Raw genomic sequence first — 144,179 nt, 5'->3', positions numbered from 1 at the left:
CCTGTCCCTTGTCCTGCCCCATACTTCTCCTGCCCCGTCCCTTCTCCTGCCCCGTCCCTTCTCCTGCCCCGTCACCTCTTCTGCCCCGTCACTTCTCCTGCCCCGTTACCACTCCTGCCCCATCACCTCTCCTGCCCCATCACCTCTCCTGCCCCATCACCTCTCCTGCCTAGTCACCTCTCCTGCCCGGTCACCTCTGCTTTCCTGTTGCCTCTCCTGGCCGTCACTGCTCCTGGCCCATCACTGCTCTTTCCCTGTCACTGGCCCTGCCCCATCACTTTTCCTGCCCCATCACCGCTCCTGCCAGTTCACCGCTCCTGCCCGTTCAGCACTCCTGCCCGATCACCGCTCCTGCCCCATCACTTCTCCTGTCTCATCCCTTCTCCTGCCCCCATCACGACTCCTATCCGTTCACTGCCCCTATCCATTCACTGCTCCTGCCCAGTTACCGCTCCTGCTCATGACTAATCACCGCTCCTGCCCGTCACTTCTCCTGCCCTGTAACCTCTCCTTTCCTGTCTCCTCTCTTGTCCCGTCACTGCTCATGCCCAGTCACCACTCCTGCCCAGTCAATTCTCCTGCCCCTTTACTTCTCCTGTCCCTTTACTTCTCCTGCCCCGTCACTTCTCCTGCTCCGTCACTGCTCTCGGCCCGTCACTTCTCCTGCCTTGTCACTTCTCCTGCCTGTTACTTCTCCTCCCTGTTACTTCTCCTGCCCTGTCACTTCTCCTGCCCTGTCACTTCTCCTGCCCTGTCACTTCTCCCGCCCATTACTTCTCCTGCCCGGTCACCTCTCTTGCCCCATCACCGCTCCTTTCCTGTCGCCTCTTCTGTCCCATCACTGTTCCTGCCCAATTCACTCTGTGTAGAACATACACAAATTACACAAGGGGGCCAGTTCCCCACAGTACTCCGTTTGGGGAAAGCTCCTCTGTTATGCCCTCCTCTTTCTTGAGCTCGCCCTTGTGCTTCTACCCATTACTTCCCCACAAGCGGCCTCCGTGTTGCTTTCCACCAATCCTTGAATTGCTTTTTCTCCTTCCTTTCCACTCTTGTTTTTGTGTTCCCTTCAGCTCTCTCCATCTGTTGCTCTTGTGTCCCTACTGTTTGCTGTGGTGCCCCCCACCTACAAAAAAACACACCTTTGCACATTCATCTTTTTTAGTTACCTGGTACAACTTGGATCAGTAATAAAAAGGTATTTAAAGCAACACATAATTTTGTAGGGGCTCACATGTATGGTGTGTGCGCCTATAAATATATCAAGGTGGCCATGTCCAATGCTTTCGTATTATTATATTTTTACGTAGCCACCCTGCATTGAATCACTTATGCTGTGAAGCGTTGCTGAAAACCATTGCCATTTATAATGGCTCACACAGGCGAGACCTAACGGCTTTGTCTGGAACATGATATGCAAAAAGGCAGGCAGCGGACGGGCGCATTGTAATTCCAAAGGGGATAATCAGCCTCAATCGGAATGACAATGGGCCTGCCCTCTGTCTGTGAGAGCTCAGGGAGGGGCTGCTGCAGCCTCTGGAGCTCAACATAGAAGTGCGAGCAGCCCCTGGAAGCTGGATGAAAAAGTTATCGTTTTAATAAAGTACAACCATTCTTGCTGTCCCGGAATGCTTCTTTGAAAGAAAGAAGTAGGGTAACGAACTGAAATATTTTTTTTAAGTAGGGGCACGCCGTGCCCTTCCCTCCCAGCCCACTTCTACCACTGCAATTACCAAGCATCAGGGGGCGTGTATGTATGTGAATGTGCATGTGTGTGTGTAATGACAGAGAAACATAATTTAATCATGGTGTGGTGGGGAATGTGACCTATGCGTAGCGCTACGAGAACCCAGACTGCAACTAAAAGCATAGCGAATATGCAAGCCGTTTTAAAATAAGGGCAATTGGTTAGTATTTTGCTCAAGACTCACTTCTTGCCCTTTCCAGCTATGCCCGTCGCAAACGCCGTCTATTTAATTGTGTTCTTACCACAGAGAGAAATGCCGATGCAGAACGTAATATATGAGCAGATGCCACTGTCATTTACACAAAGAGACTAGGGCTCTGCTACTCGTCTTACACAGTGTACATCCCATAGACACCAGAACACTAATGGATGAGCTTCTAATGTACTTTAAGACATACATTCTCTACAAATTTTAGCCACATATTTTTCAGGGTGGAATAATGGCAATATCTTTAAGACATGCATTGTGTTCTTAAACACCTCGAAATAATTATTCAAGACATCAATAAGATTCTAGGTAGAAATCCATTGCACTTTCCTCCTCCGTCCCAGAATGAAGTAAGTTATTGTCGTTCCTGGAGGCCACAGCTACAGCTGTAAACCTAGGAACGAGCCTGGCAGAGAGGAATGTGCAAGTGAAACAGTAAGGTTTGGGTAGGAAATACCATCCATGCTGAAAGCAGTCACTTTTTTCTAAATTTCTAACTCCTGTGCATATTGACAAAGGATAAGGACAACCAGGAAAGTAGTATTACGTAAAATGATGCCTCCCCCAAGCCGCAACACCTTTCGCGCAGAATGTGAAGCGAGCCCCCTGAGTCTCCCATATTTCACAGATATTCATTGGCCTTCGCCGGAATGTGGTCATTCTAAAGGTTTTGGGGGCACTTAAGGGTTGGGCCTACCACAGGAGCCTGTGTTGCCTTTGAGCCACAAACGTATTCTGTTTCTTTTCATATTGCAACATGGTCTGATTGAATTAGGCTTCTATTTCCGCTTTTGTTTTCGCAATACTGCTTGAGCTTGGTAGTGCTGCAGGATGCTGCATGGTGTACTCTGTTACGATAATGCGCTCTGCATTGCTTCTGTAGTCGCCACTGCGCAGGTGCCTATTTGAGCGCCATTCACATGTTTTATATAAAATATTTAAAATAAAGTCACTAATCCTTGTGTTGCCTTCCAGATAAAGGTAAGGCCATCTAGAGCAGCCATTTTCCTTGCTACCAAGAAGATGCCACGAAGGTGTTGCAGCTGTTGCCAAACTAACTCAATGCTCACAACCTCGTCCTTCCGGGTCACCCAGTACTACTAGTGAGTGAACTGCCATTGAACGACGATCACTAGGTGTGGCCTACCGGCCGTGGTGCGGCGGGTATGCTGGGGCATGGCACTGACTGAGGCAAATGCGTGCGCAATCAAAACTGTCACAATCTGAAAAAATCTACGCAGTGTGGAGTGCTCACGCTGCAGTGCACCGCCCCAACCCCGAGAACCAAAATCCAGACAAGCCCTGCCCTGCCCAACACCATTAGTGTCCCGCCCACTGGGCCAGCGGTGACACTGCATCAACATTCGAGCCGCGAGTGAGCAGTAAGTGAGATGAGATCATGAAGAATCTGGTCCATCCATTAAGAACTTGAAGTGACGTTGGTTAAAATGAGTGACAAGCAGAGTGCAGAGTTGCAGACAGACAGTATCTCCAGAGTCTGGAGTCGGACGAGAAGTAGAACAATTGAGTTTTAGTCCCGTAGCGATAGTGAAGAAACTAAGCAATGCTAGTAAATAAATACTAGTATAAATCAATTACGTGCACGGTGCACCAGAGTGTGTAGGTCCGGCCCTGATTATTAGGTGCTGTGCTTAGCACTGGCAAGCACCAGCACAAATTAAGCACTGAGTATTCCCCTAATCCAGCTATGAAAACAGTTGCATCAGCAATACCAAGGCCCAAGGGTCCTTTTAGAGAGTTCCACATTGACTATGTAGAAATGATTGACAGGTGCCAGAACTACCAATACCTCATTGTAGTGGTGTGTCCTTTCGCACGGTGAATTGAAGCTGGACCATGTGTCCATTGTAAAGCAAAGGCTGCAGCCACCTTCCTGCTTTGTGAGGTCATATGTTGCTGGGGATTACCAGATGCCATTCGCAGTGACAATAGCAGCCATTTTCCAAACGCCATTTTTGACACAATTGCCACAATGTTGGGAGTAAAACATAAGTTGACGTCAGCCTATCACGCCCAAAGCAGAGGTATTTGTGAGCGCCTCAACGGTCTGCTCAAAGCCAAGATCAGTAAGACAAGTGCCACAATCGGAAAGAAATGGCTCTATTGTCTTCCCATCACTCTGTTTACACTCAGAAACACTCCTAGCTCTGATCTTCACCTCACACCCCACCAGCTTTTCACTGGCAGATCAATGAATGTTGTTGTTCCCTCCACCAGACCTAAAGTAGACACTGAAACGTCTTATGAGTTTGTGAAAGCTGAATTGTTTGACTATTTTTGTGCCCTAACTCGTGCTGCTAAGTTCCTTTCTGTACAGATATCAAAGACAAAAAACAAGGGCCCCATTTCTGCTGAACTTATGCCTATCCGCCCTGGGACACAAATCTTCATAAAGAAACAAGTCCGGAAGTAGAGAGACCCCAAATACGAGGGACCATTCCAAGTCATTGACTCTTCACCTACTGCTGTTCGAGTAGCTGAACGCAAGGCAAGGGTTCATCGGAGCCACGTGAGGATCCACCCGGCACCATCCAAGATCTGAACATTGACCGAGAGGAGGGCATCATATTTCCACTGGTTTTCCAAGAACATGAGCATGGAGATCATATGATGGTCTATGGACTGAGACACAGCAACAGACCGACACCCATGTCAAGTTTTCACTGAAAAAGATATGTACAGTCAACATTATTTTCTTTGTTATGTTTGTGGCTTCAATAGCTGTGTTCCACTGGTTTGCAGTACGATCAGAAAGAGAGAGAGCTGCCACTAGCAATATTAGACCTACCACCACAACAGGGCACCCCATGTTCAAAACACCTCCTGGTAACATGCAAGATAAGATAAGCACTTGCAGCAGCTATGACACCCCTGTGCCCGCCTTGACACCTTCCACACCACCCGCAGACCCCACAGAATGGGACTTGGTACTTGATATCACCTTGAATCCCCCTGTGTCAGGTACCCCTAAACGTTCCCGCCAAAATAAACAAAGTATCAGGTATAAAATGGGTCACGAGAAAGTGCCAGTCAGATATACTTCACATACCCAACGTAAGAAAGAACAGACTGTGCAAATCTCAGAATGGGTCAGTAATCTCCAAAACACAGTGGTTTACACCTTCGACCAGCGCTTTATGCCTGATTTCCACTCCCAGCACCCTAGTAAAACAACAGAGGATAATTGGATTCACAACGCACTATTAGACAACATGTGGTACAGGGACATGAGGGAGGTTAGAAGAAAGGTCACAAATGAGTCCTGCTTTGTGTGTTCACACATTCCTCACGCTGTAGGAGCAGATAAATTGCTCTTTCCCAAAGAAGTCCCACCGCCCATTGCCAAATGTCTCCTACACCTGTTTCTTTGCCGCATACATGGTCAGATACAGGTCCAGTCAGCCAAAATAGATGATGCATTTGTAAACTCTACAGAGTGGGATGACAAGTATGTTACATTTACAGTTGTCACTAGCCCATTGGAGTTTGAAAGGAGAACAGAGGTTTACCGTAATATGAAAGTGCCTGCCAACATAATGCAGGTTTGGGAATATCACTTTAAGATACTAGGATACTTCACCTTCCCAACGCCCCCATCGGAATGCCGCTCACCCAAACATCAACAAGCCAACCATACCAGTGACACATGCCCTTGTCAGTGGAGACCAACTCTGCGCCTGAAGGCCAATATTTCTTTCAACAGCAAGTGGAATGGCCCACATGACTTGATATGTAAGGCAGTCTCCTTAGGTAGACCAATTGTAGGACAAGAGCACAAACACTATATCAATCAGGATATTGGGAGGGAGTGTGCTGAGATATGGGCACAGGAAACTAGAAGATACAATTTCAATGAGGGTACAACATACAAACCAAAAAGAGCATACAAGCTGAAGTCTCCTCTCCTTTGCTTCCTAGGTAAAGGAACAGTTCCTGGGGGTCGCAATACTAATTGCAGCAACACACTTTTTAATTCGGACCTTCAGTACGGCACCTCCAGCCTCATGAACATCTATTGGGCCTGTGGGGAGCACATCTACCTGCAGCTGCCTCCCCACTGGCAAGGACTCTGTTCTATTGTCACGATGCATGAACTGCATCTGGTTGTTGCAGCAGCAAACATTTCCCACATTCATACCCACCCAATGACAGGTGATGTCACCCTGCTCCACCACCGGAAAAGGGAAGTCAAGAAGTATTTCTCAGATGGCCCATTTTCACGAGATTCCACAAGATTTCCACCTTTTCAACGATGCTGAACTTTTCTTCGGGGGCGTTGTCCCCCTGTTCCAGACCAAAGCCAATGCCCGCTGGCTGCAGTTCACAAGATATGAACTAATGCAGCTTGTCAACAATACCCGTCATAGAAGAAGAACACACCTGTTTAGAGACTAGCATCTTTCAGAGGTTATTGATACCTTGGTTCAGTCCTCCCTACTTAAGGCCATTGCACATCACCAAGCCCCAATTGGGGGCCAACAAAAAGCACTGCATTCAGTTCTGCCCACAATTTCTGGCCAGGAAGTTGTTTGTTCGTCCCTGTCCACAGTAGGAGCTGAAATTCCTGTGCCTCATAGGTATATTAAGGCACAAGCAGAAGCTAAGCACCTCATGCACTCAGATGTCTTTTAGAATGTGAAGTCCTTTTTCCCAGCCAAGCCAGGGAGAATATGTTTGGAGGACATGTATCCCACCCAATAAATATAGAATCAGACCCAAATGATGCAGTTAGAGGCACATGGAATTCAAACAGAGAAATATGTAGAATGGAAGGTGGAGTTTAATGGCTTTTGTGACTCAGAGTCTGAAGAGGACTTGAGCAGATTTTAGCCACCCCCCCCATGCACAATTCAAGAATAAGAGACAACTAGTCTCAGATATGTAGGAAGAACTGGAGGGTTCTATAGACTCAGTTGAACAACCCTGTTGGACATATTTTTTCCCGAAGATCTTTTTCACCCCAGATCTTCTGATTGAGTGCTTTTACCAAAAGTAGCAGTATATGTGCAGCCCCACCTTAGAGGGGCCTGAGAGAGAGGTCAGGAACAAATTACAGACTGTTCTTTACCTTCATAGGGAAGTTCTCAAGGAATCCCAGAAAGGCTATCAATAGTCCATGGAGGAGGTGTAAATGGTTAATTTCTAGACCTTTCAGACTCCCTCTCTGGACCTTGAAGTCACTGCCAAAGGCAAAGGTCTGCCCATCAACAAGGCCATAGAGGGGGAATGGGAGGAAAGGGCAATATGCCTTTTAAGCTATGTCAACTACGCCATCTCTGTGGAATGTGACCTTGAGTTTCATAAACAATCTATTTGTGGGTTCAGAGAGTAATCATACATTTAAGAGAGTTCAACTTTTGATTGAGAAACCCCATTGCAAGATGAAGGGAATCCATCTCCTACTTGACATCCTATCTAGGGCAATTAGATAGTTCAACTCCTTGGGTTCTAGGCATTGGCTGACATTTTATCACACTGTCATACAGAGCCACCCAGAACATCAGGCCCTAATCTCTTGCCTCTTTTAAAGACAAATGGGAGAGTGATCTGGATGAGACCCTCACTGGTTTTGAATGGGACTGAACTCTACAACATTTGTGATATACCTGCTTTAACCCTGTGGAGCAGGGTCGAGGGCGGACCGGAATAACAGGCGGGGAGGCCAGATATAGTGTGCTATGTTCAGCGATATTTATTGTAAAGTTCAGGGCAAAACAGTCTTTCCAGGGCCAAAGTGCAAGGAAATGAGATGCAGCTGCCTGGGTTTTTTGGGGGTTCTCAGATAAGTAGGGCGCTTTACCTAGTATGTACGTTGAGAGTGTCTCAACGGTTAGGTGAAGGTATGGTGCATAAGAGTGAACGGGAAAAGCCCTTCACCGTTTAATTGGAAAGTCTGCAAGGACTCTCACAATACACAAAGACAGCAATACTCTCGCACACAAACACAAGGTATAACACTGGTAGTCATGTAATGGTAAACATAAAACATATGTGGCCAAAAAGTAGACAGATGCAGTTTTTCGGATATATTCTTAACATGGGTTGTTTAATTGGGTCCACAACCAGCCGACACGTGTTTCGTCGTGTGTGAATGAATCACAACAACTCTTCAGGGCTTGTGGCACAACCTACATGCATGTAGGTCCGGAAGATAAAGATTTGCTTTAGGTAGGAATCAATGGTTCTTAATGGTATTCGTACGTATATCGGTTTTTCAGAGTCAAGTATTCCATAAAAACTATAAGTGTGGTCGTCTGTCGATTTCGAGCACACAGGGTAAGCGGGTGCTCTATTAATTGACGCTTAATAAGTGTGGGTATTAAGTCGGTACCGGGAGGGGATCCACCTTCCGTAAGCATACAGCAGGTATCAATTGAAATCTTGGCGTTTCTTCAGATACATGGCATCAATGAGTTCCGGGTGGTTGCGCTGAACTGGAGTAGCTGGGAAGATGTTCTGGCCTGGCGGGGTCGTCTAGAGGGGTCCTTCGGGTGTCTGACATCGTCTCTTCCACGGTAGGGCACTGGAGCTCCTCAGAGGTATACCGGGGGAGAGATAAAGTATAGGGCTATTAGTCCTAGGCGAAATGGACTTTGGAGTACTTCCACCTGCACCGGGGAGTGAGGGGATTGGAAACTGAGCGCGAGGAAGGGGCGGTAGGGAAGGAAGGGACAAAGGCAGAGCAAAGAGAGGGATCGGGAAGAGGGTGCTGCGTGTGGGAAAAGGGTGCTCAGGACCTTATATACAGTGCCAGTGTTAGAAGCGTAAATAACAGTGCCTTCGTGCTCGTGGAGTTTTATATACACAATTTACAACAACATACAACGGGGAACACGGAGAAAGGATTAAGTGTACTCACGTGCCCCGCCGCAACTCTCCGGTGAGTTGCGGCCGCTCTCCAACCACCTCCTGAGGACGCCACCAGTCTTCAGTCCAGACGTCCTCCTCCTTGTCCTCTTCTCGGTCGTTCTGCTCTGCTCCGCTCTCTGTCGGGGGTTCTTCGCTTGCCGCTGTCTCCTACTACGAGTCCACTGCGTTGAACGCCTCTCCTTCACTCCTGGCGGCTTTTCTATGCTCCAGGCAGGGCTCCGGTGAAGCACTTCCGGGGTGAGAGGTGGGCGCTTCCGGTTCCTCAAAGGACGCTTTACTTCCGGTAAAATGGGAGAACGCTTCCGGTCCTTCGTGCGCGGCTGTTGTCGCCGGATCCTGTAGGGGAAGAGAGAGAGAAGGAGTCCTGGGTAATGGGGACGCCGCACGTCTGGCCGTCCCTGGGCGTCGCCCCGGGGAGGTAGGGGCCACTAGTTCTTCACAAACCCTCATTTAATTGACGGTAGATTTAAGGTGTAGTTGCGCATGTTAATGTTAATGTTAAATGGTTTTCTAAAGCGCATAGCTGCCCAGGGGCTTCCCAGTGCTAAGTGACTGAGCTGTGAAGGGGTAATATGTTTGTTAAAATAACTGCAAGAATAACCATGTCTTTGAGTTTTTCCGGAATCTAGATTCCAATACTACCAGTCTTAATTCATGTGGCAAAGTGTTCCAAAGCTTAGGTGCCAGATGTGAAAAGTATCTGACTTCCATCTTTCTCCCTTGTATTCTTGTAGTTCTAAGACGGGGCTCTTGAGATGATCTTATACTTATGGCACAACTAGGCCTCTAATTTTAGGGAGACCTCCAATATGTATTGGTTTATGAGTCAAGCAAACTGCCTTAACTTTAATGCTCGCGTCAACTGGTTCATGAATTGGGACCTCGCACAGAAACCTAGCTGCCGTGTTCTGCATAACTTGAAGTCTTTTTTTAACATATTTTGGGTAGCCTAGGTAAAGAGGAGTTACCATAGTTGAGGCGGGAAATCACCATGGAATGAATTACTATTTTCCTTAAGAACTTTGGGATCAACTCAATACCTTAAGGATCATTATAAGTAGTCCAAAATAAGTGCCTGCCAGATTTTTTGCTTGTTTTTCCATTGTCAATTCATTGTCCACCCAGATGTTCCAGATTCTTGATGGAAGGGTTATGGTCTGGAAAGCTCCCGATACAACTTGGCCAGCTGGACAGAGGCGTGAAAACAGTTTGGCTCCCCCAGAATCATCAACTATGTCTTCTCCCCATTTACTTCAGGCAGCTGTTCGTCATCCACTCAGCCACCTTTTCCAAACATGGTGCCAATTTTTTACAGTCAGAATTTTCTCCATTATCAAAGGAGTCCACCGGCTGTGAATACGAGACCAAGGATAGGCCGAACTCCTCGACAATATCTGTCAGAGGTCGCATATAGTAATTAAATAACATAGGGCTGAGCGAGGAACCCTGTGGCACTCCACATATCAAAGGCATATTGTCTGAGAGGCAGCCAGATTCCATGACTTGGAAGGATCTAACATTTAGAAAGGACACAATCTAAACCAAGGCTTTCTCCTGGATCCCAATCTCCCTAAGTCTGTTTAGCAGAATGGCATGATCTATGGTGTCAAATGGCGCGCTCAGATCCAGGAGCAATACTGCGTCTGATCCACCTTAATTGAGAATACTTTAGAGCTCTTTAGTGACTGCCAGAAGAGCAGGTTCAGTGCTATGCTGTGCAGGAAAGCCCATCTGAGAAGGATGAAGATGATAATTATCTTCCAAAAAATCAGACAACACCCAATTTATGTGTTTCTCTAGGAGTTTTCCTATGAAAGGTAACAGTAGGTTAGGATGGTATTTGATATGTAATGATGGATCTAGATGCATTTTTTTAGAAGCGGTCTACTGATTGCATGTTTCTATATTTTTGGGACAGTTCCAGAATCTAATGAACGATTAAGAATTTCAACTGTCGGTAATGGAATAGCCTTCATGCCTTTATATAAAACGTGGCGGGCTGCCGGATCTAGGGGAGAAGACTGCCCCTGGGCTCAGGAACACTGCTAGCTACAACATCTGACGCAAGTTCAGCCTCCAATGTGAATGCCGCTAATGCTGTCTCCACAGTGCCCTCGTGAACTGGACAGGGGCAACATACATACCCTAAAGTTGTCTTCTGTTGCACACTCTTCTGCAGTGTGCCCAGTGGCGCGCTCCCAGACTTCTATGGTTGAAAAGTGACCCAAACATCGGACCCCGAACAAATCTACAGTAACTCATACAGCAACTCCTTCCTACAGTATCTCCTGTTCCGGAGCAACCATCTTCCAGTACTTGCTTAGAGAGGGCGGTGTCAAAACCACTGTGGTTGGTGTAATTAATGGAGGATTTTATTGCAAAAATTAAAGACATTGAACTTGCAGAACTCTACCCAGTTCTGGCTTGTATGACAACTATTGAACTGGGGCTTGGAACAGTCCTCAGCTGCTCAAGCCCCTAGATTAGTCTATAAAGTTAGCCTTGGCAACGCACCAAATCCGTCTCTCGCATTGCCACCTGTGGGAACTGCTTTGTCCATCAGTGTGATATTGCACATTACAGATTCAACCACTAAACACAATAACCAGTTAGGGACCTTCACCCTACTCCAAATGCCAACTGGAGACTACAGGGGGACACAAAGAGCTGCGTGGGTAGTGTATTAGGAAAGTCTTTGCCCTTGTTAAATAACCACATAGCATGAAATGAAATGAAATGAAAACGGGATTTCTAGAGCGCATGGCTGCCCGGGGGCATCCCAGCGCTGGGATTGTATTAGCCACTGAGGGGGGAAGCAAAAAACGGGAAGGGAATAGGCAAATTATTGTGGGAACAGGTGGGCATCCTGTGATTAATCTTCCACCAGCATCCTGTCTCTATGTGGCAGTTGTTACAGGAGCCCCACAGTTAAGAGAAGGGGGTGCCCGAAGAGCTTACCAACAAATCCCTGAACTGGCTGGTCCAGCACAGGAACTTTCCTATCTCCTTTACAAATAACATACTTCTAACATGCAGGGTGGGGTGGCTGGGTCCAGGACAGGTTGATCACTCAGGGGATTATGTAGTGATCAACTTAAGGTCACGGCAGGTGGTGCAGAGTTTGCTCTTTGGCCATCCAAATAAAAACATAGGTGAGTCCTGCATTGACCTGTTGCACTGGGTTATTTTGATAAACTTTGCTATTCCATTGGGCCTGACTGTAACTCACACATGCATCAATTAAAGTAATCATCTGTAATGGCTTCTGCCTTTAATGAGCTAACAAGCGGGCAAGGTGCATTTAGAGGTCCCATTTCCAATCGCTTTGACGTAGCGGGAGTCGATGGACTCACACACATTAGGGACACTTTCAATACTGATCGATTTGCAGTATCAATGGAAGAGAGTAGGGAGGGATCAGCCAGGTTGCCGAGCCCTGAGAAGGGGCAGAATAAAAACATTATATTTCCAGAGTGTAGCACAAAGGGAGCACTTATAACAGAGTTATAGGCCATTCCAGGCGACAACAACAACCTATAAATGGTTCAAAGAAGGCCTTTAAGGAACAACTAGTTAATGGAAGTAACAGAGTTTGAACCTTTGGCACCCAGTAGAGGGTTGAACAGCTCTAGCCATAAAGTGCACATCACAGTTACGACCTGATGATCAGGATGGGACATCTAGGTCTGAAAATGATGCTGAGCGAGATCCTAATCAGCCAGCACCTCCTGTTAAGCTGCTTTCCTAGAACATAGCCATGCTAGAGTGTCCAGAATGGGCACAGTTTATAGACACACACAGATTCTTCCTCTTCCAGGAAACATGCTCTACCGAGCCAGTGCACTCTATAGTATATTTAAATTTCAGCAAGGAAGCAACAACTATGGACAAGGGCAGACATTTGGGGGGCTCTTTAAATACATGGATTAGCACTGCACTAACTTGCAGGGTAAAAGAAATCTTGAAATTACGTGTGTCTCATTGATATTACCGCATCTAACAGTTTACATTTATTATGTGTATCTAAGGCCAGGTAGAACAATTGTGACTCTCCAACCATTGAGCTACTGACCTCACACATGGTAATTATCCCGGTAGAAGTAATGAGATTTGTGAGTGGGGATTTCTATTGGCTATTCAAACCACTGGACGATAATACAGAAGCACTTACTTAGAAAAAAGATAGTCTGGTGTGTACGTAAATTGGTAATTCGTCAGATTAAAAACCGGTCCCCCCTGGCACTTCGAATGAAATCACTATGGTTGAAACGGGAGTTGGGAATGGTAGAACAGCCTTCGATAAGGAAAGGAAACATCATTTTAACCGAATTTCATTCACTAGCCTTATTGACTGCATATTGGTAGATGTAAGAGTCTGCTGTGATGGAGCAAGGTGAAGAACAAGATTTTGTTCAAACTTGTGAAGTTAATCTCTCATAACAAGGTAACCAGATTAATAAACTTGTGGTGAAATTATTAATCAACTTAGTTTAAGAATACATTCATCATTGCACGCGAGATAAACTAATGTGCTCTGTGTTGCAAACGCAAATAAAGAATAATAAACTAACCTTGTCTATTGTCTTTGTCAGTATTAAATGCGGCAGTTAAATTAATGGCATGTGCTTATTTTATGTGCTTATGTTATGTCTTTCGTGATAAAAGCCCATGGAGTTCCTGCTGTACGAAAAGGAGAAGTAATTATGATGCTGCCTATTTGTGTTTTTGCTAGGTAACATGATTAACAGGATTAATTAGTAAAGGGGGAGGGTAACAGAATGGGTCTCAATTCTTTAATTAATTGATGTCTTGTGTTTGTTTAATAATAGTTTCCAAAGTGAGGCCTAAAAGATGGTTCAGAAAATATGGCTGACAGAGCTGCAGATGCAAAAGCTTGTCCAGAGTGAATTCTTTACGCATGCGCAGCTGTGAAGATTTTTTCTGCATTGTCATCGTGAATTAAAAAGCAGTTCTTTGGTCATGTTGAACGTGCTCATGGAGAGATGGCCCAAGGACAGGAACTTGATATGTCTGCCAAGGTTAGGAAGTTAACGTTCGGAACTTGGGAAAAAAAAGTATCATACTTGAGGAAACTGAATTACATGGACATGAAAGACAATAGGGCTTATGCGAAGCCTGGACTTGGTCAAGAGTCGGAGATGACCTAATAATTTTATCATAGACTGACACAGGACAGCCAATGAAAAGCTCGGACTCGTTTGAAAGAATGTAAAATGTAGAAAGTTTAGCTAGAGAGAAAGGTATAAAGTCTGACACAATGAGCAAGGAAAAAACTCTTACTTTCTGATTCCTGAGTGACGTGACATGCTGATGGACCTTTGGAGCATGTAAGGACAGCAGACTTTAAATGATTTTTCCTTTTCAGGTGAAGAGAGAAATAGTCAGGGAAATAGATTTAAGGAATGGGAAACTGTTATGTGCTAATAATTCATGTTTTGGGGCTTGCTTTGATATGTCAGTTTTAATTTCATTTCCTTATTAAATGCTGCTTTTTTAATTGCTAATAAAATAAAGATTCTAAAACGTAAAAGCTTTTCCCTTATGAAAAATAAAGTTAATAAAATTAGATTTGAAAAGACAAGCTGGTCTTGTTTATTCATGATCTAGTTTCCCTCAGTTGATCCAATAGCCTAAGTGATTTGATTATTAGGTGATAATATGTTTAAAACCATGGTAAAGAAGGATAAACTGCAGTTGTATATAATAATGTAAATATTATGTGAATAGATTTATTAATCAAATCACCTGATTCAGTTGCTCAAAAATTGTCTCAATAGTGTTATGGGCCTGAATATGTGTCTGATGTTTAATGGTGAGTATTGAGGTGATAGGTAGCGTTTGTGAGACAGTTTTTCAATCAGAGCGCTGGATCAATTACTTGGTTGCAGAGGTACGGTTACTATGGTAACTAGCATGTTACATGGTAATATATAGGATTAATGTCTAAAACATGTTAAGTTTGTTTAGTTGTTTTATGTAGTCGAAAGGTTTTTTCCAGCAGTGTGAAAATTCCTGGTTTGTGCTGGCATAAGTAGTGTGACAGGTGAAGTTACACAGTGCATTTGTTCTGTTTCAAAATAGTGATATTTTTTGTATATCACAAGTGTTGTGGTCGTACAGCACAAGTTTAGGGATTTTAGGTGTGTAAGGTAGAATGTATAGTGAGGATTGTCTATGAAATCGTAGCTTTCGAGTATAGGGACATCTGTCCTGTTTTAAAACTCACTGTGAAAAGAGTAGTAGAATTTATCTAAGCTTGAGTGAAGGGTAAGGAAGCGTCGTCTATCTTACTGGCGAGTGAGGATTTCTATTGGTGGGTTAAAGTCCTACTAAAGATTTATGTATGAATGGTTAGGGATTTTTCCGTATGAATGTGCGTAAATGAATTTGTAATGTACGATCGAGTGAAACTCTAAATTGTCTCTAAGAAGATGTAAAAATCTCTGTATGTGTATTTAGAGAGAAACGAGTTCGTTATTACTTGCTAGAAGGGTGAAGTAGCCTTACTTTATCGACGAATCTAAATATTCGGTGAAAATAGCATTGTCTATTTCACGTAAAAGAATACTTGAATGTTTGAAAAGCTATCACTTTATTTTTGCGGAACAGACAAATGTTTTTTTTTTGTGGAGTTATTAACTGAATTTAATTGAAAGTTTTGTAAATATGGCGCTGTGAAAATTTTTTGTAAAGGAGGGGTCAGTGTAAGGAGTGAGAAACAGAGTAGCTGCAGCGGTAGCATACGTCACAAGAGTCACTCTGTAATTGGCTAACATACATCACAGTCTTCGCGCACAGATTGGTTCACGTGACTAGGCAAACTTACAGCTGATTGGCTCATCCTGAAAAACAGTAATTCTATTGGTTGAGCAAAATAGTAACGAAGCTTAACCTGATTGGTTTATTGGTAAGTTTTGCGCACGGATTGGTTGGTGTTGCGGAATAACAAGGAAGTTATCTTTTCCGAAGTAAGGGAAATTGTTTAAAAACATGGATTATTATTACATGAAGGAGAAAAAGAAACTTTCATGGTTTCAGAAATTGAAAAACAAAATTAAACCTGACAAGAAAATTTCAACACGAGATGGTAGATTAATTCATAAGTATAAGACACCAGCAGCTTATATGTTAGGTGAATATGGTTATCATACTTGTCTTTGGATTGAGAACTGCATGAAGTATACTAAAAATGATGGTGTGTTAGCATGGCCAGAAGACGGATGATTTAAAATTGCGGTTTTGAAAAATTTGAGAGAAAAAGTGATGAAACTTGTACCAAGGTCTAGACCTACTCAATTTGAAGCTTTAGTTGAATGGGAAGACGAAATGCATGAACTAGAACGAGAGAGTAGAGGATTACCAAAGGGAACAAGATTAGGTCTTGATAGAGAAACACATCAAGATAGAATGCGTCGATGGAGAAGTGCAGACATGTGTGATGGCTTGTACCCAGTGAGATTAATTGATGAGGTAACTGGAAAAAAACGGTGCACAGACATAATATCGACTCCAAAATATCGATTGGACATAATATCGAGTTTTAAATATTGATTGGAAAAAATATCGACAGGACAGAATATAGATATCAAAAATATTGTTTTTAAGGTAAGTGATGTAATATCGACTGTTAAAAATATAGACAGTTAAAATATCGAAGTATATAATATAGACAGTTAAAAATATCAATTTTTTAATAATATGTAATTTTTTATAGTGTTTTTTATTTTATATTATTTGTGAAAAGTGTGTATTTATGTTATAATTAATTTTAATTAATGAATTTTGTTTTTATAATTATTGCGTAATTTAATTCTGTAGTGGGTTGTGGGTTTATAGGGGAATAGGGTGGGAAGTAATTTAATTTTAATTAATAAAATATGCAAATTTATTTAATTGTATTAATTTTTATTAATTGTTAATTAATGTATATGTGTTAATTAATTAAAATGTAATTGGTAATTAATTTTCATTAATTGATTATTTGGTAATGATGTAAATTTTACTAATTTATTTTCTGTAGCGGGTTGTGGGTTTATAGGGGAATTGGGTGGGAAGTAATTTAATTATAATTAATTAAATTTGTAAAATTATTTATTTGGATTTATTTAGAATTAATTAATAATTAGGTTTTATGGGTAATTAAAAAAATGTAATTGCCAATTAATTTAATTTAATTGATTAATTGCTAATTATGTTAATTTGAATAATGTATTTTCTGTAGCGGGTTTTGGGTTTATAGGGGAATAGGGTGGGAAGTAATGTATTTATAATTAATTAAATAATTAAATTTATTTAATTGTATTTAATTCGAAATAATGGTAAAATAATTTTTAATTATTAAATAATCAATTGTTAATTAGTTAATAATTTGTATTAATAGGTAACTAATAGTAATAAGTATTGTTAATTAGTATTTTTAATTACTTAATTATTATATTATATTAAATTGGTAATTAGTTTAAATTATTTTTTATAGATATTAATTTATATTTTTTTAAATAATATATGAAGTATTTAATTTCAATAATGTTGTATTCTCTGGAGTGGGAATAGTAATTTTAACCCTTACGCTATCCAAAGCTTTCCCTACTGTTGCACTCTTTGGAGTGGGAATAGTAATTTTGACCCATACCCTATCCAACGCTTTCCCTACTGTTGCACTCTTTGGAGTGGGAATAGTAAATTTAACCTCCTCGCTATCAAACGCTTTCCCTACTGTTGCACCCACTGGAGTGGGAATAGTAAATTTTACCTCTACGCTATCCAACGCTTTCCCTAGTCTTGCACCCACTGGAGTGGGAATAGTACTATTTACCCTTACGCTATACAACGCTTTTCCTACTGTTGCACCCACTGGAGTGGAGTGGGAATAGTAATTTTAACCCCTACCTATCCAACGCTTTCCCTACTGTTGCACCCACTGGAGTGGGAATAGTCAATTTTACCTCTACGCTATCCAACGCTTTCCCTACTCTTGCACCCACTGAAGTGGGAATAGTAATTTTTACCCTTACGCTATCCAACGCTTTCCCTACTGTTGCACTCACTGGAGTGGGAATAGTAATTTTAACCCCTACGCTAACCAACGCTTTTCCTACTGTTGCACCCATTGGAGTGGGAATAGTAATTTTTACTCCTACGCTATCCAACGCTTTCCCTACTGTTGCATACACTGGAGTGGGAATAGTAATTTTAACCCCTACACTATCTAACGCTTTCCCTACGATTGCACTCTTTGGAGTGGGAATAGTAAATTTTACCTCTATGCTATCCAACGCTTTCCGCACTGTCTCACCCACTGGAGTGGGAATAGCAATTTTAACCTTTACGCTATCCAACGCTTTCCCTACTGTTGCACTCTTTGGAGTGGGAATAGTAATTTTTACCCTTACGCTATCCAACGCTTTGCCTACTGTTGCACCCACTGGAGTGGGAATAGTAATTTTTACCCCTACGCTATCCAACGCTTTCCCTACTGTTGCACCCACTGGAGTGGGAATAGTAATTTTAACCCCTACGCTATCCAACGCTTTCCCTATGATTGTACTATTTGGAGTGGGAATAGTAATTTTTACACTTCTGCTATTGTACGTTAATAATTTTGGATATTATTTAAATATATTTTGTTATTATATATATATGTTTTAACAAATATGAATTAAACATTTTTTTTATAACTTTGATTAATTATTTAATTATTATAAGTTAATTTAAGTATTTTCAAGTATATTTTAGTAATTAATTTTTAGTATTAATTTAATTTAACATTGTTTTTAGTAAAGTCGATATTTTTATAAACTATATTTTAGTAAACAATATTTTAAACTCGATATTTTTGTACCTACCTGTTGGTAGATAGAAACTCGATATTCTGTCTGTCAATATTTTGTCAACGATATTTTTGTTGGTCGATATTCTGTCCCTAGATATTATTTCAGTGATCCGAAAAAAACATGCCCAAAAGAAAAATAATATTAGTGAAGAAAGTGATTTAGAAGATGCGGTATTAGAAGATATTTATACTAAAAAACCGCCACCTTATCAACCAGCTTGTACATGGACTTCTCCAAGTGCCCCACAAAGGGAAATAATTGATGAGACATCTCCTGAAACAAACCAGAATAATAGAAGAACACCTGAAAGAGTAGAAACAGGATGTAATTCAAATATATCAGGAGAAAATAGTAATTTTTTTGAAACTCCAGTTCAAAGAAATGAAACCCCAAGAAACGGAAATAGAACAGAAAGGTATGAGGGATTACCAGATACTTCAGAATATTTTCGTTCTGCAAATGAAATAATACAACAGTTAACTAAAAGTATGGAAGCAGTAACAGTGCCTGTAACGATTGGACCTGTTCTTCCAGTATTTGATCAAAAGGAAATTAGACATTCAGCTTTAACTGTTCATTAAATTCAGAAATACAGAATGTGACTGAAAAATTCTATTCAGACTTAAATGAAATACATCGAGAGAAAATGATGATGCCTGATTTAACTTTTAATGAAAGTTTGTCATGTAAAACCCCAACTGATGCAGATTCTGACTCTGGATCTCCGGAAAAGAGTCTGAGTAAAATAGATTTAACACATACCCCAGAATGCAAATTACTTGATGTTGGAAAGTTGAAAGCGGATTTAGAGGAATTAATAATTGGTACAATTGGAACTGACAGTTTGAAGGCATATCAGGATGATGAATTATTATTTATTTTGTAAAAGCATAACATGGAAAACGAAAAACAGATACAAAGAATTGGAAGATATGGCTTCTGAATTAGCAGTAGATTTAAGCAGAAGAATTTGCAGAAAAATTATAGAGTGGATTTCTCTGAAAAAGACATTGAAAATATGAGTACCTCAGAAAGAATTACTCATATAAAAGATTTAATTTTGATTTTGAGAAAATGGGGTGAATTAAGAAAATGGAGAGCAAAATGGACAAAGAAAAGAGAGAAAGACAGAACAAGTTCAGCTTTTCCTGTCAGAGAAAAGGAAAAAGTAGCAAATGAGTTTCCAATGAGAGAAATAGCAGGAGGCGGGTATGTGCATGTCCCATGGACAAGACAGTACATTTTACTGTTCACAAATGATTTTCCCCGATTAAGAGAAAAACCTGTAGAATGGTATCAACAGGTAGAAAGATTTGTGAAAGTTTCAAATGTTTTGTAGGTTGATCTTGATGGATTGTTTGACATAGTTGTCCCATCAGATCTTTGTACAGAATGTAAAACTACTATAGGTTGGCCTAGTGAAGAATATGAATGAGATAAAGTAACAGGTGCTCCTTCTCCAGAGGTAATGAGAAAGTACGAACAAGTAATTGTGTTTTTGAAAAACAAGATTCCCCCAAATGAGATAGATTGGGTTAAAATAGATAGAACAATTCAAGAGTCAAAAGAATCAGTACATTCATATTATAAACGATTACTGCTGGTATTTAAACAATACAGTGGTTAGAGCCATTTTATATACAGATTTGTATATGGCTTGAGACCTGAAATTAGTGAAATGGTAAGAACTGGTATAGTTGGTTGGCAATCACATACAGTAGATGATATTTTGAGAAAAGCAAAATACTGTAGTGATGAGATAGAAGCTAACCAAAAGAAGCTGAAAGAAAAAAGCAATGTGGGCACAGGTGAAAGTGGCTGAACAACAAATAGCAACTTTAGGAAATAAAAATGTTGATCAGAATCAAGGGAAATTTAAAGGTAATTATAATAAACCAAAATTGATGGGAAATATAGAAGAGTTAAAATGGAAACTCCCATGTTTTAATTGTGGCGAAATTGGACACTGGAAGCGCGAGTGTAAGAATCTGCCCAGAACTTTTTTAAAAAATGCATAATTAAATCCACAGATGCAGAATGAGATAAATGAGCAGCAACAGCTACAGCGACAGGTAGTGAATCAGCAAAGTCAGTTACCACAACCGCCACTTCCAAACTGTGTAAATTTGCTGAGCTACAGTACAGAAACAGGATTCAGCAGAGGTGAACAGGTAAACAGATCACCGAGAGTGAATGTGTTGAATGTATCTCAACAATTTTGAATGAAAGAAGATGAAGGGAGTGAATCTGAGGATTGCTTCTGATGGTGCCTGAGAGAGGAGGAAGAGTGTGTGCTTGGAGCCACTCTTGAGGTAGATCAATCTGGTCCATTTGTAAATGGTAAAGTGAATGATGTAGAAATTACTTTCCTAGTGGATACAGGTGCTACCCGTTCTACTGTTAGATCAGTGGAAATAGAAAACCTTCCTCTCTCTGGAGAAAAGATCCAAGTAGTAGGTGTAGCTAATCAGCAAATTAAAACAGATTTAACTGAACCAGTTGAAGTTGAAATAGGTAAATTTAAAGACATGCACAGATTTGTAGTTTGTGATAACAGTCCTGTAAATCTATTAGGTAGGGATATTCTCTGTAAGATGAACTGTGCAATATATTGCTCACCGGATGGTATAGAGCCTCAAACTCCAGAAGAAGATGGGCTTTACAAATTAACAATGTCAATTGTTGAGGCAGAAGAAAGTAAATTATTTCCTGTGTTTGATAAAAAATAATTTACCTGAAGAATTAAAAGACACAGTGAATGTAAAAATTTGGGATTTCACTGGAGATGAAATGGGTTTGATGAAAAACGTAGATCCAGTACAAATATCGGTAAAACAAGGAGCAGATTATCCAAACATTCCTCAGTATAAAATGAAAGCAGAAGTGATTGAAGGAGTAACTCCTGTAATAGATAAATTCATAAAACAAGGTGTTCTAAAAGAAATCGAGAGTAGCTCATTTAACTCACCGATTATGGGAATTAAAAAGCCAAACAGAACTTTCAGAATTGTTCAGGACCTGAGAAAGGTTAATAAAATTGTTGTTGCATGTTGCCCAGTTTTACCAAACTCAGCGGTAATTTTATATCAGATTCTGCATGATGCAGAATGGTATACAGTTATTGATTTATGTAATGCATTCTTTACTGTTCCATTGCATCCAGAAAGCCAACACATTTTTGCGTTCCGGTTCAAAGATCGTATTCTAGCATGGTGAAGAATCCCTCAAGGGTACACCAAAAGTCCATCTATTTTTAATCAGTTGCTAAAGAAATCATTGGAAAATCTGGATTTACCTGGAAAATCTACAGTAGTGCAGTATATTGATGATCTCCTTGTAGCTGCAAAAACAAGAGATAATTGTGTAACAGATACCATTACTCTTGTAAATCATTTGGCAGAGGAGGGGCATAAAGTATCTCCTGCGAAATTACAGTTTTGCAAACAAGAAGTGAAATATCTTGGTCACAGAATTGCAAAGGGAATCAGACATGTGACAACAGAAAGAATTAAAATGATTCAAGCAATGCAACCTCCAAAAACACAGAGACAGGTTAGAATGTTTCTAGGAATGGTAGGTTATTGTCCCCAATGGATTAGTGGATTTTCAGTATTCGCAAAACCACTGCAGAGCCTGACAAAAGCAGACATAAAAGACCCAATTAGCTTAACAAAAACTGAATTAGAAGCTTTTGAGCAGTTAAAGAAAAGTTTATGTGAAGCTCCAGCATTGGGAATGCCTGATTATGAAAAAGAGTTTGAGCTGTATTGCAGTGAAAGAGAAGGATGTGCATTATCAGTTTTGATTCAAAGACATGGAACACTGAGAAAGCCAATAGCATATTTCTCAGCTGTTCTTGACCCTGTTACAAAAGCATTACCAGGTTGCTTAAAAGCAGTAGCTGCAACAAGTGTAAGTTTGGAACAAAGTGAAGGAATAATAATGGGATTTCCCGTAAAAGTATATGTGCCACACTCAGATGAAATTCTTCTCACTAGAAGCAAAACACAGCATTTGACATACAATATGCTGAAAAAATATGAAAAAGTTATTCTTGGATCAGACAATGTTTCAATTGCGAGATGTGTGAATTTAAATCGTTCCACATTATTACCTGACACTACTGAAACAGAAATCAGGGATGAGGTTGATCATGAATGCCTGGATGTATTAGAATATTGCACAAAACCGAGACAAGACATTAAAGATGTCCCATTACCTGAATCAGATTATGTTTTATTTGTTGATGGTTCATGCTTAAGAATAGACAAAGGTGTTCAGCATATTTGGTGTGTACAGTTGCAGATGTGATTGAAGCTTCCAGTCTTAAAGGAATTCGTTCAGCTCAAGTAGCAGAATTAATTGCTTTGATTCGTGCATGTGAATTGGGAAAAGATAAAAAAATTACCATAATGACTGATAGTCAATATGGTTATGGTGTAGTCCATGACTATGGCCAGCTCTGATCTCAAAGAGGATATTTAACTTTTGCAGGATCACCAATAAGAAATGGTCAGCTAATAATAGATTAATTGATGGAATTCAGTTACCCGAAAAAAATGTAGTAGTTAAATGAACAGCACATAAGAAAGGAGAGGACTACATAACAAAAGGAAACTCATATGCTGATTCAATAGCAAAATTCTGTGCAAAACATAATGTGTCAGTCAATCGGAAAAAAGACAATGAACATGTTTTGAACTCACTTATGCTAATATCTGTTGTTGAGACTTGGCAAGGAGTAAAACAGTTGCAGGATGAGGCGAGTGATGAGGAAAAAGACACATGGTTAAAAGCAGGATGCAGACAAAGAGAAGAAGATGAGGTTTGGGTTTACAGAGACAACAGAGCAGTAATGCCAGACAGTATGATTTCTGACATGGCACGCATGTATCATGGTCCAGGACATATTGGAAGAGACTCAATGATTAGATTACTTAGGCAGATATGGTACAATCCAAAATTCAGAATAATTGCAGAATCCTTTTGTCAAAGATGTCTTATCTGCCAACAGATCAACCCAAACAGAAAAACTGTTGTAAGCATGGGAACCATAGGATGGGAGGGAGGTCCATTTACCAGAATACAGCTTGACTTCATTGAAATACCACCTCACAACAAACTCAGATATGTTTTGGTGATAATCTGTTTGTTTTCAAGATGGGTGGAAGCATTTCCAACACGTCACAAAGATTCATTTACTGTGGCAAAATTGCTTTTGAGAGAAATCATACCAAGGTATGGATTTCCAGTGTCGATCGAGACAGATCGCGGCACACATTTTGAAAACAGATTGCTAAAATTGATTTGTGAAGCACTAGGTATAAAGCAAAAATTACATTGTGCATACAGACCAGAACCATCAGGTGTTGTTGAGCAAGTGAATGGTACAATAAAAAACAGGATAGCTAAAATGTGCTTAGCAACAGGAATGAAGTGGACAGATGCACTTCCACTTGTTTTGATGTCTTTGAGAAGCATTCCAGATAGAAAAACAGAATTGAGCCTTCACGAGATTCTAATGGGCAGGGTCATGAGGCAAGCATTTGTTCCAGTTGATAAACTGTTGAGCATTAATGATAGCGTCATGTTGGATTACTGCAAAAATCTTTCTGATGTGGTGACTTCTGTGTTCCATCTGGTAGGAACTGAAGTATTTACAAAAGAGAAAGAACAAGCTCATGATTTGTTACCAGGAGACTGTGTAAGGTCAAAGGTACATCAAAGAAGGAATTGCCTAGTACCAAGGTGGTAGAAGGCAAGACAGGTGATATTGGACACAACAAATGCAGTGAAGTGTAAGGGATTGAAGAGATGGATTCATGCTAGCCACACCATACGTGTGCGCTCACCTGAGAATCCTGACGACGAAGGTGATACAACAGCTGATTCAGATTCAGAAGAAGAACCTGAAGGAAATCCAGATTCTGAAGATCGACAAGCAAGTTGAGATCTGGAAGATTCAAATGTGAATGAGGCATTGAATGAAGAAAATGAAGAAGTTCTAATACAGAATTCTGAAGAAGAAAATGACAAAGACCTGCTAGATCAAGAAGCAGAGATAGAAACTGAACAAGAAGTGATTCAAGATCAAGATCAGGAGAGTATTGAAAAGCAGATTGGAAACTTTGGAAGAAGGAACGAAAATTCTGAAACTGGTGAACTGGAAGTAATTGAAGAAGAAGAAGAAGAAATTCCAAGTACCAGTTATAAGGATGTTGTTCCTAACAAAGTGAAACTGCCGAGTAAAGAAGTACCTGAATCTGAAGAAGAATTTGACACAATAAAACTGATTATTAATGAATCAGCTGACAACACAGAAAGTGAAACAGATGACAGGGAAGATGAATCAAAATTGAAAAGATCAAGGAATAGAGCTTGGGGAGTGGAATATAATTTTGCGGAACCGAAAAGGAGGTTAACAAGAAAAGGAGATAATTGGCCAAATGAAAACGAAGGCCTAACATTTAAATTAGTGAATAAAGCAAAGGAACAGGTGAATGAGATCACAAGTCAAAAAGAAGAAGACTTAAATAAGAAAAAACAAGCAGGAAAGAAAATAGAAGTGAACAGCAGCAGGGCAAAGATGAAAATAAAGCCAAATCAGAAGTACAAATCTCCTGAGTGGACCTATATAATCATACCACCAGTAGTAGAAGTAAATAGTCAAGGTAATTTAGATGATGAAAGTGATAATGATTGATTTTGTTCATTAGGTGACACAAGCTTGAAGAAATTGTGTTAGGTGACACAAGGTCGAAGAAATTGTGTTCGCTGGAAAACACATTGATGTATGACATAAGGTCGAAGAAAGGTTGTTAGTAAATAAAGTTATCTGAAAAAAAGAGGGGAGTATATTTAGTAATTTTTCATTTTTCATTTTTTCTTTTTATTTTAGGTTTCTGTTTGAAAGTAAAGATGCCTTACATTACTAATGATAATTCGAGATGCTCAGTTCTTAAAAGATGTTGCAAAGTGTCTTCAATATGTGTAATATTGATAATTTTAGTTTGGTTAATTCTAGCTATCATTTTTCCTTTTGGAATAGATAAAGAGGTATAAAGCTAACATGACTAGTAACATTTAGGATAATCATGACACAATTGATAAGACTAATAAAATTATTGTACATAAACCAGAGATTCATCAAGATAGATCTGTTGGAGATTTTTCTAGCAATACCTTTTCAAGGCTTTTATCTGAATATATTAAGGTGATGGATGCAAAAGACTGTTACATCTGTGTGAAATTACCTACTTCTGTGTCTGAAGGTGTTACATATAATATGCTTCCTCTTACTTATGGTATAACATGTAGTATAATAGCTAGTTTGTTTTATAAAAGTGGACGTTTGGAATATTTATATATTTGTAAATCTAAAAGTTGTAGATAGCTTGAATAAAGTGAAACATGCTAAACAGATGAGGGAATTTTTCTTGACAACTAGTGAACTCACTTATGAGTATGCTTTTAGAAATAATTTAACATGTAAATTGAGGTCAGAAGAGAAGTCATTCTTAAATATGGCGGAAGAGAGAAGGGCAATTTACAAGCGAAATGAGATGTTGAAAACTGCTAAGTCAAAATATTGGCAAATGGAAGATGAGAAGCTTAATAATAGAAATGAAAATGTTTCAATTCATATAGATAAGCTTGTTAGTGGAAAATGTTGTATAAGAAGAGATAATACTTTGTTTGACAATTATTTTGTTGGTGTAAGTCAATGTGAAAACACTTATAGTATTATGGGGGGTTGAAGATTTAAAGGAGGCAATGATCAAATTTTTCCTGGAATTTATTTTATTTGTGGGAATAAAGCTTATTACAGTCTCCCAGACCACTGGTATGGGACGTGCTATGTAGGTTTAGTTTTTCCAAAACTTTTTCATGTAGATAAAAATGCAAAGGGTTCATTTGAAATTGGCAATCACCTGAATAGATTTAGAAGAGAAAGCTTTACAGAAATAATGGGAGATATATTTGGTGCATTAATACCTATGGTGGGAATAACCCTGAATGCAAACAAAATTAGAAAAATGTCCACAATTGTTGATAGATTGTCAACAAACACTGCAAGCGGATTTCAATTAGTGAATACAGAGCTTATTGCAATGAGAACTATGGTGATGCAGAATCGTCTTGCATTGGACATTCTGCTAGCAAAAGAGGGTGGAGTCTGTGGAATTTTGCATGTCCAACACTGCTGTACTTACATACCTGATAAAAGTCAGAATATAGAAATGTATATAAAAAATATTACAGTATTACATACCGAGGTAGAACCTTTAGAAGATGAGAGTTTTTCAGAACGTTTGCAGTCATTAAACACTGGTTTCAAGAGATTGGTAGTTCAATTATAGGTAAAATAGTTTTTTCCTTTAATAATCATAGCTATAGTGATACTTTTGTTAAAAATTTGTTGCATGATCACAAGAGAAGAAAACATGTGATAGAAAAGAAAAGAATTTGCAAACTTAGAAAAGAAAAAGAAAAAGAAATAGAATTAGAAGAGTTTCGTAGAACTCAATATGAAAAATGCAGAAGATTAGGTGAATCTAAAGTTTAGAAATACTAATATTAAGAAAGTCCAAAACATGTTCAAGGGTTGAAAATGTATACATTTTGGGTATTATTTGGTGATTTAGAAATCACCAGATGAGGGAGTTGATGGAGCAAGGTGAAGAACAAGATTTTGTTCAAACTTGTGAAGTTAATCTCGCATAACAAAGTAGCCAGATTAATAAACTTGTGGTGAAATTATTAATCAACTTAGTTTAAGAATACATTCATCATTACACGCGGGATAAACTAATGTGCTCTATCTTGCAAACGCAAAGAAAGAATAATAAACTAACCTTGTCCATTGTCTTTGTCAGTATTAAATGCGGCAGTTAAATTAATGGCATGTGCTTATTTTATGTGCTTATGTTATGTCTTTCATGATAAAAGCCCATGGAGTTCCTGCTGTACGAAAAGGAGAAGTAATGCTGCCTATTTGTGCTTTTGCTAGGTAACATAATTAACAGGATTAATTAGTAAAGGGGGAGGAATATGCTACTACGGATAGTTCTCGGGCTGATTAGGCGTATATGTCACAAAAGGATTATAACTGTCAGGATGCAACTTCTCACCGACTACCCTCCTGTTTACACTCTTTCCCTGTATTCCCCGCCCGTTTCTCCTCCCCTCTCCCTGTTACCCTGAACCACCAACACTCACCAGGCTCCGCCGTAACTCTCCTGAGTCACAGCCGCTCCCCAGCCACCTCCGGACACCACCCGTCCTCGCACCAGCTTTCTTCCCCGTCCTCGAGGTTTCTAGGCGTCCAGGTTTTCAGCGTGTTGGGTCCCGCGTCTTCTCTCAAGTCGGGCCCCGCGTCTTCTTCCCGATAACCGGGTCCCGCGTCTTCTTCCCGCAAACCGGGTCCCGCGTCTTCTTCCCACAAACCGGGTCCCGCGTCTTCTTCCCGCAAACCGGGTCCCGCGTCTTCTCCTTCAAAGAGTCTTCTCCAACGTCCTTCCTCCCTTTCTTCAGGCCGTTTCTGCTCTCCTGTTATTGGTCCCAGGCTTCCTTTTCCAGGTAGCGATGGTGGTACTGCGGGGGCATGTCTCTGACCGTGTCCCTGTGGAGACAGAGCAGAGGCATCTGGATGTCGTGGTTCTTCCAGGTCGGTAGGGGTTTCCCTCCACCAGGCACCTTCCTCACATCCCCTTTCCCTTGCTGTCTTTCTACTAGGGGGCGTTGACTCCTGTGGATATCTAGACAGATAGTCAGCGTTCCCTTGGTCTCACCCTTTTCTATGTTGGGTGTGGAATCTATAAGGTTGTAACAATAGAACCCCCCTCATTGTGTCCCTTGTTCCTAGCTAACCATTCTAACGGTGCATGATCTGTGAAAAGAGTGAATTCTCTTCCTTCCAGATAATAACGTAAGGTCTCTATTGCCCACTTGATGGCGAGGGCCTCCTTCTCGATGGTTGCATAATTTTTCTCTCTAGGGAAGAGCTTACGACTAATGTACAAGATGGGCTTCTCTCCTTGAGGTGTCTCTTGCGAGAGGACCGCTCTTCACCCCTGATCAGAGGCGTCTGTTTGTAAGACAAAGGGCGGGAATAATCTGGACTAACCAGAACAGACTCTGATGTCAAAGAGTTTTTTAAGGTCTCAAAGGCATGTCTTACTTCACTAGGAGGGGATTGCAAAATCTGTTCAGTTTTGCTGTTCTTCTGTAGAAGATCAGTTAGTGGAGCCGCCATCTGGGAAAACTTAGGGATAAATCTTCTATAATAACCTAGTAAACCCAGGAAGGCCCTCAAATCTTTTTTTTTGTTTTGGGAAATGGTATGCAGGAAATGGCCAATAGTTTTGATGTCTGTGGTCTTATGACACCTTCCCCCAATAGGTATCCTAAGTACTTGACTGTTTGGGCAGCCTGGTGACTCTTGGCTGGGTTGATTTTTAGCCCCTGTTCGTCTAAAGTTTGAATGATTGTAGTGAGATGGGCCAAATGTTGTTCCCTTGTATCGCTATATATCATCAATTTAAGCCCCAGCAAACTCATCGTAGGGCCTTAGAACTGTATTCATGGCTCTCTGGAATGTTGCAGGTGCCCCATGTAAGCCAAAAGGCATCATTCAAAATTGATAGAGCCCATCAGGGGTAGAAAAGGCCGTTTTTTCTTTGTCTTCTTCTTTTAATGGTATCTGCCAATACCCTTTACACAGATCAAGGGTGCTGATATATTTTGCTTTCCCTATTCTTTCCACCATTTCATCCACTCGAGGTAAGGGATAAGTGTCAAATTCTGATATTTTATTAACCTCCCTGAAATCAATACAAAACCAAACCGACCCCTCTGGCTTCGGTACGAGTACAATGGGAGAATTCCATTCACTCCTAGATGGTTCTATAATACCGATCTGTAACATCTTCTCCACTTCCTCTCTGATTGTTTGTCGCCTGGCTTCAGGTATGCGATATGGTCGTAGTTTAACCCGTTTACCAGTGGGGTTTCGATTGTATGCTCAATGAGTTTGGTCATCCCTGGACTTGTGGAAAAGACAAACTCAAGAGGCTGTAACTCCTAAATCAATCCTTCTTTCAAAGAGTTAGACAATACAGGATCAATGCATTGATGAAACAGTGGTTCCTGGGGCCCTATGCTATGGACAGCTACTGGTGCTGGTCCCTCCCATTTTTTAAGCAGATTCACATGATAAACCTGAGAGATTCTTTTGTTGCTGTCTACTTCTATATGGTAGGTTCCAGGGGTGACTTGTTGGAGCACTGTGTAATGTCCCTGCCACTGTCCCAATAGTTTCTGATCTGAAGATGCCATCATGAGTAACACTAGGTCTCCCACCTGAAAGGTTCTCAGTTTGGCCCCTTTGTCGTACTGGATCTTTTGGACGTTCTGTGCGGCTTCTAAATTGTTTCTGACGATGTCTCGGATTTGTCTCAAATGTGTTTTCGGGTTCGAGACGTATTCAGGTAAGGGCTTTGTGTCGATTTGTTCTGTTTCCCACTGTTCTCAAGCCATATCTAAAAGAGTACGGGGTTTATGCCCATATAACAACTCGAAGGGAGAGTACCCGGTACTCTTCTGTTCCTTGCACCTGATGCCAAAAAGAGCCAAGGGAAGAATGTCTTCCCACCTTCGTGTCTCTAGATCTAACAGTTTTTTCAGGGTGACTTTGATGGTGGCATTGTATCGTTCCACCAATCCATCCGTTTGTGGATGATAAGCGGCTGCTCTAATTTGTTTTACACCTAACTGTTTACAAATGTCTTTCATCATTTTGGAGACAAAAGGAGTTCCCTGATCAGTTAAGATCTCTTTGGGAAATCCCACCCAGGAAAAAACTCCAATCATGGCTTTGGCTATATTGGCGGTGTCAGGTCGGCATAGTGATATAGCCTCAGGGAACCTAGTAGCATAATCAACCATAACCAATACGTATCTATACCCGCTTCTAGAAGGTAGCAAAGGTCCAATAATGTCCATGCCTACTCGGCTAAAAGGATCATTGATAATGGGGAGTGGTTGTAATGGGGCCCTAGGTGGATGGTAACGGCTGTGCCCTTGACAAATAGGACATTCCCTGCAGTATTTCTTTACTTGCTGATAAATCCCTGGCCAGTAAAACTTCTCTACGATAGTTTTCTCGGTTGTCTCAGCACCAAAATGACCCCCTAGAAGGTGACTATGTGCAAGATATAATACCTTCTCTCGAAAAGGTTCTGGTACTAACAACTGGGCTTTTTGGTCAGGACTGCCTTTTCGATACAATAAGCCGTTCTTAGTAAAAAAAAATAGGGACCTACGTGTTGTGGGTCTTCTTCCTCAAGTGCTTTTTTCCATGCCTCCTGAAGTACAGGGTCCTCTCGCTGGGCAGCATGAAAGTTACGGTCTGTTTCCCATGGGTTTTCTATTGGATGGGCATTACCAGGGGATTTTTCCCTTTTTCGGCCCTTCTCTGTCTTCGGCTTTTCCGTGGTTTAGTATTCGGCCACTCTTTTTCCGTGTCTTTAGAAAAAGGAGCTGTGGCTAACCATTTGTCCTCTTCAGCCGAAGCTGACTCCTGTAGCAACTGGGAAAGCCTAGCGTAATCATTACCTAGAATAGCTTGTTCCGGTAATCGGGGTATCAGGCCTACAGTCAGGGATGTACCTTGATCCTGGGGATGTTGAATGAGCACCCTAGCAGTGGGGTATGGTTTGGTGTCCCCATGTACACTTTTAATGGCTACCATACCTTCTATGGGACCTATACTAGTGCCTAAGTCTTGTGGCCTGACTGCACTATGCAAACAGCCCGTGTCAGCCAAGGCAGTAACTGGTTGTCCGTTCACCGAGTCCTTGCACTTGTAAGGGGGAAGTTTCTTGTTGGGGGGTGAACAATAGTAATTGCAAGCCATCCCTATTTCCATAGGCTCTTCTCTTTGTGGACAAAATCGAGCTATATGTCCCATACCTCCACATTGAAAACACTGGGGTCCCGTCACAGGGGGACGAATGAATGGAATAGTCTGTAGAGGGCCACTGGGAACGAGAGCAAGAGGTTCAGGTTTCTTTGCTATGGGAGGTCTTGATGGCCAGTGGAGTGGGTGTCCCACGGTTTTTCCTGCGTTTTCTTCTCTTCCTTTTTGAAAGTCCTGTGCCCTACTATAAGCACTAGCTATTTCTACTGCTGTTTCTAGTGTAAGGTTAGCCTGCTGTTGGACCCAACGTTGGATGGGTGGATGAAGGGATGTCAAGTATTGTTCAAGGTCGATTTTTGCCATAATCCCATCCTTATCTGTAGTGGCAGGTTTTAACCAACGGTCCGCCATGTCTTTTACTCTAAAGTACAAGGCGAGCGGTGTTTCCTGCGGTCCCTCTTTCAGTTGCCTTAATTTTATTCTATATGTTTCGTCATCTATTCCCAGTCTTTCTAGAATGCATTTTTTAATTTCTGCATAGGGAACTAACTTCCTGCAAACACAAAATATACCAGTTCTAACCCCAGAGGAAAAAATAACTTTAAATGGTGAAATAAAATCAGAGGAAGTTGCCCAAGCGATTAAAGAGTTAAAGAGAGGAAAAGCAGCAGGGCCTGATGCCCTCCCCAATGAATTCTATTTAAAGTTAAAAGATACGCTAGTCCCCCATTTAACAAAACTAGTCAACCAGATCTTCATAAACAATGCGAGAATTCCGGAATCATGGAATGACGCCATCATCTCTATTATATTAAAACCAGGAAAAAATCCAAAGCAATGCGAATCTTACCGCCCAATATCTATCTTGAATTGTGATTACAAGATTTTTACTCAAATCCTGGCAAAAAGGTTAGGGAAAATAGCGGGGACTTAAATAAATTCTAACCAGAAACGCTTCATGGCAGGAAGGCACTTACAAGACCTCACTCACGAGTTAATCGCAGCAATTGACATCTCTATAGCAGAAAAGATTCCTCTATCAATAATTACAATAGACGCTAGTACTAAAGAAATTCAATCTAGGGGAAAACATTGTAAAAGCAGTAGCCAATATCTATAACTCACCCAGAGCTAAAATATTAATTAATGGTCACCTTACTAATAACATCCTGATAGGTAGAGGTACACGCCAGGGTTGCCCCCTCTCCCCTCTACTCTTTAATTTTTATATTGAGCCGATCGCAGAACACCTTAGGAACCTTCCTTTAATCTCCCCATTTTCTTACCAAGGGTGGCACAAGAAAGTCGCATTATATGCGGACGATCTTATGATCTTTACCGCAGACCTAAAAGAGGCTCTTAAAACAACAGAAGAGACCTTGTTGAAATTTGGTAGGATATCTGGCTACCAGATAAATCAAACAAAAACTGAAACCATAAGCTGGAATGAAAACTTCGTATCCCCCTTTAGTAAAGACAAAATAAGATACCTGGGTATTGATCTGGTAAAGGAGATTGATAAAATTACACAAATAAATCTACATAGGGTAGAGGTTGAAGTAAAAAAAATATTGAATGTCTGGAGAGCTCTGCCCTTAACATTCCTGGGGAAATCAAATATCATAAAAATGGCAATTCTACCAAAATTCACCTTTATTTTTAATGCTATCCCGCTTGAGTTCAATAGAGATAAGATAAAAAAGATCCAGGGAGACTTATCCAGCTTCATATGGTCATCTAAAAAACAAAGAATTGCATGGTGTAAATTAAGAAGATCAAAAGAGCAAGGAGGAATAGCAAGCCCAGACCTACTAGAATATTGCAGAGCCTTCCAATTTAAAAGTAGTAGGGTATTGTTGGGTCCATATGAAAATTACCCACTATTCTTATGTGTATTAACAAACAACACCAGCCACTTCCTATACAAATTCGGCCATCCTAAGTTCTTTAAAAAAATTAAACTAAAGGTCCTGAAATCTGCCGCAAGAGTATGGTACTGTATCAGATCTACGTTGGATATCCCCTTTTACAGTGAAAAGGCCCCGATCTGGGATTCTCATACTACACCAGACTGCCTCAAAGATAGTTTAGCAACATCGCTAAGATCAGCAGGAATAAAGGAATGGGGTCAACTCCTGTTTCAGAATAACTTGCTTGACTGGGATATATTATCTCAGAGCACAAACTTCACTCTTTCTAAATTTAAATACTACCAACTACAGAGTTGGTGTAAGTCTCTCAAAGAAACTAGAAAAGGTAATACCACCCTGGAGATGAAGATGCGGACGGCTAAATCATTTTTGAAAGAAACTTCCTACTGGTACTGGGCCTTCATCTCGGCCGGGGAGGAAGATTTCCGAATCCCAGAAGACATCTGGGGAAAAGATCTGCCGACGCTGGATACAAGTAACATATGGCAAGTATCTATGAACATGTGCTGGTCAATTGTAACATCTGCTGCTCTTAAAAGAAACCATTTGCTCACTGTACGCAGAGCCTACTGGACTCCGAAAAGATTATCCAAATTTAACGGGGCCACAGTGAAGAATTGCCCAAAGTGCGGTCTGCAGAGGGCTGACGATTTACATATGTTTTGGCGTTGTCCCAGCCTGGATGCCTTTTGGAACGAAGTGGGTACTATCTTAGAAGGGGTATTTGGAAGACAACTCTCTGTAAGTATGGACTTAGTTATTTTTGGGATCTCAAGAACAATTGTGGGAAGGCCTCTTACTAAAGCCCAAGAGAATTTACTTTTCATCCTGATTCTCTTGGCAAGGAGGGAGATCTGTGTAAAATGGATAACTCTGGTTGCCCCTACTCATAATGAATGGTTGGCCTCAATTTTGAAAGTGTTTAATTTAGATAAAAATAAGAGGTATGCCTCAAAAAAATATAGATTCTGGGACCTGTGGGAAGAATACCATAAGCATTGAACTAAAGGGTGTGTTAAATATAATGTCTATTTGAAACTTGAAGGCATTACTCCTGGCTCTCCAAATCACCTCCTCTGTTTACGGTCCAATGATTACGCTATCGCAACAATGATGAGAAAGGCTTGTAAGAGTAGCAAAAATGGCTAGCTCAACCCACTATGAACAACCATGCCTCCTCCCTATAAGTATGTGGACGTAAGGGGTTTCCTTTCTCAAGGGTGTCACGAATATCGAGAAGGATCCCTGAAAACTCCTGACTTTTAAATGTTGCGTAATGAGGACTAAAAAAAAAATAAAAAAAATAAAAATAAAGTACAAGGCGAGCGGTGTTTCCTGCGGTCCCTCTTTCAGTTGCCTTAATTTTATTCTATATGTTTCGTCATCTATTCCCAGTCTTTCTAGAATGCATTTTTTAATTTCTGCATAGGGAACTGTTCCTTGGAGGGTAGCAGCTTGGTAGGCTGCTTGCAGGTCTCCTGATAACAGGAAATTCGCGCCAGGATACTCCGGCAGTAATGGAGCGCGCTATAAAACAGCATAATAATAATAATAATAATAATAATAACAGAGGTCCTAAATACTGTCCCCATTTGTCTGCGGGCCATGAGGCTGCACTTGCCATGCGTTCGAAATTACTGAAAAAAAAATCAGGATCTTCTCCAGCTACGTATCGTTGTAGGACGACCGATGGTAGATTTGTGGGACCCCGTTGTTGTCACTGGAGTAAGTTTATCCATAGCAGCCCCTTGGGTTTGTCCTTGTCCAGCGAGTACTTGTTGCATCTTTTCTCTATCTTCCTCGACCACGTTCAAAAAACGTTCCATTACCTTCCCTAAATGTTCTTGGTTTTCGGCCATTTTCGCTAGGGCAGCCTCCATTTCGCCTTTAGATCCCACTTATGACACCACTTGTGGGAGAGCGGGCTTGGGCATGGAGGCTGAAGTATAGGTTTGAAAGATGGTTTATTGACAACAGAGGGAACTGTAGATTGTTGAGATAGAGTCTCTAGACGGTCTTCTTCTCCTTCAGATTATTCCTTTGAGCTGGAAGGGTTTGATGATAAAGGTGTTGCTCTGCTTCCTGGTTCCCCTCGTCCGTGGTGGTCACCCTGGAGGCTCATAGGAAGATAAAGAGAGGAAAAGGAGCAGTCAGAATGTTGTACTGTTTAAGAGGTAGGGTATAGTCCCATCACCACACCTTTGTGCTCTATGGTCTTTGGGTGTGCTTAGTCTAAGGTCTTGAGTACAAGAAGTCAAGGAGAAGAATGATAGATGAGGAATAAAATGGGGAAAAGAAAACGGTAAACTCCCTATCACGAGTTATAATGATGTGCCTAGGATGATGTAGGAAGAAAAGTGCACAATGTGCTACTACGGACAGTTCTCGGGCTGATTAGTCGTATATGTCAAAAAAGGATTATAACTGTTAGGATGCAAATTCTCACCGACTACCCTCCTATTTATGCTCTTTCCCTGTATTCCCCACCCATTTCTCCTCCCCTCTCCCTGTTACCCTGAACCACCAAAACTCACCAGGCTCCGCTGTAACTCTCCTGAGTCACGGCCGTTCCCCAGACACCTTCGGACACCACCAGTCCTCGCACCAGCTTTCTTCCCCGTCCTCGAGGTTTCCAGGCGTCCAGGTATTCAGCGTGTCGGGTCCCGCGTCTTCTCTCAAGTCGGGTCCCGCGTCTTCTTCCCGCAAACCGGGTCCTGCGTCTTCTTCCCGTAAACCGGGTCCCGCGTCTTCTCCCCGCAAACCGGGTCCCGCGTCTTCTTCCCGCAAACCGGGTCCCGCGTCTTTTCCTTCAAAGAGTCTTCTCCAACGTCCTTCCTCCCTTTCTTCAGGCCATTTCTGCTCTCCTGTTATTGGTCCAAGGCTTCGTTTTCCGGGTAGCGAGGGCGGTACTTCCGGGGCATGTCTCTGACCACGTCCCTGTGGAGACAGAGCAGAGGCACCTGTATGTCGTGGTTCTTCCAGGTCGGTAGAGGTTTCCCTCCACAAGGCACCTTCCTCACAGTAACAGAATGTGTCTCAATTCTTTAATTAATTGATGTCTTGTGTTTGTTTAATAATAGTTTCCAAAGTGAGGCCTAAAAGATGGTTCAGAAAATATGGCTGACAGAGCTGCAGACGCAAAAGCTTGTCCAGAGTGAATTCTTTACGCATGCGCAGCTGTGAAGATTTTTGCTGCATTGTCATCGTGAATTAAAAAGCAGTTCTTTGGTCCCGTTGAACGTGCTCATGGAGAGATGGCCCAAGGACAGGAACTTGATATGTCTGCCAAGGTTAGGAAGTTAACGTTCGGAACTTGAGGAAAAAAAGTATCATACTTGAGGAAACTGAATTACATGGAAATGAAAGACAATGGGGCTTATGTGAAGCCTGGACTTGGTCAAGAGTCAGAGATGACCTAATAATTTTATCATGGACTGACACAGGACAGCCAATGAAAAGCTCGGACTCATTTGAAAGAATGTAAAATGTAGAAAGTTTAGCTAGAGAGAAAGGTATAAAGTCTGACACAATGAGCAAGGAAAAAACTCTTATTTTCCGATTCCTAAGTGACGTGACATGCTGATGGACCTTTGGCGCATGTAAGGACAGCAGACTTTAAATGATTTTTCCTTTTCAGGTGAATAGAGAAATAGTCAGGGAAATAGATTTAAGGAATGGGAAACTGTTATTTGCTAATAATTCATGTTTCTGAGCTTGCTTTGATATGTCAGTTTTAATTACATTACCTTATTAAATGCTGCTTTTTTATTTGCTAATAAAATAAAGATTCTAAAACGTAAATGCTTTTCCCTTATGAAAAATAAAGTTAATAAAATTAGATTTGAAAAGACAAGCTGGTCTTGTTTATTCATGGTCTAGTTTCCATCAGTTGATCCAATCGCCTAAGTGATTTGAATATTAGGTGATAATATGTTTAAAACCATGGTAAAGAAAGATAAACTGCAGTTGTATATAATAATGTAAATATTATGTGAATAGATTTATTAATCAAATCACCTGAGGAGGAATAGCAAGCCCAGACCTACTAGAATATTGCAGAGCCTTCCAATTTAAAAGTAGTAGGGTATTGTTGGGTCCATATGAAAATTACCCACTATTCTTATGTGTATTAACAAACAACACCAGCCACTTCCTATACAAATTCGGCCATCCTAAGTTCTTTAAAAAAATTAAACTAAAGGTCCTGAAATCTGCCGCAAGAGTATGGTACTGTATCAGATCTACGTTGGATATCCCCTTTTACAGTGAAAAGGCCCCGATCTGGGATTCTCATACTACACCAGACTGCCTCAAAGATAGTTTAGCAACATCGCTAAGATCAGCAGGAATAAAGGAATGGGGTCAACTCCTGTTTCAGAATAACTTGCTTGACTGGGATATATTATCTCAGAGAACAAACTTCACTCTTTCTAAATTTAAATACTACCAACTACAGAGTTGGTGTAAGTCTCTCAAAGAAACTAGAAAAGGTAATACCACCCTGGAGATGAAGATGCGGACGGCTAAATCATTTTTGAAAGAAACTTCCTACTGGTACTGGGCCTTCATCTCGGCCGGGGAGGAAGATTTCCGAATCCCAGAAGACATCTGGGGAAAAGATCTGCCGACGCTGGATACAAGTAACATATGGCAAGAATCTATGAACATGTGCTGGTCAATTGTAACATCTGCTGCTCTTAAAAGAAACCATTTGCTCACTGTACGCAGAGCCTACTGGACTCCGAAAAGATTATCCAAATTTAACGGGGCCACAGTGAAGAATTGCCCAAAGTGCGGTCTGCAGAGGGCTGACGATTTACATATGTTTTGGCGTTGTCCCAGCCTGGATGCCTTTTGGAACGAAGTGGGTACTATCTTAGAAGGGGTATTTGGAAGACAACTCTCTGTAAGTATGGACTTAGTTATTTTTGGGATCTCAAGAACAATTGTGGGAAGGCCTCTTACTAAAGCCCAAGAGAATTTACTTTTCATCCTGATTCTCTTGGCAAGGAGGGAGATCTGTGTAAAATGGATAACTCCGGTTGCCCCTACTCATAATGAATGGTTGGCCTCAATTTTGAAAGTGTTTAATTTAGATAAAAATAAGAGGTATGCCTCAAAAAAATATAGATTCTGGGACCTGTGGGAAGAATACCATAAGCATTGAACTAAAGGGTGTGTTAAATATAATGTCTATTTGAAACTTGAAGGCATTACTCCTGGCTCTCCAAATCACCTCCTCTGTTTACGGTCCAATGATTACGCTATCGCAACAATGATGAGAAAGGCTTGTAAGAGTAGCAAAAATGGCTAGCTCAACCCACTATGAACAACCATGCCTCCTCCCTATAAGTATGTGGACGTAAGGGGTTTCCTTTCTCAAGGGTGTCACGAATATCGAGAAGGATCCCTGAAAACTCCTGACTTTTAAATGTTGCGTAATGAGGACTAAAAAAAAAATAAAAAAAATAAAAATAAAGTACAAGGCGAGCGGTGTTTCCTGCGGTCCCTCTTTCAGTTGCCTTAATTTTATTCTATATGTTTCGTCATCTATTCCCAGTCTTTCTAGAATGCATTTTTTAATTTCTGCATAGGGAACTGTTCCTTGGAGGGTAGCAGCTTGGTAGGCTGCTTGCAGGTCTCCTGATAACAGGAAATTCGCGCCAGGATATTCCGGCAGTAATGGAGCGCGCTATAAAACAGCATAATAATAATAATAATAATAATAATAATAATAACAGAGGTCCTAAATACTGTCCCCATTTGTCTGCGGGCCATGAGGCTGCACTTGCCATGCGTTCGAAATTACTGAAAAAAAAATCAGGATCTTCTCCAGCTACGTATCGTTGTAGGACGACCGATGGTAGATTTGTGGGACCCCGTTGTTGTCACTGGAGTAAGTTTATCCATAGCAGCCCCTTGGGTTTGTCCTTGTCCAGCGAGTACTTGTTGCATCTTTTCTCTATCTTCCTCGACCACGTTCAAAAAACGTTCCATTACCTTCCCTAAATGTTCTTGGTTTTCGGCCATTTTCGCTAGGGCAGCCTCCATTTCGCCTTTAGATCCCACTTATGACACCACTTGTGGGAGAGCGGGCTTGGGCATGGAGGCTGAAGTATAGGTTTGAAAGATGGTTTATTGACAACAGAGGGAACTGTAGATTGTTGAGATAGAGTCTCTAGACGGTCTTCTTCTCCTTCAGATTATTCCTTTGAGCTGGAAGGGTTTGATGATAAAGGTGTTGCTCTGCTTCCTGGTTCCCCTTGTCCGTGGTGGTCACCCTGGAGGCTCATAGGAAGATAAAGAGAGGAAAAGGAGCAGTCAGAATGTTGTACTGTTTAAGAGGTAGGGTATAGTCCCATCACCACACCTTTGTGCTCTATGGTCTTTGGGTGTGCTTAGTCTAAGGTCTTGAGTACAAGAAGTCAAGGAGAAGAATGATAGATGAGGAATAAAATGGGGAAAAGAAAACGGTAAACTCCCTATCACGAGTTATAATGATGTGCCTAGGATGATGTAGGAAGAATAGTGCACAATGTGCTACTACGGACAGTTCTCGGGCTGATTAGTCGTATATGTCAAAAAAGGATTATAACTGTTAGGATGCAAATTCTCACCGACTACCCTCCTATTTATGCTCTTTCCCTGTATTCCCCACCCATTTCTCCTCCCCTCTCCCTGTTACCCTGAACCACCAAAACTCACCAGGCTCCGCTGTAACTCTCCTGAGTCACAGCCGTTCCCCAGACACCTTCGGACACCACCAGTTCTCGCACCAGCTTTCTTCCCCGTCCTCGAGGTTTCCAGGCGTCCAGGTATTCAGCGTGTCGGGTCCCGCGTCTTCTCTCAAGTCGGGTCCCGCGTCTTCTTCCCGCAAACCGGGTCCTGCGTCTTCTTCCCGTAAACCGGGTCCCGCGTCTTCTCCCCGCAAACCGGGTCCCGCGTCTTCTTCCCGCAAACCGGGTCCCGCGTCTTTTCCTTCAAAGAGTCTTCTCCAACGTCCTTCCTCCCTTTCTTCAGGCCATTTCTGCTCTCCTGTTATTGGTCCAAGGCTTCGTTTTCCGGGTAGCGAGGGCGGTACTTCCGGGGCATGTCTCTGACCACGTCCCTGTGGAGACAGAGCAGAGGCACCTGTATGTCGTGGTTCTTCCAGGTCGGTAGAGGTTTCCCTCCACAAGGCACCTTCCTCACAGTAACAGAATGTGTCTCAATTCTTTAATTAATTGATGTCTTGTGTTTGTTTAATAATAGTTTCCAAAGTGAGGCCTAAAAGATGGTTCAGAAAATATGGCTGACAGAGCTGCAGACGCAAAAGCTTGTCCAGAGTGAATTCTTTACGCATGCGCAGCTGTGAAGATTTTTGCTGCATTGTCATCGTGAATTAAAAAGCAGTTCTTTGGTCCCGTTGAACGTGCTCATGGAGAGATGGCCCAAGGACAGGAACTTGATATGTCTGCCAAGGTTAGGAAGTTAACGTTCGGAACTTGAGGAAAAAAAGTATCATACTTGAGGAAACTGAATTACATGGAAATGAAAGACAATAGGGCTTATGTGAAGCCTGGACTTGGTCAAGAGTCAGAGATGACCTAATAATTTTATCATGGACTGACACAGGACAGCCAATGAAAAGCTCGGACTCATTTGAAAGAATGTAAAATGTAGAAAGTTTAGCTAGAGAGAAAGGTATAAAGTCTGACACAATGAGCAAGGAAAAAACTCTTATTTTCCGATTCCTAAGTGACGTGACATGCTGATGGACCTTTGGCGCATGTAAGGACAGCAGACTTTAAATGATTTTTCCTTTTCAGGTGAATAGAGAAATAGTCAGGGAAATAGATTTAAGGAATGGGAAACTGTTATTTGCTAATAATTCATGTTTCTGAGCTTGCTTTGATATGTCAGTTTTAATTTCATTACCTTATTAAATGCTGCTTTTTTATTTGCTAATAAAATAAAGATTCTAAAACGTAAATGCTTTTCCCTTATGAAAAATAAAGTTAATAAAATTAGATTTGAAAAGACAAGCTGGTCTTGTTTATTCATGGTCTAGTTTCCATCAGTTGATCCAATCGCCTAAGTGATTTGATTATTAGGTGATAATATGTTTAAAACCATGGTAAAGAAAGATAAACTGCAGTTGTATATAATAATGTAAATATTATGTGAATAGATTTATTAATCAAATCACCTGATTCAGTTGCTCAAAAATTGTCTCAATGGTGTTATGTGCCTGAATATGTGTCTGATGTTTAATGGTGAGTAGTGAGGTGATAGGTAGCATTTGTGAGACAGTTTTTCAATCAGAGCGCTGGATCAGCTGCATATAATTGATATGGCTGTGCTACCTGGGCAGGACAGTGACCACAATGCCCAATAAAAGAAGTGACAAGGGTTTGGTAAATGAAGGGGGAAGGACTGCTGGATGCGGTCAGAAAAGGACATCAGTTTGCCTTTTGGAACTTGGTAGCTACGAGGAGCCAAGAAGGGTATCGCCCCACTGAGACCAATGTTCCTGCTATAGAATGGGTTGCTCATTATTCAAGCCTATATTCTGTGATGGGAGAAGAGTTCAGGCAGAGAAGGGGCGTTCTTCGGCCAGGGAGTAGGTTTGCAAGCTTGCAAGTTTGTGCTGCTTGTAAACAGTTTTCATGGCGATTCCTACCCTGAACGCACACAAAACCACTGCAACAGCCTAAGACCGTTTTGAAGTAGGTTTGAGGCGTCAAGCAGCCCATATTTGTTCTATTGCTATTTTGCAGAAAGTGCATATAAACTGATTGCTGGCGATTTTCCACTGTGTTAAAGCGACCGCGAGCAGGCAAATGCCAACAGCTCTTTTCACGCACTCGTGCTTGTGCTGGCATCCACCTTGCGGGAGCGAGTAGCAGCGCGCAGGCCATCTGTTTTCAATTAGCGGGCGCACCGCTGCTTGCTCCCACAAGGTGGATGCCAGCACAAGCACGAGGACTTGAAAATTGCTGACCGATTCCTAAAGGTCACTCCTAGAGCAGCGCTACTCTCTAGGAGAGACCTAGAAAGGGTTCCCCATCGTAGCTGTCAAATTATAGGCAATTTGGGCCTATTGACTGCTCTCAAAAACTGCTTTTCAGAATACTTTTAGAAAGGTTACACGAATGGTGGCTGATAGAGCAAAATTAACACCACTACAGGACGGTTTCCAGGAATGCACCAGCACAGTGGACCAGGTTTTCCGACTTCAATTAATATTCTGGAAAACTGTGGTTTTGGGGTGTAGTCAGCTCTATGCTGTGTTTGTAGACCGTAGGTCTAAATTTGACTTGGTCCTCAGATCCATGCTCTGGCAGGTGCTGGCTGATATGGGAGTTTCCAACTATCATCTGTTCACTTTAATGAGGCTTCATGAACACAATTATGCCCAGGTTAGATCTGTACAGCTGAATGAGATGACCAAGCCACTCCCTGTAAGTAGGGGGGTCAGACAAGGTTGCGTCCTTGCCCCCTCCCTTTTCACTCTTTGTGTCAATGCTCTGATATCTTACTTGAATCAATGTGATGATGATTCCCCTTGGTTGGCAAGTGTCAAGGTACCAGCCCAGATGTATTCCAACAATACCCTCCTACTATCCAAAGCACCCATGGGGCTACAAGAAAATCTTAGATTCTTTTGACAATTGTGCGGGCACAGGGTTCTAGAAATGAATGTGGCGAAAATCAAATGCATGGTCATCAACCCTTGCTGATCCACAAGACCTAACCCCAAGCTTAATGGGACCTCCCTGGAACGTGTGCACACTTTCTAATACATCTTGCTGACTCTTACAGAGCAGCTACATTGTTGACACCACAATCAAACTAAAGCAACATACGGGGGGTTTAAAGTGCAACAAGGTTCCCAATTTATTCCAGGCAACAAAGAAGATTCACAAAGTTCCCCGGAAGGACTGGGTGGAAAAGGAAGTGTGTGTAGTGTAGAAGAAAACAATTAACCAAGAGGGAAGGAGGAAGGGGGAATTCCCTCTTGGGAACTAGAACCTTCACACACCCAGCAAGCTAGGTGTCATGCTTCATCATATGGGTCCTGGTCCTCGTCAGACTGGCGCTGCAATGTCTGACGGGCACCCGCGAAGGGGCTCTTTAGTGGAGATCTTTTGTTCCAGCCATATGGGGCATGCGTGTGAGAGGGCAGGTGAATGTGTAGTCGTGGATAGGTGGTGGTTAATTAAAAAAGGTGGGTTAGTCCACAAGGAACTTGAATGATGTGGCTAACTCCCTTGGTTAAAATGGTGGGAGGGGAGATAGACGCCACAAGTATATGTGGTGAAGATATCTGCAACCCTCTGTTTAGGTCGACATGTTTCTTGCTAATCTAGCAATTCCTCAGGACCTCAGTGCTCAGTACTACACAGTGAATTAAAAACTTGATTATACAACCTTGAGTCTTAAGGTCTGTAGTGGGACAGACCAACTGGTCCTGCCTTGAGTAATGCAACCCTAAGCGAATCCCTAAGGTGCCTCGCAGTCTGCTCTGTGGGACCTGCACAGAAGAGTCAGGGACCCAGCCGGTGTGCGGTCTCTGCCTGCAAACCTACCCCCACGCGTAATCCGGAAGGGATCTGGAGCGACTGGATTTATTCCAATCATATGGGTGTTCCAAGTATACAAACAGCAGGCCCTGGGAGCGGCCCTCTGTGGTGTGGAGCCTTGGGGCATGAGGATATAGCTATGATGGTAGCAGTGAAAAATTGATTTCTACATCAGTTGACAGGTTTAACCATTAGTACCACACTAGTACGCTTTGGGCTCAGGTATATCTCTGATGGAAACTAATCCTTTATTGGAGAAGGACCTGAGCCACCCCTGATCTCCACTCATCAAAAGGGGCGGGAGGACGTTTTAGGTATCCAAGGTTCGGGTAGCATACCTTAGATCAAGTATGTTAGCCAGACCTTAAAAAAGATGGGGAGCTAGAATTTGTGGGATGGTCTGCTGGAAGCCCCTCTTTTAATAAATCATTTATGAGGGAAAATAATGGGCAGTATAAAATGAGCCTGTTGCAGGCTCAATCTTCTTTTGGCCCCTGACTGATTCCTTCTTCTTGATGAAGGATACATTTAGTAGAACAGTTTCTTGATTACATTAACCCCATAACAGCCAGGAAGTTCTATCTCCAATTTCGATATGTCACTCTACTGCTTTCCTCTTTCACCGCCAAATGGGCCCGCACCCTGAGCCAGCTAGGTGGGCATGCCCTTCTGGTGGGGTCACCAAGAAAACTGAGGAGCATGCTCTGTTTTTCTGCCCAACCTACCTGAATGTAAGGAGAAAATGGTTAGTACCAGTCTGAGAGGCTATAGCTGTCAGGAATTATTTAGAGGCCCATCGATTTTTTAAATCTGATGTGAGGCGAAGGATTGTTTTTACTGTCTCTCGCTGTCTTTTACTCATGTGGAGGAGCAGGGAAAAGACGAGTCGGCAATCAGCTGGCCCAGACACCATGGATGCACCTTGCCCCCTTTGACCCTGACCCTTTAGAAGCACTCAGCACTTTTTGTAGTTGAGATGGACAGCATACACTTGTTTTTATGGAGTTGTATTACATTGTGATTATTATGAATGGAATAGATTTTAAAAACCGTTTTATGATTATGTAAGTTTTTGCTATAATTTATTTTATTTGCACTTGTTTTATTAGGAATGTACATTTTAAACTGTGCTTTTATGGCAGTTTGCCGAAATAAAGATTGAATTGAAATTGAAACAACAAGGGTCTCTGGGGTAAAACCAATATTGTGGTTGCATGGAGGGGTGAGGATCGAAGGACAATGTGGACAGACTAACTCGTTCTTGCTCGGTCAAGCCAGGAAACTTCCGAGCACGTTGTCCTTCACCCTCGCAAGTGCAGGGTGCTAATTTGGCTAGAGTCAGAGCTATGACACAAACAGGGCTTAACTAACTGGTGCTCCTCCTCTTCTAAATTTGGCTTCCTTTGGCCTCACAGGAGTAGGTGGAATCTGGGTCTTTTAAAGATTGTGTAGTTTCTTCTGAGCCTGCCAACCTTGAAGGCTCTTGCACGTGTTTTTGGTCATTAGGTGCACTTGTCTACCAGGAGGTTGTGTCCACTGTCTTTAAAACAGTGCATGACAACTGCTCAGGTCTCCAGCTTTTTATCAATTTAACATCATTTTATTCATTTGAGAGCATCTTTGCCTTCTGCCTATCGCTATATGGAGTACGATGGCTTCTTATTTTTGGTGTAGAGGCAAACAGGGCCCACATCATCTCTACCTATCTGTGTGCTCTCTCTACCTAGCTGTGTACTATGTAGTACCCTTCATATTTTAGCCCCCCTGGACCCAAATTCCCTGCCGATAACACAGCCCATCCAGGTAAAGCCCTGCCTCTTTTCCCTAAATGGGGAAACAGCGTTAATAACGGATCTTGAAAAACGACTGACCTGAACAATGATTACTAAACAACGACCAATCTGTTTACATTTATATCCCCCTAAATGTATAAAGAAACTATCAAATACAACATGGGACCTGTTGAGCAAGTTATATATGCCAGCTAATGGTATATCTGTGTTGTACGCTACACCACTCTAATGTACACCACTGCACTCTATGCCAATCCACTTTACGTCACTCCACTCTACGCTGCTTCACTCATTGCCTCCCTACTCTATGCTACTCCACTCTATACCACTTCAATTTAAACCACTTCACTCTAAACCGCTTCACTCTACGCCACTCCATCCTACACTATTCCACTCTACGCCACTTCACTCTTTACCTCTCTACTGTACACTAATCCACTTTATGCCACTTCACTTTACAAAACTCAACTCTATGCTATTCGACTTTATGCCACTCAAGTCCACGCCACTGTACGACACTCTACTCTAAGACACTCCACTACACGTTATTGTACTCTATGCCACTACTGTTTGCCACTCTATTCTAACCCACTCCATTCTACACTATTCCTCTATACATGACTGAGCAATACACAACTCTATGACATTCCACTCCACACAATTCTAATCTATGTCACTCCTATGTATGCTATTCCACTATATGACACTCAACTCTATGCAAATTCTCTCTATTCCAATCCCTTCTATGCCCTTACACTGCACAACTCCACGGTATGCAACTCCATTCTTTGCAATTACACTTCAGTGTACTCCACTCTACGCAACTCCAGAGTACGGCATTACACTCTACGCTATGCCACTCTGTGCCACTCAACTGTATTCCAGTCCCCTCTGCGCCACTCCACTCTACACCACTGTACCGTTAGCCACTACATCGTATGCAACTGCACTCGATGCTACTTCAGGCTATAATATTCTACTCTATGCCACTCCACTTCACTTTACGGTGTTCCATTTCATGCCACTACACTATATGCCACTTTACACTGCGCTATTCCACTCTACACCAATCCACTTCTGCGCTTCTCCACCCTACTCCAACCCACTTTACATTACTCAACTCTACTCTGTTCCACTCTATGCCACTCCCTATACGTCACTCTGTGCCTCTGCACTATTCAGTATTCCACTCTCCGAGACTCCACTATATGCTATTCTACTGTTTGCCACTACACTTGATGCCAATCCACTCCCTGCCATTTCATTCTATGCTATTCTACTCTACGCCACTCCACTCAATGCAAATCCAATTTATGTCATTCCAATCTTAACTATTCCACTTTATGCCCCTCCACATTACTCCCCTCTATGCCACTCCATTCTACGCTATTCCACCTCTACACCACTCCACTGTATGCCACTCTTTTGTACACTAATACACTCTACGCTATTCCACTTTACTCCATTCCACGTTATTCCACTTGACTCAATTTTATTTATTTATAAAGTTTTCTACAGCTTGAATTTGATCCTGAGGGATATGAGAGCGCTTTACAATTTGAGAGAAAGGAAGGTAACTGTTTTGTAAATTAGTAAAATGGGAATATAAAACAGACAGTGAATCAAATAGGGCTCACATAACAAGGTCAGTTACACATCCTGGGAGTCAGCAAATAATGTGCTAGTCACTGATACATAGCGACATAGGAGAGGAGCAAATAATTTAACAAGAGAGGAAGAAGAGAAAAGACAATAAAAAAATATATATACAAGATTAGCATCCAGCTCTGGGCTTCAGGGAATATGTCCAATGCATTAGAGCAGACAATCGCGCATCCTATTATGGTAAGAACTTATTCATGAGGAATCTTTTTACTTCCAATTTGAAAGCAACCTTGGAGGAGATTCTACGAATTTCCGGTGGCAGAGAGTTCCAGATTTTCGGTGCAGAGCCGGAGAAAGCTTGTTGGCATGTTTTCTTTTTGCGAAAGATCTGAGGTTTCAGAAGGAGAGATTTAGCACTCCTAGACTATCTACCCCCTCCGGATAGTTCTAGCTTTTGCGCTCGATTGTTGGGGGTTTTGAAGTGGAGGGCTTTGTGAGATAGGCAGGCAATCTTTAGCTGTATTCTTGCTTCATAGGGCAGCCAGTTTAGGGATTTTAAGACTGGGGAGATGTGTGCATTTCGCTTGGTGCCCATAACCAATCTGGCCTCTGCATTCAATGATGCACTTAGTGGGGCCAAGGAATATTTGGGGAGGCCACAGAGCGTAGCACTGCCATAGTCGAGCCTCGGAAAAACAAGCGCTTGGATAACTTGCTTGAAGTCAGCTTATGGTAGGAAAGGGTTGAGATTCCTGAGTATCCTCAGAAGGTGTTTAGCTCCCTTGCACACATTGCTGATATGAGTCTTCATGTTCAAGTGCTTGTCCAGGGTGATTCCTAGAGATATAGCTGAGTCAATAATGCGGGGGTGCAGTTGAAGGCGGTGAGTTGGTTCATCCAGAGGGCAATTGTAGGAGTGTGTTTCGGCGGAGAAATGAGGAGGAATTCTGTTTTGGAGGTGTTTAGCAGGAGATGGTTCTGAGTTAACCAATTTGAGTAGTCAATTATGGTGGAGTTGAGTGAAGTGATGTTATCCAGGGAGGATATTTTCAGATAGCATACATATGGAAGAGAATGTCCATGGATTTTAGTTCATTAGCTAATGGTTCCAGGAACAAGTTGAAGAGTATGGGAGATAGTGTGGACCCTTGGGGAACCCCCATGGAAACTGGTGAGAGACTGGTTCACCTTCACTCTTTGGGATCTGTGCTGGAGGAAGGACGAGAACCATTGCAGCACTTGACCAGAGAGGCCCATCCTGTGCTCCAGAATGGCTAGGAGGTTGTCGTGATTGAGTGTTAAAAGCAGAGGAAAGGTCAATGAGGATAAAGAGGCAAGATTGATTTCGGTCAAGCATTATTAAAAATGTCATCCATCATGTGAGTGAGAGCCGATTCCGTGCTGTGCCCACTTCGAAAGCCAGATTGATGTTGGTCCAGGAGATGGAAATTTTCAATGTGTGCACAGAGTAGCGACTATAGGGCGGAAGTTGTTAAGATCAGCACCGTCTGCTGTAGGTTTTTATAGTATAGGTGTTACCTGTGCAGCTTTTAGGCATTCTGGGACTGTGCCTTGTGACAAAGATGCATTGACAATCTTTGTCCAGATGGGAGAGATGGCATCCTTAATTTCTTTCAAGATGGAAGGTGGTAATGGGTCGCCGAAGTGATTAGATGGGTTGATACTCCGAAGAACCTTTTTGATGTCACTTTCATTGAGGGGAATAAAGGTGTCCCAGGATGCATTGTTCTTGATACCCTGGCTATTCGGTTCGAACTTGTATAGTAAGACCGGGTGTGCAGCCCTATTGGGTAGCAGTAGAGCACACCTGGTTTCCAGATCCATGTTGATGAGTCTTGATTTCTCTGTAAAGAAAGCAGTCAGATCATCACATGAGGAAGGTCTGACTTCAGAGTCAGATCGGTTAGGGGCTACCACTGTTCAAAAAATTATTGAGGCGGTTTGCAGCTTGGGTAAGTTGGGATCTGAAATAGTCCGCCTTAGCTATCTTGATTTGTTTGTTATAAGAGCTTCTTGCTGATCTAAGGATTTTCTAGCTTGTCCGCAGATGGAGTGGATCTCCAGGAACGTTTGATTGCCCTTAGATTGCGACGTTCCGAGTTTAGGTTGCTGTTGAACCATGGTTTGGATATTTTTGTTGGTGCATTTTTCAGTTGGAGTGGAGCCATGGAATCCATGATGCTAGAGATAGAAGAGTTGTAAAAGTCTGTGAGTGCATGGACCTCGTACATGTCCACTTGGGAAGGGATGGGAAATTTTACAGTGGGTTGCTAGATCAGCTGTGTTGGTATCTCTGAGGTCCCTTTTCCAAATCTTCGGTTTCGTTGGTTGAACCTTCCTCACAGACACCTCCATGTTGATGTGGAAGAAAATGCTGTGATGGTCAGACCAATCGCTGAGGATAATGGAATCCATTGTGATGGTGTGTCCTTTGGAGATGATGAGGTCCAGAGTTTCCCCTTTAATATGGGTTGGCTGGTCACAATGTTGAATCATCTTGTGATCACTCAAGAAAGAACTGAGGCATGCTACTGCTTGGTCATTAGGGTTCGACCAGTGAAGGTTAAATCACCAAGGTAGATGTGGGACAGCGTAGAATCCACATTGCCAGAGATTATTTCCATTAATTGATCAATGAAGGGGAGGTTGTCCCCAGGGGGGTGATAGAATGTGTGTAGTTTGCACACCAGGTGATTGTTACTAGAGATGTTGAGACAAAGGTATTTGCATGTTGATGGTGTAGAGGACTCTGAGAGGGAGACCGCAAGCGTGCTCCGATGTATACAAGCTAGGCCACCTCCCAGCTTCTTAGCTCTCTCTAGACGAATTACGTCATGGGTAGGGGGCACTAGGAGGTCTAGGATAGGAGTGGATGAGGGATTGAGCCAAGTTTCCGTGAGGATGATGATATCTGTCTCATTGTGTTTGATGCGGTCGAAGATATCAGAGGCGTGTTGGCTGACCTGCAGTTGAGTAGTACACATATGAGTTGTGCCGGTGTATGGGGAAGGAGTCTGGGTGATATTCACTCTTATGAGGTTGTCATTGTTTATGACTCTGAGAATGTGGGGGGTTCTCTGTTCGGGTTATGGTGATTGGCTTGAATTTTTCCCTTCAGAATCTTGTTGGTGTCTGTACTAGACAACTAAGACTTGAGAAGGTCATCGATTTTGTTGGGCGCAAGATAGGTCATTGAACTTCTGGGGTGAGAGGGTGCGTTAGGTAGAGGTATGGTTTTAGAGATAGTGGGGGAGAGAGTTGGTCAAGGCGAGCTCTAACATTGGCGCTGGCAGGGGCTCTGGGCAGATTCGGATGAGAGAGGAGGGAACTTATCAAGGGGAGATATTCAAGTGAGAGGGCTTTCAAACTGTGGAGTCCGAGGGTGAGAAGGTACAGCTATAGGGAAATATCGCCCAGGCATGACACCAGGTCTGGGTGTTGGGAAAGGGGTGGACGTTGAGTGGGGAGATCTGGAGAGGAGGGAGTGTATTGTTGTTTGCCAGAGGGGTCAGAGGCGGTAATGGGAGGTTCCAGAGGGAGGGTTTGTCTCTGAGTACTTGTGGTGTTCCAGGATGCGTTGACAAGGAGGTTGGTAAAGGTGATAGAGTTACTGGCTGCGAAATTTGTGAATCGGTCAATTCAACACCCGGCAGGGATGAAGGACGGGTGGTGGACGAGGAGGGAAGTGAATGTGAGGAGGAACTGGGAGCATCGCTTTGGGGTACCCTTGAGGTGACTAGTGCTAGCTCTTGTCGCAAAGAGGTTGCATTGTTACTACAGAGTTTTTGATATTCACAAAGAGTTTGTCGAACTGCTCTAGGTTTTCATTGGATGCTTGAATGAGAACGAGTCTGTTGTTGTAAATGGTAATGGTGAGATCGACTTTGAAGATAGGAGAGGAACTAACCAAAAGACTAAATCCATGAGGTATTTTCCTTATCTGTTTGACCACTCTATGCCCCTTCACTCTATGCTATTGGACTGTATGCCACACCACTTTATGCCACTCGAGTCTTAGCCACTCCACTCGACTCCATTCTATGACACTCCACTGTACGACTCCCCACTCTACAACGCTCTACTCCATTGTTCTCTATGACAGTCCACTTAACAACACTCCACCCTACGCTATTCCACTCTACATACCACCACTCCACTCAACTCCACTCTAGGATATTCGACTGAACGCCACTTCGCTCAAAGCTATTCCACTCTATGCTACTCCACTCTACGCCACTGCACTATATGCCATTACACAGTACACCACTCCATTCTGTCTTCTGTCGGTCCACTCTACACCATTCCAGTCTACACCACTCCACTCTGTGCTACTGCACTCTGCGCTTTTCCACTCTACGCTATTGCACTGTATGCCACTCCACTTTACGCCACTCGAGTCTATGCCACTCCAATTTTCTCCAGTCTATGAAACTCCACTGTATGACACTCCACTCTCTATGACGGTCCACTTACCAACACTCTGCACTACAATTTGAAATACTTTGTTTTCAAAAAATAAAAACAATTGAACTTCTTTGAAAAAACAAAGGTTAAATATTAATGTCATACCGTGTACGTGACGGATTTCGAGACTCCGTTTGGAGCCTCGGACGCCTTTCTTCTTCGGCCGCCATCCTCAGAGGGGATCCTGAATCCTGAAGACCCCCTGGATACTTGGACAAGCTGAGCCATCTCTGATCGGCCAGGTGCCACTCTTGAAGCGCGACACTGTGCTTGTGAGATTCTGTGAACCAGTATTCATCAACAGGAGGCTCCACTTCCTGATTTAAGCCTGATTCTTCCGTTCTCCTTCAACTTGGGTTTCTGAGTTTATATGCTGGTATTTATCGCCATCCAGCACCTGAATAGGGTCCATTGCGGCTCTACCTGAGAGAAGCTTTTGATTGCTAACTTGGGCCATCGCCCCCTTTGTATGCGTGCCTCATCAGTTATATCTGTATCTTGTCCTACCCAGAGCCCCATTTAAGCTTCAGTCTTCTTTGACTTCCATGTGGACAGAGCTGCCATACACAAACTGTATTTGACTCTGGATCTGTGACATCGACAGGCTACCTTGTATATAAATTGATGCTGCCTTGTATGTATATTATTACTGCCCAGTCTTCCCCCACCTTCGCAGTTTAGTTGCAGAGATCTTTAGTTTTTTAGTGCCCTGAGGAAGGTGATGGCTAAATGCTAGCCCAACACCGAAACGCGCGTCGGCACTGTGCAAGACAGAGACCATTGGGTGATAATTCTTTGTGAATCCGGATGTACCATTGCCCAATCCACTACTTATTTTCGAGGTCTCTGCTTTTCACCTTTTGCATTTGGCTGTTTATATTTATTGTGTCATTGCCGTATGTGAGTTTGTTGAGTGTGTGTGTAGCAAGACGGATGAGAGTATTTATGCATGTGTCTGAGGTCCGTTTTTTACTGTTGAGATCTTTGTATGTGGGGATGAAATCATTTTCACTTATTCAATTTGAGAATTTATGTTTCGACTTTAAAATGACCTAAATTTTTTTTAATTCTTTTGTATTTTTGGATGTTAGCAGCACATAATAAATTGTTATGTTTGTCTTATCTGCCCAGTGATACATCCCTTGATAATTTAAATGATTTGTATGTACAGTATTGCTTTTTTTTATTTTTTATTTCAGTTCATAGCAGACATAAATAAAAAAATAAAACATAATATTACATGACATAAAAAACAATACTGTAGCACTATAACAAATAACAATCCAAAAAGTTATCCAAATGACAATTCAAAATGTTGGAGCATTGGCTGCCATATCTTCAATCCCAGTTTTTTTTTTCCTAGATTTGATACGATATAAATTATATTCTAAATGAAACACATTATAAATCTTGGCTCTCCACATTTCAAGAGCATGTGGTTCGGGTTTCAGCCACATTGTAGCAATACATAATCTAGCTACCGCCATAGCCATGAAAATGAAATATCTATGGGGATAATAAATCTGTACAACTTCATCATCCGTGCCAACCCCAAAAAGCAACAATTCCCGGCTTGCATGAAATTGCACCTTCATAATAATAGATAGAAATTGCTCAATACTTAAAAAAAAATGAAGAAAGTGCATTACAATTATAAAATATAACCCATTTTGTGATTCGGTAACAGGTTAACAAATCGCAAAATTAGCTTTGCTGCATCGGAAAAGCAATTTTTGCGTTTGCAAACGGGCAGATTCTGCTAATCTGCCCTTTTCCAAACTCAAAAATGCTTGATACATCTGCCCCTTAGTTCTATTATACTAATAGAGAGGTTGAAATGAAATTAAGTGATGAAGCATTTTTTTGGGGGGACTAAATATTAAAATCATGTTTTTTCTCCTAGAGAAACTGCACGTTTTACAAGAAGACCTCAGCATCTGCGTTAGGGTTCATTTTGCTTTAGAATGTAAAAATACAGAGATTGAGTTTATTTCTTCAAAAAAAAAGAAAATTATAAAATATGTGAACAATATCGGCTGTGTCCATTTGGCATCGGAAGCATTTACCATCATAGATACTTCCCCATTTCATCATTTTCACAGGTGTATGGTACAGGTTAAATACAGTCTTATAATGTTGCGTACGCAAACTAGCAGATAGAACTATTGCCCCTGCCATATCAATAGAATATTGCAAAAATACGCCCGAACATCCCAATCGGTTTTGCCATTTGGCATCCTGTGATTCAATATCATCCAATTGTTTTGATAACACAATTTCGTATAAGACACCAATCTTAGCACCTTTTGAGAGCGCTTCAATGAATTCATTACATACAATAGGTTGTAGTTGTCGTTTATGCATAAAATCTCGTATTTGCAAGTATTTAAAGAAATCAATTTTCTGCACCGAATACAGCTCCATTAAATCCTTAAATTGAACCAATGTACCATCCATAAAGATGTCTCCCAAATGGTATATCCCTTTACTTTTCCATATTCGCATTTTAGCATCCCAAAATATAGATGGTAATATGTTCCTAGAGTCTAAAGGTGTATAAAAGTTAGCCCGCTGAATATCCAAAAATTTTCCGAAGTATCTTAATATTTTAAAAACCCAAAGTGTTTGTTCAACGGGGTTGTGCATTAGAGAACCACGCGTGACGCAAGAGGCTACGTATTTGGGGATCAAAATTAGGATGTGTATACAGGAGATAATTGATGTTAACTGGAATGAAATAATAAGAGCGGTTAAGAGTCAGCTAGAAAAGCTAGAATGTTTGCATTTGTCAATGGTCGGGCGACGTAATGTACATAAGATTTGCATTCTCCCCAAAGTACTTTATTATTTTCGGACAGTTCCTTTGGAGTTATCTAGACCACAATTGACTAAATTGCAAAGTATTTCGGATAGGTTTATTTGGGGTTGGAAGAAATCCTGCCGTGCATCTAAATACATGACATTACACTTAAATCGAGGAGGCTGGGGTGTCCCGAATTTTCTTTATTATTATCTAATTTGCCTTATACAAAATTCAAGGTTTATGTTAACTGGGGGGGCTACACGGTTGCACGAGACACCTAATGTTTATCAAATGTTAATTGGAGACTCGGCTCGCGAAGTTCTGTTGAAATTTTTTAAGCCTAGCTATTTCAAACGTACCGGTATGTACAGTATTCCTAATAAATCTTGTTTTTTGTATGACCATGTGGTTTCTACGTTTTGTCGCATTCTCCCTGGATTTTCCTTAGTATTGGTTCTTGTTACCATCTTATAGACGCGGTCACGCTCCATCATTATCATTTGGCAGGTGACACCTGTGTCCCTCGCTCGCGAGGGGGCTTCCTCTTTACTAAATATTAGTTATAGTTAGGGAAACTTTATTTATTCTTTCTATACAAACCAAACTTAAACACCACAAACATTAGAAATTCAAAAGTCATAGTTCTACCTTAAATTTACAATGTATGCACCACCTTCAAATTACTATAACTGGCCCACCTCTGTAGACACTGGTGGCAACTCACAAGCCACACTACATTAACTATAACTCACCACTCTACCAAGCACAGTGTTTCATAAATTATTTCATTAGACATGTCATGAGTCTTGTTAGGAATGCTAGGATTTAACATGTAATAGGTGATGTAATATGAAAGGATATGGCAGTGCATGGCAAAGCTGCAAGTTATAGTTAATGTATTGTAGCTAGTGAGTTGCCAAGAGTGTGGTTACAGAGGTGTGTGAGCTCTAGTAATTTGAATGCGGTGTGTAAACGATAAATCTAAGGGGACATATAGTGTAGTACAGTTTTTTATTTTTTACAAATTTAATTATTTTTTAAGTACACTCTACCACACTATATTTACCCCTAAAGCCCAAAGCGCAGACTAAATGCGGGCTAAACAACAAGTTGCCCTTCTAAAATTGAAAATGTGAAATACAGTTTAGACCACACTTGGGGGCCCATTAGGATCTCAGGCGGATCGCCACTGCCCGCATGGCGGTGGCGATCCACCCGAGATCCATCCCCGCCTGCCACCCATTTCCCCCAGCCATATAACTATGGTGGAAGGAACGCGGCGGACTGAAAGACCGTCCACCGCTTTTCCGCCCGGTTAACAAGTTGACCGGGTGGAAAATAGTTTAATATGGTGGCGGTGTCTGTCAGACACCGCCAGTCATATTATCATGGGTGCAGAAACATGCCTTTCCGTGGAGGCATTGCCGCCACGGAAAGGCATGCGGTAAGTGCTTGCGGGGGCCCGCAACAGGGACTCTGGGGAATGGGGGGTGCACATGGGGTGTACCTATGGTACCCCCTGCAGTTCCATGCACAACATGGCAGGCACTGCGCGGTGCCTGCCATGTTGTGCATGGAAGTGCACAACATGCCTTCCTGGCATTGTGGCAGGCGTTGCTGAGTGCACCGCCCGACACAATGACAGGAATGGAGGATGCGCCCGCCACTGTGGGGATGCACATCCTATTGGCCCCCAAGGGACCCCCGCCCTTACGGCAGGCAGTCCCATTTCCCAATAGGATGGCGGGCGGACAAAGTCGGCCCGCCATCCTAATGACCCCCTTAGTCTCCATTCTGGGTTGTAATTAAAACTATACTGTAGTACTTTTTTTTTGTTTTGTACATATTTGATTTTTTGTTTTGTTTTTTAAGTATAACGTACTTCACTATGTTTCCGCTTAAAACTCAGAATGCAGACTAATGGTAAAATAAAAAAAAAATACAACTGTAAAAAAACATTGTTCTGCACTATATTTCTCCTTAAATATAATTTTGTTGTTTTGTTTTAATTTTTACATTACATTTATTTCAGTATTGTGGTACATCCTAGGTAGAACCGCAGTACTCAGTTATCTTTTTAAAAAATATATAGAAAATATAAATAATTTCCCCTACCTATTACCACATAAAGTAGGTAGAGAACAATAATAAAACCTACTACTTACCTATATAAGACCCTAACCCAGAACACAGCCCAGATGTAGTCTAAACAAGATGGCTACCTTTAACTTTTGTAATGGCAGTCATTAGCAAATCATATACTTCCTTGTCATCTTCAAGTACCGTGATATACTGCAACATTACCATGGTATACAGTGGCCATAATATATCACTAGGTTTTTGTGCCCTATTCACAATCTGAAACTTACACTTTTGTGTAAGCTTACAATTGTTTGCTATTCACAAAGACATTTTACTAAACTATCTTTAGAATTGCGAAGTCTCCGTACATTAAAAGAAATGCCTGAGATATCACCAAGTTTCTGTGCCTTATAACTACAAAAATCCTGAAAGGATTCTCATAAAATAGCAACAATTATTTATTTATTTATTTAATGATTTATAAAGCGCCTGGTGACCCGGAGGCATCCCCGCGCTAATGATACAAGTGAAAACCAGAGGGGGGAGGGAGCTTATTTGGGAAAAAGCAAAGTTTTTAATTTCTTACGGAAGATGAGGTGGCTGGGTTCCAGTCGCAGGTAGCGGGGGAGTGAGTTCCATCCTGCAGACGCTTTTACTGCGAACCGTCTACCGCCGGTGCGCGTCTTCCTGAATCTCGGAACGATGGCCAAGCGTTAGTTGTCCGAGCGTAGGAGTCTAGGGGCTTTGTAAGGGGTGACCATATCTCTCAGAATAGAGGGGCCAAGCCCATTGATGAGTTTGTGGGCAGTACACATAGCTTTAAATTCTACCCTCTGGCGCACTGGAAGCCAGTGTAAGGCCTTGAGCGCTGGTCTGGCCGAAGTTCTTGAGGGGAGGCCCATAAGGAGCCGGGCAGCAGCGTTTTGAGTTCGCTGGAGTTTGGCCAGGGTGGATTCAGGGGCTCCCAGGTAGACAGCGTTGTTATAATCTAGCCGAGCAAGGATCAGACCTTGAATCAAGAGTTTCCTAGATAAAGGCGGGAGTATTGGGAGGATTTTGCGGATGGAGCGCATAAGTCCGAAGCAGGTGCCTGCTGTTTTGGCTGCCTGGGTCTTCATGGACAGCTCTGGTTCTAGCCAGACTCCCAAGGTTTTGATTTCTGGTTTCGGGGAGGGGACCTCACCGAAAACGTCTGGCCAGACCGATGGGGGAATGGTGGTCCATTTCTTGCCCATGAGCATGACTTCGGTTTTCGACCCGTTGAGCTTCAAGGATGACTCGCACATCCAGTGGTGGATTTCCTGGAGGCAGTTCAACAGAATGTCCGGGTGTTTGTCAAGATGAGAGAGTGAGACGACCAATTGCGTGTCGTCCGCATAACTCACTATCTACATTTCGAAGGGGGAGACGACATCCTCGAGTGGGGCCATGTAAGCATTAAACAGGGTAGGGCTTAATGACGACCCCTGAGGGACTCCACTCGTAAGGGGGAGAGGGGCTGATCGAGAATTTCCGTCTCACACCTGGAATTATGCTTTCTGGATCATAATCTATAGTCCTGCAAAATGTCATAAAAATCGGTTCAGTCCTTTTGCCTCCCTGGCTGAGTTTAAAAATGTATGGAAAATGCATTGGTGGAAAAATGTGTTTTGGGACCTCCCTTTTTTCTTTGCACCCCTTAACTGATCACCACTAAACTTTGCTTCATCCAACAATGTAAATGTAAATGTTTTTGTACTTGTATAGCGCACACCTACCCACAGTGGGTTTCCCTGCGCTTGTACGAATACCGCAAGGGAACCCTTCCTGGCTTGCCCTGTGAAGTGTCCACTCCTGGGCACCCCCATGGTGCAGGCCTGGCATCCCTCGCGTTGTGGGGGCCGTTGTGGAGACTAAGCAAGCTATTGCCCAGAGTTGCAGCGTGGGACCCATGATCAGAATAGGCACTGAGGCGAGAATATCCGGTCAGGGTAATTAATGAGCCTGAGACCCGCCGGGGCAGGAATCGAACCCTGGTCCCTGGCCAGAGCTCTGCATCGAGGTCTGCCTGCTCTAACCATTGAGCCACACTTCGCCACTGTAGAAAAAGCAATAGGTCTGCAAAGCTTTTGGAGATTTGCCTTAGGGGCGCAAGGTTATTACTGATTAGAAATCCGATGAATTCCTATCTCTGGGAATCCTAACCTAACTAAAACCTTCAGAGTGTCTATCGTAACTCTGTAATGTGTTGGTGTGTGTGAGCAAAAAGGGTATCTGTTTCACATTCAAATGTAAGTATGCAGGTAATACTATATATTTGTATATATATTTATTTAGCAAGTTTTATATAGTTCAAACTTGACCCGAAGGTATCAGATCGCTTCACAGAGTTTGCATAGTGGTCATTACGTGAAATACATTTGGAGTAAATAAAAATACATAGGGACAGTTTGTAAACAAAGTATTCAAAAGACATACAGTTGGCAATACAGTTTTGATATGACTCAATACAATAAATTAGTTACCTAGGGAAGCAAATGTATTCATATCTAAATATTTACAGCAGACATAATCATATAGATATCAGCAGTATCTAGGGGCCTGCAACTGAGATGGTTAAGTCATATGTGCACAAATTTAATAATCAAGAAATCAATTATCAAGATGACATCAAACCATAAATCAGCAGTATCTAGGGGCCTGCAACTGAGATGGTTAAGTCATATGTGCACAAATTTAAAAATCAAGAAATCAATTATCAAGATGACATCAAACCATAAATCAGTAGCAGGTCACGAGCAATACAAAATAACCAAGGGGCATATTATCAAGCCTGTGCGCTAAAATTATCGCCGCTTTATCGGCCGAAAACGGCCGATAAAGCGGCGATAATGGGCTTGATAATATGCTCTATCGAATTCCAATCGAAGCACATGTTAGATGTGAAGACATCTAACATGTGCTTCGATTGGAATTCCACAGAGCATATTATCAAGCCCATTATCGCCGCTTTATCGGCCGTTTTCGGCCGATAAAGCGGCGATAATTTTAGCGCACAGGCTTAATAATATGCCCCCAAGTTCATAAATGCTGTAGTTGATGATGTGTCTTAAGTTGATCTCCTCAGAAATATAGTTTCTGCATCTGCTTTTGACAGCTTCCAAAAAGTCTCCTTTTGGCTAGGAAAATCTCTCCATGTAATCGTTGATATGTCAACAGATCAAACTTTTGGAAGTAAAACTGAGTGTTTTAGGGAGTTGGGGTAGGTTGTAAATTCCACTCATTAAGCTACTTTTACTAACATTCGTGCAACACTTCCAGGTGGAATTATTGCATCACATTCAACTTGGATTAAAAATATTCAAACACACAAAATACTGTTTTGATTTTAGTTCATTAAAATAAATATTGTCATGAAATTTAACATTCCTGCCAATTCATGCCTGAAAATAAAATGTTCATCAGTGTAACTGCATTCAAAATCCACAACCCATTTACTACAATAGCCATCCTCGGCATATAAATACACTATGTAAACATGTCATGCGTGCTTCACATTTGTTGAGAAATGTATCTCAATCTGGTCGCTGTAAATGCACAATGCCCGTCATATTTTGTCTAACATCTAGTTAAACATGGTGCACTATTTCTTTAACACATTCAACATTATTCAAATAGTTAAGTGAAAACATTTCTTATTAACTTTACAATATGCCACTGACTTTAAGACCAGATAGTATTACCAGATAATGAGTCGAAGTGTTCAAGATTAATTGTACAGTAGTTACATCTTGGAATTCACTGTGAAAGCCAAGCCATGGAAACAAATACAACACATTTGGCGGGCAATTCGCTTTAACTTTGAAGGTAACATCCAGCCATCCTATTCAAGGCAGCATCCATGCTTTGATATGACAGGCTCTCTATGACTTTCTTGGTGCAGGCTCCACTGAGTGAGCCCACTTCAAAGGCATGCTGGTGGCAGTCTATGACACTCTGACAGCGGAAGAGTGTTAACTCAGTATAGTTTGCACTGGTCCATCCTTCCTGAAAGTCATGTGACTCTGGCATGAGGAAATTCCATCCCAAAAATGTACGGTCTAAGGCATTTTCAAAAATACAAGTATCTCATTTTTGAGGGACAACCCAAAAAAGTTCTGGAGTGTTCAGTGAAGTTTGGGAGCCCATTTTAAAATCATTCTGAATGGTTGTCTGTAACAGGGTTATGCCAAACGGGTTTTTAGTCACCTCCTTTTGGTAAAACAGAATACTATGCCCTTTTGGATCAACGCATGCCATGTGGACACAGAATGGGCAAAACCATTTAATACACCAGAACCTAATTTTCTGGACTATGACTCTCTCAACTGAAGTAGTATAGGGGAACCTGAGTAGCGCAATTTATAATTAAAAGCAACGAATTTCAGTATGGTGAAGGATTTATTACGGGAATTCCTGAAACAAATTAAATTAATGTAATAAATTCCCTTAAAAGTACCCTTCGACAGAATCTGATGGTATGCTGAATTCTTTTATTAAAAAGACTTTAGTGAGCATTTGTATACTTCTCATAGTTGCAGCATATCGCCTAAACAGGCGGTATTGCAACTTCTTGTTGAGGACTGATCAACAACCCTTTCTTTGTAAGAGGTAACAAGGATGATTCAGGGTCTTTTAGATTAATAGCTATGCGTGACATGGCTTTGAACATCTTTTGTAGACTTATTTTATGAAGCTTACAGGGGATAGGTGAGGACCGATCCTGATGCTGGCTTTTACCCTGAAGGAAGCACCCCCCAGCAAAGTATGTCCTGTGTACTGTGGTATGCCACACAGACATGACACTGCAGAGCGACTTCTATGCCTTCGTTGGTGACATCTGACCGGTGTTCAACAGGGCATATTGGGGGTGATTGTGGCTTTAAACGCGGAGCATAGACGTACAGGAGTCTCGATTGAAACAGCTTGAATGATTGCACTGTTGAGAGCCCACCTTGGTAAGGAGGGCTCAATAATGGACACGATTGAATGGCTCAGTAATGGATAAGATTGAAATATCAAATGACCTTTCGCAAAGCTATGTCTTGGACTCTTTATTATTTGCACTATTTCTTTCTGATTTACCTAAGGCACGTTCTGCGATTCATACGCTGCCTCCTGATAGCCACAGCTCACGGTGGCTCAGATAAGCGCGGTGGTGCAGGGCGGGGTGGGAGGGGTTTGACGTTTACAGACAGCGGAATAGGTATGATTAAAGAAATAAATAATACCTGTTCCGTCGTCTGTCAGCTTCCCCCTGCCGCGCCCCGCCCCACTGCGCTAACCTGGGCCACCCTCTGCTGGATAGCCATTTGAATGTGGTGTTGTATGACAACAACTTGGTTTCCTTAGAGCACACTGCTGTCAGCCTTCCATAGCAATTGCATGTCCTCTCCGACTGCTGCAAAGCTAATTCAAGCCTTGACCACCAAGATGTGATTTTTGGAAGGCAGACGTCTTCCTTTATATACAGGTTGGACAGATGTAATCTTGATATATTCCCCAATATACCTATCTAGAGTGCTCTTTAGGAGTAAACTAATTTGGAATGCTCTTTTGGAATGGGAAACAGGGAGCGCATTGGTAGCTATGAAGGGCCTGTTGTATGTTCATTGGATTGTAGCCTTTCATTGCATACAGTGATTTGAGCATTCAAATAGAAAGCTGTCCCTTCTGGTGTGTATGGTATGCCCCTCTCCTCCTATGTTTTTCACATCATTATATGTATTACTTGAGGGATGTTGGAAACTGGTCCTTTGCTTACGTTTAAGCACTGATAAAAGAGGGTAAGAGAGTGCCTGGCCCTGCATGAGGTGAGACTGTGCATGATGAGAAGCCCTTCAAGTTCCTTGGAGTGAGGAACACTCAGAGAGTCTTGACGGTCTGGAGAGTGAAGCCAGGAGCTACCTGTGCTGTCTGGCAGCCTGCCGCTGCTCACGCTAGAGCAGGGAAGCCACATTGTCACTTAGGCGGGAGCTTCACTGGCACAGAAGTCTGCAACTTCCAAAGGCAAATCACACCCCAGAGGGCCACAACAGCTACAAATGTGAATCTACTGCACATGACCTACCACCCTTTCAGTGATTCTTGTTCCAAAGAGAAGTTGCTACTGAGGCCTCAGCAGTGAGAAACTCCCACTGCGGAGAGCAGGGTCATGAGTTGCACCCGCGGCCATCGGGCAGGTAAAGCAGGCTTAACCTGCAAACGAAACAAGAGACTAAAAGTGTGCACAGGAATCTAGTACAAGGATGTAAGACTTTATGCCTGAGTGAAGGACTTGGTGACAGCTGTTGAACTGAGTTGCATATCTTACCTGTGGGGTAAGTAGAAGTGATCTACTTCTATGCCTAATTAATGTTCATTCCTGCATCACTGTGTCTGTTGACTGATTGTTGATTTCAGAGCTCTTGCCCCCACATTTCCTCTCTGAGAAGTCTTTGACTGCTCGCTTTCACTACCCTGACAATTCAAGTGCGAAAGGGTTGCACCTGTCCCAGTTTTCAGAGCCCCTCAAAAACTGACCCCAGGACATCAGTGACAAATGACCACAGTTGGAACCCAATATCCTTTCATTGCCAGGTGATCTCCTAAACAGTGTCTGACAGACCCATCCCAAAAAAGTCCCATCAGCAACATTTTCATTTTTTATTGGGCAACTGAGTTTTCTTAATTTGCATCTATTTAGAAAGAACCTTACTCTAATTAAAGTATAGTTACCTTTTATGGACATACGGTTGTGTGGAGACTTGTTCTCTCCTTGAACCTTCCAAAGCTTACAGTACTGTCAACTCATTTAGAAAAATAGACTAGAAGGCAGGTCAATTTAGTTTTTTGGGAGCTTGTGAAACACAGCCTGCAATGGCCTCTAGACCATGGTGGTAATCGCCAAGCAAGCCGGTGACATGACCTCAGGGCTAGCTGGGTACACGAAGAAGTGGGACCTCAAATTTTCTTAACTGACAGAAAGGTGTTGAGAATGAGTATGTCTTATTGCTGATGGTTCCATGGTTTGAGGTTTAGCCATCAAAGGGTCAGGTCCCAGAACTAAGAAATTTATTATGGAATGGTGAGCCAGAGGTCATCATAAGATCAACATTCTCTCAGTAATGTTTAGGGAATATTTTTTTCGGACACTCAGGATGTAGTGGTAACTGAAGTGGCATTTGGAGCCCTGGAAGAGAATCGTGAAGTTGATTCTGGATTTTGCAGAGTTCCAGTAAAGCCACTGTAGAGTTCACAGTATAGGCATGGCAATTTTCATTAGAATTTTCCAATGGCGTTTTGAGCTTCCTGAATCACATGAACCTAGAATTAGAGTAGCCCAACTCAAAATGTTTATTTTCAGTCTGCACTGGCATGCATGTTGATACTGAGGTCATGATTCAGGAGGACACCGCGGTTACTGGCTGTGCATTGGTGTCCACACATAGTGAATTCTACTCCCTCTACTCCTGCCCATTACTCTATCAAATGTAGCCACAGCGTGAGAATTTCAGTTCTGCGCCATTTATTTCTCTCTCCTTTCCCACCATTCCTGAAGTTGGATGGGTATTTTAAGTTATCATGGTGGTGAAAATGGGTTTCCCCGAGGCTTGCCGGGGGTTAAATAGGTGGGCTTGCAGCTCAAGGTTCATTCACATTTTTTTTTAAAGAAAAGATAGATCTAACACATTTTATGATGTGTATTATGCAGCAGAAGTGTTAATTGAGTGCGCCATTTGGTTGTTTGCCAGCCATGTCAAACGCAGCAAGCAAACCCACTTACCGTAGCTTACAGGTAGTGCAATCTTGGTACAAAAGGATGGCCCATGTGCATGAAGGAGATCATAGTGGAGGATATGTGACGTAAATAAGCAATCAGTGGATGGAAGAACAATCATAATTAATAAAACTGACAGTCCTCATTCGTTCCTTATCTGCTCAACGCTTTCTTCTCTCTTTTTCTCTGCCTTGTCCCGCCAGTCCTTCTCAAGGTTGTTGACTCCCCGTATCAAGCCCATCTTATACTTTATGGACTTATCAAGGCTTACCGTGCACTTGAGAAAGCATTTAGCATCCTGTACTGTAAAGGGAAAGTCTATTGACAAAAACCTCTGAAAGACTTCAGGATCAGCATCTAAATCCAATATATTTTTTAGGCTTTCCTTCATTGAAAACAACTCTTTCCTACCATCCTTGAATATGTCCCACAGTAAGCGTCCTTCAAAGTCTTCACTGGTTCCAATCTGTTGCTCATCCTCAATACACTGGAGAATCCAGCTCAGGCGACATGGCCACTGATTGGACAAAACAACCCATGCAGCAACGGATTTAGGAGTTAGTGTTTTTGACAAGACACGGTTCAAGACTAGAAGGTGGATGGTGACTGGGATTGTGTTGACTATTCTTCTCATATGAGCAATGCTGTCTGGGATGTATTCATGGAGATGCTCTTGATCGCTGTACAACGCATGGAAGGCATCCTGGATGTACCTTCCAGGGCTGGGTGATATTTCACTTTCCTCTTCTTTTTCCGTTTCATCTTCTGCTGCCAATTCATCTCTCAGCAGCCTGGCAGACTCTGCTATGCCTGTCTTGGTTCCCCTGTTAACATCATTTCTACAGGGCCAATCAATTAGGTCTTCAGTTCCTTGCACTGCCTTCCGTAGGAGCTGCAGTTTGTTTTTGGTGCCCAAGGGGGGCACAGAAAAGGGCAGGGTTACAGTTCTATTCAAAAACATGTAGCCATTGTCAGCCATTCCTTTCATGGAGCAGGCTTTTTCCAAGCAATTTACAATGATACTGGGGTCCACGACTAGAATGGAGATAAAAGGGGCGCTTCTGTCTGAAAGAAGGGTGTTCATGGCATCGAGAACCCCAACTACCTTGTCCGGAGCACACAACTCTAAGCTGGTGATCTGTAAGACTATCCGTATCTTCTGCTTCTGAAATATTTCCAAGCACTTTACTAAGTTTGTGATCACTTCAATCTCCTTCTTCACCTCGCTCATGAAACCCATCTGCGTGCTAAATTTTTGGCTGTTTATCATCCTCTCGATCTTCTTTTTCTGGCTAATGACCACATTTTTCCCTACTTTAAAAACAGTCATGAGCATCCCTGAGCCTGATATAATGGCAGCCGTGCCCCCTAGAACCATGTAAAGATTTCTGGGCTCCTCCTCATTTTCCTGATGGGTCCAAACCGGCACAAAAAGGAGAACTATTCCCACCACGAAGACCACAACGGCGAGACATAGTTTAACACAAAATAACTTTTTGCACACCCACTCTTTTCCATCCAAATCTGGGGCACGCTTAGGCGGGGTTCCCAGTGCATTGTAAAGCCCTATTGGCAGTGCCCCAAAGTGACTTCGAACACGATCACAAAGTGTGGTGACCAACCCTGCCCAAAGTCGGTCGCTTCCAGCATACTGCCAGGCACTGAATGGTACAAACACAAACTGGATGTTCTTCCGTTCTATATTCCTGTCTGTGATCAGAGGTTTGTAGAACAGTAGATGCCACAGAAGCCAGAGAAACCCCAGGCCTTCCGGCCTCCTTGGCTTCTCGCGAGATACGTTGAATACTTTCTCTTCGATTCGAGATGCTTCTTCTCTCATACATTCTAAAAATACAAAAGAAAAGAATTAGATGCTTATAAAATCTTACCCACTTGTTTGACTATTATGGTAGATTCCCTGTGTTGTAGTTCTAAACATTTATTGTACACAATGAGAAAAAAGTTCACCTTTTTGTTTTTTAGTTTGCACACTAAGGGCCTCATTATGAGTGGCTGTGTTTTGATGGTGATATAATTTAAATTATAAACCCGGCCATTATGACCTCCCCCCTTCCTCCCCGAAACTCTGGGTTCTTTTCCAGGAAGATTTTCACCTTTCTGCCGATAAAACAAATACATTATCTGCCTGCTTCCACTACCAGCTGTTCGATGAAAATGATATGGAGGCAGAGGAGGGGGTGGAACAGGGGTGTTAGGGATGAAGGGCATACTTGCGCGTATCCAGGGGTGTATTATCTGCTCCTTCTGTAAACCTGAGGGGAGCAGGTGCAGTGCTTAATTTCTAAAATATTAAGTCCTGGTGCTCAGATTTTCGTAGGAGGCCACGCCCACTATACCAGCTCCACCCACTGGCTCCACCCACCAGGTTTCCTGAACCCAAACCCCAAGCATTGCCATTTATGTAAAACACCTATATTAGTCAACATGGATTGCACATGCTTCATTACTTTCTTTTTAGTTTTTTGTCCATGATGCGCTTTCAAGAAAGTACAGCAAGTCTGCCAAAAAAACCACAGACAGCCTTGCCAATTACCAAGCATCAGGGGGCGTGTGTGTATGTGAATGTGCATGTGTGTGTGTAATTACAGAGAAACATAATTTAATTATGGGACGGTGGGAAATGTGACGTATGCGTAGCGCTACGAGAACCCAGACTGCAACTAAAAGCATAGCGAATATGCACGGCATTTTTAAAATAAGGGCATTTGGTTAGTATTAAGCTCAAGACTCATTTTCTCGCCTTTTCCAGCTCTGCCCGTCACAAACGCCGTCTATTTAATTCTTCTCTTACCACAGAGAGAAATGCCGATGCAGAACATATTATATGAGCAGATGCCCCTGTCATTTATACAAAGAGACTAGGGCTCTGCTACTTGTCTTCTACAGTGTACATCCCATAGACACCAGAACACTAATGGATAAGCTTCTAATGTACATTAAGACATACATTCTCAACAAATTTTAGCCAGGTATTTTTCAGGGTGGAATAATGGCAATATTTTTAAGACACACATTGAATTTTTGAAAACCTCAAAATAATTCATCAAGACATCAATAAGATTCTAGGTAGGAATCCATTGCACTTTCCTCCCCGTCCCACAATGAAGTAAGTTATTGTCGTTCCTGGAGGCCACAGCTACACCTGTAAACCTAGGAACGAGCCTGGCAAAGAGGAATGTGCAAGTGAAACAGTAAGGTTTGGGTAGGAAATACCATCCATGCTGAAAGCAGTCACTTTCATCTAAATTGCTAACTCCTGTCCATATTGACAAAGGATAAGGACAGCCAGGAAAGTGGTATTAGTAAAATGATGCCTCCCCCAAGCCCCCACACCTTTCCCACAGAATGTGAAGACGGCCACCTGAGTCTCCCATATTTCACAGATATTCATTGGCCTTCGGTGGAATGTGGTCATTCTGAAAGGTTTGGGGGCACTTAAGGGTTGGGCCTACCACAGGAGCCTGTGTTGCCTTTGAGCCACAAACAAATTCTTTTTTTTTTCATATTGCAACATGGTCTGATTGTATTCGGATTCTATTTCCGCTTTTGGTTTCGCAATACTGCTTGAGCTTGGTAGTGCTGCAGGATGCTGCATGGTGTACTCTGTTACCATAATGCGATCTGCATTGCTTCAGTAGTCGCCAGTGCGCAGGTGCCTATTTGAGCGCCATTCACATGTTTTATGTAAAATATTTAAAATAAAGTCACTAATCCTTGTGTTGCCTTCCAGATAAAGGTAAGGCCGTCTAGAGCAGCCATTTTCCTTGCCACCAAGAAGATGCCAGGAAGGCGGCGGTTAGTTGTCAGGACCTGGAAACTGTCTGAAATCATGGCTGTGACGAGAGACGCCCGGGCGCCGAGGACAGTGACAGGGACCAGTTGAGTGGGACGTGGGTGGGTGGCAGTGGGACTCGGGACTGGTACTCTCTCAGTGCACTGCGTCTGCGCAGCTGCCCAGCTGCCCAGCTTTATTAACTGTCTGGTGATTGATTAGGGCTTGCTTGCTTAGGCCTGCCAGAAGGCCCTGTCTCACCTGGTGGTGCAGCTGTTGCCAGACTAACTCAAGGCTCACAACGTCGTCCGGCCGGGTCACTCAGTACTACTAGTGAGTGAACTGCATTTGAACGACGATCACTAGGTGTGGCTTACCGGCCGTGGTGCGGAGGGTATGCTGGGGCGTGGCACTGACTGAGCCGAATGCGTGCGCAATCAAAACTGTCACAATCTGAAAAAATCTACGCAGTGTGGAGTGCGCACGCTGTAGCGCACCGCCCCAACCCCCGGGAACCAAAATCCAGACCAGCCCTGCCCCAGTGCTTAACTTGTGCCGGTCCTTGCCGGTGCTAAGCACCGGCACCTAATTATCAGGGCCGGGTCTACACACTATGGTGCACCGTGCACGTAATTGATTTATACTAGTAATTATTTACTTGCTTTGCTTAGTTGATTCACTATCGCTACAGGACTAAAACTCAAGTGTTCTACTTCTTGTCCGACTCCGGACTCCGGAGACTTAGGGCCAGATGTAGGTCGGTCGGTAACGGACGAAAATCGGTATTTTCGGCCGTTACCGACCGGTATACAAGATTTGAAATGTAGGGGCACAATTTTACAGAATCGGTAACTTTACTGATTCTGTAAAATACCGAATTGGTATTTTACCGATTTGGTAAATCTCAGATGTAGGTGGGACTCTTCTGAGTCCCAAAGGCCCTACAAAATCGGTATTTTACCACACAATCCTATTGGGCCCGATGTAGGTAGAATTGATTTACCGATTTTAAATTACCGAATTTTACCGATTCGGTAATTTAAAATCGGTAAATCAATGGGTCCGACATGTAGGTATTCCAGATGTGCTGGAATACCGAATCGGATGAATTCGGTATTTACCGATTCGGTAAATACCGATTCGGTAATGCCCATTCATTCCTATGGGCTTTGAAGCCCATAGGAATGAATGGGCATTACCGATTCGGTATTTACCGAATCGGTAAATACCGAATTACACAAGGGTGCAGGGGGTGTCATTTTGACACCCTCTGGCACCCCCAGAACAGGCACGGGTGCCATGTGGCAGGCATACCTGCCCTAAGGGCAGGTCTGCCTGTCACATGGCATAGGTGTGCATGCACACATGTGCATGCACACCGTAATCAGTATTTTACCATCAAATAGGATTTGATGGTAAAATACTGATTCGTTAAGGCTCCTGGGACTCTGAAGAGTCCCACCTACATATGGGTGGCTCCGAATCGGTAAAATTACCAATTCGGTATCTTACAGAATCGGTAACTTTACCGAATCGGTAAAGTTACCAATTCTGTAAAATACTGCACCTACATGCCATTCACCTGTTTACCGATCGGTAACGGCCGAAAATACCGATTTTCGGCCGTTATCGACCGACCTACATCTGGCCCATTGTGTGGTAAAATACCGATTTCAGGTGTGCATGCACATGTGTGCATGCACACCTAGCCATGTGACAGACAGACATGCCCTTAGGGTATGTCTGTGTGCCACATGGCGCACATGCCTATTTGTGGGCTGCCAGAGGGTGTCAAAGTGACACCCCCTGCACCCTTGCAAAATTCGGTATTTATCGATTCTGTAAATACTGAATCGGTATTTCCCATTGATTCCTATGGGCTTTGAAGCCCATAGGAATCAATGGGAAATACCGATTCTGTATTTACAGAATCGGTAAATACCGAATGTTACAGAATCGGTATTTCCACATCTGGAAATACCTACATGTCAACCACATTGATTTACCGATTTTCAATTACCGAATCGGTAAAATTCGGTAATTAAAAATCGGTAAATCAATATTACCTACATCGTGCCCACTGTCTGTCTGCAGCTCTGCACTCTGCTTGTCACTCATTTTAACCAACATCACTTCATGTTCTTAATGACTGGACCAGATTCTTTATGATCTCATCTCACTTACTGCTCGCTCGCGGCTCGAATGTTGATGCAGTGTCACCGCTGGCCCAGTGGGCGGGACACTGATGGTCTTGGGCCGTCCAGGGCTGGTCTGGATTTTGGTTTTCGGGGGTTGGGGCGTTGCGCTGCAGCGTGCGCACACCACACTGCGTGGATTTTTTCAGATTGTGACAGTTTTGATTGTGCACGCATTCGCCTCAGTCAGGCCATGCCCCAGCATACCCGCCGCACCACGGCTGGTAGGCCACACCTAGTGATCGTCGTTCAAATGCAGTTCACTCACTAGTAGTACTGAGTGACCCGGCCGGACGACATTGTGAGCCTTGAGTTAGTCTGGCAACAGCTGCACCACTCGGTGAGACAGGGCCTTCTGGCAGGCCTAGGCAAGCAAGCCCTAATCAATTACCAGACAGTTAAGAAAGCTGGGCAGCTGCGCAGCCGGCGGCGCACAGAGAGAGTCCCAGTCCCGAGTCCCACTGCCACCCACCCACGTCCCACTCAACTGGTCCCCGTCACTGTCCTCGGCGCCCGGCCGTCTCTCGTCACAGCCATGATGTCAGACAGTATCCAGGTCCTGACAACTAACCGCCGCCTTCCTGGCATCTTCTTGGTAGCAAGGAAAATGGCTGCTGTAGATGGCCTTACCTTTATCTGGAAGGCAACACAAGGATTAGTGACTTTATTTTAAATATTTTACATAAAACATGTGAATGGCGCTTAAATAGGCACCTGCGCACTAGCGACTACAGAAGCAATGCAGAGCGCATTATGGTAACAGAGTACACCACGCAGCATCCTGCAGCACTACCAAGCTCAAGCAGTATTGCGAAAACAAAAGCGGAAATAGAAGCCGAATACAATCAGACCATGTTGCAATATGAAAAGAAACATAATTCGTTTGTGGCTCAAAGGCAACAAAGGCTCCTGTGGTAGGCCCAACCCTTAAGTGCCCCCAAACCTTTCAGAATGATCACATTCCGCCGAAGGCCAATGAATATCTGTGAAATATGGGAGACTCAGGGGGCTCGCTTCACATTCTGCGGGAAAGGTGTGGGGGCTTGGGGGAGGCATCATTTTACTAATACCACTTTCCTGGCTGTCCTTATCCTTTGTCAATATGCACAGGAGTTAGCAATTTAGATGAAAGTGACTGCTTTCAGCATGGATGGTATTTCCTACCCAAACCTTACTGTTTCACTTGCACATTCCTCTCTGCCAGGCTCGTTCCTAGGTTTACAGGTGTAGCTGTGGCCTCCAGGAACGACAATAACTTACTTCATTCTGGGACGGAGGAGGAAAGTGCAATGAATTCCTACCTAGAATCTTATTGATGTCTTGATGAATTATTTTGAGGTGTTTAAAAACTCAATGTGTGTCTTAAAAATATTGCCATTATTCCACCCTGAAAAATACCTGGCTAAAATTTGTTGAGAATGTATGTCTTAATGTACATTAGAAGCTCATCCATTAGTTCTGGTGTGTATGGGATGTACACTGTGTAAGACGAGTAGCAGAGCCCTAGTCTCATTGTGTAAATGACAGGGGCATCTGCTCATATAATATGTTCTGCATCAGCATTTCTCTCTGTGGTAAGAGAACAATGAAATAGACGGCGTTTGCAACGGGCAGAGCTGGAAAGGGCGAGAAAATGAATCTTGAGCTTAATACTAACCAAATGCCCTTATTTTAAAAACGGCTTGCATATTCGCTATGCTTTTAGTTGCAGTCTGGGTTCTCGTAGCGCTACGCATAGGTCACATTCCCCACCGTCCCATGATTAAAGTATGTTTCTCTGTCATTACACACACACATGCACATTCACATACACATACGCCCCCTTATGCTTGGTAATTGGCAAGGCTGTCTGTTGTTTTTGGCAGACTTGCTGTACTTTCTAGAAAGCGCATCATGGACAAAAAACAAAAAAGAAAGTAATGAAGCATGTGCAATCCATGCTGACTAATATAGGTGTTTTACATAAATGCCAATGCTCGGGGTTTGGGTTCAGGCAACTTGGTGGGTGGAGCCAGTGGGTGGAGTTGGTAAAGGGGGCGTGGCCTCCTACGAAAATCTGAGCACCTGGACTTCATATTTTAGAAATTAAGCACTGCCCTGCCCTGCCCAACACCGTCAGTATCCCGCCCACTGGGCCAGCGGTGACACTGCATCAACATTCGAGCCGTGAGCGAGCAGTAAGTGAGATGAGATCATAATGAATCTGGTCCAGTCATTAAGAACTTGAAGTGACGTTGGTTAAAATGAGTGACAAGCAGAGTGCAGAGCTGCAGACAGACAGTGTCTCCGGAGTTCGGAGTCGGACGAGAAGTAGAACACTTGAGTTTTAGTCCTATAGCGATAGTGAAGCAACTAAGCAAAGCAAGTAAATAATTACTAGTATAAATCAATTACGTGCACAGTGCACCAGAGTGTGTAGACCGAGCCCTGATAATTAGGTGCCGGTGCTTTGCACCGGCAAGCACCGGCACAAATTAAGCACTGTAACAGCTGCTGCCCACAGGCCCTATTTTGCAGCAAGCCTTACAGACCCAGTGTCTCCAAGCCTGGAATGTTCAGGAGTTTCAAACTGATAATTCTGAACCTTGTAATTGTGACTGGGCTTGTTTCACCCAGAGGTATCGCTCCTGGTGTAATAACCCAACTCATAACAAAGCTCGAAATCCTCATGGAACAGGCCCATACTGAGCTCACAACCTTAAATAACATGTACCTAGTATGTACATGCTTAGGACACACTTGTAATTGTGACTTGGCTTGTTTCACCTAGAGGTCTCCTTCTTGGTGTAATATTCCAACTCACAACGAGGCTCGAAGTCCTCGTGAAACATGCTCATACTAACCTCACGACCTTAAATAACATGTATACAATATTTACATGCTTACAAATGAATAGCCTATACTTGATTTGTTGCAAACCGTAAATAGGCAGCATTGCTATGTTGTAGACTGTGAATTGTTCATTGCTGTTTTGTAGTTGACCTCTAATAAATAGCCAGCCAGTGGTATCTTGAAGACCATACATGACATGGCATCCCATTGGGATATTTTAGAATATGCTTTGCCTGGCAACATTCAATTGTAAACTATTAATGGTGCGACATTTTATATTTTATAGACCATAATCAGAATCATTTGACCTACCCTGGTTTCCATTTTCTGCAGCTTGTGGCCCAGCCCTGATAATGATTTCATGACGTCTTCAGGAACGCCATTTTCTTATGGAACTCCTGGATTTAGAGAGGAATTTCACCCTGCATCCTCCAGAGTCTAAGGATGCCTCGTTGGTTGTCAGCTGGACAGGAACCACCCTGCCATGCAAGGTGACTTTGGGGCTGTCAGCATCTCCTTGATATTTGGGCATTTGAGTGGCTTACTAAATCTGATCACACACTTAAAGCGAGTAGTTGTTCAGTCTCATTAAGTCGACAGAGATCCCTACATTGTCGTTTGCCTTCCACCAGACCAGCATCGATAGCGCAGGCCCATTAGGCTCCGCCTTGCTCCCAGCTCGGGTGACGGGTGGACGGCAGCACTAATTTGGGTCCACCATCCATACCCTCATATCTGTCTTGTGAAGTTGTCTTATGCGCCTCCTGCCCAGTGATCCGTAAACGCCCAGCATGGTCAATGTCGTAGTTTTCGCACTGATGTCCCCTGTCGTCTGTCTGCTCACCTGAAAGTAACTTAGGTGGGGGGATGGGAGCCAGATATCAGTTGCTGGTGGTTCACAGCCTTTCCGTCAGGTCATTCTCTCTTCATAAGCTTCTCAGTGGGCTTCAGCTATCCCAGATATCGCAAATGAGTTGTGTCAGGTTGTCAATTGGTGCTGCATTTCTTGTCTGGCATCGAGGATGAGTTTGGAGGCCCTCTCAGCCTCCAAGACTTTTAAGTGTGTAAGGGATGGAACACTCTGGTTCAGCTGCTCTTTCAATCCTTCAGCTTCATGGTTCTTCACCGTAGCCTTGCCCCACTATTATAATTTTTTAGGCCATAAAATAGCTGTTCTTGGTAACTTTTCGATCATGTGAAGGGAACCAGTGCCGCCGCCTTTACTTTCCTCTGCCCACACTATCCTCCTGCGGTCGTTTCAATGCTGAAATCAGCCAACCTCTCTTGTACCCATTCTCACAGCTCCTGACTCCAAATTGTAAACGTTTCACTCTCTCTTCTGTCACAGCCACACAACTCACCTATTCATCCTCTTCTCAGTGGAATGTCCACCCTTTGCATTATGTCAGCCATGGTACTGACAATTCGTGGAAAAGCTGCAGTCTTGCTCCTCCTCTCCCCCTAACTACAGCCTGCCACTGTTTGTCGCTCAAATCCTTGGACATCTTGTTTTCAATACGACCTCTCACTACTTGTGACAGCAAAATGCCTGAGGTAGAGAAAGGGACCTTTTTATCTCAAAAATACCACAGGAAGGCATGAAACATGACCATTGTCGCTGGTTACATCACTGGAAGTGGTAAAACTGATGTTATAACGCCCCACATAAGTGTAGATACATTGGAAAAGAAAGAAATGTTTCAGGTGACTTATTTAGGAACAATATGACGTGGCGTAATTCAGGACGTTGCAGTTTCTGCAGTGTCGGCCCTTAAGGTGGTCCCCAATCCTTCAAGGGGCCCAATTCAGTTTAAGGCCAATGAATATCTGTGAGGTATGGGGAGTGCAGACGTTATGGAGGGAACAGTGAGGCTGAGGGAAGCAAGATGGCGAGTCGGCAGGCATGATCTGACCTGCCAGCTTTCTTCCGGAGCTTGTGTTGTGTGGTCGGTCAGGTAGGGACTCGGGGTGGCAGGTTCTTGGTTACATAGGCCCACCTTTTAAAGAGGAAGGTGAGGCAGGGAAGGGTCTCTTTGTTCCTGCTCTCCTCACCATGCCGATGACTCCAGCCCTCGTAATTATGCAGCCCCTCTCCAAAGGTTTCGCAGAGGGGGCGGCTCGAAATGGCAAGGGCACCATTCCTCCATGCTGACGGAGTTCTGCTTTCTAGGTTGCAGTTCACAAAGTTATTGAAGTTGCTCTTGGGGGCACTGGGGATTGACTTGGCTAATTTTAGCTCAGATTCATTTCACATCAGCGCAGCCACGTCAGCTGCTGGTTCAGGTTTTGATGCACAGTCTGTGAAAGTCAAATTTGAACTGTTTCAAATTATATGTTCGCCTCAACAAATTTAACCCTTGGTTGTTGGGCAAACTTGTGCTCTTTCTATCCCAAACCTCCCGTTGTTTGTGCGACTAGTGATATATCGTCACCGGATGTCTCGGTGCTGGACCATACTAGGGGAAGAGGGCCTGGGTGATTTTTTTTTTAAATATATTTTTATTGCAGAGTTATAAACCACAGGATAGAATGAATCAGCCAGTTCACTCGTGACATATCCCCCGTTCAATAAGAAGTCCAGATCGTACACAGCCATTCAGCCCGCATCCTGGAGGCCGGGCGGCATATTACTTCATTCAATAGGAAAACATCACGGTGCATGTCCCATAGGGACCATGGTTGAAATGTCGTTTTGCGTATCTGCTTTTACCCCCCCACCCACAACATCACTCCCGTCAGCCATCCCAGTTATAATCAGTGGTACCGCCCTTGTCGGGACCTGCCCTAGGCGCTATGGGACTGTCACGACCGGCCGCTCCCCCCAGCCATTCCACACTCCACACAGTACCCACCATCCTAGTAGATCCAAGGTGCCCTAGCGGGCCACCATCTAATGGCTTCCGGCCCACCCCAAACTCCCATTAACCAGACCCCCCAAAACCCCCCCTCCCCTGGCAACTGCTAAGGTGTATGCCTCGTCCTGTCGAGCTAAATGGATCCACTACAGTGCGGGGTATAATACTCTTGTGTTCGCCCCGCGGTGTCCACCGGCTTAGTTCTCACCATCCTCATCCTCTACCAATGAGTCACGTAAAGCCTGTACCACTAACTCCCATGCACGCACCGCATCCAATGCCTTCTCATTCCCCATCTTGACAGCCTGCTTCATCCGGAGCACACTCTCGCAGTCAGACCACCGCAGCAATTCATTCTTCCATCTACGCAGTGAGGGTCCCCCCCTGGACTTCCAATGCCACGTTATTTCCCTCTGCGCCAATATCAGACCCAGGTCGATGAATTTGCTCGTCACCTTGGTGTGTTTGGTATGCGAGAACCAGAGCAGCAGGCACGCCGCCATATCGAATTCCACCTCTCTGTCAGTCACTTCGTTCAGGAGGTCCCCTACCTCCGCCCGATAGGTCCCCAAGTGTGAGCACCCCCAAAACAAATGGTCCATGTCCGCTCCCAGAGACGAACACCGTGGGCATCGGGCATCCGGTACCTGGAAGTACCGCTGTAATTTCTCAGGAGTTAAATAAGCCCTATGAAGCACATAGAAATGTACTTGCTGAAAGCGCGCGTTTCTCGTGCCCTTCCACGTGCGCCGCAGGATGTGGCCCCATTCCGTATCCGGTATAGGCCGGCCCACGCTCTCCTCCCATTTAGCCTTGAGCCCTCGGAGCGGTTCCAGTCCCTCGTTCAGCATCCTATTATGGAGGCACGTCACAGCTTTGAACGTACCTGCTGCCATCACCACATATTGGCACGCCATAGTCGTTGTTGGTTCCATGAGCCCCCCTTTCCAGTGCTTCTGCATGGCAGCCACCACTGCCGCGTGTAGGAGGAACCCCCCATCGGGCAGCCCGAACTGGTCCCGGAGCGCTTCGAACGGCGCCAAAGCCCCGTCTATGTATAAGTCGCCTACTACCTGCAGTCCCGCCTCTTCCCAATCCAGCAACGGGGACCAGTCACCCCCATGCGGCAAGGCCGTCAGCATTCCAATCGGGATCTCCGGTGCATAAGGCCGTGACGCCTTCGCTCTCCGAAGGCTCCTCTGCCAGCACAGCCGGAGCGTCCGCTCCTCCATGGTGAGGGCCCGCAACTCGAGCCTCTGTTGCATGATGATATAGGACAGCACGTGGCGTTGAATCCCCCGGTCCCGATCCTCCTCTGGACCCCGAAACACCCTAGCTACGTTCTGTGTAAGGACCTGCAACTGCGCCGCTAGATAATACAGCTCGAAGTCGGGCACAGCCATGCCCCCTTCTAGCTTGGGGCGAAGTAGCGTGCTCAGGGCCACTCTACGGCGGCCATGCCCCCATAGGAAGCCAATAATCATGGACCTCAGGTCTCTAAAGATCCCCTGGGGAATCCAGACAGGCAGCGTTCGGAAATAATAGAGGAAGAGGGGGAGCGCCACCATTTTCAAAAGTGCAATCCTACCCAGAACCGTCAGCGGGAGGGTCGACCAGAAAGACAAGCTGCCCCTCAGTGCCCGGACACAGCGACCAATGTTGCCCTCCAATAAGTCCGCAGTCGCGTGGTAGATGCGAACACCCAGATAGGTGAAGCAAGAGGGCTCCCACACCACGCCCAAGTCGCCGCCAGGGTCTGGCGATCCCGCTCGCAGCGGGAACACACAAGTCTTCGCCCAATTGACCTTAAGGCCCGACAGCCGGCCGAACTCAGACAGTAGATCCATCGCTCCGACCAATGCCCGCGAGGTGTCAGCGAGGTACAGGAGCAAGTCGTCCGCATATAGCGATATGTAATGCCACTGCCCGCCGCTGGCTATCCCCGCGTACCTGTCACCTGACCTCGCATGGACCGCCAAGGGTTCCATCGCCAGAGCAAACAATAAGGGGGACAGAGAACAACCCTGTTGTGTGCCCCTGCCCACCGGGTACGCCGCAGACACCAGGCCGCCCAAACGCACTCTCGCCGTCGCCGAGGTATATAAGACCCTCGTCCACCTACGGAACCCCTCGCCCATGCCAAACCTCTCTAACACTCCATCCAGGAAGGACCATTCCAAACTATCAAAGGCCTTCTCGATGTCTACGGACAGGACCGCCGGAGCTCCCTCCCCGTCCAAGATGGCGTCCATTATCCCCACTAGGCGGCGGATATTCAGCGCCGTGCTCCTCGTGGGTATAAACCCGGCCTGGTCCCTGTGTACCAGGCCCGTCATATGTGGGGCCAGCCTGGTGGCTAGGATTCGGCTCAGAATCTTATAATCTACCGTCAGCATGGATAGCGGGCGATAAGACCTCACATCCGCGGCATCCCTGCCAGGTTTTAGGAGCGGTACAATCAAGGCCTCCCGCATGGACCCAGGCAGTACCCCAGCCTCGAAAGCTTCTGTATACACCACCAGCAGCCTGGGAGCCAAGCTATCCACATACTGTTGATAAAATTCAATCGGCAGTCCGTCCACCCCGGGCGTTTTGTTGCGGGCCATATGTTTGATGGCCACTCGTATTTCTGTGAGCGTGATCGGGCTACCCAGCTCCTTCGCGTCCTCCTCGTCCAGGACCGGAAGCTGCCTCTCCCCCAAGTATTCCGCAATGTCCTGAACCTCCACTCCCAACTGACTCTGGTACAATTCCTCATAATACCCCCTAAAACGTTCCAATACCGCTGCCTGGGAGTACACCATGTCTCCCTGCGCACTACCAATGCTGAGGATTGGGCAGCCCCTAAGTTCCGGGTTAGCTAGTCTGGCCAAAAGGGTACCCACCTTGTCCCTTTCTGCATGTGCCCTGATGATATACTGCCTGTAGTCATAGCACCTCAAACGTTCCGTCTCAGTGGCAACCACTTCCTTCGCTTCCAATAACTGGGTCTGTAAATCTGGCCTAGCCGGCCTGCGGCGCTCCAAGTCCCTCAAAGTTTCTTCCGCTTTCATGAGGTCGTTCAACACAGTCGTGCGAACATTCGAGAACCTACCCAAACACACCCCTCTCACCACCACTTTCATCGCATCCCATTCAGTGGACCTACTCGTGGCCGTGCCCTCATTCACTCCGAAATAGCTATCAATGCCTTGCCGAACCGCGTCACTGAACACAGAATCCTCAAGCGTCTCCGGCCGAAGCCGCCATGTTGGTATCACTGAGCGCTCTCTCTGCCACTGAATGTGTACCAATAGGGGGTTATGATCAGAAATAGTCCTAGCCAGGTACTCCGCATGGGAAATCAATGGGGCTAGGGATCCACCGCAGAGCACCGAATCAATCCTGACATGCAGATCATGGAGAGCAGAATAAAAGGAATAATCCCTGGCTCCCCTGTGCCGCTCCCTCCAGACATCTAGCAACCCCCATCTATCCTGCCAGTCCTTCCTGTGCGCAGCCAACCTGCGCACCGGGGAGTCCACCAGGGGGGGATGGGACCTATCCAGAGCCACATCCGTGATCGAATTGAAGTCCCCCCCTAACACTATCGGGCCCGCCAGGAAAGAGGCCAAGGACCCCGAGAGGCTATCAAAGTATCGAGCTTGATCAGTATTCGGTGCATATACACAGCAGAAAACCACATCCCGTCCATACAACCTCCCCTCCACCGCCACAAACCGGCCATCCGGATCCACTACTTGATTCAGCACTTGAAAGGGTATCCCCGCCCTCACCCAGATCAACACCCCCCTGGCATACGCTGAGTAAGTGGTGCCGAACACCTGGCCCCGCCATCTTTTCTGCAGGGCAGCGCACTCTTTTTTAGTGAGATGAGTCTCCTGGAGCATAGCAATCTGAACCCCCCTGCGTACTAGATAGGCATGGACTTTGTGACGTTTCACCATAGTTCGCAGCCCCCGGACATTCCACGTCAGGCATTTCAAATTAGGTAATGTCCCCATTCCAGCTTCGTACAGTCCGATTCAAATAACGATGGTTCATAGCCCCCCCAATGCAGTTGCCCCCCCCCCGAACATACCCAAAACAGAAAAACTTCCCAAACCCCTCTCCCCAGGACAGAGCACACGAACCCAATGTCCGCCCCATCCAAACCTTGAACCAACGCCTCGCACACTTACCCTGTGGTCTCCACCACAGTCGGCCTTAAGGGCCCAAGGGGGGTGAGTCACCGCCGACCCCAGCAAGCGGAGCCCGCGCCCCGCGCCTTCATCCCTTCCGAAGCACACAGCTCCCCCACCCGGCATCCCGCCCTCCATCAACAGGATACCACCCTACCATGAAGTCTCGATCTAGTCCCAATTCAATCTCAGCCGCAGAAGATACTATCCGATGTCTGTGGGGTCACTATCGGCCCCTTCGAACTTTCCGCCTCTGAGAGTTCCTCTCCCGTCCTGCTTCCTTCCCCTCCCGAGTCCGTTTCTGCCCGTTCACTGTTCTGTTGCGACCCTGTAATGGCCGCCGTCGCTGCGAGCGCATCCCTCTTCTCCGCCGCCATTTGAGCCTCCCGTTTCTCCCGCTGGCGCCTTTTGCGGGATCTGATGCGTTGTGATTGCCTCACCCGGGGCTGCTTGGGTTGGTCTCGCCTACTTTTATGCGACCTGTCCTTCCCCGCTCTATACGACTCCAGCCATTGCCAAACTTCATCCGGAGTCTGAAAAAAGTGCGTAGACCCATCCATAATGATCCGCAGCTTAGCCGGGTAGAGCAAGGAGTACTGGATGCCTTCCTCCCTGAGCTCCTTCTTCACCGCTAGGAACGATGCCCTGTTCTTCTGGACCGCTTGAGTATAGTCCGGGAAGATTGTAACCTTACTGTTCTCCACCTCATACGGGCCCGACATCCTGGCCTGCTGGATGAGGAGATCCCGGTCCTTGTAATGGAGGAGCCGCACCACCATCGGTCGGGGGGGGCGGCCAACCCCCGGCGGGCGGGCAGGTACCCGGTGAGCTCGCTCCAGAGTGAAAAAAGGAGTAAGCCCCTCCGGCGCTACCACAGTGCGGAACCAGTTCTCCATATAGGCCACCGCATCCTCCCCCTCAATCCGTTCCGGCAGGCCGACGACCCGCACGTTGTTCCGTCTATTGCGGCCTTCGGCATCCTCCGCCCTCCGCTCCAGCGAGTCCAGCCGGGCCAATATGTCCGTGATCCTATGCTCTGCGGTCACCACCGAGGGCTTCAGGTCCAGCAACAGTTGGTCATGGTCCTTGACCCTGTCCGCTAGCTGCGCATGATCCGCACGTAGCAGCCCCAGGCCCGTGGCCACTTGGGCAATGTCTTGATGCAACGCTTCCTTAGTTGAGGTGATCGCATCAAGTATGGCATCCAAACGCCGGTTCAGCCGCTGTTCTTGGTCGAGCTCCGGGGAGGGACTCTCGCCCAGCCGAGTTGATGTCGCCGAGTCCCCCTCAGCTCGTCTCTCAGCCACCGGCTCTCCGATCGCCGCCATCCTAGGGTGCTGCGTCACAGGTCCAGGAGCCCGTTTTGCGCTGGCGCCCGTAGTTCCGTGCCAGTCTCCGGGCACCGGGCCGTGCAATGTCCCCACCGACGCTCTCAGGAGCAATGACCAGTTAGACGAGCTCCGTTCCGCCGCCCCCCTCGGAAGCCTGAGGGGGGAAGGATGAGTCTTAGGGCGGTGGCCAACGAGGGTCCCCAAGCTCTGGGCGAATCAAGTCAGCGTCCCCTGGTCCCAGGACACAGCACCACCGATCCTAGTGCCTCAATCAGCCGATTGCAGGATCTCTTGCCAGTCGGCGACAACTTGGCTCAGGGCTGAAGTTCGGGGCCGTCCGACCTCCTCGCCGCCATTTTCTTCGCACCCTCGGCAACACCTCGGCCGCCTCCTCAACACGATCTTCTCGGGGCCAGCAGTCCCCCAGCGACTCTTCGATTGTGCCCAGCTGTCCCCTTACACTTCAGAGGACAAGAGCGTCGTCTCCGGGTCGCCTAGGGTTCCGAAAACAGGAGAATTAGCGGGATTCCGCGCGGAGCTGCGAGCTCACGCCGCCATCCCGATCGGCGTCCAAGCCACGCCCCGAGGGCCTGGGTGATGTTTCAACTTTGTTACTTTGCTGAGCGAGCCAGTGAATCTGGCTTCGGGATGAGGTGATATGGCCAAGGAAGCTTGCACCTCAAGAATCAGAGAACGGTTGTGAAGGTTGTTGAGGGGGGGTATGCCTCCGGTTCTGGTTATTCCCCTCTTGGAAGGTAATGATCTAGTTGAGCATGGTTGCCGGTATCTGTTGGAATTATTAATTGCAGAAATGTCATAGTTATATGCAGGTGTTCCTGATGCAGGTATAGCATGGTCTCACATAGTCCCAAGGCAGGTGTGGCTTGGCGTTCTCTCAGTTCAGCTCTTAACGAATCTGTAAAGCGCCTGGACAGAAGAGATGGGAAGGCTTCTGAAGACACCTCAACTTATATGCATACCTCATGGGGGTAAGGGGGTAAGATTTTAATACACGTTGGGGTGCATTTTTCCCTTGCAGGTAATACCATGTTTGTGAATGAGCTGTTTTAATTTTCCTCTCAATTTATGTTGCAGCTTGTTGGGGGGCAGATGGTACGTGAACCACGCTGGCCTTTACCGAGGTGAATTTATAGTTGGCACTGACACTTCTGGTCACCTTGACATCTCATAGGAAATAAGGCACATGTGATACCAGTTTCACATGGCCCTCAGAGTGGGTGTTTGCAGCATATTAAAAACCTTTTTACTTTTATTGGAGGGTGGGTCAGTCATTTACGCGGGCTTTACTAGTCTTACATTCCTGATGGTTGATCAAAATGTTCATGGCCCTTTGGGGTGGCAGAGGATGCGATCAGCACAAAGGGACCATGTTATGGCCCAGTTGACTAGCACATCTCTCCTTCACATGCTGGGGGTACCATCGGTTCGCATAAGAACCGTCCTATTTTCCTCTGAGGTGGGGCCTTTGCCGTGTCTAGAAGAGTTAGTGGTGCAAGAGGGAACATATGCGTCAAACCATGAGTTCACAAAAATTATTTGATGCACAGGGAGGGGCAGGGTTATTTATTTATTTATTTTATTTAAGAAGTTTTCCATAGCGCTGGCCAGACCCGAGGTTATCGGAGCGCTTTACAGCAGGATGGAGAGAAGTCAGATACACGATAATAGAACACATTATACATAATCATGTGTTCAGAGAAGAAGAGAATTGTGATGAGCGCCTGATGTGCGACGTTGAGGGAGCGAGGCCAAGGCTCCGAGGTGCGCCATTGAGGTAGAGAGGTCAAGAGGTATTCTCGATGCATAGACAAAGTTTTATGCTGAAGTTTTCTCCTAGCGGTGATGAGCCCCGGCCATGGGTTGGGGAGAGGGGATGAGGTAAGCAGTAGGAGCGCAATGTCAGGTGACTGCCAGGTGGAAGCGTGTGAGTCACGTAATTGAGTTAGGAAAGGCACGGTTGAGGTAAAGGACTTTTAGGCGGCTTTTGAATTTTGGAAAGGAGGGGGTAGCTCTAGGTAACTTGATGTCTAGCTCATTATGCATTGGGAAAAGAAGCTTGTACAATTTTGTAAATAAGCGTGCCTATGTGATTTGTGTGTATTTGAGTTATGTAATGTCAGAAAATATTAGTCTCATGCTGTTTATTCAATGATGTGTGGTCATGATGATAGAGTGGGAGGGTCCCCATGTCAGATGCAATCAGTAGTTCCCTCCAAATTGGCACCGCTGGAAGAGTAAATAGGAAAGCCTCGCTGCCTGCAGGTTGCTGCTCCAAAGGCAAAGCAGACAGTATGTGGGCACTTCTCAATGTGTTCATTTGTCAGAAAATTACACCAGAAGGAATTCAGCATATTTCCCTGGGCCCAGCCCCGATTCCAGGCCAAGCTCATTAATAGTGGCAGATCCAGGAGCTGGTTAGATCCCCCTCATTTCCTGCACTTACGAAGAGATAGAGGATTTTTATGTCTGCCAAGTTGGCCTGAATTCGGGGAATGAGGTATGTGGAGGTAATGCATGCATGAATGAACAGCAGTCAAACGTGTTAGAAATGTTTACGACGCCTGTCACAAATGATTGTAAATATGTAATAAAAAGCAGGGGAATATCTTCTGCCACCATATCCACCCGGACACTGGATAATTTGAGTTCCTGAACCGCCCCCCCCGCGCCTGGAGGAGGGCCGCCCTTAGTTGTGCCACGAGACTGAGCCTCCTCCAGAGGGTGAAATTAACGAGGAGCGCTGCTGATGTCATTAGGGTGCGCATGACTTCCTGGACAAGTTATTTAAGGCTGGGCCCTTGAGTATTCTGCCGCTTTGTAAAGGCGCGTCGTTGAAGGGGATCGAGGTTTCCGGTCGACGGTGTGCAGTGTGGCACAGGAGGTTTGAGGGGGCCTAGGCGAAGCGTTTAGTATTAGTGTATAGTTTAGTAATCAGGATGTACTGTTATGCGTTAAATGTGCCTTCGCGCCACATAGAAGTGGTATTAAATGTCGTTATTTCAGGCGGTTCAGTATTGAAATATTGAGGGACAAAATATCGAATTATCAAAATATTGACGCCAAAATATCAAGGGACAGAATATAGATGCCTATCTACATACAGGAAAGTACTAAAATATTGATTCCAAAATATAGAATGTTAAAATATAGTTAACTAAAATATCGAATTTTTTAAATGTATTAAAAATACTAGGAATGTAAAGAAATAATAAACATAATTAAATAAAACATAATTAAAATAATGTAAAAAAGCTTAAAATGTAAAAAAATAAAATGTAAAAAAAAATGTTTTATTATAAATTTACTTAATAATATAAAATAATTATTCATCTTAATTATAAAATATTTAGAACATTAATACAAATATATTGACATAAATAAATAAATAAACATATATAAATATAAAAATAAATACAATATAATCATTAAAATAATATATTTTATTGTAATTAATAACGAGTGTAACAGTAGTAAAAACGTTGGATAGCGTAGGGGTAAAAATGACTATTCCCACTCCAGTGAGTGCAACAGTAGGGAAAGCGTTGGATAGCGGGGGGTGGGGGTAAAACAGTAAGGAAAGAGTTGGATAGCGGGGGTATTACTATTTCCACTCCAGAGAGTGAAAAATATTTAGAACATTAATACAAATATTTTGACATAAATATATAAATAAACATATATAAATATAAAAATAAATAAAATATAATAATTAAAATAACATATTTTATGGTAATTAATAACGAGTGCAACAGTAGGGAAAACGTCGGATAGCGTTGGGGTAAAAATTACTATTCCCACTCCAGTGAGTGCAAAAGTAGGGAAAGCGTTGGATAGGGGGGGGGTAAAAATTACTATTCCCACTCCAGAGAGTGCAACAGTAGGAAAAGCGTTGGATAGCGTAGGGGTAAAAATTACTATTCCCACTCCAGAGAGTGCAACAGTAGGGAAATCATTGAATAGCGTAGAGGTAAAAATTACTATTCCCACTCCAGAGAGTGCAACAGTAGGGAAAACGTTGGATAGCGTAGGAGTAAAAATTACTATTCCCACTCCAGAGAGCGCAACAGTAGGGAAAGCGTTGGATAGTGTAGGGGTAAAAATTACTATTCCCACTCCAGAGAGTGCAACAGTAGGGAAAACGTTGGATAGCGTAGGGGTAAAAATTACTATTCCCACTCTAGAGAGTGCAACAGTAGGGAAAGACATTATTTAATATTAAAATAAGATTACATTAGTTATCAATACCAAGAAAAAATTAATTAAAAATAATGACCAATCAATAACAATTAATTACCAATAAAAAAATGATTACCAATTAATAAATGAAATACCAATAAATAATTAATTATCAATACATGTAAATAAAAACAAATATTAACTTCATTACAATTAAATTACTTCCCACCCAATTCCATTTTTGGGAGGCTGCCTGTGTTCAGGCACCCCTGGTGGATTGGTGCGGTATGCGATGCCCTGGAGTTCAAGTAAAGCAACTGTTCGCTGTCGCGCCGTGGGGCCTGCCGGCGCAACGTGCATAGCTGAGTGGAGAGCATGGTGGGCTGAGTCGGTCAAGTTTAATAGTAAGATCCAGCTCAAAGGCAAGTGCAAGGTGGGGCCTAATTTTCTTGTAAAGCAACTGTTCGCTGTAGTGCTTTGGGGCGTACCGGTGCAACTTACGTAGCTGAGTGGAGAGCCTGGTGGGCTTAGCCGGTCAAGTTCAATAGTAAGGCCCAGCTCAAAGGCAAGTGTAAGGTGGGGCCTAATTTTCTTACAGCCTTCGACATGTTGTTGATGCTAAAGGGTACGGCCAAAACTGAAGTTCAAGGGTAATGTGCCTGATTTACTTAACGCCTTCACAGATTGATGCGGCTAAAGCATGATGCTGTGAATAATTGTATATATCCAAACAGTTTAGTTTTCTCATATTGGGGTAGTGATTCTCACAAAATGTAGGGCCAGGGTCCCACATTTGGGGGGCCAGAGACTGGTCAAGGGGGAAGATGAGGTTTACTGTTCAGGCTTCCTTTCTTACATAAAGCCAACACTAGTGGAAAATAGATATAAATTAGGGTTTCTGTCTTGCGCATTTGCACTTCAGAGGTGGAACCAGCACCCTATTAATGGGCCCAGCCCTGTACACATACGTCAATGTAGGCATTCTTTTGTGCCGTGGCAAAGCAGCACGTCCATTAATTTGGCCGGAGTACAAATGCCGGGATTTTCCCTATGTGCAGGTACCCCAGGGGCCTAATTACTATGCGGGCCCAGGTTTGTCAAGCAATTCAACTATTTCTGGTAGTACATGTGGTCGGCTGGCACAATGTGCGCAACTAAACGGGTCTGTAGGAGGCAAAATGAAAAAATCCAAGTTCTAGGGTACGGCAAGGCAAAGTTCAAGTGGATTGCCTTGCCTAATTTTTCCTAATGGCCATTAGGATTATGCATGGGCGAATTTTGCGAATCTCGCATTCGCAAATTTTACGGATTTGCGAACTCGCAATTCGCAAAATCCGCGAATTCTCGCGAATTTGCGGATTTTTTTTTGTGTGTGTTCGCGCGGGTTTCTGCCAGTTCGCGAGGGTTTTGTACAATTTCGCAAACGCGAACTTACCTGTCGGGTCGCAAGTTTCACGAACTTGTTGTTTCTACGTGTCCAGCCTGTTTGGGACACTCTTCTTCATCACTGCCACTCTCTGTCACCACTGCCACTCTCTGACTACTCATGCCACCCTCTGGCCCACCCATGCCACCCTCTGTTTCATCACAGCACCCTCTGGTTGTCCAGTCAGTGTACATTATTGTGGCAAAGCAAGCACACCTTCCCTGCCTCAAGTGACCTGAATTAATTTGGGGCTGATTAATGTGTCACAGAATATTTTTTTAGCTGGCACCTGCTTCCTTAGTGCTTCCTGATTAGTGATCTTTTGCACTTGCTAAGTGCTTTCATTGTTGCAAAATTAGTTACAACACCTGCCCTGCCCCAACTGACAATAATGAATTAGGGGCTGATTAATGGATTTGAACTTCCAGCCTGGCTCCTGCTTGTCTCCCTTAGCTGTAATTCAGGATCTTTGTGGCATATGTGTAACTATTCTGAGGTTCAGAGCAGGGTCACATAATAGTTGCAACTGGCAACTGAACTCTGGAGGGGCCCCTCAGGAAGCACTACAGGAAATGGCTACTAATGATGAGCCTGAACTTTTGAACCTGGTAAGTAGTTTCAGTTTTGCTAAGATCGTATTTCTGCAATTTTGTGCTTATTCGCGGGGCGCGAAGTTGTACTGGGAAGCCGCGAACTCACGCGAACAGTGCGAGCAAGCCATAAAATCCGCTGCTCGTGGATTTGCGGATTTTGCGGGAGATTCGCGAATCTCGCGGATTGCGAATTTACCGAAAATCCGCAAAATCCGTGAGCGAAACGGATTTTCCGCCCATGCTTAATTAGGATAACATTTGTAACTTTCCAGGTTCTGTCTGGTTGGCTTAAACAAGCTATACAATCAAACACCGTTTCTCCATTCAGTCCCTTTAGTCTTTGATGCTGGTGGGAAGGATCTAATGTCATTGGGAAGGCATCCGTTGAGGGAGGCCTTGTTCACACATGTGGTCAGAAGTAATACCGCAAGCAGTATGGGCTGAATGTGTCCCTGTTCAGGCAATAACAACATCTGTAGAGCTGAACCATTTCATTATAGAAATCCTGGCGGGTGTCAGCACAGGTGCAAGTTGGTACAACTTGCGCTACTAGGTGAAAGGGACCAGTTCAGCAGAGAGGGGGTGCATCTCATAGGAAATGCACATAAGCTCAAGCAGTATGGGCTGAGGGTGTGTTTGTTCAGGCAATAATGACATCTGTAGAGCTGACCCATTTCATTATAGAAATCCTGGCGGTGCCGCAACAGGTACAAGTTTGCACAACTTGCTCTAGTAGGTGAAAGGGACCAGTTCCGCAGAGAGGGGTGCATCTTTCAGGAAATGCGCATAAGCTCTTTAACCACATTATACTGGTGGCTATTAGGGAGCACTGTCAGTGCCAAGGGGGGGAGGGCGAGGACGCTGGGCAGCTTTTCACCCTGTGGCGGAGCACTGAAAGTTAACAACAAAGGGGAAGGCATGATGTTGTGAATAATTTTATATGTCCAAACAGATGGTTTCTCCTATTGGTCTGAGATGAATTACCTGGTTTGATGTGAATAAAAAGGCTACGCCCTGGAAAATATACTCTGTGTCTGAGACTTCTTGGGCATAGCAGGGTGGGAATTAAAGGAAATTGTGAGGAGTGAATGTCACGTTGTGCGCATACTATGAACTAGCGCCCCCCGTGCCTAGAGGAGGGAGGTCCTTAGTTGTGCCACGAGACTGAGCCTCCTCCAATCTAACAAGGGGGTGAATTTAATGAGGAGGGCTGGTGATGTCATTAGGGTGCGCAGGAATTCCTGGACGAGTTATTTAAGGCTGCGCTCTGTAGTATTCTGCTTCTTTGTCCCCTCAGACCTCCGACAAGCTGCAGAGGCGCTTCGTTGACCATCCACCCACCCACCCGGCAGACGAACGAGGCATCGGCAGAGAGCGGAGCACTGACAGTTAACAACAAAGGGGAAGGCACAACAATGGAAGTTTAGCGATTGGATTGACCCCGGGAGGGGGTAGGATCAACGTGTGCAGTGGGTTGGCGGGGAGGGGGGACCGGCCTGCCAGTGGTCCTCGACTCTACTGCCCTAACCCGCCACTTATGGATTGAGATGAATCTTGGGGAGGCTGCCTGTGTTCAGGGACCCCCCTGCGCTGCCCTGGATTGCAAGTAATGCAACTGTTTGCTGTAGGGGAGCTTGGTGGCCCAAGTGGGCCAAGTTCAACTGTGCGGCCAAGCTCAACTCCAGGTGTAATGTTCTGCATCATTTTCTTACTGCTTTTGACATGTTACTGCCGCTAAAGTGTACAGCCAAACTGAAATGCAAGTGTAATGTCGTGCCTAATTCACTTAATGCCTGTGACAGGTTGATGCAGCTAAAGCATGATGTTGTGAATAATTTCATATATCCAAAATGGTTGGTTTCTTCTATCGGTCTGAGATGAATTACCTGGTTTGATGTGGTAAAAAGACTACGCCCTGGACAATATGCTCTGTTTCTGAGAGTTCTTGGGCATGGCGGGTTGAAAATTAAAGGAAATGGCGAGGAGTGAATGTCACGTTGTGCGCATACTATGACACCTGTTCCAAGTTAGACCTCTCCACAACTGATAAGTAGGTGGCCTCTGTACCTTACCTACTCTCTGTACCGATCAGTGACCCCTTTCATCTCTAAGCAGGTGATGCAAAGGATGCACCATGGGCACTAAAGCAAAGGTCTGATGATGTATGAGAGAAAGTAACCTCTGCCTTCCATTATAGGGATATTGCAAGTCACCAAGGAGTACCATGACCATACAGAGGAACAAGGCTGAATGATGAATTCCATAACAGGCTTATCGACATCTGAGATGATTTGCAAAACCTTTTTAATGTATGACAGAGGGTATTTTATTCCTTATATTACATGGTTACACCATGATCTTTCACACAAACTCCTTACATATATAGTGTATTTCTCTTCTATTTTGATGGCACATGAAAACAGAATCTGATATGTGAAATCAAGCACACCAAAAAAGCAGTTAGTAATTTTAACAAAAATATATCAGAATTAATTTAATGTAAATCTGATTGAAATCATGCTATTTCTCAGATTCTGTAAAAATATGAAGGTATTGTCTTACTCCTGTAATGACCAATAGCTAGGAAAAAATAAACATACTGCCATAAATATCTTTGAAAACCATCTGAGACCGCTAAAAATGGCCATAGCATGTACAAACCCTATTTTGCAAGTCGGTAACCGATTACCGACTCGCAAAATGGGGTCTGCGAATAGCTATTAGGAAGGGGCGTCCCTTCCTAATAGCGAGTCACAGAGGAATGTATGATTATTTTGTGACAGCAAATGCGATGGCAAAACAATCGTAGTTACCTCCAACTTCAAGTCGGTGGCAAGCCATTCACAAACAGTGAATGTATGCGAAAATATGTTTAAGTGCAGGCAGTGGTCCCACGGACCACTACGTGCCCTTCAAAAAATGAAAAGAAAGCTTTTATTTTTTTAATTTTAATTGCATCCTGTTTTCCTTTAAGGAAAATGGGTTGCATTTGAGAAAAAAAACCATTGCTATATTTAAAAAGCAAACACAGACATGGTGGTCTGCTTTCCCCAGCAGGCCACCATCCCTGCGATATGCGAGTTTCCGAATGGGTCTCAAATTGCAACCTGCCTCATTATTATTAATTTTGTATGTCTTTAGCCACCCCATTAGGATTAGTGAACAGTATTTGAGAAACTTTTGTAATTTCGATTTTTCTAGTTGCAAATTGAGAGTCACAAAACCTCACAATTTGCGACTCGCAAAATGGAATGATATATCTGGCCCCTAATGCTCATTCTACAAGTACCAGTTTACCTTATAGGATCCTGATGTACTATCTCTGTTCACAATCCAGGCATGAGCAAATTGCACTTTGACTGGTTTTGAAAACAGAGATTTAATTTGCAATGTGACGTATGTGCTAATGGATTGCATCACAAACTTTCCATTCGCAAGGAGTCGCAAAATGATCTGCCTGATGAATATTAACTAAGCAGGTCAGTAACTCAGACCCTATGCGCTTGGTTACAAAGGAGCGGATGGTGGCCTGTAAGTGAGAGCCGGTCACCGTCCCTGCATTCACATTCAAAGTAGGTTGTGTCCCTTAAAGGAAAAGGTGTTGTTTAAAAAAATGTTTCCCGTTTGGAAAAGGCATTCCGAGGAACATAAAATGGTACCCTAGGCCATCCTCCCGATGCTGTTTGACACAATACATAAAGGAGAAGCTGTTCCCCTGAGGACAGTCTTCCCGGTGCAAATCCGTCGCCTCCTCCTTTCAGATGTTGGTAACTTTGTAACAGATGTGCATCCTCAACTGGGGGCACAAACCACTGATCTCACTTGAACGTGCAAGAAACTACCCTATCATGCCTTACCTAACTGTGATTCTCCAAAACATTTTTTAGTCTTTTTTGCAGATTTGTATAGCGCAAACTGGACCCAAAGGTATTGGAGAGCTTTACATGAGCACCAATTAAGTTACACAAGGACACATTCACTTTTATTTTTTTGGGGGTATGCATCGGGAGATTAAGCGATTTGCCCAGAAGTAGACGCGACCCCGAGGCTCAAACCTTGAATTCCCAGTCGGCAGTCTAGCCATGAGACCACATCATCTCCCATAAGAGAGCCCTCAATGGGCTGCAACACTAAATTTGTGATCAAGAAAGGCTTTTCTGACCCTCCAAGTGGGTTGGTACATCGCACACCAAATGTTTGTTTTTGCAGACCATGGGAGTTTGAGTGTCACAGGAATTGCGAACACAGAAGTGTTTAGTACATTTTGTCCTAGATTGTTTGGACTCAGTAGGAGCAGAGCACCGGCTCACATCATGTTTACATTTTTTTTCTCCTTAGTTTAGTAATCTGGATTCTAACAGGGAAGATAAGAGAATAAGCAAAGAAAAATAATTCAAATAAAAACACAAAGGAGAAAGAAAAAATGGAAAGGGCTTGTGCCCTCATCAATCAGCAGTGAATCTGCATCTCTGTCTCTCCGTAGAACAGCCTTCAGACAATCTTCTGTCATTTTAAGCTGCCCTCAAAAGACCACGGCGGGTAACTGAGACTGGAAGGACATGTATCTATGGCTTGCACCTTCTAAAAGAATATGGCGGATAGGATATGGAAGCATGACTTACAGGAATCGTTTTCAAGCCTGTCTCAGCAGCAGCTGCTGCAATAGTGGTCTGGTCCTGAGAGCCATCCTTTTGCATCTCATTAATCAGGCAGTGTTCCACCCTACCTCCTTAAAATGCACTGCAGACAGACCAGGCCACCGCGAGGGCTGAAATTTCCTCTGCCAGCACAGGTATGGCACTTCCACACCCATTCTCAAGAGCATGCCGCACCTTAGCTCACCAGAGTACACACGTGCCTGGCAAGGGCGTTCACAGAAGGGAAAGCTGCTTCTGCTCCTCCACCCTCTGAGCTGTGACAGTTTCATAGTTACTTAGTGCCTGATTTAGACTGTGGCAGATGTCACAGTAGCGTCAATTAAGGCACCTAAAGTATGATGGGTGGCTGCTAAGATTTACTCATCAGACTTTTTTGTTTTACAAAAACAAACACCCAAAGTGGGAGTTTCTTTTTGAAGGACAAAAAAATGATCCTGAGATCAGTGGCAGCTCCTCGGCAATGGCGGAGGAGCGTCACCCCACTGCATGGCGTAGAGCCAGCAAACGAAAAAGAAACCGATGCTCTAGCATGCGGCCGGCGGCGTCAGGGAAGTTTTTTAAATTATTATTTACCTGTTCCATGTCCCCCGCTTTTGGTCTCCCACTCTCCCATCCGTCCACCACCCTTTGTTAGTCGCGGCCGCCACTGCCTGGGACCCTGAGAGTTTTCTCCGAGGATGTTGGGGAAAATGTTTATTTTTTTTAGTTCGGAACCACCAGAGAAACTGAAAGAAAGTGCATTAGACTATCCACTCTAAACAGGTCATACAGTTTGATGCACCTACATGGTCGGCCCCTTCTCCACCAGGACTCAGTGTAGGAGTTTGAATGGCAGACCCTAAAGCAGGAGCACCTCTGTCTGAAACATGATGGTCTCCCTAACTCAAATTAGAGCAGGTAGACCGTCAGTTAGTCAGGCAAGGTTCTCCATCACATTTGTTGCAAGGTACCCTGTGCACCTCTAAATCAGGTGCTTACTTTTCCACTCTTAAGCAGAATTATATGATTTAATTGACCACTCTACTATTAATGATATGTTTTTCGCAGCTGGTCACTGTGATGTGTTGTCTCCTGAATCCCTGTCAGACATTGATCAAGAGTTTTTATTGTTTTAGAAACTGTGACTATATCTCAATTAAGGGCCCAGAAAAAACTGCCCATTGCCTTGCTTTCCCATGGATCTTTCCCATCTCTTCACAACCTCCACGTAAGATTCTTCATGGACCGGACCTCGGAACCCTTGTCTTCTTACTTCACACAACCTACCCTGGCCACATCATGTCCTTGCTTGTGCTGCTGTAACTTCTGTTTTCAGCTGATATTGAAACATTCTTGTCTTTCCATCTTTCACTTCCTACTCTCACCTATCACAACCGTCCACAAATTGATTGGTCCTTCTTCTTATGCTCAACTGAGATAATGTACATCCCCTGCACAACTGCAACAATGCTATTTCATTTTGAAATACCTCATCAACATCCTCATATGGCTCATCACAAGCCAGGAATGTCACAGAACACTGTTGACGGATGCAGGAGACTAATATATTTTATCTCCAGTGCAATGACTGCTACCCTTCATCTTTTAGCATTTGGACGATCACGCTGCTAAGACTCTAATCTCTACTCTGGTCCAGAATAAACAGGATTACTGCAGTATTCTCTACCTTGGTGACCCTCAACACTCCTCTACCAATGTTAAAAAACTTCTAAACCATATTTGCTCTTTGCAATCTAGAACCATATTATACAAGTGTCCTAGGGGCGCAACAGGCGTTAGCGCCTGCTTTGTGCACCCTAGGGGCACTTTGGTATTACAGAAGGGACCACAGCCCCTGATGGCATCCCTCTGGATGGGACAAAGGGGTTCCCAGGGCCCCCCCAGAAATCCCTTGCAGGTGCGTGCATACACTCACTGCACCCACCTGCAATGGGATCTCTATTCCCCCTTCAAGGTGCAGTAGGTTGCTGCCTGCAACGTGAAAACACAGAGCAGCTTCAAAGCAGCCGCTCTGTTTTTTACATGAATGCGCTGCACTTAGGGCAACGTGAGCTCACGGCTGCCTGGCGGCAGCGCATTCCTCATTATACGATGCATTTTACATCATTGTGCCGGTGCACCATTTAAAAGGTACGCCCAGCGCAATGAAAGAAAATGCACCGTATGTATAATACGGCCCCTGATGTTAACCACCCACAACTTCTATAACACCACCAAGAAGCCTGACATTTGGCAAAGTACATGGTCTGCTTTAAATGTATCTCCAGGTACTCAAATCAGCCTGGCTTATCATCTCCAACCTTACCTGCAACAGCTCTAGCTACACACCTGCCTGCTACACCTAACAACTTTAGGTACTCTGGACACCTATTCATCCTATACAAGTCTGCACTGTCTCTTTCAGAGAACTCCCATATTGAAACACCTTAACCATGGACCTGAGAGCCATGACATCTCTACATTCTTGCACAAAAGGTGTACTTCACACCACAAGAAGATCCTAAACTATCAAATGCTGTGCACCTTGTTGATACCCAATCAGCAGCAACAGTATGAGTTCCCCCCTGGGCAGCATACCTGTATATAACTGTGAATAATGCATTCATCAGTTTGTGCCCACCAGATCTTCTCAGACCCACTGTTACCTCTGATGATGTGGACTAATGTGCAGTTCTTTTTATCTAGATTTCACCTATACCGCCACATGCAAAATCCCAATCGAGGCATCAAGATTAAAAAGAGCTCCGATGCGCGGACGCAACACCATTGCTAATGGTACTGTAACAATTCCTACACTTTATAGAGGTCTCCCCCTATATTTTAGAAAACCTTTCCTTTTATTGCTTCTGAATATTTTAAAACAGCTTCATCTTTTAAAATTGTGCTGTGCTTATTGCAACTGACCACGTTTTCACACTTCAATCTGCACTAGGAATTGGGGAAAGCGGGCTGTGTTTTTAAATACGATTGAATTTGATTTTTAATATACTAAATATACTACAAACCCCGTTTTGAGGAGAGCGGGCTGTTTTTGCAAATATCCAATGTATTTGCACTTTGGGGCCACCAATTGAATTCTCGATACCAATCTAGTTGGCCACCACATGGCAAATCTCAATCAAGGCATTGAGCTTAAAAAGAGATCCGATGCGCAGACACGCCGCTGGCTCTCTAAAAGCAAGCCCGTCTGCGCCTGGATGGGGCCAGGTACCCTGGCCCTTCTCCTAAAAATAGGATAGTCTACTCAACTTCCAAGCTTTTTTCTCTAAGGCAAGTTCCACACAATAACTGTTTGCTCTCTTGGGTTATAAAGGAAGAGGTATTTTGGCCAACATTTGCGGTTTTGACCCAAACACATGCTGTGCCACTGCATCTACAGACTCATGAATTCCAGCTCCACATCCTTCAAACTATTTAGCATCAACTGCCGCTCTTTAGTTCGACATCAATTTAATATTTTTTATATCATCCAAGTCCACCTACCTGATATATTGTTCCTTACTGAAACCTGGCTAGGGCAGTTCACAGTAGCAGAGCCGGCATTAGCACTTACCCTTGGTCGACAGAGCCAATGGCAGAGGAGGCGGCATAGCCACTGTATATCAGTTGGCTATTAGATGCTGGCTGGCACCATGCACAATTCGAGATAGTGAAAGTGCTTGGTTCAGAATTTCCCTCCACAACAACTTCATTTTCACAGGGCTGCAAATTGATCGACCGCCGAGCCTGCCTAAGGCTTCCAGAGAAGCACTCACAGACTACTTTGCCCCTCTAGTGATAAAGCACTCTAATTTCAGTATTATTGGTGATCAGAAGCTGCACTTTGACTCAGTTCATGACAGCGAAGTTCGCAATTTTCTGGAGAACCTAGCAGCCTTGCAACTGTCGCAATTAGTTTTAGAAGCTACACACTCCGCCAGCCACCTTCTCGACACCATTTTGTCTAATTTACGCAAATCATATGTTTCTGCTCTGTGGCCCACGTCCACGACTATGACACTCAATAGCGCCCTCCAAGAAAGCACCACGGCAACCAACACTATCATGAAAAGACAATGGCAGAAATTGAATTTGGGAATTATATCCAGACTAATCACCGTCAGTTAGACTCTAATGTGGAGGCTGCCGAAAACAAGCAAAAGACTAGGCTGATCTCTACCCTTGAAGTTTTTATCCCTGCTCGTCAAGGCCCTGTCAAAAAGAAACCCTTGTCCCTATGGTTCAATGAAACTAATTTTGCTGTAACAAAAACTGCTGCAAAGTGCTTGAATGTTCCTCGAGGAAGAGCTATGAAATTTCTGTCAAAGTGCAATATAAGAAATTCTTAAACTCTTACCATAAAATGACCAAGAAAGCCTGTGCTTGGTTCTTCTCTAACAACATTTGCAATAGTATGGATCCGTCAAAAGAAATGTTTACCCTAGTCAACAACCTAATGAAACCGTCTCTATCAACTGAGCCCATTGAGGCTTCTAACAGTCACTGCAACAAACTTGCAGACTGCTTTGCTGGAAAAGTCAATGACATCTGCTCACACTTTTCTTCAAGCGATATGCTCGCTTCGTTGGAAAGAGTTTGTCTGTCGGAGGTCTCAGCCCAGAGGGCCGAATTAAATGCATTCCCCCCCACTCAATTCTGCCTCACTACATGCCCTCTGCAATCAAGTAAAATCATGCTCCCTTATGATCCTATTCGACACCAACCTTATCCTAAAACTCCTAGACTTCTTACTTTCATCCTTTAAAAAAAATCAATCTCTCTTTTATCTCTGCCACAGTGCTGAGTGCCTGGAAGCACATCAAAGTAATACCCCTGCTAAATAAATTTCCCCTCAACCCAGTCAAACCAGAAAACTATCTTCCGATCTCTTCCCTACCTATTTTAGCCAAGGTGTCTGAGAAATATGTCCATAGCTTACTGACAAAATTTCTGAAGAACAACATTTTTTACATTTCTCAAAATGGTTTCAGACCTTCTCATAGCACAGAATTTGCACTCTTAGCAGTGACAGAGACACTTTCCAATGCATTAGATGAAGGCAGATCATCGGCCCTTAATCTGCTGGATTTGAGCGCTGCTTTTCACACGGTGTCCCAAATGATGCTCCTGCAAAGATTACATGATACATGGATACGAGTGACAGTCCTAACCTGGCTTACATCCTTTTAAGTCAGCTTTCCTTTCAAGTAGTATCTCCTCCATGTACATCTCACATTTTGCCAACATGGGGTCCCTCAGGGTTCCTCACTGAGCCAGATCTTACTTAAGATGTATGTTCAACGTTTAGCACATGTCGTGAAATCATTTGGGATCTCACTGGTATCTTGCGCGGACCATACCCAACGTATTCTTTTACTTTGAGCTAACGCAACTCCTGACATGGCCAAGCTTCAGAAAGGAATGCTTGCTATTGCAAAGTGGATGAATAGTACCTGCCTAAAGCTAAACACTAGCAAAACTGAAATCCTCCTTCTGAAAAAACACACCCACATCAAGGGAGAGCACTGGTGGCCGGTAAGCTTTGGACCAAGACCAAACTGGTCATAAAGAGCCTAGTCCTATGGATGGATTATACTGTCTTTTGAGTTCCAAGCAACTCACTTGTAGGTACCTGCTTCGGTCTCTTGAGAGGCCTCGAACCAATCTCTTGATTAGGCAGATTATCATTCAATCACTAATTCTGTCACGTCTGGACTATTGCAATGTCATCTACCTAGGGGCCAACAAATCAGCCACAAAAAGGCTCCAGATCGCTCAAAATTCCACAGCTATGATGCTCTTCTCCCTTCCAAAATTGTGTGTGTGCATTTCAAAACCCCGTGCAATGCCAACAAAATCCAACATTCTCAAGGATCTCACATCCTTGCGGGACTACTTACACCTTTCCTGCCACCCACGCCCCTCTACTTAGCTGACCTCAATCTAGCTGTCTTCCACAGAACAAGAGGGAAAAAAGGCAGGAGGGCATTCCTTCCATGCCATGGCTCCGGCCTTATGGAACAAACTGCCCTTTTACCTCAGGAAACACAAAACCATCTCAGCTTCAGGAAATTGATTAAGACATGGGTTTTTACAGCTTAGTTTCTTCCATTATTAGGTTCCCCCCTTTCTGTGATAGTATTGTATGAATACCATGTGTTCATGTTTTAGGGCAAGGAAGCCCAGTTGCTGTGGCAACTATGTGCTTTGCAAGTCTTGTTAACACAACATAACATGACATAACATAAACATAGTAAACATGGAGGATATCAAGAGAGCGATTGTATTCCACCTCACTACAATATTTTAAGGAGGACACATGATGAGAATCATAGAGGGTCATTCAACATTACGCGTCAGCTCTCAAAACCCCTACCCAATCAATCTCACACAGAGATGTCAGAATCTCCTTTCATTACCTGACATTTTATCAGTCCTCAAGAAGGCCACCTGACACGACTGGTGCAAAGGATAAAGATGGTTCCCATTACCTGGTAATTCTCAAGAAGCCCCAATATGAGACTTGTTTAGGGGATCTGGCATCACATTCCCCCATTACCTAACCCCTTCCAAGAAGCCCAAGAATCCCACCTATTCAGAATCATACAGGTTATCGCATAACACCCTACCATCAGCTCGCCCCTATTACCAGCTCTCAAGATGGCCAATTGATGAAATTAGTACAGGACTGTATGATTTAGCGACAGCCATTGATAATGTCATTTGTATGAACAAAATCATGTGATCCAATCTTGTACTCTAGTGTTCATCGATGAGACCCATAGGAGCGAAGCTCATGATTCATGCGTTGTTACTTTATATGGCCACACTTACTTGTAATCCTGTCCAACAGCATGTAGACCCTGCTTCCAAATGGTGCATAGAAACCCACAGTAACTGGTGTAGAGACGTGGCACAGGGCCTTGGAGAGGCAGGCACAGTAAATGTCATCCTCTGTCTGCTTTCCCGCTAAAAGAAATCAAGAAACAAAATGTGATATTTGAACATATGAATGTACACATGGGTATTTTACATAAAGAAGTGTTCTTGACAAGTAATGGCTGATTATTGAGGCACATAGAGTATAAAGTATATATATATATATATATAATCTTGATTTAAACATTTACATCAGGGCTCTCCAAACTTTTCTGTAATGAGAGCTAAGAACTACTGATGATAGTAATCTAACAGTGAGCACCCCATCCACGACTGGCAGCAGTGATCACAACAGTGCATTAGGCAGGGTTGCCTGCCATAAAGTAAAACAGCACTATCAATTTTGAATACTTCTGCATGCGTAATACAAAACATCCATAGCTAATACTACCCCAGCAGCAAAATCATGATTGGAATAATAAATCTCTCCAACTCAAATAATATCTTTGAATTCATTTTCGAAATGAACACTTTTTCTCAAATCATCATCTTCTGAGGTCTGAAAATATAGACATTTTCATCTCAAATCCATGTTTTTCAATTTTGGTATACAAATAATATTTCAACCAAGCAAATGCTTCTAATTTGGTAGTCTGGGCTGCACACAGGAGAGCTACTCACAGGTAGCTGGAGAGCTACTGGTAGCTCATAAGCTACTCGTTGGAGATGCCTGATTAACTGGGTAGTTGCAGTCAGGCTTGGCTTTATGATCGGATTTAGAGGTGAGAGACAGAGGGTAATCATGTGCTAACATGTGCCTGAAGAGAGAGATGTGCTTTAGCTCTTTTTATCTCCGTGAACGAGGAGGTGGTTCTGAATAGGTAACAGAGGAAATCCCAGAGGGTAATTCACTTGAACAGAACCTGGAAGGGGCTCATTTTGGCATATGTACAGCTAAGACATTGTAGATGGTAGAGCTCAGTTATCTGGGAAGGGTGTGGCAATGGGATAGTTGAGAGAGGGACAGATGGTGGGGCTAGGCCTTGGATGGCTGTAAGAACTCTGATGCTTAACTCGTCTTGGCACTCATTTGGCCAATAACCATCATGCTTGGTGCTGGTGTCTTTTGGAAGATGATGATCTGGAGAAGTAATAAAGAGTACGCCTAGCAAATCAATGTTTTCAAAGTGCTGCAATGGATTACGCCAATCCCACCAGTACGCAGTTAAAATAGTTGGGCTTGATAATTAAAAGTAAGTAAAGCCGGTCCAGATCTTTCAGATACTGAGCAGTTGGAACCTGGCCTCTGCGGAAGTAAAAGTTACATAAGAGCTCAGTTACATATTCACATTGAATTGAATCGCTAGGTTCTTGCATGTGTAATTGTCAAGGAGATGTGAGTGGGAGAAAAACATTTGAATGGCTTGATGGGTCAGGGAAACAATTGATTTCCTAGTAAGTAAAGTTTGACATTGTAGATTGGGGAAGATAACTGTTGTGTATTTGATGTTAGAGGCAGGACTTGTGTGCTGGACATCCGGACCTCCAAACATACCTGTCGGAAGCTGGAGAAGAGATGGCTTCACAACCGAACTCCAGACAACCACACAGCCCACAAAAATGCCACCTGAAGACACCACCAACTCATCAGGACCACCAAGAGGACCGCCTTAAAGAACCGCCTAGACAACAACGCACACAACTCCATAGAGCTCTTCAGCATCGTGAAAGAACTCTTTAACCCCAGCTCCAACACGAACGACATCCCACCTTCGCAAGACCTGTGCGGTTCACTGGCCACCTTCTTTCACCGCAAGATCACCGACATCCACAACAGCTTCAACTCCAACAAACTCACATCCACCGCCGACACCACCCGCTACCTCCACCCGTACCAGTCGCCTGACCGCCTAGTCCAACGTCAGCGATGAAGACACCATCAAGACCATGAACTCCATCCACTCCCGATCCACATCAGACCCATGCCCCCATCACGTCTTCAACAAGCCGGGACAGCCATCGCACCCCATCGCCGGAAAACCATCAACACCTCCTTTGAGACAGCTACCTTCCCGAAGAGCTGGAAACACGCTAAGATCAACGCCATACTGAAGAAACCCAAGGCAAACCCCAAGGACCTCAAGAACTTCTGGCCTATCTCCCTGCTCCCCTTCCCGGCAACAGTCACAGAGAAGATTGTCAACAGACAGCTGACCCGCTACCTTGACGACAACAGCATCCTGGACCCATCCCAGTCCGGCTTCGACAGCAACCACCACACCGAGACCGCCCTCATCGCCGCCACCGACGACATCAGGATCCTGATGGATAAAGGAGAAACAGCCGCCCTCATCCTCCTGGACCTATCAGCAGAATTCGACACGGTCTGCCACTGCATCCTAACAGCACGCCTCCACGACGCCGGAATCCAAGAGAAGGCCCTGGCATGGACCACATCCTTCCTCTCTGGCAGAACTCAGAGCGTCCGCCTTCCAACCTTTCCCTTCCAAGACCACCGAGATCATCTGCGGCGTCCCACAAGGATCCTCCCTCAGCCCGACGCTGTTCAATATCTACATGGCACCGCTCGCCTACGTCGCACAACAACATAACCTCAACATTATCTCTTACGCAAACGACACCCAGCTGATCATATCCCTCACCGAAGACTCCCACAACGCCAAGGCCAATCTCCACAGAGGAATGAAGGCCGTCGCCAAATGGATGAAGGAGAGCAAACTGAAGCTGAACTCAGATAAAACGGAGGTTCTCATCCTCGGCTCCACCCCCTCAGCCTGGGATGACTCCTGGTGGCCCACCTCGCTAGGAACTCCCCTAAAACCCACCGAACACGTACGCAACCTGGTCGATCATCCTCGACTCTGCCCGCTCCATGACCAAGCAAGTCGACGGCGTCTCCGCGTCCTGCTTCAACACCCTCCGAATGCTCGGCAGAATCTTCAAATGGATCCACTCCGACACGAGAAAGACCGTCACCCATGCACTCGTCACCAGCAGACTGGACTACAGGAACGCCCTCTACGCAGGAACACCAACAAAGCTCCGGAGATGGCTACAACGCATCCAGAACACTGTGGCACTACTGATCCTCGACGTCCCACGATGCAGCCACATCACACCCCTCCTGAGAGACCTGCACTGGCTCCCCATGGACAAGAGGATCACCTTCAAGCTCCTCATCCACGCACACAGGGCCCTTTACAATGCCGGACCGGTATACCTCAATGACCGACTCAGCTTCTACACCCCCACCCGCAGCCTCCGCTCTGCCAACCTCGCCTTTGCCACAGTTCCTCGCATCCGGAAAACCACCGCCGGTGGCCGATCCTTCTCCCACCTCGCCACCATGACCTGGAACACTCTCCCCACCAACCTACGACAGACCCAGGACCTACCTACCTTTAGAAGGCTTCTCAAGACATGGCTCTTCGATCTGTAGCAGACCCCCCCACCCCCTCCCCCCCCCCCCCCAGCGCCTTGAGACCCTCACGGGTTTGTAGCGCGCTTTACAAATGTCTTGTTATGTTATGTTATGTTATGTTATGTTATGTTATGTTATGTTATGTTATGTTATGTTATGTCCACAATAATGCCTGCCAGAAGTGGCATGCTCCTGAAGGTAGGGAAGCATTGACAGAGGAAGGACTGTGGCATTGTGATCATGTCCTTCATTCCTAAAATTGCTCAGCCTCGGGTTAGTCATATTTACAATGCAGTAAACGAAAAAAATCTGGTTCTCTCCAGGTCCTCTCTTTGTATATGTTTTCATGGTACCTGAACCTACAGGCAGACAACATGATGGAACGTTGCTTCAAAGACTTATATGTCACATCAGAGAGGACCCACATTGGTGGGAAATATCCAATGTGGACTCCAGCGATGTGCCTCAGGTATCCGTGGATCCACCACCGGATGGACATCCTTGACAGAAATGCAGCCCTTGTGCCACATGCAAGTGATACATCTAACATTTGAGGCATTCTTAGACATGGATAAATGATGAAGGCTCAATTCGAACACTCAAGCCACTTGTCAAGCTGAGATTAATAACCTTGTTTTTGTCAGAGGACGGCTAATTCCTACTTTGTGTATTTTTTGGCATCTTAGAACATTATGGTGTCTCATTGTGTGCTGATAATATATTCTGTGTGGTGCACTAGGCATAGAAAATTAGCTTTAAGGGCACCTGGCTCTTTCTCAGGCAGCTCAAGGTGCATACTTATTTTGATACCATGATGTATTTATGCAACACCTCATGGCTTTTGATATGACAGTAAAAGTGGAAGCAAGTTAAGGCATTTGGAAGATGCTTGCATGTAAAGCATGATCACTCAGCAATGTGGATATGCAGCAGACCAACATGAGATTAAAATAACTATCATAGAACAATGCACTTTAAAGCTTGACAGGTCCTGTTTCTTCTTCTACATATTAGATATATTAAGAGAAGAAGCTGCCCACTGTTATGTTATGTTATGTTATGTTATGGAATATTTATATAGCGCCTATCACCGCCGGTCTCTAAGTGCTTAACAGAAAAAACATAACACACTGGTACCCGTAGAACACTCAGCTGTTCCACCGCCTAAACTGTCATAAATGCCTTTCTGAAAAGATGGGTTTTCAGTTTCTTTCTGAAGGGTAATAGCTGAGATTCCTCCTTCAAGGTGGGCGTCCTCATGCTTTACAGCTTTTTCCATCCCTAAGAGGGTTTGCAGAGACAGTCAGCTGTAATTTGCTTTATTGTTTGCTGGAGCACACACAGCAATACGCAGCCCAAATTCAATTGGCAAGCCAATAAACATCTCAGTGTCTATTTAGACCCTCACCTAACTTTCAGCACCTATCTAGCAACCAGACAACTCACAGCAAAAAGCTCCTGTTTGCATTCAAAACCTCACAGCAAAAGACACGGAACACCTCAACACTCCACCTTCTTTACGTCGTGAGTTTTACATTTATGCCTTCACTAACCTATGGCTCAGAACTGCTAAAAGGGAAGGATATGGTTACTCTAAGTACAATACAAATGAACCTCTTCAAAAAACACTTTGAAATTCCGCAGCACATTTCGCAAGCCCAAATCAGGCTTGAGTTCGGCCTGCTCCATTAGGGCCCAGCAAGAAATGGGGCCTTATTGAAACTCTGCTGCAGGCTGAGAATGGCTCACTCACATACCAGTGCTGGCTGGAAATGTTAAAATGGGACACACGAAAATAACTAATGATTCTCTAATATCCAGCATTCAATCAAAGCGGTGCAATAAGAGGATGCTTGGAGAAGTGTGGCTCAATGGTTAGAGCAGCAGACCCTGATGCAGAGGTCTGTCCCGGACCAGGGTTCAATTAGCCTCGGCGGGTCTTGGGCTCAATTTCCCTGGACCTGATAGTTCTCGCCTCGGTGCATATTCCAATCATGGAGTCCCACTCTGCAACTCTGGGCAATAGCTTGCTTAATCTCCACAATGGCCCCAACAGCGCTAGGATGCCTGGCTTTACCTTGGGGGTGCCCAGGAGTGGGCACTTCACAGGGAAAGGCCAGGAAGGGTTCCACAGCAGTATGTGCACAGCGCCTTGAGACCCCTTCGGGGGTGATTCGTGCGCTATATAAAAGCACTACATTTACATTTGGTACACCCCTATTGATCACACTGCCTTCAAACGACCCTTCAACAGAGTAGCCAAGCTTTCATCACCTCAGATAAGGCCTCATTCATGTGCAAACTGCATGCATGTGCAATCAATCAATCAGGGGTTTATAAAGCACGCTACTCACCCATGAGGGTCTCAATGTGCTAGGCGGGGGGGAGGGGAGTGGCTCCGGATCATTCAAAGAGCCAGGTCTTGAGGTCTTTCCTGAACGTGTGCAGGGTTGGGGAGCGTCTGATGTTCACAGGGAGCTCGTTCCAGGTCTTTGCTGCGATGAAGGAGAAGGCTCTCCCGTCTGTTCTGTTTCTGCGGATGCAGGGGACCTCTGTAGGGGCGAGGTCGCCGGAGCGGAGGTCCTTCTTGGGTACATGGAAGGATACTCTCTTGTTAGGTATTTGGGTCCGATGTTGGTGAGGAATTTGTAGGCGTGGGTGAGGAGTTTGAAGGTGACCCTCTTCTCGACGGGGAGCCAGTGGAGGTCTCGTAGGTGTTGGGTCATGTGTTCGTGACACGGTGTACCGAGGACGAGTCTGGCTGCGGCATTCTGGATGGTTTGGAATTTGTGTAGAAGGGTTCAGTTGATTCCGGCATCTTGTGCGTTGCAGTAGTCCAGTCTGCTGGTTATGAGTGCATGGGTGATGGTCCTTCTGCAGTAGGGGTGATCCTTTTGAAGGTCTTACGCAGGATGCGCAGGCAATTGAAACTAGTGGACGCGTCGGCGTTGATCTGGCTGTTCATGGAGAGGGAGGAGTCAAGGATGATCCAGAGGTTTTGTGCGTGGTCTGTAAGGGTGGGTGGATTCCCGAGGGCAGAGGGCCACCAGGTGTTGTCCCAGGCGGAGGTGCAGGGTCTGAGGATGACGACCTCGGTCTTCTCTGAGTTGAGCTTCAGGCAGCTGTTTTTGACCCAGGCTGCCACGTTCTTCATTCCTTCCTGAAAGCAGAGTCTAGTGTCTTCGGATTCTTTGTGAGTGAGAGGATAAGCTGGGTGTCGTCAGCGAAGGAAACAATGCTGAGCCCATGCTGTCTAACGATGGCGGCAAGGTGGGCCATGTAGATGTTGAAGAGTGTGCGGCTGAGCGATGATCCCTGGGGTACTCCGCAGTTGATATCGGTGGGTTTGGAAAGAAAGGGAGGGAGTCTGATACTCTGGGTTCTGCTGTAGAGAAAGGATTGGATCTAGTCGAGGGTGGTTCCTTGTATCCCCTCGCCGTGAAGTCTGGCTGCGAGCGTGCAGTGAGAAACGGTGTTGACGCCTGCAGAGAGGTCTAGATGGATGAGGGCCGCAATGTGTCCCTGGTCGAGTAGCATGTGGATGTTGTCAGTGGCGGTGAGGTGGGCGGTCTTGGTGCTGTTGTTTCTGCGGACTCCAGGCTGGGTGGACATCCATGCCATTGTATGTGGTCTGGGGCTCACAGTACTACTTGTCCACTCACTTCTCGGAAACATGACTTGATGCTTATCCACCTTGGTATCTTTCCATCCAAGGACCTAATCCGTTCCTGGAAGCAGTCCTGACGCAAAGATTCTTTCACATCCAACCTTAAGATCGTCACATCTTAGTTCACCCGCCCAGCAGTAATAGCCCAACTGAAAGGGAATCCGGTACAATCATCATGCTAGGCTGTACGGTTTCCCACCCACGTCTTTAAGATGCTGGAAAGGCACAACTAAACTGATGTGGGACACTAGGCTGATCTGCCAAACGTCACTCTGAGGGTCTCTCCCAAGCAAACTCTGACATCATATTGGCAGAAATATTAGCCCGGTGTGAGAAAGTGCTATCTTTCTTGCATAGGTATGCCCCCACTTTTTCCTGAATTGCTGATGTACTTTGACTAGGTGTGCCCTGGGCTCCTGCCAACCAGGTACCCAGGGCCTGTGTTCCTTCCCTAAAACTGTGTTGAAACTAAAACCCAATTGGTATCTCTGGCCACCTGTCAGCCCCTAGTAAATGGTACCCTAGGTACCCAGGGCATGGTGACCATAGAAGACCTCTAAGGGCTGCAGCACTTATTGTGCCGCCCTTAGGGGCCCTGGACCCTGACACCCACACACTGCCTTCGCAGGCTGAGTGTCGAAGTACAGAATTAAACTGAGTCGACATGGCACACATCCCTGTGTGCCATGCCCACAAGCCCACTGCACTGGCATCCATCAGTCACCCCTCTAGCTGGGTGCCCTATGCCAGTGGTGTGGGCACAGGTGCATGAGCCCTGTGTCCCTACAGTACCCAGGGCCATTCCTGGGCACTGTAAGTGCAGTGCTGCCATGAAGAGTATATGGTGCTGGGAGGTTGTCATTATGAACTTCACAGCCCCATGATGGCTTCACTGAATTCTGAGAAGTTTGATATCAAACTTCCCAGCACCTTAAACCCGCACTGATGCCAGTGTGGGATTTAATGTAAAATGCCTGACAGAGGGCATCTTAGAGATGCCCCTTAAAACCTAAGCAACTCCCAGGGTCCTGACTGTGTGGCTACCGAGGCTGCCACCACCAGACATGTTTCTGGACCCCTGGGCCGAGAGCCTGTCGCTCTCGGGGGCCTGAAACAATGCCCATCCTGGGACAAGGTGCCAAGCCTCCTCCCCCAGGATGGACAGGGGAAACTTCAAAGGCATACCGCCTTTGTGAGCTTCTCCAGGCCACTTGCTGTACTCAGCAACTCGCCCCCACTGTTTCTGACACCCACTCTGGTGGGAAGAACGGCGGGAAAACCTAAGTGAGGAAAGGGGGTGTGCCAGCCTACGCAAACCCCACCCCTTAGGTGGGAGAGGCGAGGTGAAGCACGACTCCTGGCCCTGCCCAATCACAGCTAGGCTCCTGCCCCCTCCCACAGGAGAGGAGCAGGCTAGGGGGTGTACCCACCCAAGGACAAGGACCCATTGGTCCCTGCCTTTGCCCTACCTGTAACACCCCTAAATTTAGAATTTAGGGGCACCCTAAACCTTCCTTCCTCAGATCCCGATCGCAAATAGAAGAAGAACAAGAAACAAGAAGACCTGCTGTGTAGCTGCTAATCAAAGGACGACGCCCACTGATTTGGCCCCAAAACCCTACAGGCCTGTTGATCCTTGAACCTGCTCCTGTGAAACTCCGGTGTCTCCTGCGGACAGCACCCTCGAAAACCCCGGAGGACCTGCCTGCCTTGAACCTTCCAAAAGACTGGGACTCCCACGAGAAGTGGTTCTGCTCAAACAGCAATACCCCTGGTGCCAGCCAGGAACCGCGAATCCAGCCCACTCTGCACCCGCCAAGCCCGGCCTGTGCCTGAGTGATCCAAGACCAAAAGGACATCCCCTCGGCGACTGGGACTCGAAGTCCAGTGCCCAAAGACCCTCTTCGACTAACCCGACGACGCCTGCAGCCTCAGAACCAGGGACCCCTCCAACCGCAACCAGCTGAGGGTAAGATTTCCCGACACCAAAAGACACCCCTGCACCCAGCGCCCTGCGGCTCCCTGTGTCTTCCTTAGGGGTACCTACCTCTTCTCCAAGATCCCAACTTACCCCTCGAAGTGGAGATTGCAATTGAAGAATGTCCGTTCCCGGGTCTGCAGCCTTTGTTCACTTTTTAACTTTCCCATTGGATAACATTGAGCGCCCGACGGCTCAAAAGCACCCTGCACCCAGCCGTCCGAGTGCCGCTGGAAGTGCAACTACTACCCTACTCTACTTTCCCACTTTCCCTGAAAAAGGGACCAGGAGCTCAGCTACCACAGCCAAGTGGCCTGCTTGCTTGCAGCCACCAACCAAAGGCCCCCTACCCTCCATTGGTTGCATTGGGCCTACTCTCTCTTCACCCGACTGCCCCTGTGCCGGTGAGGGTGTAACAATTGTACCTTTCCGACCCTGGGAGACCCCTGAGTCTATGCCCAGAACCTTATCTCTACCAGTCGAGTGCTTACCTAAAAGCTGATAACTCACTTTCCTTCCATAGGTTAACATTAACTGTTTTTCACTTGAAATTTCTTCTAAGTGTGGAGTTTTGAAACTTTAAAATATTCATCTAAAATCAGCCGAATAACGAATTCCGAATTACTCACCTGTGATCAGGGGAGAAGCCAGTACTGTACCTTTTAGCCTAGTACTGAACCGCAAAAGTAACCATAACTGTACTTACCAGTAACCTGAATTTTCTTCCATAGGAAACCATTGACTGTTTTTCTGTGAAATTTCTTCTAAGTGTCGATTTCTGCAAACGAGAATTATTCCTTAAAAATCGTACCATCTTCTAAAACGTAATTACTTACCTGTCTTAGGTAGAGGTCCCAGTGCTGGACTTAGGAGTCCAGTCCTGAATTACCAAAGTAACGAGAACCTACTTTACCTGTCACTTGAATTTCCTCCCATGGATAACATTGCTTGGTTTTCACTGAAATGTTTCTAAGTGGCAACTTGAAAATACATTTATATTCTTTAAAAATCACTACTGTAACTAAAACGCTTTTACTTAACTGTTTACAGTACATGTCCTGAGACGGAATCTAGGATCCAGTCCTGGGGTTAGAAAACTGATCCATAAAGTAATCAACTGCATTTATCTAGCAAAACCCATTGAGCTCACTGTTAAATTATGTTTGAAATCGTGTTGCCTATTGCAACCACTGTAGCTATTGTACTTACAAAGTCAATTGCCTTTTTGCAAAGTAACTACCTAAAGTCACTCATATTGAGAAAAAGTATATTTTGATACCTGTTGGTTCTAAAATAAAACAACAATATCTTTTGATATAAAACAATTGGCCTAGAGTTCAGTTCTTGAGTGTGTGAGACCATTACCTGACTGATGGTGTACAACAAATGCTTTACACTGTCCTCTGGTACTGCCTTACTGCTCGACCAAGCTACCACTTTTGAGAGTAAGGTTACATCTAACTTTAACCTCTGCCACACCTCTGGAGACTGGGGGCTCTATACACCCTGTACATTATTTTGGTCCAGTATATATAGAGCCACTTTCTTACACCCGGCTCCAGCCCCAGCGCAAGATGGTCCTCTAACAGTAATACGTCAAGCACTTTTTCTAGGGACTGGTCTTGTGCTGTCAATTTTACTGCCCAAAGTATGAAAAACTTTATGACCGGACTGTCCTTTACAAGCCCCAGCACCTCTCCCTTCAATGTGGCTTTATCTTAATACTGATTATCTATTTTATGTGTATTTATGTGATGGAATTAGCCGTCCTAGACTGGTTTTAGTTTTTAACGCCCTAAACCCTTCTTAACTGTTTGTCTGTGTGTACCAATGTAAATTGAAATGATTTTAATTAATTAATCAATCAATCAATTATTGCTTACTTCCGTCACAAGCAGTGAGGCAAAAGACACTGTGTTTATCCTCAAGAACAGCGTGGAAAAACGCATTAGCAGTGGCACCATGGTGCCACTGCTCCTCACACGGATTGTGACTGAGTAGGGCCAGTGTAACATTTGCTTGACAACAGCCAATAGGGCCACGCTTCTGTCCCACAGCATGGTACCCTCAAAAGTGAAGAATCACTTCTTTGCCCTTGAACATTTCTGAAATAATCCCCTGCTCTATAAATGTTTACATATTTAATAGGACCCGGAGTATGGCCCTAAAGTATTTTGATGGGGTTATAGTTAGGCTTTGTGAGAACATTTCCTAGGCCCCCCTGCCAAAGTTAGTTGGACAGTTAGAAGTCCCACCATAAAATACAGATGTGTATAAAAAAATGCTGTTTTATTTTGCCAGTTGGACTTGCACTTAACTGAAGCTTAGAGTGCATATTTGGGTGACTCCACCTCAACCCTCATGGTCTTAAGCAGTTGATGGCAGTAAAAATTACAAAAACAACTTTTTGTCTCATGTTTCTTTCCTTACTTTTCTTCACCTCTTTTACCTCACCACTCTCTTTAATTATATCTCTTTCCCCATTTGTAACAGTTCTTAATTTGTTAAAGAATAAGTGCCTGTGCTCAAAGTGCTGCTCTGAAGCCCACGGCCGGTGAAGGTAAATGTTGGCACCCTCAACACGAATGCTGCTAGTTTTGAATCCACCTCATGCTTCTTTAATCCACAAAAAGATACTCCCTGCCTCTTTATCTTACTCTTGCAGGTTTCCGCTTTCTCCTTTTTTAACTGGTTTTAAGTATTCCTCTTCCTCTGTCTTTCAAATTTGTTTGTTTTTTAGGTCGAGCCTGGGTAGCGCATGTGCTGTTCTGCGAGGGACTTGAAGCTACACCCACTCTCCATCCATTTTTTTCATTGGCTTCTGCCATTGTCCCCTGTAAACTGTGGCTGTTCATTAGTCAATCGTCTTAGTAGTCCCTCCTTAGTAATGCCTGTCTCATTTTGTAACCTCCCATGGCGACACCCACTGTTACGTGTGTTGTTACTCGGTAGGCTTCCAGCACTATTTTCTCAAATAGCTTTGCTCTCCCCTAATGCTTTATAAAAAAATGTTATAGCGCGGGCTCCGCACACATTTGTAATGCAATAGGTCTGCATTTGCAAGAGTTTAAGCTATTGGCATTGTTAATGACAATGCCTTTTATTTATCTGTTTTAAAAACAAGACATAAATAAATGGCATTGTCATTTTACAATGCAGTAGCTCAAACTCTTGTAAATGCGAGACCTATTGTATTGCAAATGCTTGTTAGTCTTTTGGTATGTAAATGTCTGATGCAGAAAAATAAGTGCCAGTCCCCAAAAATGAGTGCCGGTGGCCCCCACCAGCTTTAATTAAGCACTATTTGCACATCTTTGTGTACCTGACCCTCCCCCCCTTTTCTCAACTCTCTCTACCTCAGCTCTGTCTACTTCACCTTGATTTCAGCACACCTCTTCCCCAACCACTCTACCTCACCCTCTCAAGCCTAACATCCCTCAAGCCTAACATCTGTTCCTTCCTCTACATCTCTACCTCTCTGTCCCCTCTCCCTAAATCAATACTGTCAGGAAATTGGCTGTTCTGAAACATCCAAGAATAGGAAAAGATAATTTTCTAACACACTTTGGAGTCTGTTTTACCGTCAGTGTAACATCTGCAGCCAAGTGTCCCTAGGGGAAAGGATATATTTACCAGGCTTTCTGCAAACTCAAAATACATATATGCTAACACAAGTCCACAATAAACAATACGGACAGGTGATGTAGTCTGGCAGGGCATTGTTTAGAAGTTGTGCATTCACCTTAATCAGAGAAGACAGCAAAACAGTACTTTTACTACAGAGTACATTTTGGTGGTTCCATTTTTGTTTACTATGTGCTAAATGTAGCTTACAGGTTTGGTCATGTGTTGGACAAAAACTTGTTGAAATATCTTATTAAAAATGCAGATTAAGATCTGTTTCAGATCTCTTTAAACTGTGGATTTCTGTGAATTAAATGTTACCATGGAAATGGGATTACATATTCGGTAGAAATGTAGTAAACCAAAAAAGAAAGAAACTGGGCGTAGCAGAACTCAGGTGTAATGCGAGCAGCTAACATCAACTTTATAGAGGAGGCACGTTGTTTCTTATGAACTTTTATAGATTTGCTGTTTGAGAGAACATATTTCTTGAGAGCTCATTACAGTTCCTTATTTCAATTATAAAATATTACCTCCTGATTAAGGGAACTCATAGTTTCTGAATTGTGTAGAGTTTGAAAGAAAACGTATTTGAAAGGAAATGTTTATTACAAGAATAGGATTTACGTTTAAAGGATTAAACGCAAATATAAAGGAAATACAGCCAGATTCATTTTTGAGAAATCGGCTCGCAAAGGGCCAGATTCTGAGAATCTGGCCCTTTGCGAGCGCAATTTTTGCATTTGGGATTCATCATCCCAAATGCAAAAATCGCAAATTGCGAAATCGCTAAATTGTGAGGAATCGCATTTAAGGAATCTCTATTTGAGATTCCTTAACCTCTTCGATGCAGGTGACGGAACCATTCCGTCATCAGTCACGGTTGAGCTGTGCTGATGACGGAATGGTTCCGTCACGACCACACTCATTATCATTGGGGCCCAGCACAGGAGAAAAATATCAGCCGCAGCAATGAGGTTAAATGCAATTCATGAACCATTTTTGAATTGCGAAATTGCTATTTTTGGCCGCTATTTACCGCGAAGTCTGACTTTGTGGTAAATAGCGAAAACTTAGAAAAATGCACTTTAGTGCATTTTTCTAAGTTGTATGTTACACATACACATGTCCTTTGGACATGTGTGTGCGCAACATCAGTCTACATTTACATTTCAGGGGTGCTACAGGGTGTCCTTTGGACACCTCTGGCACCCTTGAAATCGCATTCTTAATTGTGATTAGCAAATTGCTAATCGCAAATAAGGAATGACTCCCCATTCATTCCTATGGGCCTCTAGGCCCATAGAAATGCATGGGGAGTCATTCCTTATTTGCAAATAGCAATTTGCTAATCGCAAATAAGGAAGCTGTAGGAATCGCAAATAATATTGCGATTTCTACATGAATCCTGTTTTGCGAGTCATTAAAAGCGATTCCTTAATAATCGCTATTAAGGACTCGCAAATCGGTACATTGATGAATCTGGCTGATAGTTCAAAAAGAGAACGTGCTCACTTTACTTCGGGGTGCCTAATTGAGCCGGTATCAGTACTTAACGGGAAACAGTGTTGATGGAGCGAAGCACCTAACTGTTTGAAGCACCCCTTTAATCTGGCTGTTTCATCAATTCAATGAACAAAGGAAGCATAGATGGGAAGAATGAACATCTCTGGAGGACCCCCTCTCTATATATGAACAATAGTTCCAGGAAGCAGACTGATGCTTGGCTGCACTTTAAGAGTACATCAGAATTATTTGGCAGAGCCTCTGAAATGCTTTCCAGTTGAATCAAATCTAGAAATCAAACACACAGGCAGCCCTGGTATTTTGTGTACCTGCTGATAACACAATAGAGAATTGATGACAGTTGTTCAGCTGTCAGATTGAAGCTCCTTGTCCCTAGTGAGAAGGTCCATGAAAGGCTTAGCTGGGTATGTAATGTCGTGTATGGTCCTTGGGTGTCAGTCAGGCTACCTAATAACTAAAATGTGACTACATTATTAAAGTTCGGCCCAGGACTGTTAAGAATGGTCATAGTGGCCACGGCCACTACCACCTCAGACATTAGCACTGCTTTTCTGAAATATAAATGATTTGTGTTTTTTAATCTGCACTTCTTAAAGCCAATGAGATTTGTTTTCTAGAATGTATATAAAGAATCAGTTAAGAACTTTACATAACCGGTCGGGGCGTGGCTTGGATGGCAAGGAGGCAGCAGACCTAAGTCCGGAGCTCCCGACTCCCAAGTCAAACGAACGGCGAGCAGGAGAAGCGAAACGCCAACAAGCGCAACAAAAATATGAGGAGAAGTGTATGAACGGAAGGGGCACCTGCCACAAGCATCTGTAACCGGCCACGTCCACTGGGAAGGCAGATCGAGGCGAGAGAAAATCGGCAAGGCGAAAGGAATAAGGAAGCGCAAGATAGCGGCGAGCGCCTGAGAGAAGACCCGAGGACCACAACGGATCGCTGGCCACCAAGTAAGAGCGATTCAGAGCAGACGCCGAAAATAAGCCGCACGCAGTCTTACCCAAGCAACTACCCCCCCCATGCGAAGTCCTAGAAGACCGTCTAACCGACCTCAACGCAAAGCGCAGGGGGAAGAGGGGGTACAACACGAACAACAGGAAGCGGCCATATTTGGTAGGAGTGAAGCCGCGGGCGGCCATCTTGGATCAGGCGGAAGGAGCGGATCGCCGACCAGCACGACAAGACACAGAGAGAGGCGCACAACCGCAGGGAGCACCCGCCACAACCGGGAAGGCAGGCCAGAGCGAGAAGAAATCCGGAAGGTGGAAGACAGAGGAAAGCGCAAGATAGCGGCGTACTCCTGAGGGAAGATCCGGGACGCACACAGCTTGCCGCCAAGTAGAGCGATTCAGAGCCGACGCTTGACAAGCCGCACACCGAGAACCCAGGCAACTACCACCCCCCCCCCCCAATGCGAAGCTCCGAAAAGACCGCCTAACCGACCGCAATACCAGGCGCAAGGGGGAAGAGGGGGAAGAGGAGAGACTGCACGGAAGCGGCCATCTTAGGTAGGAGTTAAGAAGCCAGTGGCGGCCATCTTGCTTAAGTAAACAGAGGAGTCTTATAGAACGTAAAACGTAACAATCACCGCAAGCCCACATACGCCAAATAGGGAAGCCGATCAGCAAACAAGGAAGCTGTGGCGGATGGAAGCAAGCCAAGACAAGCCAGATCGGAGACACAATCCCTGCCTGATCGTGATCACCGCTACGCCTCACAGGGAGGCAGGCGAAAGGGGCGGCCATCTTAACTTAGGCGCTAAAGTAAACAAGCGGACACCTCGAGGACGAGGCGCCACAGTACCGCAATAAGAGGTAACCAAACTGGGCAAGCGAAGAGTCAAGGTGGGGGACGTTAAGCCTATAAACAACAAAGGTACCAGAGGGTCTCAAAAGATATGCCCAGAAGTAAAGAAAAGCCAACCAGTCCCTGACCTCTAAAAAGATGCGTCACAGAAGGCTCTCAACAGGATGAGAAAAATACCCATCAGTCACCATACGGATCCGCCCTTCATCATTTGGGATTTTATCCGTACCACCCGTCTGAGAAGATCGGTGCCACAATCAGAGGTCAACCCGGTGGTAAGGGGGTTCCTCGAAAGGTATAGGCAATGACAGTGTGGTCTACCACTCGGTGTTATGAGTGGCCAGAGACATGTGACTGGGGTGTGCAGTGCTAGAAAAAGTGAGGGAGTGAGAAAACCAAGAGAAAAGTGTATTAAAATTGGTTTAGAGAAAGCACTTAACAAAATTTATTCTATGTGTGCCTAACATACCAATATTAAAAATAAGTGCAACCTAAGGCTGTCTGATTATGTAGACCGCCTGAGGTAAAAGTGGTCGACTAGTTTCTGCAATCAAGGGACTGTTGCGTCCTTGCATTCATCAGGACCAAAATACAATTTAAAACTACTGCACCAAGTGGACTAAGTGAAGTGAAGGGTGACACCAAGAAAACAAAAACAAGTGCACATGGTCACCTGAATGCTCCAGGTGCCCTTACTGTCTGTGTTGATCACTATGGAAAGAGAAAAGGGTTAGGTGTAGCTATCATTATCCAATGGGCTGTCAAGAAAGTCCTTATCATGTGGATCAAAAATAACATCATACTCAGAATATTGATATACAGGCACTTCACTTTAGTATAGCCCGATGTTAAAATCATTTGGAAAGAAATTTCATAAGCCAAATGTCTTTCAGTCCTTACCTCGATCTGTAAGGTAGACTGGCCTAACCCCACCTGGCAGTGGCTCAGGGGAAGATGAAGCACCGCTCTAGAAAACATGTAAATCACATGTCAAACACAGTATGCACATACAGGGACAATGCACTTCCTATTACTGGTAACCGATAATGAATGGTAATAGTATCTTGAAATAACCGTGCCCAGCAGATGAAGCACCGCTCTAGACAACATGTCAGACACGGTATGCACGGACAGGGACAATGCACTTCCTGTTGCTGGTAGCCGGTAATGAATGGTAATGGTATCTTAAGATAACCGAGCCCAGCAGTAGCGGAGCCGAAACCCCGTTTCAGGAAAGAAAACTTCCGTTGGAAAAGCGCAGCGCTATGGAACGAGGAGGAGGAGAGGAATCCTCTTACCTGTCCGTCGGTACTCCAAGGCCGGCGTCCTAGCCAACTGGGGAGGTACCGGTGGGCCAGATGGGAGCTGTTAATAAGCCGCGCTCCCATTGGTAGAGTAGTCACGTGGGGCGCTTCACCGCCTCATGTGATAGGTTCTGAGTCTGACAAACCTGCGTCCGCATTGGCTGTAAGGCTAGAGACCGGGGAAGATCATTGGTCAATCGGTCGCTTAGTCGTCATGGAGACGGAGACAAACACATTCCGAGAACGAGTGTAGCCTGGCTGTAAACATAGCGCGAGCGAGGTCCCGTAGGGGTAAAATGCTAGCAAAGGTAAAACAATCTTGAGTCATGTATCGCTTTTGATGGCAAAAAAATGCAGAGCTTTAAATCAGTGACACCGGGTCAATTAAGAAAAGGTAGAATTGCCCTATGGGTCAAAGAGGCTGAAACTTGCCATTCGTGGCAGCTAGGCAAATACAGAGCGTCGTTCTAAGGGCTCTAAATTCAGAAAAAGCTTGTAACCCACCTATATAATAATACAGTTCAACTGTAATAAGTTCCAAATGGTGTGTGTTAGAGGGAGTAGCTGAGAAAATACGGGAGAAACCCCATATGCAGTCAAGATGGACAAACTATGAAAGGTGTTATCTCCCCGACCAGTGTGTTAAATGTCAAAGAAGGGGAGAATGTCCCAAAAAAAAGAACATGATTTTAGTACCATACTGATCACTAAATACTGGCAACTACTGGCAAAATGGACCAACTCTCGCGGGTGTGTACAGTACGACCAGTGTGTAAATGTCAAAGCAAGGGAGAGTGTCCAGACAGCAACATAATGTTCTAAGACCCTTCTTTTCGCTAGGGCTGAATCACAGAGTGGACCAAGGAATATCATCATTCAAACCATCTTTGTGAGTCTTCAATTTGAGTACCCATCTTTGTTCTTTCGTCAGCAGGTACTTGGTCACATCTGCTGTGTGTTTTGGAATAAAAGGTTGTTCCAAAACAGTCCATTGGAATTCAGTGGCTAGATGTTTTGCCTCCAGAAAATGGGCAGTTAATTTTGTGGCTTGTCTGGCACACCTGATGGTACTCTTGTGCTCAGATATCCGTACGCGGACCTTTCGTGTAGTCATGCCCACATACTTGTAGCCACAGGGGCAGGTGATGAGATAGATCACATGATCACTGTTGCAATTGGTAAATTTTATTTGCTTCCACGGTCTTGTAGTGCCTATGTCGATCTCCAGTGATTTCGTTGTTTGCGCACAGACCTGACAATTCCCACAGGGGTGGTGTCCCTGGACAGGAGGGAGATTCCACAGTGAACCTATCCCTCTTGGTGGGTCTTCACGTGGTCTGGTGTGCACCAGTCTATCCCTCAGGTTTGGGCCCCTCTTAAATGAAATCAGGGGGCGAGGAAGAGTTAAACGTCCAGAGTTCAGTATTGGCCAGTGTTTCCTGACTATGCTTTGGATACTATTGGAGAGGCTTCCAAAGGTCTGAACAAAAGTAAGGCGATCCAAGTCAGGCTTGGGAGGTCTAGGTTCCAGCAAGGCTTCACGATTGTTATTCATGGCCCTTTTCATGGACCTTTGGACAAGTCTGGGAGGATATTTTCGAGCCACCAACTGCATGCTCAAATCCTTGGAATGTTTCTTAAAAGCTGTTTTCGTAGAACAATTCCTTTGTACCCGTAAGAATTGGCTGAAGGGTAAACTCTCCTTTAATGCTTTTGGATGGTTGCTATCAAATAGCAGCAAAGAATTCCTTGCAGTGGGCTTCCGATAAAACTCCGATTGTAGGCCCTCTGGACCAGCAGTAATAAGTAGATCAAGGAAAGCCAGTTGTTGTTGACCAATTTCAATGGTGAACTCCAGATGGTTATTTCTACTATTCAACCAACCCAGGAACTCTAGGCAACTATCACTCGTCCCTCTCCACACAACAAAGACGTAATCGATATACCTTTTCCAGGTCTTAAGGTTATCGATGAAATAAGGAATGACTCCCCATTCATTCCTATGGGCCTCTAGGCCCATAGAAATGCATGGGGAGTCATTCCTTATTTGCGATTAGCAATTTGCTAATCGCAAATAAGGAAGCTGTAGGAATCGCAAATAATATTGCGATTTCTACATGAATCCTGTTTTGCGAGTCATTAAAAGCGATTCCTTAATAATCGCTATTAAGGACTCGCAAATCGGGACATTGATGAATCTGGCTGATAGTTCAAAAAGAGAACGTGCTCACTTTACTTCGGGGTGCCTAATTGAGCCGGTATTAGTACTTAACGGGAAACAGTGTTGATGGAGCGAAGCACCTAACTGTTTGAAGCACCCCTTTAATCTGGCTGTTTCATCAATTCAATGAACAAAGGAAGCATAGATGGGAAGAATGAACATCTCTGGAAGACCCCCTCTCTATATCTGAACAATAGTTCCAGGAAGCAGACTGATGCTTGGCTGCACTTTAAGAGTACATCAGAATTATTTGGCAGAGCCTCTGAAATGCTTTCCAGTTGAATCAAATCTAGAAATCAAACACACAGGCAGCCCTGGTATTTTGTGTACCTGCTGATAACACAATAGAGAATTGATGACAGTTGTTCAGCTGTCAGATTGAAGCTCCTTGTCCCTAGTGAGAAGGTCCATGAAAGGCTTAGCTGGGTATGTAATGTCGTGTATGGTCCTTGGGTGTCAGTCAGGCTACCTAATAACTAAAATGTGACTACATTATTAAAGTTCGGCCCAGGACTGTTAAGAATGGTCATAGTGGCCACGGCCACTACCACCTCAGACATTAGCACTGCTTTTCGGAAATATAAATGATTTGTGTTTTTTAATCTGCACTTCTTAAAGCCGATGAGATTTGTTTTCTAGAATGTCTATAAAGAATCAGTTAAGAACTTTACATAACCGGTCGGGGCGTGGCTTGGATGGCAAGGAGGCAGCAGACCTAAGTCCGGAGCTCCCGACCCCCAAGTCAAACGAACGGCGAGCAGGAGAAGCGAAACGGCAACAAGCGCAACAAAAATATGAGGAGAGGTGTATGAACGGAAGGGGCACCTGCCACAAGCATCTGTAACCGGCCACGTCCACTGGGAAGGCAGATCGAGGCGAGAGAAAATCGGCAAGGCGAAAGGAATAAGGAAGCGCAAGATGGCGGCGAGCGCCTGAGAGAAGACCCGAGGACCACAACGGATCGCTGGCCACCAAGTAAGAGCGATTCAGAGCAGACGCCGAAAATAAGCCGCACGCAGTCTTACCCAAGCAGCTACCCCCCCCCTATGCGAAGTCCTAGAAGACCGCCTAACCGACCTCAACGCAAAGCGCAGGGGGAAGAGGGGGTACAACACGAACAGCAGGAAGCGGCCATATTTGGTAGGAGTGAAGCCGCGGGCGGCCATCTTGGATCAGGCGGAAGGAGCGGATCGCCGACCAGCACGACAAGACACAGAGAGAGGCGCACAACCGCAGGGAGCACCCACCACAACCGGGAAGGCAGGCCAGAGCGAGAAGAAATCCGGAAGGTGGAAGACAGAGGAAAGCGCAAGATAGCGGCGTACTCCTGAGGGAAGATCCGGGACGCACACAGCTTGCCGCCAAGTAGAGCGATTCAGAGCGGACGCTTGACAAGCCGCACGCCGAGAACCCAGGCAACTACCACCCCCCCCCAATGCGAAGCTCCGAAAAGACCGCCTAACCGACCGCAATACCAGGCGCAAGGGGGAAGAGGGGGAAGAGGAGAGACTGCACGGAAGCGGCCATCTTAGGTAGGAGTTAAGAAACCAGTGGCGGCCATCTTGCTTAAGTGAACAGAGGAGTCTTATAGAACGTAAAACGTAACAATCACCGCAAGCCCACATACGCCAAATAGGGAAGCCGATCAGCAAACAAGGAAGCTGTGGCGGATGGAAGCAAGCCAAGACAAGCCAGATCGGAGACACAATCCCTGCCTGATCGTGATCACCGCTACGCCTCACAGGGAGGCAGGCGAAAGGGGCGGCCATCTTAACTAAGGCGCGAAAGTAAACAAGCGGACACCTCGAGAACAAGGCGCCACAGTACCGCAATAAGAGGTAACCAAACTGGGCAAGCGAAGAGTCAAGGTGGGGGACGTTAAGCACCTGGGAACTGAGGCAACATCAAGCGAAAGAGTCGCACGAAGCGAACACGCACCCCCCCGCTGTCCAAACAGGCTTGCAGATCAGTCCGCGCCGACCTAAAGAGGCCGGAAGAGCAGCCCACCCACCAACAAACCAGAGGTGAAGCCGACAGTCACTTTCAGTGGCTCAAGAGCGTAAGGAATAAAAAGGGAGACACCGCAGGAGGCTGGCGGAGTCCAGGACCAAGACCAGAGTGGTCAAGTGGCCACCCAGATTCAGGGATTGTAACCTAACCACAGCGACCACCCCAAGCAACAAAGAGGACAAAAGACTAAAAAAAGGACCCACAAAGCACCAACCAACAGAAGTGAGACCCCAAACACATCAGGTCAGAAGGGGCTTCGACGCAATGGCAGGGAAAGATGGCAACCAGATTACAAATGTCCAAAAAAAGAACAAAAACGATTTAACTGCCTCACCCGCGAAAGAACGAGGAGAACAAGGCAACGAAACAACCACTTTGGACACACTACTGAGGAAGATAACAGAGGGTAATGATCTAGCAAAAGCCACAAAAAAAATAGTAGACAACATCCAAATGGAACTAATAGCAATAATAGCCGAGCAAAGCAAAGCCAACGGCAGAATAGATGAGGCAGAGAAAAGGATAAGCCAACTGGAAGACCGCGCCAATGTAACGCACAAGGACCTAGGCCTAGTCATAAAGAGAACAACAGCACTACAGAGATCTATGGCAGAGCAAGAAGACAGAAGCCGCAAAGGGAACATAAGACTCCTGGGTGTGCCCGAAGACGAAGAAGACACCCCGGGAGCTTGCGCCCTGATGCTGGAAAGCATAATCCCCAAACTGACCGGTCTCATTTTCGACAAACCGCTCGAACTCGTCAAAGCATACCGCATACCAGCAAAGAAACCAACAAACAGCAACACCCCCAGACCAATAATATGCAAACCACTAAGAGACAATTACACAGATGCAATATTCGCAGTAGCCAGGAAGGGCAAGCCAATGGTGATAAACGGAAAGAAGGTAACAATCACCCAGGACTTCTCTAGGCTAACGGTGGAGGTGAGGAAAGGCTTCCTAGCCCAGCGAGAGATCCTGCGTAAAAATAACATTACTTTCTCCTTCGCAGGACCCTCAAAATTGAGAATCATAGACAGATATGGGAGCAAGACTTTCGATGACCCCAACGAGCTGCACAGGTACCTGCAAGGCCCGGCTCCAGAAGAAATGGAGCACCAAAGCCCAGGAGCAAAGAGAAGAGCCTCCACAGACGGGGCAGAAGAAGAGGACATATGATGAGGGTAGAGAGCCCACAGCTAGTAATCCCTGAACTTTGAACTCAAATGACCATACCTACCTCGAACATGCGCACACAAAACCAACGCACCTACCTCAACGTCGGGAACGACAGGAAGCGACAAAGAAGGATCAAACAACAGCCATATCCTTTGTTCCTTTTTCCGTAATGGGTCGCGCATGCTTATCTCTCCCTACACACTCCAGGCGTGGGAACTATCACATCGCACCGGCGGAAGAGACTATGTAAGGACTTGGGGGGGGGGAGTGTGAGGACCCTTGCTGTCGCACACCCGTTTTTCTACAGGCGGGGGGATGGGGGATGGGGGGATGGGGGAAGGTCAGAGGGGGCGGGCGGGACAGGTGGACATGAAGGCCAACGAGACAACAGGCATTTGTGCAACGTATAATTCCTTTTTCTTCCTTTGCTATATCCATTCCTTACCTACAACCCCTCTCCACACACTCAACCCCCGGGGGGGGCACTCAGGGCTCACAATGGAACAAAGACTGGTATCACGGAATCAGGTCAGAAAGAAGACAGAAACAATAGCGAAAACACGAAACCCCCATGACAGACCAAACAAGAGCCAGCCTAGCCATGAACCTAAAGGTGGTGTCCATGAACGTTAAAGGCCTGAACCATCCAATCAAACGCAGGAAAATACTAGAGCACCTGGCAAAACTTAAAGGGGATATATACACGCTACAAGAGACCAAACTCTCAGAGGAAGAAGCAAAGCTACTCAAGGCAAGATGGATAGGAGACGTCCTATGCTCGCCAGCAAAGGGAAAGAAACGAGGTGTAATAACCATCCTAAGCAAGAAGGCCAACTTAACCATCCAAAAGACAAACACGGATGAAGACGGTCGCCTGCTGATAGCAAGCGTCCAGAGAGGCAACGATCGGATACACGTTGCCAACATCTATGGACCAAATTCTGAAGACAAACAGTTCTGGCAGATGGTGGACAGCAAGCTCAGTAACCTACCGCAGGAAGACCTTCTGATCGCAGCGGGTGACATGAACAAGACGATGGATCAGGCTACGGATAGGCACCCGACCAGACCAAGCCACAACTCCCAAAGCAGCAACACCCTGAAAGACCTATGCATCAAACACCACCTAGCAGACCCATGGAGGCTACAGCACCCAACAGCGCGTGAGTACACCTTCTACTCGCACCCGCACAATTCCTACAGCAGGATCGATTATATACTGATGTCCAACAACCACACACACCTAATCGACAACACGGAGATAGCCCCAATAACCATCTCCGACCACGCGCACGTATCCCTCGCCCTGAGCGGCAAACACAACGACAACCCGACGAGAAGATGGAGACTGAATGACGACATCCTACAGAACAAAGAGAATGTGAAAGAGATAGAGGAGGCACTAAAGGACTATCTTGAACACAACGATAACGGCAAGGTTGGGAAAAGCACCATCTGGGACGCCCTCAATTCGACACTAAGAGGCAAACTGATAAACATCAAATCGAGAATGAACAGGAGCAGGAACAAAAAAATCTCAGAGATAGAAGACAAAATAGCAGCACTGGAAAGAGGTCACTGCGCAAACATAGCAGACAAGAACACACTCACCACGTTCACAAAAAAGAAATACGAACTGAACAAAATTCTGAGCGAACGAGCAGGTTCGTGGCTAACAAAATTCAAATCTGTAAATCTGTGTAGGGCCAACAAAGCAGGGAAACAGCTGGCATCCTACCTCAAAGCGAAGCAAAGGCAACACACAATAGCAGCAATAACAGACAAAACAAATAAATTGCAAACAACAAACAAAGGAATACTAGAAGTCTTCAGACAGTTCTACCAAGAACTATATTCCGAAGATAAGAACCTGAGCAGAGATGGAGGTTGCGTTCTCCTAAAGGACATCAACCTGCCAGAACTCAAAGAGGAGGAGAGAGCACCCCTCGAAGCAGACATAACGGAAGAAGAAATTGAAGCAGCAATCAGCCAGCTAAAACGGAACAAAGCGCCAGGACCGGACGGTTACACCACCGTGTTCTACAAAACATTCTGCCAAAAAATCAAAAGAATACTGTCGGAAACATACTCTGCCTGCATACACAACGGGAAGATGACAAACACTATGAGTAAAACCAACATCACAATAATCCCCAAGGAGGGGAAAGACCCTCAGTACCCGCAGAACTACAGACCCATTTCACTGATAAATGTCGATTGCAAAATCTATGCGAAGGTGCTGGCAAATAGACTAAACAGAGTCCTACCAGACATCATCCACAACTCACAAGTGGGATACATCAAACACAGACTATCGCAAGACAACACAAGGTTACTATGCCACCTAATCAACCACACAACACAGAGCAGCGAGCAGGCAGTCATGATAGAGCTGGATGCGGAGAAGGCTTTTGATAGAGTCTCGTGGCCCTTCCTTAGGAACTGCATGGCAAAGTTCGGCCTAGGGGAGAAATACATAGCAATGATGATGGCCCTATACAACAAACCCAGAGCAAAAATAGTGGTGAATGGAAGCGCATCTGAGACGCTCACACTAGGAAGAGGAACCAGGCAAGGATGCCCACTGTCACCAGGCCTCTTCCTACTGGCACTAGAACCCCTACTAGCGAAAATCAGAGACAATGAGAGGATTACGAGGGTTAAGGTCAAAGAGAAAACAGTCAAACTGGCAGCATACGCAGACGACATCCTTATCACAACCACAAACCCATCAACGTCAATAACAGCGCTCATGGACACAATAGGAGAATACGCAGAAGCATCAGGGTACAAACTCAACAAAGACAAATCGGAGTGCAAACCAATGAACATCCATACCACAAAAGAAGTACTCAGGAACTCAGGCCTAGCCTGGCAAACAAAACCACTCAAATACCTAGGGCTACAGTTTGGGAGAGACCTAACATCCACACTACAACACAATGAGGACTCATTGCTAAAAAAAATAAAAGAAAGACTAGAACTGTGGTCGCCAAAATACATCAGCTGGTGGGGAAGGATAGAAACGATAAAAATGATGATAACACCTGCAATAAACTACACGCTAAACATGCTACCTATCCCAATGACAGAAAGTTTCCACAAGAGATTGGACAGCATGATCAACACCTTCCTATGGAGAAACAAAAGACCCAGAATCAGCCTACCCAAACTGAGACTAACGAAAGAACTCGGAGGCCTCAACCTGGCAAACTTTAAAGTCTACCAATCAGCGTGCCTGGCGAAACAAGGGATGGCATGGATTGACGACACGCAACCGTACAAACCAGTCTGGCTAGAGCTGGAGAAAGATCTCCTGGGAGGTCTTGACCCGATAGCTCTACTAACGGCAAACAAACACCCCCTAAGGTCGAACCCAATACTGAAGCACACCAGAGAAGCGCTGATGAAAATTGACAGGCGAATGATACAGAAGCTGAGAGGCACAACATGGGAATCCATCTGGTTCAACACAAAAGTAACATATCAAGGGGCAACAATGAACAACGACACATGGATCAAGAAAGGAATCGGCCTCCCCAAACAGATGGAAACAAAGGGGAAACAGCTGACATTTCAAAACATACAACAACTAAATGACCTTCCAAACAAAGAGCTATACAACTTTCTAAAGATCAAAACTGCCATAACCAGAGCTAACTTACACAGAGAAGAACCGGGCATCGTCAAATACGTAAAAACCCTAAACTCAGCAGGCCACCAAACCGCAAAGATCTATAAACTACTAAGCCCTTCCACCCTGTCGCAAAACAAAAAAACGACAAATTCATGGGAGACACTTCTAGGCAGACAGCTAAATGAAAAAGAACAGGCACAAATGTGGAGCTCAGCGACAACGAACAAAATAACCCCACAACTGGCACAAACAAAATACTGGCTCCTCCACAGAGCCTACTGGACCCCGTCCAGGCTCCACAAAGTTGGCATCGCAGAATCAAGCAACTGCTGGAACTGTCAGAAGGAGGAAGGCACCCTCGAACATCTCATCTTCGAATGCGTGAAAGTCAAGAAGCTCTGGGCGCAGATCAACGCATTCATAAACGATATGCTCAAAACAGACTTAACAATCAGCTATGCTAGCCTGGCGACAGGGCACCTAACCGCGAACCTAAACAACAGAGAAGAGAGAGCCCTACTAGACCTGCTACTCACAGCGGCCCTAAAGATAATCCTAACGAACTGGAAAAACACTGCAAAAGCAAACTTCAAAACATGGATTAACTGGGTCACCTTCCTGAGAGGAGCAGACAACATAACAGGCAACTTCTCGAAAGAACACACCCCCAAGGGGCTCATGTGGAGCCCACTCGATGAACACTTGAAGACAACGCAATAGCCCCCCCCCCCCTTCCTTCTTTTTTCTTTCTCTTCTCTCTTCTCCCACCAGGATAAGCCAAGAAATATAGTTAACACAAGTGCACTGTATACAAGAAATACGAATTGCCAATGTATATTCCACTTATATTTTTCAATTAAAAAAAATTGTATAAATCAAAAAAAGAACTTTACATAACCAAATGTTGGACTTCAACACACGGACCTGTGAAGAGTTTCTCCGGATCAGAACTGAAGTACAGCATCTATGCAAAGCCTGTTTGTGTCATCAGAACCCAAAATGCTGCCTCTGCGGTGCTTAAGCACATGCCGGAGGCAGCAAAATCTTGCTTCTAGAAGGTTGTTATCATCTCAAGATGGGGCTGCTGTGAGAGTCAGTGCTCCAGGAGGCTACTGCTGCGTCCCAACTCACCCACAAGCAAACGGAGTTAAGGGAAACCTTAACAAAGGAGACTTCCAGTATAAATGGGCCAGTACGAAGATTAATCGTAGTATGATAAAGAGGCTTGAAGACGCTGTAGTAGGCCACTCTCTAGATACTGGTCATGGTAGAGAAGACATCTTAGGTAGATATCTCGCCTGCTCTGTGGTGGTCTAGGTTACATTTTACATCTTTTGAATGTGGTGGACAGTGGTTTTACCTCACTGTTGCTGATTCTGAATCTATCTGCTGCTTTCAGCACAGAGGATCTTGAGATCTGGTTGAATAGGTTAAAGGGGAGTAACTGGTGTGGCAAATGAGGCTCTGGTTGGTTTACATCTTTTATAGTCGACAGAATATTTCTCATAAAGCAGGACAATGTTTTGGCACAAAAAACAACATTGAATATGATTTTAGCGTCAGAGAATCCGACAGTACACTGCCTAACAAATGCACATACATATCCTCATTTTCCACAGACTCCTGCCTCTTGAAAGAAGTCTAGTAGTTGTAAATTTTAATGCTCACAGTCCAATAATGGTTAATTGGGGGAGGAAAAGTGCAAACAAGGTTATTATGATATCTTTAAGCAATCTATAATGCCTTCTGCTATTACAAACTGCTCAGTAAAAAGTGGAACTGTTCTTTTGCGGATTTTATGCTCATTGCCACTTACCAGAGAAGAGTAAGAGACTAGCAGTCTTCTCCTAATCGCTTCTGGTTCAGGACCAGTCCGGACACCAAGGTGCCAAAGCCCGTTGCTCCAAGGCATGGATTGTGCAGTCCATGCAATGCAGGAAAAGGGGTGTATGCAAACAGGGGGCACACCATGTGCCCCCCGGCCTGCATCCCATGGCCCTGAGGCAGCAGAGAGCCCTTTAGGTCCCCCTTTGTTTCCTCCCTGTCAAAGTTTCATGATGGTCGCACTGCCATGAAAACTATGGTGGTGATGAAACTGTAAATATGCTTGGCGGTGCCGCAGCAGCTCCGCCAAGCATGTTGGAGTCCCTGCCCACTGCACCACCAGCAGGGATCGCGGATCCCTGGGGGTTGCGGGAGTCCTATGGCAGTCTTACCGCCTTAGTTATAATACGGTGGGTGGACCACCACCACATCACCACTACAAGTTAGGCAGTCCAATGGATCACCAAACTCTCGTAATTAGGCCCATATTCTTCTACTTCTTGTGTATACTGTCAAGCCAGGTCTTATGATGTATTTCTTTGTCTGCTATTGGTGATCCATTATTATCACATCATTTATGGTCCCACTTTAGAATATAAATGTTCATACGTACCCACCCTCTTCCATATGTTGGCTTCACTGAAGTTATGGAAGCAAATATCAACAGTGTCTCTAAAGTCACTAAGTATGAAAATAGATGTTAAAATATGTTTTCTCAAACAGTCCAATGACGGATATATACACATAAATTACAATAGTGCCACTTCCTCAGAGTTGCATAGTTGACCCTTAGCAGCAGGGATGACTTAAAAAAATCTTCAGCACTTCAATATCACTTGAGGACAGTTATATCTAGAGTCCTGGTGTATCAATGCAACACATCTGAAGCGATGTTGTGTGTTCCTTCCACCCTCATATAATTATTCACAGAATTCCGGAATTTCCGAGAATCTTTTTTTTTTTTACAGACAGCGAAAAGATCTAACCACCATATCTAGGAGGCGCATTGTTTGGCTACATACAACTCTCTTTGTATATGCTGCCTTTAAGGTTTGAACATTGCACAGTACACGCTGAACCTAAGTCCTGATTGATAGATTTTTTTTTCTCCCTTCTGAATGCCATATGCAAGTTCTATTTTTGGTTCGTAGTTCATTAGTGCATCAATTGAAACCCTTCAGAGATTCATGCATTTGTGGATAGCGTGCCAAAGAGCTGTTATCTTACAGTTTCTTCACTATTTTGGACCAACTGACCATATCAACTAAGGGAATTTTCAAGCTCAATGTTCTTTTTTTATTTTTCATTTTTTTATTTTGAGTTTTATATATCACAAACTTGGCTCGAAGGCGTCAGAGTACTTTGCACGGATTGCGGATAGAGGAGATATTACAAACGTGGGATACATATAGTAATACAATATATAACAGGGACGAGATATACAGTGTGGGGATGTATAGGGGTCGTTTACAGGAGGTAGGAAGTGGGATGCATATAGTAATACAATATGTAATAGGGGAGGAGGAATGGAAGTCCGAATGGGCAGTGTGTTCCACGGTCGGAAAGTGGGGCTGGGCAGGTTTATTTTAAATGAGGTGGGCGAGTTTAGGTATTTGTTGACAAACGAAAAGTGTAGGTTTTTAGTATTTCTTTTAAGATTCTTCTTTATTAAACAGTAATTCAGTCTACATTATATAATATATTTTTGTAGACAGAATATGGCATTTTGTTGTGGGGAGGTACAACGTCCATGCATTAAAAAAAGTATAGGCTTAGCACAGTGCACATAGGTGTAATTGTAGTTACATGCAAATATTATCTTTATCGATCACTATTCAGACCTTAGATCCCCCTGCCCCCAACCTTCCAGAACCGGCCTTTATGTTCCCCTGTACTCGGCCCATTTGCCCCAAACGTTCTCAAATTTTCTAGGGCAGCCCGACTCTGATAAATCACCTGCCCTACCTGATGACACCAGTCCAAGTTGTTTTCCCTTTCCTGAATGCTTGGTGGTCCGCTTGCACCCCATGTCTTTGTGATGTTTCTTTAAGCCACACCGACCTCCAGTGTCAGCCAAACACTTGATTACTTGGGCCAAGTATCCTCCCCCAGTATGCAAAGTAGATGCCATCTGACCTCCATTGGGACCACAAGAACTGTTACTTTGTCCCCTCCCCAGTAATACTGGATTACAGGACATTCCCAGAGGATAGTGAAAAGAAGGAACCATGCCACATCCCTTATCACAGAGGGCCGTATCGTGCTGGCCCAGACGGTGTAATTGGGAACGAGAATAATAGGATCTGTGTGTATCCGAAGTTGTATTAGATGGAAGCAGGCTCTTATGGCTATTTCTTTGGGACTCTAAATTGCCTACACCCAATCATCATCCAAAATAAGGTCAACGTCCCATTCCATCCCCTTCCACAGGGAGATCGCCTCAGTCGGCATAGGACCTAGTAGCAAACGATCTTCAAGTGGGGTAAATTCCAACGATAGCTCCCCTTCTGGCATATGACGCCGCAATGCATGCCGCCACGCATGCCTCCACTACAAGTATCTGTATCTTTCTGCTGGCCCCATTTTGCATTTCCTCTGCAGGTCATTAAAGGGCAGTAGCTTGCCCCCCATCCAAATGGCACCAAAATCGTAAATCACAATCAGTCTCCATTTCTGGAAGCCTTCCAGATTTCCCACAGTCTGCAGCAGCTAGCTGTCCCATAATGGGGTCCTGTCTGTCAGCCTGCCCTCCCAGCCCAGGTGTTTAGTGGCTTCTCTCCACGCCTTAACTAGCATCTGGGTTTAAAGTGGCAGTGATTTCTCTATTTTTTTACTTTAGAAGATTGAGGGATAGCCTTGGCTCCCCATTCACGTTCTTTCAAGTAGACCAGGTCCTCTATATCCCCGAACAAACACCCAGTCATTGACTACTGTCAACTGTGCAGCCCAATAATAGATGCAAATATCTGGGATTGCCAACTTACTTTCAAACACTCCCCTCTGCAATTCTCCTAGGGAGATCCGTGAGTTTCCCCTTTCCACAAAAGGGTATGTAATTTGCTGTTTACCCAGCATGTGGTCAGGTGGTACCTTGTATAAGGGTTTTGGAGGACATATGACAGACGGGAGAGGGCCATCATCTTAAACATCACTGCCCTTACCATCAGGGACACCCGCAGTGCCCTCCATTGCGCCACGACTTCCCTCAGACGTTCCAGTTGAGGAAGCCGTTTTTTTTGCAGAAGGTCCCCTGTGTCTCTTGTCAAATTGATGCCTAAATACTGGAAACCATGTGTTGCCACCAGGGTCGCGCATGTAGATAGCAGGACTGGCCATCCCCCTGTCAGTGGGAAAATGAGAGACTTGTACCAGTTAATCTGGTAGCCAGAGTAACTCTAAAAGAGTTGGAAGATGTGTTGAAGTTGCCTACCGTCAAACACTGTTGTTTTGTGTACAAAAGGATTTTATCGGCATACAAGGACATCTGTTCCTCCCCCATGCCATACCCCCGGAATGCCCATACAAGAGGGTACTGCTGGATTCAGGCCACCAGTGGTTCCAGTGCCAGGGCGAAGATCATCAGGGATAGGGGGCAGTCCTGCCTAGTGCCCTTGCGAAGGGGATAGGAGCAAGACAGTACACCATTGACTCGCACCCTCAATAGAGGATCTTGATACAGAAGTCTAATCCTGGAGCAAAACTTGGGGCATAGTCTGGACAGTGCTTCAAATAACTATGGCTAATCTATTCTGTCAAAGGCTGTTCATGCATCCAGGGTGAGTAGAATGGGAGCTTCGACCTGAGGATCTGCTGTCTTATGTAGCACCCCATAGAGGTTCTTCAGATTAAGTCTGGTGCCCCTATGTTGAATAAATCCGGATTGGCCTGGATGGACCATCTTGGTTATCACAGTCACAAGTCTGTTGGCCAAGGTCTTCACCAGGTGTGTGGGAGTGATCATATCCTCTCTCTCCAGATAGAAGTCTAGTCGCTGAGTTGAGTGTGGACTTCATTGGCAGAAGGTGGATTTTTGGGGTACCAGTGATCATTGCATTGCCGTAATCTGACTCAGAGAGGACTAAGCATTATATTACAGTCTTCAAGGGGAATAAATGGTTTGATTTTTTAATGTGTTTTAGCTTGTGGAAGGTGCTTTTTGCTGAGGCATTGATATGGTCTTTCATATAGATAGTTTACAGCTCAGTGCAGGTAGGTTGTCCAGCCAGTTTCTTTTTGGCTGGAGGAGTAGGAGTTCCAATTTTTTGGGGGTTGAGTTTTATGATTATTGTTGGTGAGTCAGGTTTGTATCAAGGAGAAGCAGTTGCTAAGGCGTTGGATGTCTCTAGCTGACATGATTTTGATGTAGATTTGGGTGTCGACTGCATAGAGATGGTAGGCAATCCTGGCTTGTCCAGGATCATTGCAAGGGGTTCCATATGGAGGTTGAGCAAGGCGGGTATAGGATTGAGCCTTGGAGGACTCCTTGTTTGACTAATGCAGCTATAGATGTGGAATTATTTACTTTGATTAGATGTGATCTATCGTTCAAGTATGATGCAAACCATTGTATGATGGTACGGCTGATGCCAGGTCCTGGAAACATGCCGAACTCAGCGCCCTCTTGAAGAAACCCACAGCAGACCCCACTGAACTTAAGAACTACCGCCCCATTTTGCTCCTCTCATTCCCTGCCAAAGTCATTGAGAAAGCCGTCAACAGTCAACTCGCCGCCTTCCTCGAATCCAACAAATCCCTCGACCCTTCACAGTCCGGCTTCCGAGCCAAACACAGCACCGAGACCGCCCTCATCGCAGCAACAGACGACATTCGAACTCTACTGGACAACGGAGAAACAGCCGCCCTCATCCTACTTGACCTCTCCGCAGCCTTCGACACAGTCTGTCATAGCACCCTTATACAACACCTCAGCAACGTCGGAATACAAGGAGAAGCATTGGACTGGATCATCTCGTTCCTCGCCGGAAGAACCCAGAGAGTCCGCCTCCCCCCTTTTAGATCAGAGGCCACCGAAGTCAACTGCGGCGTTCCACAAGGATCATCACTCAGTCCCACCTTCTTCAACGTATACATGAGCCCCCTTGCATCCATCGCGCGCCAACACAACCTCAACATTATCTCCTACGCAGACGACACCCAGCTGATCCTCTCCCTCACCAAAGACCCAAACACCGCCAAAACCAACCTACACGAAGGGATGAAAGAAGTAGCCGAGTGGATGAAGAACAGCCGTTTAAAACTGAACTCGGACAAAACGGAAGTCCTCATCTTAGGATCATCCCCCTCCGCCTGGGACGACTCATGGTGGCCACCGGCCCTGAGAACCGCACCCATACCAACGGACCATGCACGTAACCTGGGCTTCATCCTGGACTCCTCCCTCTCGATGACCAGACAAGTCAACGCCGTCTCATCATCATGCTTCAACATCCTACGTATGCTCAAAAAAATCTTCCGTTGGATCCCCACCGAAACAAGAAAGACGGTCACCCATGCACTGGTCACAAGCCGACTGGACTACGGAAACACCCTTTACACCGGAACCACAGCCAAACTACAGAAAAAACTCCAACGCATCCAAAACACCTCAGCCAGACTCATCCTAGACATCCCCCGCCAAGCTCACATTTCTGGTCACCTGAAAGACCTCCACTGGCTCCGCGTCAACAAGAGAATAACGTTCCGCCTCCTCACCCACGCACACAAAGCCCTCTACGACCTAGGACCCGAATACCTCAACACGCTCCTTTCCTTTTACACCCCCACCTGCCAACTACGATCGTCCAATCAAGCCCTTGCCGCAATTCCACGCATCCAAAGATCCACCATGCTGGGAAGATCCTTCTCCTACTTAACGGCCAAGACCTGGAATTCTCTCCCCACCCACCTCCGCCTTACACAGAACCACCTCTCCTTCAGAAAACAACTAAAAACTCGAATATTTAATAAGTAAAGTTCCCCCCCCCCCTCCCGCAAGCGCCTTGAGACCCTCTGGGTGAGTAGTGCGCTATACAAATCTAAACTTGACTTGACTTGACTTGAATGTGTCATGTTAGTTGAATTTATCAATGAGTTTGTTTAATTGAGAGAGGACACATTTAAAATAGTTTTGACAAGTAGAGGGAGGTTGGTTGTAGGTCTGTAGTTACTGAGATAGTTAGGATCGGCTTCAGGCTTTTTGATGGTGGGGGTTGATTTAGCTGAGTTTGAGAGAGGCTGGCATGTGGTTGCTGGATAAGAAGGAGTTGATGTTATGTTAAAAAGTTTTGTAAGGGCTCACTCGCCCCATAGGGTGTCATGGTGTTAGCTGAGTGAAAAAAAAGAATGAAGATGGCTGTTATCCATGAGAGAAGCGCCAAGTCTTTAAGGCCTTTCTAAACGCCAAAAGATTGGCAAGAGACTTGAAATATAAAGGGATCAATTGATGATTTTCGTCCAGGTTGGTGAGATGATGTGTCTGAGAAAGGAGGGGAGAGTGTCAGAAAGGTGGGAGGTCGGCTTCATGCATGACAATATGTAAAGGACTTCCTTTACAGAGATCATTTAAAACTTGGACCAGGTTGCGTTATTTTTTAGATGTAGGTGATTGATGGTAGTGTTCTTTTGAAACATATCAACCAATTGTGTATCTATCTAGTTATGAAGGCAAGCATTCATGCTCTAAGTCAATTTAATGCTTGTCAGTTTCTCAGTGACCCTAGACTGCTCATAATCTTTGCTTTGAAATGCTGATTAGTTAGTGTCCAACTTGTTGGATGAAAAGTCTTAGTAAAAAGGACACTTGCAGCTATTTCGAAATTCCTCAGTTGCATTAAATAATTCCCATGAAACAAACATATAATCTAACACTGCACTTTAAAAAGTGATGTATTGTTGAAGTGTGCCAGAATATCTTTGGGATAAAGCTCATTCAGCGTCTGAACCCGCGTTCTACAGAATGCATCAAGTAGGGATGACCTAATGTTTTTCCTCCTCAGTTCCGGGCCTTTAGTGAGGGATATGTCATCTGTCTGAGTCCAATCTACCTGTTCCACACCCCAAAACAGACAGAGCTTGAGTTCAGGTGGAGCTCGAGTGCCCCAGACTCTCTCTCACTCCCTTCCCTGTGTGTGAAAATGGCGCGCATGCGCGGAGGGGAGGTGGGCCATAGAGAGCGAGGCTGAGCTAGAGCAGCCATGACCAATCACTGCACGGCTTCACAATAAAGCAATGCAGTGATTGGTCAATATGCCCCCCCATGCTCCTGGACATGCCCAGTCACAGCGTTCTCTGGCAGAGATGCTAAAGCACTAAAGCAGCCAATCCAGGTGCTGCTAAAGCAGCGCTAGGATTGGCCTGGGCAGGAGAACTCAACACTCCTAAGGAGGCCGAAGGGCTGCGGCTTCGACACACCCCCTCCTCCTCCATTGAACAGGCGCTAGTGGCAAGAACCTGAAGGCTGCGCATGTCGGATGGCCGGGGAAAGGCACCCGGCCAACCTGACATGTGCATTGTTGCAACACTGGCTCAGGGAATGCCTGAGTCTTATTGAAAGTTGCTCCTAACCCCACCCCCACCCCCTGAGTGACATGAGAGACGTCAGTAATGCCAGCAGCTGAGTGAGACAGCTGACTGCTGCCGTGCCGGCGTCGCAGGCTTAAATACCTTTATTTCATGAAGTAAGTACTGGACCCCTAGGGCAAAATAATCAGTGGGGCGATGCCCCAATGCCCACACGAAGGAACCGCCATCACAGACATGGTGGTCTGCTGATCTCAGCAGGCCACCATCCCTGCGATTTTTGTGATTCATAGCGGGTTGCAAATTGTGACCTACCTCATTAACCACTTCAGCGCTAATGACAAGGGTAACTCGTCATGGACTTTCCATTGATTTCAATGGAAATTAAATAGAAACTCAAATAATGCCTTAGCAGCCAAGAGGTTAAGATTCATGAGGTAGGTCATTTGCGACCCCTTAGGAATCACAGAATGTGTCCTGCAAACTTTCATGAATGTCGTTTTGCAATTCCCTAATTGCGAATCGCAAAGATTCTCAATTAGGAAATCACAAAACACTTTTTTGATGTATCTGGCCCTTAATCTCTGGACCTACTTTATACGTTCCGAGTTAAGCACATTACCACAAAGCAATAGTGAGATTCATATATTCACATTAAAAATTTTCAGGGTTTGACCATTGTCTTTCGGTTTCTGTGAGTTTGCTCTCAGACAGCACTGTGTTCTTCGATACTACTGGAATATATGAGTCATGATTCACTTATGTTTATCACATTCTGCAACCCTGGCGGTGTTTTGAAGCCCCTCAATTTCCACTAGAATTGAGGCTGGCAAATTTTTATTGGTCTAGGCTTATGTGTGTAAAGAACATCAGGTTATGTCAATTCGGGGTACTCTCAGTTTAGTAATGGCCACTAAGTAGTAGCCTGACATGGGATCAAGTTTGTAAAAGAAACTGGACTCTATAATGTCTACAAATATTTCTTCCAGTGTAGGTGTGGGGTGGTGCTCTTGTTTAAGCACATACATGACCTCACATATGGTGGATGTATCTGCATGCAAAAAAGACAATTGGTAAGTCCTAGGGGCTCACACGTTTGATTTTCCAGAGATCCATCCGCAGTGCTACTGTTCTCAGAATAAAATCAAGACATATTGAAATCTTCAAAAATATGTTTTACTGGAAAGCAGGTGCCCTTGAAAGGCGCCACATGACGTCAGGTATTGTCAGATCCTTGCTCACTTGCGCTACTGAGGCGCATCACTCAGTGCTCCACTGAGGTTCAGTACCGACTGATCTCTTAAGGGACATCACTAGTTGCTTCACTGCTATGTAGTGCCCTGTGCACCCAGATATACATCATGACTTTATACCCAACGCTGCATACCATCCTGTGCCTTCTGCTGCACAACACAGTTGTCACTTGGTATAGATGACTGCATTTTGGCGCGCTGGCACATGGCACATTGGTCTTGACCCTTACCTGGGAGGGACATTCTGGTCTGCGGTCCTCCGAAGGGACTGGATCGCTTCCAGTCTATGCTTTGTCGTTTCCAGATCTGCAGGTGCTTTCTTCTACTTTTAAGCTTAAAACAAGATCCCACAAAGATTAAAGTGAGGACTTTAGACAAATGAGTGCAAACAGCTGCATTAACATTATGCAGAAGGGGAACCCCTAAAATCTTACACCCCAAAAGACACTTCGAAAGCACAACCATTGAGTGGGTAGATCGGGGACGGTGTTAAACCTCACTTTTATGAGGCAATGTGTCCCAAGATAAGGTACAAAAGAGAATATCTAAAATACAGTCAAATAAGGAAGGACCGACTCAGTAAGTGGGTTCTGGCGAGGAATTAAAAAATATAGAAAGATTAATCACAAACATTCGAAAGGTACAATGCAGAAATTGTAAGTGCGGATGCTAAAAGTCATTAGCATGAAGGGTCTAAACAATAGGACAATACAGAATAACAAGCCACATCAAAAATATTTCAAGTCCCAAATGAGATGCAAAATCAGGAAGAAATCGGACAGCATCCCTAATAGCATCGGAAATTCATCTGGCTCACCCCCACATTTTAGGGTTTAATAGGAAATCTTCTCGTAGACTAGTATTGAAAGTGCAGATTCATCATGGTGTGAACAAAAGAACACAATTTTGGAAAATCAGAGCATAGAAGTAGTGAGTGTCATATTGCTTTACCACCTAAGCACTATCCCACTCCATGAAAATGTATGCAGCCCCCTCTATGCTAATGTCATCCGGAGATGGCAGAACAAACTAGTTATAAAACAACAGTGAACTATTGTGGATGAATGCAATAGAGTGAGCAGGTGGAAGAAACATTGAAAGTTGAAACATTTCTGAGTTCATGATAAAAATCTGCTTCGAGAACGTCATGACTTGCATGAATAAGTGCAACAAAAATAATAAACAGTGAATGTGCAGGTTGAGACATGCATTTTAAACAATATAGGGTTGAAGCCTAGCTGAGGCCTAATTAAACATAAGTCAGATAAATGCACTTTAACAGGTCATATCAACATTGTTTCAAAGGCAATAACATCAAATAAGTGTGCACATGTACATTTGAGTATAGATTCACATTCTGCATGCTGTTATTAATGCACAAATATTAATACACATACATTTTTACAACAGAGCAGTGGCCAATTGCTGAACTTGACCCTCTTTGCAGGTTCACCCTCAAACAGTTTGCCTTCTTTTGCTGGCCTTGGGACTGTGTGCACTCTATCACTACTCACCAGTGCTAAAGTGCTTGTGCTCACTTCCTTATGAGCGGTAACGTTGTCTTACACCTGACTGGCATATTTAATTTCCTTATAGTGGTATACCATATATCCAGGACCAGGAAACTGAATGCTTCTAGTGGGCCTGTAATACTTATTGTGCCACCCATTGAAGTAGCTCCCCAAAAACCTGTGTATTAAGCTGCTAATTTGACCTGGCTAAACAACCCCCTTGCCAGGCCTCATACTCACTCTCTCTCTCTCTCTCTCTCTCTCTCTCTCTCTCTCTCTCTCTCTCTCTCTCTCTATCTCTCTCTGTCTCTCTCTCTCTCTCTATCTCTCTCTCTCTCTCTCTATATATATATATATATATATATATAGATATATATTACAGAAGTTCACCGTTGTTGCAGCCACACGGTGGTGAGCCGTGTTTCCCAGCACACACAGTCAAAGACCAGACATGTGTCAGTCGACACAAAATAGAGGCACACTCGAGTACGTGAGTAATTTTCTTTTTATTTGTGTAGAGCCCCCATCAGCGCTGACAGATGCGTTTCGCCACTCTGGCTTTGTCAATGTCAGTTTCTTTTACAAAGTACCACCATTTTAAAGTGAAAAAAGTGCAGTAGAAAATGGTAAACATAAAAGACAGCTCAATACATGCATAATGCTTTGTTTTTCTTGTCGGCCATTTTAAAGTTCTATGCAGCGGTATTTTAAAGAATGATAATCATTTTACTCAGCCTCTAAGTTTTATGGAATATGGTGTCTTAATTCCAAAATCTTATTGATATTCACATCTTTCATAAATAAGAAGATCGTGAAACATAATGGACAAAAATTGTATGTAAACAATTTTTAAAGAAAAACCAAATATTTTTTCTTTTTTTCGGAAGAATGTAGATGACATATAGGAAGCCCTATAAATAGCTTTATGTGCTTCAAAGTTTTTGGAATTACAACTATTACACCAAAAAATGTAGCCCTGAATGGGCATTATTTATCCAAAACAAGAGGATCTCCAGTTAGAAAGGAGAAACCTATATGGATGTTGGCTGGATGGGTCATCTTGGCAGGATGGCAGGATAGGGGGGTGGAGCTGTGCTAAGTCCCACTTACACTTCATAAATCAAATTAAACCTGAATCTCTCAGACTTGTGTCACCCCGCATGTCATAAAAACTTTTTCCTCCCTTCTTGCACCTACTGTTACATCTTTATGTAACCAATCCCTGACTTTAGCGGCTGTACCTCAAGCATGGAAAGCTGTAGACTCACTTATTCTATCTTTGGATGCTGAAAATCCAGCTATGCTGGTTCTTGTTGGCTTGTCACTGCCGTTTGATACAGAGTCTCATTCTCTCTTGATTCAATTCCTTTATGCGATAGGCATTCAGGGCACTGCCCTTAATTGGTTCAAACACTTTCTTAAAGACAGGACCCAAATGATTACTTTGACCCTTTTCAATCCAAAATCCTTTCCCTGGGCAAGGGAGTTCCTCAGGGCTCTGCATTGAGCCCTACGCTCTTCAACATCTAAGTCACTCCCCTTGCCCAGCTGTCAAGTCCTGTGGTTGCAAAATACTTTCCAATGCAGATGATACCCAACTAGTCAAATCCTTTGGGAATGACATTGAGAATATTACATATTGATTTATCGCCTGCATGAGAAAAACTGCCAGTTTAGGTATTTGTTGACAAACAAAAAGTGTAGGTTTTTAGTATTTTTTTAAAAATTCTTCTTTATTAAACATGTATTCAGTCTACATTATATAATATATTTTGTAGAAAGAATATGGCATTTTGTTGTGGGGAGGTACAACGTCCATGCTTTAAAAAAAAAGTGTAGGCTTAGCACAGTGCACATAGGTGTAATTGTAGTTACATGCAAATATTATCTTTATCGATCACTATTCGGACCTTAGATCCCCCTGCCCCCCTGCCCCCAACCTTCCAGAACCAGCCTTTATGTTCCCCTGTACTCGGCCCATTTGCCCCAAACGTTCTCAAATTTTCTAGGGCAGCCCGACTCTGATAAATCCCCTGCCCTACCTGATGACACCAGTCCAAGTTGTTTTCCCATTCCTGAATGCTTGGTGGTCCGCTTGCACCCCATGTCTTTGTGATGTTTCTTTAAGCCACACCGACCTCCAGTGTCAACCAAACACTTGATTACTTGGGCCAAGTATCCTCCCCCGGTATGCAAAGTAGATGCCATCTGACCTCCATTGGGCCCACAAGAACTGTTACTTTGGTCGTAATCTGTACCTCCCCTCCCAAGTACCACTGGATTACAGGACATTCCCAGAGGATAATGAAAAGAAGGAACCCATCATGCCACATCCCTTAGCACAGAGGGCCGTATCTTGCTGGCCCAGACGGTGTAATAGGGAACGAGAATAATAGGATCTGTGTTGTGTCCGAAGTTGAATTAGATGGAAGCGGGCTCTTATGGCTATTTCTATGGGACTCTAAATTGCCTACATCCAATCATCATTCAAAATAAGGCCAACGTCCCATTCCATCCCCTTCCACAGGAAGATTGCCTTAGTCGGCATAGGACCTAGTAGCAAAAGATCTTCAAGTGGGGTAAATTCCAACGATAGCTCCCCTTCTGGCATATGACGCCGCAATGCATGCCGCCAAGCATGCCTCCACTACAAGTATCTGTATCTTTCTGCTGGCCCCATTTTGCATTTCCTCTGCAGGTCATCAAAGGGCAGTACCTTGCCCCCCCTCCAAATGGCACCAAAATCGTAAATCACAATCAGTCTCCATTTCTGGAAGCCTTCCAGCTTTCCTGCAGCCTGCAGCAGCTAGCTGTCCCATAATGGGGTCCTGTCTGTCAGCCTGCCCTCCCAGCCCAGGTGTTTAGTGGCTTCTCTCCACAACTTAACTAGCATCTGGGTTTATAGTGGCAGTGATTTCTCTATTTTTTTACTTTAGAAGATTGAGGGATAGCCTTGGCTCCCCATTCACGTTCTTCCAAGTAGACTAGGTCCTCTATATCCCTGAACAATCACCCAGTCATTGACTACTGTCAACTGTGCAGCCCAATAATAGATGCAAATATCTGGGATTGCCAACTTACTTTCAAACACTCCCCTCTGCAATTTTCCTAGGGAGATCCGTGAGTTTCCCCTTTCCACAAAAGGGAATGTAATTTGCTGTTTACCCAGCATGTGGTCAGGTGGTACCTTGTATACGGGGTTTGGAGGACATATGACAGACGGGTGAGGGCCATCATCTTAAACATCAATGCCCTTACCATCAGGGGCACCCGTAGTGCCCTCCATTGCGCCACGACTTCCCTCAGACGTTCCAGTTGAGGAAGCCGTTTTTTGCAGAAGGTCCCCTGTGTCTCTTGTCAAATAGATGCCTAAATACTGGAAACCATGTGTTGCCACCAGGGTCGCGCATGTAGATAGCAGGACTGGCCGTCCCCGTGTCAGTGGGAAAATGAGAGACTTGTAACAGTTAATCTGGTAGCCAGAGTAACTCTAAAAAGAGTTGGAAGATATTATGAAGTTGCCTACCGTCAAACACTGTTTTTTTGTGTACAAAATGATGTTATCGGCATACAAGGACATCTGTTCCTCCCCTATGCCATACCCCCGGAATGCGAATACAAGAGGGTACTGTTGGATTTAGGCCACCAGTGGTTCCAGTGCCAGGGTGAAGATCATCAGGGATAGGGGGCAGTCCTGCCTAGTGCCCTTGCGAAGGGGAAAGGAGCAAGACAGTACACCATTGACTCGCACCCTCAATAGAGGATCTTGATACAGAAGTCTAATCCTGGAGCAAAATTTGGGGCATAGTCTGGACAGTGCTTCAAATAACTATGGCTAATCTATACTGTCAAAGGCTGTTCATGCATCCAGGGTGAGTAGAATGGCAGCTTCGACCTGAGGATCTGCCGTCTTACGTAGCACCCCGTAGAGGTTCCTCAGATTAAGTCTGGTGCCCCTATGTTGAATACATACGGATTGGCCAGGATGGACCATCTTCGTTATCACAGTCACAAGTCTGTTGGCCAAGGTCTTCATCAGGTGTGTGGGAGTGATCATATCCTCTTTCTCCAGATAGAAGTCTAGTCGCTGAGTTAAGTGTGGACTTCATTGGCAGCAGGTGGATTTTTGGGGTACCAATGATCGTTGCATTGCCGTAATCTGACTCAGAGAGGACTAAGCATTATATTACAGTCTTCAAGGGGAATACATGGTTTGATTTTTTAATGTGTTTTAGCTTGTGGAAGGTGCTTTTTTGCTGAGGCATTGATATGGTCTTTCATATAGATAGTTTACAGTTCAGTGCAGGTAGGTTGTCCAGCCAGTTTCTTTTTGGCTGTATGAGAAGGAGTTCCAATTTTTTGGGGGTTGAGTTTTATGATTATTGTTGGTGAGCCAGGTTTGTATCAAGGAGAGGCAGTTGCTAAGGCGTTGTTTGTCTCTAGCTGACGTGATTTTGATGTAGATTTGGGTGTCAACTGCATAACGATGGTAGGCAATCCTTGCTTGTGCAGGATTATTGCAAGGGGTTCCATATGGAGGTTGAGCAAGGCGGGTATAGGATTGAGCCTTGGAGGACTCTTTGTTTGACTAATGCAGCTGTAGATGTGGAATTATTTACTTTGATTAGATGTGATCTATCGCTCAAGTATGATACAAACCAATGTAGGATGGTACGGCTGATGCTAGCTCATTTTAAGAGGATGTTTAGAAGAATGTTGTGGTTGATAGTATCAAAGGCCAAGGAGAGGTCCAGGATGATTAGGAGGCAGGCATCACCATCGTAGAGGGATCTATGTAGGTCACCAGTGATGTTCAAGATTGCAGTCTTTGTACAGCAGCCTTTCCTAAATCCGGTTTGGAATGTGTCATGTTAGTTGAATTTATCAATGAGGTTGTTTAATTGATAGAGGACACATTTAAAATAGTTTTGACAAGTAGAGGGAGGTTGGTTGTAGGTCTGTAGTTACTGAGATAGTTAGGATCAGCTTCAGGCTTTTTGATGGGGGGGTGATTTAGCTGAGTTTGAGAGAGGCTGGCATGTGGTTGCTGGATAAGGAGGAGTTGATGTTATGTTAAAAAGCTTTGTAAGCGCTCACTTGCCCCGTAGGGTGTCATGGTGTTAGCTTAGTGAAAAAAAAGAATGAAGATGGCAGTTATCCATGAGAGAAGTGCCAAGTCTTTAAGGCCTTTCTAAACGCCAAAAGATTGGCAAGAGACTTGAAATATAAAAAGATAAATTGATGATTTTTGTCCAAGTTGGTGAGATGATGTGTCTGAGAGAGGAGGGAGATGGTCAGAAAGGTGGGAGGTCGGCTTCCTGCATGACAATATGTCAAGGACTTCCTTTTCAGAGATAATTTAAAACTTGGACCAGGTTGCGTTATTTTTTAGATGTAGGTGATTGATGGTAGTGTTCTTTTGAAAGATATTAACCAATTGTGTATCTATCTAGTTATGAAGGCAAGCATTCGTGCTCTGAGACAATGTAATGCTTGTCAGTGTCTCAGTGCCCCAAGACTGCTCATAATCTTTGCTTTGAAATGCTGATTAGTTAGTGTCCAACTTGTTGGATCAAAAGTCTTAGTAAAATGGACACTTGCAGCTATTTCGAAATTCCTCAGTTGCATGAAATAATTCCCATGAAACAAACCTATAATCTAACACTGCACTTTAAAAAGTGATGTATTGTTGAAGTGTGCCAGAATATCTTTGGGATAAAGCTCATTCAGCGTCTGAACCCGCGTTCTACAGAATGCATCAAGTAGGGATGACCTAATGTTTTCCCTTCTCAGTTCCGGGCCTTTAGTGAGGGATATGTCATCTGTCTGAGTCCAATCTACCTGTTCCACACCCCAAAACAGATTGATATTGATGGTAGCTCTGGCTCACACTGCCTGCAGAGCTTGAGTTCAGGTGGTGCTCGAGTGCCCCAGACTCTCTCTCACTCCCTTCCTTGTGTGTGAAAATGGCACTCATGCACGGAGGGGAGGTGGACCATAGAGAGCGAGGCTGAGCTAGGGCAGCCATGACCAATCAGTGCATGGCTTCACAATAAAGCAATGCAGTGATTGGTCAATATGCCCCCCCATGCTCCT

The 144,179-nt window shown here is 44.5% G+C and overlaps 1 protein-coding gene across 1 annotated transcript; it reads right to left on the bottom strand.

Moving 5' to 3' along the window:
* Window positions 1-62,703: 62,703 nt before the first annotated feature.
* NKPD1 (NTPase KAP family P-loop domain containing 1) lies at window positions 62,704-136,901 on the bottom strand. Its single transcript, XM_086938461.1, has 3 exons — window positions 136,803-136,901; window positions 99,535-99,669; window positions 62,704-66,505 (listed from the first exon to the last, which is right to left on the bottom strand). The coding sequence occupies exons 1-3, from the start codon at window positions 136,813-136,815 to the stop codon at window positions 64,803-64,805; spliced, it is 1,851 nt and encodes a 616-aa protein (XP_086794587.1). The 5' UTR covers window positions 136,816-136,901; the 3' UTR covers window positions 62,704-64,802.
* Between the last annotated feature and the right edge of the window lie 7,278 nt (window positions 136,902-144,179).

Source organism: Lissotriton vulgaris, chromosome 9 (genome assembly GCF_964263255.1).
Source record: "Lissotriton vulgaris chromosome 9, aLisVul1.2, whole genome shotgun sequence".
Taxonomy (NCBI): Eukaryota; Metazoa; Chordata; class Amphibia; order Caudata; family Salamandridae; genus Lissotriton; species Lissotriton vulgaris.
Note: the sequence above shows the minus strand (reverse complement) of the source record. Positions and strands in the feature narration are given on the sequence as shown.

Excerpts from the sequence above, each read along its gene's own strand:
- NKPD1 (XM_086938461.1), bottom strand. Across the intron at positions 66,506-99,534 it reads GCTGTTGGACAGGATTACAA|AATGTATGAGAGAAGAAGCA; the intron begins GTAAGTGTGGCC and ends TTGTATTTTTAG.